The following is a 144,179-nucleotide window of genomic DNA, read 5'->3' as shown; positions in this document are numbered from 1 at the left end:
TTGAAATGTATTCTGAAATATCAAATTCAACTTATTTCATCAACTCACTATAATTTATAAACTAAAACAAACAATGTTCACCTATTAAAGTAAGAAACACTATGACGTAGGAACAAATTTGCAGTATTTTTAGTTACTTCGCTTCTGGTTCTTGAGTCTTTTTGCGTCTACTTGGTCCTTCTTCATAGTAACCTATGAAACAACACGTTTTTAATATAAATAAAATTATTCTTATTTTTATAAAACTGTTTCTATGTTAATTGTATGCACACCTCTTAAAGAAAAAGAACACGAAAGCGTTAGACAAAGGAGGTCACAGGCACAAATGGGGTAAAACGCTACAAAAAAAAACCTATAAATAATATAGAATTCTTTGACCACCGTTTTGTGTAAGGGTTAAGACGAAAATAAATTGAAGTTCTAAACAGGGTAACGTGAGGTTTTTAAGAAATTTTTTCGGGTTTTCTGAATTTCTTTTAGGCTTTCCAAAGTACAAGTTTTTGGGTTGATTTTATGACAAATCATTTTTATTTTATAACAACTTTTTTTTTTCAATAGAAATTTTATTATTGTACGTGTAAAACTTTTAGATTCCAGATATTTCAATTATTTTCGTTCAAAATTTCCGGTTTTATTTATATTATTTATGTTTTAAATTACAGGTTTTTCCTGACTTCTTTTGGTCTAAATTGTCAAATTCTAGGTTTTTTACAAGCTTAAAGGAAACCATGTTTATGGTATTGTTTAATAAACTCTTTGGACTAAACACTCGTACAACTAAATATTCAACATAAATCTGTAGAAAATATTCTGCTACTCTCGCATGCCAAACAAAAATATGTAAATAAGGTCCGACAATCGTAAAATGTTGGGAGGAAGAATCAGAACACATGAAAAAATACGCAACTACAAAGAAAAATGTATGTTCGAATGCATATTATCAAACGTCGTATAAAAAGCGATTGTTTAAATATTAAGCAATACGTTGGGTCATCAGGCTCAATGTTTTAAAGCAGATAAGCTATGCCTGAATAGTTTCAATAACATCAAAAACGAACTTAAACTATTTATCTTTGTTCTCTATTTCGTTATTTTTCTTTCTTTTTCGTTAACTTTATTCTCGTTCCAACACTTTTTTTAACGAATATTTTTTACGGTGGCCAGAAAGTATCACTTTAATTTTTTAAAGGCTTTTGTCGATGGGAAAAATTCTTTTACTTTTACCCATTTTTTTTGTTAAGGTTTTAAATGATAAGACTTATAATAGTTTTAAATGATAAAGATTTTAACGAAAAAGGTTCATAAAAGTAGTATTTTTAAATTTTTATACTTATTTTTACATATTACATAAAATAACATATAAATAGTATAATAACAATATAAAAAATAAATGATAATAACAAGGTCAATATTATTGAAATTTAAAATAATCATTTTACTAATTTTTAGTTTTTTTATCATGTTTCTTATTATTTAAGATATGTTTATATTATTTTTTTTTTGGTTGACTTATTTCTAGTAATAAATGTTTTAAGATACCTTTATCCTCTATAATGTTCTCTGAACGTAAAATATTTGAAATGTTTCCAAGAAAATTCAAAAGTTTGTTAATTTTTTACGGTTTTATAATTTTTTGCACAGTTTTTAGAACAAAATGTTTAATTTGATTATAATACACTAGTTTATTTAAAAACTAAAAAAAAATAAAAGAATCTAAAAGGCAAGAATTTAAATTTAATGTTTAACAAAATATGATGTAATTTATTTATAAAAACACGTATAAAACTTGTCTTGTGTTTTAGTAAGGTGATTTAGTTTAAAAAGCGCTAACAATAGTAACCCATCGTTTTACGCTCTTTATTAATGTTGTAAATGCATGTGGTATAACTTAAATAATTTTTTACTTTTGAAAAGGAGTTTAACATAAGTATGTTTTTGGTTAGAAAACTAATACCTTTTAAATTAAGTAATGAAAATTGGAATAATTTTAAATATTTTAAAGATTTTTAACAGTTTGTTTTTGCGTTAATAATAAACAGCTCAGTAAATAAGTTCATTTCAAAAAATGCTACAATATTTTTTTTTGACCTAAATATTTTACTTTTAAGAATAACAAGTAGTTTAAATTTTACTAATAGCTGTGTAAAATTTCAAACTTTGAAAACATATACACTTTTCTTTTATTAAATAAATAAAATTTGTATAGTAAGTTTGACTATTGTACTTTTTTAAATCTTCAATAAGTAAACTCACAACACAAAACTTCTTTTTTAAATTTTTAATTAAATTTTAGAAGAAAAAGTTATCGTTAAAGAAAAAAGCTAAGAGATTAATACGAATTTAAAACTTTGTAAATATGATATATATTATTCATAATAATAATATAATAAATATTTCTGATATTAAGTAATTACAAATTCATTAAGGAGTTAGATGATGATAGTTTTTAAAATGAAATTTTATTTATTAAACTAAATCTCATCATAAAACGTTTTTTAAACATTATGAATCAATTCCCAAAACCTCAAGTAATCATCAAATCCAAGAAGTTATTATAATTTTATGTTTTATATATAAAAATTTGAATTATATACTGCAATACTTAAACTTGCTGTTGTAAAAGTGTGCTGCTATAAAATTTTTAAAAATTATTTACATCACTTAATATATTCTAGTATACTTTTTATGGTTTGTTAAAAGTACGATAAACTTTATAACTACTTATTTTTTAACATTAGTAATTTGTACAACTAATAAAATTATAGTAATAATATATTCAAACTTTATGTATATTTAACTATGTTAAAAATCTGTAAAATAAACTACCTTCTTACAAACGCTATTATTCATTAATAGTTTTGTTTTATCATCATTATAAGACATGCACAATATAACCATAATCTAGTTTTGTGATGTAATGAATAACAATAAGATTAATGTCGAAATAAAGAGGCTGCTTACGGGTACGTAGATAGGGATTTGTATGGGTATCTATGAGAATATCCTGTGATAAACGATTGTCTTATTTCTAAATGCTGATGAGTTATATTTACCCACAAAATAAAGCAAGTCAACAAGGTTTATTTAATAAGTATCAAAGCTAGACTAAAGCTAAAATTGATAACAGACAGTGCAAATGAAAAATAACTAATAAGTAAAAATTTCAGACGGAACAGTCACATCTTTTAGTCCGAATACATTTACATACTTAACTGTCACCATTTTTTAATGCGCGAAAACGTAAGTAAGTACTGTTTTATAAGCATTCAAAAGAACGTAACTCTTGGTAATAAAATAGTTTGATTTATAACATATATGTTTACAAAAAATTCAGAGAGTGTTATTTTTTATAGCTTGAAAGTCTTTATTTATTTGTTGTATTATTATTAGCACATTTGCGTATCTTTAAAACTTATAAAACATTTTTCGTTTTCGCAGTACAACAAAAATTTGAAAAATTTTAACTAAATCTTGCGAAAGTATCAAGAATTTAAGTTTTTCAATGTATTTGGTTAAGTGCTTTCAAATGTACATAGTTTTGAATAACTTTTAGTTAAACATGTTCAAGCTTCTTTTTGACCTTTAAAATATTCTGTTAAAAGCATCAATAAAACAAAACTTTTATACTAACCCAGGTGTATTTAAGCTTTTAAGTATAACTGACACATTATAAAATAACGGAATCAAGAGATTTGGCATCTTAAACACAAAAGTGGTTTACGACTCAAACACCATCTCAAGAAAATGTCTATTTAACAAACTTTAATTTACAAGAAATATTTTTCGACTTTAGTCATTTTTAAAATATCTAGTTTCAATTATCTAGTACCTTTTTTAATGAGCACCTAAACGCAGTGTTATGTGTTAAAAGTTATTTTTACGGGGCACAAAAAGTTCACACCGGTACGGTATATCTATTTATAATAAAACAATTCAACTTATCAATATCATAATATTTAATTCAGTTACTAAGTTTATTTTATCATTTATTAGTGTTAATTTAAAATTTTATTTGTTATAATAGCAAGTACAGTCACCTCTCGCGAATCTACGCACGTTGTGTCCACAGCGAAAGTGCGTAACTAAACGATAGATAGCGAAAATACCTAATAAATTGGCTGTTTTCCTATAATGAATTTGAGTAAATACATTTAAAGGACTTTCCCTTTTTTTGTTTACAAAAATTGTTTTTGTTAGAGTTGTACATATATGCAAAAAGTTTTTTAATAGAAATTGTTTATACGTATAAAAAGTTTTTTTTGTTTTACTTTGTTCTTCGGCCACCTAAGTTTAAACTTGTCTTACTCTTACATAGTACTTAAAAAAAAAATTCAGTTCAATTAATCATTAGAATTTAGCAAAAAATAAGATAATTAATGTGTTAAAATGCGACTTTATGCCATAAATATTCTGAGAAATTGTGCAGTGTACCGTGTTTGATTTAAAGGTAACAATGGGGACTAAGACACCTAAAATAGTAAGAAAGCTATAGAATTCAATAGGTTCCTTAAATAAGGCCCAATTTTTAAATGCAATTAATTTTATTAAAAGTTTACTTTGTATAAACAAATAAAGATTTAAGTTAGCATTAAAAATAATAAATATATTTTTTGTCAACTGAATTTATAATAAATTTACAAGATTAGAAATATTTAAAGTTATAACTTTTTGTATTTTTGAAAGCAGTCAACTTTCTAGGGACTGAAATAAGTTTAAAAAAGACAAACATAAGACATTAGTTTCTAGTTTTGCCTTGTTTAGTAGCCCCGATCCTGTAGCATACCGAAACCTAAATTGTAAGTACAAACAATTCAACTTATTGGATAGAACCTCATTGAAATGGTTAATGTCAAGCCTAGATATCAACCTCTACCAACTTAAATTATGGGAAGAGCGTATAGCATGCTAGATAAATATGATACAAAAGGGGACGTGACCTGATTTACTTAGCAGATTGTGCAGAGCATCAATCAATGAGGTGGAGCCTCGAAGTAATTGAGTGAGACCACAAAAATAAAATCAAGATTATAACAGCCTGTAACGAAGTTATAGATTTCAACCTTAAAATTGAATTGTTAAGAGCAGAGATTAGCAAAATACAAAGTAGACGCGATGTATTCGAGAAAACACAGTACGAGAAAAGAGTATGGTTTGATTATCAAGGGCAGTACCAAAACGTATTAAAAGAAAAACTTTTACAGATCTAAAAACTACACAACGAGCCTTGAAATTTCTCCCTTCATTGGGTCTTATCCAAACAATCCAATTGAAACCGTGTTTAACAGGTTCGAAAACTCTGTAGGTTTAACTATATTGACAAACTTACCCATAAAGAAAGTAACAAATTCGTCTTATTTTCTACTATATTACCTTTAAAAGATATGTCAAGTTGTTTTAGTTCAGCTTGAGTTGAACGAAGAAAATTCATTAACTTATACTTATTTTTACGTAACACACATACGAAAATTCGTGAAAAACTCAGGCGACCAGTACCACAAGCGCAAACAGAAAACCTCTCAAGAGAGGAGTTTGAAAAACAACAAAATAATTTTGCTAGGGAAATTTGCAAAAATAGGCATAGAATACGCGAATTCGAAGCAAAATGAGCCTTAAGACCGCCAAACCCAAGCCTGATTTGGCCTGAGGCGCACGAACTCTGTAGCACTACATTAAGCTACTTTTGAAAGTTAAATTGTGAAACTTAGTTATATACTGACAACAACTACGATATTTCAAGTAAAATCCTAATGAAGTGTTTTTTTAACTACTGATACATACTCAAACACTTCAATAATGCAAACAAAACTTCAACTAACAAACAGTACAATGTTGACTACAAGTTTGACCATTGAGTTCCTTAAAAATTTCAACGAGCAGGATTGTGTTCCTGGTAAGCTCCAACTTGAGTTCCATTTCAACCTGGTTCATCCATCTGCCTTCCATGTCACGGTACTGCTGCATAGTGTACAAGAACACTTCTCTGTACAAATATATTCATTTGTTTAATACATAATTTGAACCAATCTACTAGTGTACATATTTATAAGTAAATAAGCTAAAAACGCTATTCTAATTTCTACAACGTCTTGACAAATTAGTTTACCTTTAGTTTTAAGAAGCAGTTTGAAAACTACGACCAATTTTACAAGATTCAATTCTTAAGTAAAAACTATAAAAAAATTTTAGTTACAATTTAAAACTCAAAACTCTACAAAGTAGTAACATATCAAAGTAAATTAAAAGATACAGTAAGTTCAAAGAATCGTAAGAATAATTTTCAACACTTAATTCATGGACGAAAGAATATTTTGAAACCATTAAACACTCTAATTCTTTTTTTATCAAAACCACGATGTAAAGTAATAATTAAAACGAAACTGAAGAGAAAGTTCGAGCTTATTAGACAAAATAAATATTATTCTTTCATAAAAATTTTTATTTACTCACGCCTCTGCTAGTAAGCAAGTGAGGTGTCTGGATGCCTGTGACGTAACAATAGTGGTTGTGGATGATCTGACCGGTGTTTTCCAGCCTCTTGTGCTGAATCACTTCTACTGGCTGAAAACTTTCCACCTTCTCACCGCACTGCTCGCCGAAAGTTCCCGCGCCTGCATCTTTGCCGGCTCCCTGTGGATCTCATCGGGGATTTCCCATTTCTGAAAACATTTTTATCTCACGTCCAACTGCCGCGTCTCCTTCAAGCTTCTGTGCGACACAATAAGAAAGTTTGTTTTATTTAATTTTATAATTGGATTTTTTCTTTGCACAACTAAAACACCAAAAGTTAAAGATAATTGACCTCAAACTTTAAAAATATTTTCTAAAATAAACCTATAATTCAAAATTTAAATACAGCTTCTTTATCAAGTATCATCTGACGTTTTATTAAATGATAAATTATAAACTTCAAAATCTAAAAAAAGTGCAATAAAAAGATTAATAAAACCAATCAATTTCTAACTTGTCTTTACAATATGGATGGATTTTTGACAAAGCTTTGCATTGTTCTTCAGCAATTCTGTAGAAAAATGTGGTATTTACTTAAGCCTTTCAAATTTAAATATATTTACTCTTTATATTACACCAAAAACATTGAATTACATAAATGTAAATACATAAAACATTTATAAATAAATACAAACTAAAAAAGCGTATAAAAAGATATTTTTCTATAGTTTTTAATGAAAGTTTAAATGATCTAATCAATTAAATATTGTATGTGTTATCAAAGTTTTAAAAAGTATGATCATTACATAATGAATCAAACAAATTCAATACAAAGCAAACAGAAAAACAAAATGGCAAAACAAACTTGGTGTTGTTCACATAGTTGAAGAATTCGAGCATGGATTCCATTGGAAACACGTCGGTCCTCATCAGTCTGCTTCATCTTGTTGTTCATGTGCAGCAAGTACTCGCTCATCAGGCGCTGCTCGTCATCCTCGAACATACTAAGTATCTGGGTAATAGTGTGGTTGCTTGAAATATAACATATGCGAAATATCGTGCTTTTAATGTAACATATATTTTTTCAACGATATAGTTTAAGATTACATTTATTAACGAACGTCATTTAATTACCAGTTTTAGGTTACAAAAACCTTGAAACGCGCTAAAGTAAACTTATTTTTAGAGTAACTGTTGATAAAATAAAATGTTATCACAGTTATTGGATAGAAGTTGTTTTAGTTTTTTAAATACAATAGTTTAAATAAATATTAATTAGCTTTTAAACAAATATTAATTTTTAAACAAATATGAAAGCATTGTATTCGCTTATATGTTCCGGCGCAGACGTCGGACAAGTACAAAAGCTCCGACGACATGATTCCCTGCAAAACGACGAAAGTTTTTAATAATAAATTTGCGGTGGATTTTTCTCATCACGAGCGTGTTTTTGAATTTCAACAATGCAAATTGTAGCGCGACGAAACACTTCGAGCTGGCCTTATTTTTTTCGTGCAACAAATTATTTACGGTTTTCGTTTGAATATGTTTTTCTGAAAAGGTAGCGTAACCGCGATAAAAATTTATTGACAAAAGAAGAAAAACACGAAACGTTACCATCATGTTTTGCTATCTCACAGTTTTGTTTTATTGAAAAACAACAACTTTAGGCTATAAATATCAAAACAGCTTACTTAATGTCTCGAGTAAAATAAGGCTATTGTTTCATAACCCAGGCCATTTGTAGCATCACCAATTACTAAAAATATACATCCTTCTTCGTTTTTTGAGTAATTTACTTCAAATTTTCAGGAAATATTTTTTTTAATATTAGGAACGACTTGTAAAATAAGGTTTAATTAAAAGACCAATGTTAAATACATTTCTTAGTGTTTATCTTTTACATAAAAAAGTACTGTTTATAATTAAAGAATAAGTTTCAAGCAAGTTGTTTAAAATATTATTAAATTGTAATGTGAAAAAGTCGAACAAAATTAAATTTTGTTAGAAAACTGAAGAAGATAGATTTCAAGTTAAGCAATCTACTTTTGACATTTTTGTTTTAATATCTTATTAAGTACGTGTTGAACTCTTTAATTTTGATCGATTATAACTTAAATAGTACTGTTAATTTTATAAAGCAGTAGAAAGTTATATGTGACATACTAATGCAACACTTAAAATTTCACTATTCTGATTAATTACGATATCAGTTATTAATACTTATTGTTTTACTAATACATCTGAGAGATAACTTTGATAAACTTTATTTTAAGAAAATATATTCAAAAATTTGTGGCTAATAGCATTTTTAAAACTACTTTAACGAAATACAAGTGATATACTTATCTTAACTTTATGTATAGGAATATACATAACTTTTTTATTAGAGGTGATTTGAACTTGTTATAGTTTTTATTTAAACTAACTTGTAATGAAAAGGTTACAGTTGTAACTTCCAGCTACAGCAAAATAAAATTTCGCGACTTGTAGAATCACATTTGCAAGCTGTTAAAGGAAACAATTAGTTTACAATGAAAAAATATATTTATAGATTGTCAATAAATATATTAAGTTTTAAATTTGCATTGGATCTATTAAAATTTGAATTATATAACTTATAGTGGAGAAATGCTTCTTTTCAAAATATAATTTATATTTATTCTATTTATTTAAACGTTAGTTTAGAGTAGTGTTTAAAATAAAAATAAAAGAATACCATAACTTTTTTTATAAATTTGTTAAATAGGGGGTATAATAAGTAAGCTAGTCATACAGGGGGTAGCTGTCATATTTGCACGAGCAGAAAATTTTGCGCAGAGACATTTGCATGAATGAGTTTCTTTTTACTTGTACTTTTACCCCTAAACCTTAAGTGAAAAGCTTTTTTTTAATAAATTTTATTTTAATAATTTATTTTGGTTATTTTTTATCTATTTTTATTTTTACTATCACTATTACCCCTAACCTTTACCCTCGGTAAGTTTTTTTTTTTATTTTTATTAACTTATATATTTATTTTTTGTTTTTCTGTTTATTTTTTTTTTGTTTTTCTGTTTATTTTTTTACTCTTGTGCAAAACTTTCATCGTGCAATTTTGCTTCCTCGTGCATTTTTTCTTATTGTGCAATTTAGTAACCTCGAGCAATTTTGACCCGTTCCCTCAAAGAAGATGATAAAACATTATGTAGATATCATTTCAAAGTCAAAACACTTAGAAAACGTTTAAACGACATCATTTAAATATCATATTTTATATTGTAAACTGTTATATTTTATAATTTACTAGAAGTTGTAAATAACACAAAATACTTTTATTTGAAAAAAACAACTTTTTTTATTAGTGCTAAAATTCGTAATCAATTTACAAAAACCATTGGTAATTAACTAGTATGATTGTACCAATACCAAACTGAAATTATATTTTATTCTTGGTCCATTATTTTAAACTAAAAATGACATTTTTATACATAAATGATAAAACAAGGGTAATTTCCTAGCATGATGTCGCACAAATATCAAGCTAAAATTATATTAAATTCAATCTTGTCATTTTTTTAAATAATCTCTTTTACCATAGTTATATTCTAAAAAATTATATTTTATAAATACATATATAGAACTTATTTATCATAAACCAATAAAACTTATATTTTTAATTGCTTTTATTTTTAAAATAAAGCAAATGATACAATAACTTATATACATTACTATACTGTAAAATAAAATCTATTAAGTATTTTAGTTTGTAATAATTGAATTTAATTCTTACTATGTGTTTAAATAGCTTGTTTAAAACAAAGTATAATTTAGACTAAACTTATGGTTATAATAGAAATAGACCAAGAACAAAATATAATTTCAGTTTGATATGTGTGCGACATCATGCTAAGTAGTGGTTATTTAAACAAAACTAAATTATTTGATAAATGACTGACTGATTTGGTGAATAAAATTTTTTTATATAAAACTAAGATTAAACTAGTTAAGAAATAAAATAAAAAATTTACAATTATGACTATTACTAATGCAGTATAAACATATTAACAATAATCAAAACTATTAAAATTAAATTTGTTAATGAATTTGATTTGAGTTATTCATGACTAAAAGAAACTAAAATTAACTTAAACCATTCTTTTAGCTTTTACCTTTAACTTAAAAACATTATACAGTAACTTTTATAAGCTAGCAACTAATTTTAGAGAAAAATGTTAACATTATCTACATCTAAAATACATAAACTTTTTTATTTTTTTTTAAATTTTATAAAATTATAGCTGATAAATATGACAAAAGAAACTTAAAGTAAAAAAATTGAAAAACAAAAGCACTTTATGTTCATATATTTTTTTAGTGTTTTATTCAAATGTTTTTATTTTTTTTAAAGCCATTTAAATAAGTGAAACTTAGAATAATATTAACCTTTTGTTTTAATCTTACTACTATGTTCCTTAATATTTTTTTAATCTGAAAAATTGATTAGTTTTGTTGTTAAATAAACTTAAATGAATACATTTTATTAAAAATAATTGGGTTTACATATAAAGATTGGCCCATCACTATTCAATAAATAAATCCCAGTATTTTGTTATTTCATCCTTTTTTTTAATTAAACCATTTTGCAGAAAGTTTTTTAAATTTTGACAATTTGCAGAAAATTTATACAATTTTTTGAATATTTGGAGAATAATTTACTCTTTGTGAGCCAGAAAAATTGTTTGTAATTACCTAAGATGATGTCGCACCAATATCAAGCTGAAATTATATTATATTTGATGTCTTTTTTAACCACAAGTTAGGCTAATAATTATATTTTATAACAACAAAAATAGAATTAAACTTATTTATCATAAACTAATAAAAATTAAACACTTAATCGCTTTTATTTTACAATATAAATCAACTATATCAATACAATATTTTATATTGATTACAATATTGAAAAAAAATGATTAATTTAGTTTAAAATAAATAATTTTATTTCTTACTATGAATTTATATATGTTGTTTAAAAAAAGTATCTGTTTAGATCAGGGCTTCCCAAACTTTTTTGCAAATGGCCCCCTTTAAAGAAATTGAAAAAGCCATGGCCCGCATCAACAAGATTACTCATAAACTACCATAAAATACACATAAGACCTTTTTTTCTCTTCATCTGCAACTCAAGAATATTTAGTGCAAGTTTCAAATTATGACCTCATGGCCCCCCTGTGGCTCCTTTACTGCTCATGCTAAAATTGATTTTTAGCCTAAAATTATGGTTGAATAACTAAGACATCAAATGCAATATAATTTTGGTTTGATATTGGTGCAACATCTTCCTAGGTAATTAAAAAAAAATTATGTTTATGTTTGCAAAATAATAATGAAAACCTTTTTAACCATTTACTCCCCACTAAAAGGCTTTTTGATTAAATACTTGAAATAATTACAGGGTGGCCACTGGTTTTTCAGAAATTTCTTCCAGGTTATTAGGTCTATTTTTAGTTTATAAGTAAGCTTAAAGTAAAAACTGTGTTAAATAGTATAACAATATTGAAAAGACAATGTAAAGCTACTTTGAATGTGTTTTTAATGAAGTTTTTTTTTTATTATGACAAAAAGTTTTGGTTCATTTGAAATTTTTGTGTCAAATCACTACTTAACATGTAAAAAATGTTTAAAATTCCAGGTTGTTCCAATTTTTTTTTTATTGCCACATTTTTCCAGGACTATAGGTTTAGTGGCCCTTTTGTAATTATGCTTAATCTATAAAAATTTCAATTTTTTGTTAAGAAACACATAAAACAAATTTTAGATTCTATGCATCACATAAAAACATTTAAAAAAGATATATATAATTATATTATATTTTATAATACTATAACTGTATTAAATTTTAGGATAACAATCACATTACTTTCAAATGTAGTAGAAAAACTCACCTTTTCCACATCTTAAACTTGTTTTTAATTCAAGTTAGTTTACCTGAACATTTTACCAAACACCCGGGGAATCCCAAATAATCTCATAGCAGTTATACAAACCAGGTACTTCAACGACACAAAAGAACTCTTTTTATTTTTAAATAAAACATTAAATACAGATAATAGTTTATTTAATAAAAAACATCAGTATTTTTTACACGTTTATTTCAAAGACTTAATTTAAATAATTATTATAAATGCAATAGTAATTGCTTAATGTTTTCGTTACTAAACTGAGTTGAGAAACAAAACTTTCAGCCTTAAAACAATTTAATAAAAATTAACAGTTTTACTTTAGTTTTATTGTTTTTTAATAACTTATTTTTAAACACATTTAAAGTTTTGTTATAACTATGTTCTCAAAAAAACGTATTAAAATTGTGTGAATTTAGAAATATGTCAAGGTCTAAATAAAAATACTTCAATATCAAATTTTAAAAATATCATTAAACTAAAAAATTTGATTACGTTCTTACGATATTTCTCTATCAGAGTAGTTATGAACTTGAATAAAATATAACATAAGTAGCTAAGTTGTATTTTTTCTATAAAACCACAAGTTTTGTAGAAAAGAACAAACGTACTTTTTGTTACACTTCTTATAACTACTTAAGTATGTTATGAAATAAATCTAACTAAAAGTAGAAAAAGTATTCGATTCTGTATAAAGTGTTTTATTGAATTTAATTATAGTAAACTTTTAATAGTTGAAACAGTTATATTTCTAAAACAAAATATATACTTTAGCAGTATTGTGAAGTATAAAGTTATACATTTTTAAAATTAACAAAAGTTTTTACAAAAAAGTAAAATTCATAAAAAAAAAATTATTTTAGCTTATATGATATACTATATTTAATTAAAATACACGATTTTATTTTTTTTTAGAAATTAAACAGATAATAACTTTATGTAAACCCTTAACAGCTTTGTTTTAAGTAGCAGCTTTAACAACGCTTTTATACTTTTTAAAATGACAATCATTATTCCATTAAAAGTGGTAACCAATTTTTTTTTGCTTTTTAGCTCTTAGTAAAAACATTGAAAACACTACAATTAACCGTTGCTTATATTTACGATTATGTAGCTAATTTTAACTAGTAAATAGTTGTTTGAGTATTTTCACTTCATTAAAAATTTCAATAGTATTTTTTTTCGGTGCTTTGGATCGAAGGTCTCAAGTCTCAAACAATTAATAATTGTCTATTTACACAGAAAAGTTTAGTTTGTAAAATATATTGTATTTAAATTATGAATATTTCTTTATTTAGCTGCATTCTTTAAGAGTGATCAGTTTATAAACATTTTGGATATAAAGCTGTTGTATTTTAATTATTAGTCAAATTCACTGTAAACTTAGAGTATTTAAGTTTTATTATTTAAAATACTTTTAAAGTTTTGCTAAAAATGTATGGCTTCTACTCATTTAAGTTAGATTAAACTTTTAGCATTTAAAAATACATATTTCATTATTTAACATTTCCTTATTTAATTAATAAGAAAATAATAGTACAAATAAGTTTAAATTCAATAATATTATTAAGAAAAAGTAAAAAAAAGTTATAAAAAGTGTTTGCAATACTTACTATTAGTATTGTATTTAATAAAAGATATTGTTTAGTAAAAATGTATTTTTATGGCAGATAAAATCAGTAAAGTATTTACTAACAGATAAATAAATCGTGACTTAAAGAAAAAAAATTAAATTACTTGTATTTATATGTTATAATTAAGTTACAAATTTTATTTTATAATCACTGTTAAAACATCTATTTTTAAAGAATTGAAAATTTATTTCTACATTAAGTTTTTAAGCAGTAACTTACTTAGGTAATCATTAATAAATTATATTCAATTGTATCTGAAAACAAGTTATTGCTATTAAGTATATTTTGTTTTGAAAGACTTTTACAACTGCATATTTTTTTGAGGAATTGAAAACAATTACGACTTTCAAATAATTAACTAGAATAAATTTGATATAAATAAAAGTAAGGTACAATGTTTTTTGTCAACTTATTAAACATATTAACTTGAAAACTTGCAAAATATTAAATTTGTTATTTACTATGTTATATGTTTATTCTACAGGATTTTTATAAAATTATGCTTTATATACATTATATAAGTAATCATTGTAAGAGTTTCAATGGACAAGTGATAAAGCTTATGAATTGTATGCGAGCGACCCGGGTTCGATTCCGAGCACAACCTTTTATATTTTTGACTTTACAGTATATGTTATCCTTTTATTGTTTAACTTATTTTTATATTTTACTACTGGTTTGACAAAAATGGCAGCTGATTAAAAATACTACTTACTGCAACAATAGTCAGTCATCGAAATTCGAGCAGTATTCATTAAATATAAATTATTTGTTTCGGAAATTACAGACATCACACAGTTATTTTTTTTTTAAGTTTAAAGAATTACTATTACTAAAAAAAAAATTAATACGTTACTATTTGAACTTTCAAACAGTTTATTATTATTGACGCAAAAGTTATCGTGTCTAAATCTTTTACTATTTAGTTGAAATAGTTAGTATTTTCTGATATTTCACTTTGTATAAAATAGAACTAATAAAGATATGATTTTTTTTTTTAAGCAAAAGGTGTTTGCCTTTTGTAAAGTTAAGTTTCCTTTCTAATAATTAAATAACAATAGATTATGTGGGATTTTAACAATGAAGTTAAAATGTAAATATTTTGAATCGTGATATGTTGAAAAAACTCATAATGTTTTGTAAACTTATATAAAGTAGTTTGCTGGTAGTTACTAATACATTTTGCAAAGATATTGTTGTTAGGTGTTTAGTCTAATTTTTTGTGCATATAAACGTAACAACTTTTGAAATTTGTTTTCAATAACAAAAGAAATTTTTAAAAGTTTAAGTTTTTTGCCTTTTTGAGACTTGTTAAAACTTATATTTTATAAAACCTTTGTTTGTTATGATAAAAAAAAACAAATATTTTTTTTTACACTATCACTATCTTAATATGGCTGTGATGTCACCTTAACGTAATAACTGTTTAAAATTTAATGATGCTATATGTGTTGATTTAGATTAATAAAAAATAGAGCTAATTAATTAATAAAATATAAATAAGATTTATAAAAAATTGAAAATGATTCTTAACAACGAGAATTTATGATTAAAGTTTAAAATGATAAATTTAAGGACTGTAAAGTTTAGGTATCAAAACTAAACAATATTCTAAATTTTCAGAGATTTTTTGGATAACCACAAGTGCAAAGTTCAAATAAGAAGGGGACAACCCGTGATAACACCTGGCCACTCCAAGCCAAAAGCGCTCGCAGCGTGGGACATGTACACGGTCAGATGCGACGGTTTGGACGAAAACTTCCAGGCCGCCAAGTGCCGAAACCCAAAGTGCAACTTGGAAAACTTCAGCATAAGCAAGCCGGATTCCGTGCAAGTGAGATCGACTCCTATATTCACTTCGGAGTACTTCAGCGGAATGTCGCAACACACCACTGTTCTCGTGCCCAAGGGGTGCTACTGCAATGTTGCATAAAAAAAAGTGCATGTAGTTTTTAATTTTACAATATTGTGTTCTATTCCTTTCTAAAACTTTGTTTTAAGAAATGTATCTAATTTTTGATTGATAACAAATATAATTAGTATTGAAGATCCTTGATTTATTTATATATTAGTTATTCAATAATCCTTTAGATTTCCTTTAAATATGCACGTTTTTAATAAATATAAGCAATATTGCTCGTTTTTTTGTATTTTATTAATTACGCATTTAATATTTTATTTATTTCGGTAGAAATATCTTTAAAATATTTTTGAGGTTTTAATAATTAAATTATTTAATAGATTTTAAAGCTAGGGTTAGTAATAATGGTTTAAAAATTATAAACCTTTAAAACTATTTCGTACAGCATCTTGTAATGAAAATTGTGAATTTTATAGCATAGTGTTGCTATTAAAATGTGTTTTGGAAAAACTGAACAATAAATAGCAACGTTTAATATACTAAGCTGAAAGTACTTTTTATCTATTAAGTTAAGGAAATTGCAAACCCTGCTGCAAAATATAATTCTTAAATAACTCTTAAATTATGAACAAATTTTAGGAAGTACCACCTACAATAAGTATCATTTTTATATCTATTGCTACTACACTAGTAAGCAAAGTAGTAACTAATAAATTTAACTTTTTTTATTTAGATAAGAAAATATATGTTAAAATTTATATTTTTAAGTTGCAAATAAATTTTGTCGTTATTTAATAATAATTTCAAGTTAATGAATGAAATCAAATATTCAAGGTTTCAAAATAAACAATTTAATTTTTAGATAATAGTTTATCAAGAAGAGAACAACAATAATCTAAATAAAATAAACCGATGGTTAAAGGTATTTAATTTGATTTCGTTTATAACAAATATATGCATTGAAATAGAAATCTATTAGTATAAAAAGAACAACTAATATGATGCACAGTGAACTAAAACTAAAGAAACACAGTAAATTAAATAAAAGCAATAAAAAAAGTAAAAAACAAACTTAAGAAATCTTAAGAAAGTTAATAATAAATTTTCAATGTGCAATCAACATCATCAAAACAATCAGTATTATGATGATTATGACGACGAGTCTCTGCATTGTGACGCCACTGGCGGAACTCTTTTCGTCTTTTATCTCGTTGTCAATGACAACCGGGCCCTTGTCTTCCTCGGTATCGACCAATTTGGCGCATTTCTCACAGTCCTGACCGCATATCTGGCAAACCGACATTTTCGAAACTTCCTCTGACAACTCGTAATTGCTCAAATGTATTCTTTCTGGTTGAATTGGGGAAGTAAATAATTACAAAAGTTGTGTTTATTTTCTATACTATTTTGATTACTTACAATGTCCTTATACGTATTAACTACTTTTAAAATAACTTAAATGTGTATAAATTTTAAATAAATTGAACCAAATCTGTTAAAAATTAAAAAGTAGAGTTAAACAAAACTAAGATTGACTGTAATTTTTTTATTACCTCGTATACTTTCTAAAAAGTATATAAAATAACCTAAGAAAAACAGAAAGGAAAAAATCTTAGATTCAAAACATGTTACTTGTACTTGCAGTAAATTATGTATAGTTAAATTTTCTAACCAGGTCTGTAATATTCATAAGCCCTTATCACTGATGGTTGAATGTCAGTAACTTTTTCATCTCTTATTAATTCCATATTAGAGCATAACTCCTTTTTTGTTAACTGTGAAATAATATGATAATCACTTACTATAAGCTTGGAAGTCAATAAGTTTTTATGAAATTTTATTAAATTTTAGCGCAGCTTTTTCGTATACATTTTTAACAGCTTGGTCTAAAAGTTTTAACAATTTGATTTATACTTAAAAGAGTATTGTTCTACTTTGAAATGTGTGAACACCATAAAAACACCTGTACACACATTTAAATATAGATTGTTTATTTATCATATGTAGTAGAAACTGCGCTAAAATTTAATGAAGAATATCAAACGAATTCAAATTAGGAAACAAAGATACTTAAACAAACTATTATTCAATTTAATTTCTATGTATAATGGAAAATTTTAGTTCATACTGACGTGACAAGTACACACTGTATAAACTACTGTTGAAAATAACAAGTACTAAAAATGTGTAACACACATGTCTGTGTACTAATACATACATGCACAAATTCTTACTTCGTCGTAGTAAAACACAATGGAGTTTTCGTGAAGCTCGACTTTTTTAGCCACCTTGTTATTTTCAATTTCATTATCAATTTGCACGGTGAATCCGTTGGGAAGTTCAACTTCGTAGATGAACATTCCAGTTGCTTCCTCGCCGGATTTCAACCTTTAACGTTAAATTTGCTCAGTTTTATTTATTTTCCAGGAACAGTGTTGTTCAAGTAGCATGTGTGAACAAAAGTAGACAATTTTGATCTAAAATGCTATTTCCTTATAAAGTTACTTAACAGTGTGGTTTAAAAAAAGTTAAAGCTTTAAAACGATTTTGTGTAAAAACTACTATATTAATGCTTCATACAAACTGTGCTTTTAAATGATAAAGTTTAAAAACAAACAAAAACAAAAATAATGACATTCATTACACAAGTCTTATGTACGTTTTTCGAAAAAGTTTTCTCAATTTTGCTGAATCTAATACTTTACCCATGCAAACCACAAGAAACTCAATTGTGAAACCCCTGAAAATAAAAAGAACCAACTTGCAGCAAAACGTCATGAGACTGTTGCCTCGCTGCTCCGACTTGACGACGTTCGTGCACGCAAACGGGGAATCCCCTCCAACCGATCTCTTGCGCCTCTCAGCGGCGACGTCTTCGGCGTGGTGACACTGGATCACTTGCGCCACCATCAGGCCGGTCCCTTCCACTCTCACTGCCAGCTCGCCGTTTTGCGCGGGAAACTTTGAAAATATTAAAGTGTACTTTGTTGCGCAATTAAAAAACTACGTGATGAGTAATTATAAATTAAGAAAAAATAATATAGTTTTATTAGTTTTGCATAATAAATTTATTTTTAAAGGTCTATTGGTTTTATATGGATTTTGATAGAGATAATAACAACAAGTGTCCCACGTGAAATAACGTTTCCAATAAAAAGATTTGTTGTATCTTAGACTATCAAAAAAAAGATGAAGATCGTATTAATAATATTTAAAAATTTCTGTAAAGTTAAAAAAATGTTTTAAAAATACTCTATGATTATATGTTTAATTTATTGTTGATCTAAACAAAAGCTAAAAACTTGTTTTTGCAATTTTTAACAACCTCCTCATAATAAATTTTATTTCATACTTTTGTGATGATTTTTTATTTAAAATAAAATAACTTTGAGTTGTTTGATTATATTAGAATATAAGTCAAAGTACATTTTTTAAAAAGCAATCCAATTTAACTGTACAATACCATAAAAACAACTAAAAAACAACAATTTATTTAGTTTACATAAAAAACGTTTATTGTCGACAAACTTTAAGATGACGAATAACAACTGAATTTGTGTTGTCAATTTTTGCTGTTTGTTCATCTGTTCCATCTAGTGCAGCAAAAACGTCCAAGTCCTTTTCACTTTCGTAAACTAGTTCGGCAACCGCTGACATGGCCTGTATTGCCACAACTGTATCCTAGTTTTGTGTTGGTACATAAATAATAATTTTTTAAGATAAAAGCTAGAAGTCATAAACTATTTGATTAAAAAAATGTTTGCTAGTTGTTGTTATTATAAAGTCAAAATGATGATTTAGTATAAAGTGTTAATAAACAAAAAAAACGTGGAAATTTAGTATAATTTTCTTAGGTATCTCCATGTTATAAAAAGCTTAAACTAAACGCTCTCTAAAAAAAAACGTTTTATAGTACGGTTTGTATAACTTTTTTTTTAATTTATCATTTGGTAAGTAACATAATATAAAAATCTCTATATGCAAAAATTTTACAAAAAGTTTGGGACACAAGTACCGTGTTAGTTCGACTTAATTAACTTTTGACAGTTCGTTTTCCATTAAAATAGTTCATTACAACAGTTGTTGTGATATATAAACTTTTAAAGTAAAATTTAAAACTAACATGATAAATAATTATAAGCTAAGATGAAAACATGTTATATATTTTTTATTTTTGCTTTATAAAACTGTTATTTTTATTCTTAAGCATTTTAAAGTAAAAACCATAAACAGAAAACAAAAAAAAAAGAATTGACATCTACAATCCAGGGTATCCCAAAGTGGGCAACAACGACCGTCTATTTGGGGAAGATTTCTGCTATCAGGAGGCAATAACTGGAAATGGGCGAAAAAAAAGGAATCAATAAGTAAACGGTCATTATCTAATAGGGGGCAATTAGTTTTAAATGTCTATCAAGTGTGCGATTATGAAAATGAGTTCGGGAAACCCTGGTTTTTAATGATCCCTTTGAAAAGTATTCAGTTTAAACCGAACATAAACAATAGCTAGACAAAAACAAATGAGTAATTTCTGATCGCAATAAAATGCAAGCCATCTCATCTCTTGGATTTTAAATTGAGTAAAATTAAAGTTGCTAAAATATAGTTTTACAAAAATTACATCACAGGTCAGGTTTACTAAACATCAAGATTTGAAACTTTTCAAGGCGTAGTTATTTTAAGAGCTAAAAAACCTGCATATATTTCAACAAACAAAATATTTCGAACTTGGGTGCTGTAGTAGCCACCAATGCTGTTTCTCATCCCTGCCAATGTTCTCAAAACAGGGAAAGCCCCTGACAAATAATTTCTAAACACGTGTGTTAGCAGCCTGTAAGAAATCGACTCCGTAACAAATGCTGATGGTAACAAACCTAAAATCGTTATTATTAAAATCCAGTACATGCTAGTGAATCTATTGAAAAAAATAAAACTAAAAAGAAAATAAAAACACCAAAGTTTTATATCTTGGTGTATATTGATTTTTTTTACTTATCTATTGCTTAAAAACAGCTTCAAGAACTTGTTTCTATAATCTTAAATTAATAAAATACTTTCTATTCAACGATTGTCACTTTAGCTGACACTGTTTCTGCTAAAAGGATCTTCAGAGCTTTCTAAGCAAAAATATAATAACAGGAAGCACACAAACAGTTTTACTTTCTCATTACTTGACTTTATTATATATATTTGTGTGCTTCGTGTTATTTTATTATTATTTAGAAAGCTCTGAAGATCCTTTTAGGAGTAACAGTGTCAGCTAAAGTGACAATCGTTAAATAGAAAATATTTTAATATTTAAGCTCTTAATTCATACATTTTAGAACTTATGTAATCTTGAATTATAAAAAGGACGCTAAAATTGAAGTTAAGTTTTTTAGTTTTATTACTGTTTTAAATAACTGTATAAACAGTTAATGCTAAATTGTACTGCATATATAGAAGAACAAGTGTTCTTATTATAGAATATGTACACTTAAAGTTAAAAACTACTATCTGAAAAAAAACTACAGAAATATTTTAAAAAACACCCGTTATTTCTTTTTAGAAGTATTTTTATCCAATCTGTTATTTTATTACATACTTTATTTTTACCTAAATAGTATAAAACCAGCTTTTTTACAATTTAAAAAATATTTTAAACCGAATTTGACCAACAAAAAGTGACTATTGTATTTTTAATAAAATTTAGCATAGGAATTAAAACTACTTAAAGCGTTAATTATTTTTCAATACAACATTTTATTAACCATCAATTTTAAAATCTTTCATCAAATCAAACGCTTGGTCTTTCATATCACTGTTACTAGTATGTAACGCATAAGTAACTAATGGTAATACATATATGTCTGTACTAATACTGTCTAAATTGGATTCCACATAACTCCTGGCTTTTTCTATAACTGTGTCCTGTATTAATATTTTAACTAAAAATTAAACTAGTTGTTTCTACAATAAAAGTGATAAAATAACTTTGCACAATGCGGACTATAATTTAGAAACTGTCACATTTTTGAACAGAAAACTCAAATTTTATGACTACTCACAACTAATCTTTAACGCTCAAGCTTACTTAAATACGCACACTCTTTTTCACTATAAATAAATGCAAAAGTAAACATATTTAACAAAACTCAATGAACTAACATCTATGTTGCGATCAAACTCATTTTCAGTCATCGATATTAATACATAAGCTGTCAATGTTAATTTGCTATTGACTCCGCCCTGTTTAAAATTGCTTACTGTATTTTGGGGTTTTACTTATCTATTCATTGGCAACTAACTAACACTACAGCATTTAAAAAAAGTTACAGAGTTAAATCTAAGCAAAGTTGTTTTAAGAAAATACTTAAAAATCAAAGATAATGTTCATTAACAAATTTCTACAGTATAATGCTATGATAAGAAAATTTGAAATAGCTTAAACTTATAATACATAAACAAAGTAAAATCTAAAAAAGAATATCACAGAATATACTTCAAAACAAAGTTGTAACATAGAAAATACTTTTATAGTTGCATTTTAAGAATTTAAATCGGTTTAAAACCGAACCAATAAACGAAGCTAACAACCTGCATGGATTTGTGAATGACTCTGCCGGGGTCATTGAAACTGCCATCTTCGTTTTGATTGGCCGCAACGAAGCGGAACGCGTCCGTCACGTGACCTTTCAGCTGCAGCACCAGCTCGCTCCTGACCTGCGACGTGTAAACGAAGCATTTGGCCACGAACGCGGTCAACCATAGCGAGCCTGACTCGTCACGTGACCCGAACGCGCTGTAAGAACCGTCGTCTCGTTTGTAACTGCAATATGACGGCATAAAACATTTGAGCGGATGACTTAATAATGTAAATGATACTAGTCGTAATGAGCAAGCGATACAGCGAAAATTTATTAGCAAGATCACAAAACTGTTAGTAACTAGGAAGATCAAAATTATTTATAATGTGATAAACTAGACAGAGCCTAGGTTAATCGGGCCAGAAGTAAAAATACTTTCTGCTAACTTTTTACGTTATATAAAGTTTTTGCTAAAACAAAATATGTTTTCAAAAATAGTCTACACGAAACTTGAAAAACCACACTGTGCTTCGAACACATAACCTCATAAACACAACAACAAACTTGAGCTGGTTCTGGAATCCGGTGACGATGTGCTGGTACACCTTGGCGGAAGTCTCGCCGTCCAGCTGATCGGTGTGCTGGAGGTACAAGGCCACGAAGACGTCCGGAGCGAAGTTTATCATGTTCTGCTCCCCGCACCCCCGCGGCTCCCTGATCAGGTTGCCCAGGTTGTCCAGCGTGCTCGCCAGTATGTCGCCTGTTGTGACGTCATAACAATGTTAGGTATTTTTGATTGTTTAATAATTTTTATAATGGTGTTACGTATTTGTGATTGTTTAATAATGTTTAAAATGGTTATACCGTTTTTTGTAAGTGTCCAAGAAAAACGTGAGCTATTTCTTCAGACAGTAAATTAATAAATTTTTTAAAGAGCAAGTTTTATTAAAACAACTCAATTCTTTCTATTTGAATATGACGTTTTCACCTAAAAATTTGTTGTAAATTAAACGGAAGTACCTATGAAAAAAAAAACGTGGTTTTTTCATAATACAAAAGACAGTGAAATTAATTTGTTTTATAATAATGTGTTTATAATGGTGTTACGTGCAATGTGTGAACTTTGTGTTGTCTAGGGACAACAGCTTAATTCTAAAGGAGAGATTGGCGTGTCTCGTTGTGTCAAAACGGAAGTTTAAGTTTTATTTTTGTTATCACTTTGTTGCAAACACTGAAACTTAACTTAAATAGTATGAAAACTCAACCTCAATATATGCAAGCTTTCATTGCTGACGTTACAACCATATTCGGTGACAAAAATAAAAAGATCAAAATTAGAAAGCTTTATATGCCAAGGTCTCAGAATGTAAAGTGTTTTAGTAGAAAACATTTAAAATAAAGTTACAGTTAGAATTAAAATATAAAGTGCTTTTAACTTAAAATAGCTAAAGGTGTATTTTTTAAAACAATTTGTTTTTCAAGTTATCTTAATATATAAATATTAAATACACATTGAAAAAATTTAAATAAAATAATATTAAAAATCTCACCATAGATCAATAACTGGAGCGATTTCGATTCAGGAACAAACCCTGTTTCGGGAAATTCAACCTGAAAAGTGTGATTTGATACATCTTCAGCGTCTAAAATAACTGATTCCGTATTGCACACTCTGATACCTCCCGGCTGAAAATACATACTTAATATTGTAACAATTTTTTAGTATGATAACAAAAAGTATCTTAAAATTGCAGGAAACTAATTTTGATTAAAAAAATACAAAGCTTGATGGCTCATTGGATTCAAACCGTTCTTTACAAAAGCAAGCTTTAATTTACTACAAAATTTCAAGGTTGAAACTAGTGATCTACCGGATCCGGATCTTTTTTTTTTTCAAAATGATATCCGGCCGGATCCGGATCTAATAAGTCAATATCTGGCCAATTATGAACCCGGATAATTAGATCCGGTAGAACACTAGCTGAAACAGTATTTCTAAAAGCGCGAAAGCCCTAACCTTCACGACGAGAGTGTTTCTGACGGCGTCCGCCTTCGAAGTTCCTTCAGCCACAACCTCGATATCAATATCGCCGTGTCTGAGCAGCCTGACGGGTATGGAGGCCGCCTGCGACTCCTGGCTTTTCACGTTCACCTCCCTGATGTTGCTGCTTCCCTCCCCCTCAACCTCTTCCACCACCTCGTAGTCCTCCGACTCCGCCAGCGTCACTCTCACCTGCGAGGGGAAATTACCTTTCAGCGAAGACTTTTTGAAACGCGCTGCTGCATTTTTGCTTGAAATTTAACGTTTTTGTTTAAGTTTTTTTTTGGCAACACTGCTAAAAACTCATAAAATCTGAAGTGAGGGTTGTAAAATGAAAAAGTGAAAACCACAGATCTCACAGCGAACAGAACTCAAAGTAATTCGGTCAATAAAAAATTTTTGTAAGTGACAAGTACTTTTGACATACTCAATAAACATTGGTATAGTTAAAAGAGCATGAAATGAACATTTGACAAGCAAAAAAAATTAAATAAGATGGATAAATAAACTTAGCTGCTTATAAGTGCATAATTACAAATTGATTTGAAGACAGGTAGTTGAACACGATAGCTTGAACAATTATAACTTCATTTCTTTTCACGTTTAATGGAAGATTCAGCGTTACAAAAAAATCTCTGAACAATGTGATCTGAAAATAATTAATTAGTTAAGTATTTTAATGACTTTTATTAAATACTACTATTTAAATGTATTACTAATATGCTTGTTTAAAAAAAAATACGTCGTGTCTGTATTACAAATTATAAAATAATTAAAAGATTAATACATTTATTTCAACTACTTTACTACATTACCTTAAACTTATACCAATACATTAAAAAACAATAATGCTGATCCAAAATTCATAGCAACAAAACATGTAATTTACTTCTTTGTTTAACACTAGACTTTAAATCAAGCAATATATATATATATATATATTATACCCAAGTTATTTTTATACCAAAACAAATGAAGTGATTTTTAATGTAACATTTTTTTTTGAAAAAAAACTTTAATATAAAAAAACTTATCACTATTTAACAACAATCTTCCCGCAAAAAAAAAAATCAAAACGAACCCTGGTCTCATCAGCAATTCCGAGCCCATTGACAGTGTCCAAGGCGAAACAGTTGATGTTGTAAGTTGTGACAGACGCGGGCGCGTTTTTGTAGTTGAACGTGTACGTGTCGCTTTTTCTGTTGGTTTGCATGCTTACCGTTATCTTGTTTGGTTTTTGAGAAATACTAAAGTAATTAGTCTACATCAAGGGTGGGCAACCTACCAACTAGCTAAACTTATCCGGCCTAAGACTGATTTTTTAGTTAAAAAAACCTGTAAAAAATTAACTGACTTTGATGCAAATTTTATGACTACTTTGTTTAAAGTTAGTGGTTGAAAAGCATCGTTTTAAGTACAATTATACACAGCCAACAATAAGTTTTTGTTTAATAATCTCGCAAAAAAATTTTTGCACATATTACCAACGGACAAAAGAAGTTACCCGCCGTGGGTTAACATAAAAAAAACTATTTAGGTCTTTATGGAACTAAAGAACAAACCTATCGGTAGAAGAATCATTTAAAATAAAAATTATTTGTTTTGATCAAATTAGGTCACTCGTTTTTTAACTTAAATGTTTCTGTTTATTTCAAAACTTCATTATACTTAGAAACTTTATTTTAAAGATATTTAAGTTTTCAATTTTTTTTCAAAAACTGGAACCTAATACATTAAACTTATAGCAAGCTTTATTTCAATCAAAAAAAACGAGTAACTAAAAACTGCTTCAGAACTTTTAGTAATTAAACTTTGACAAGCACGTAAGCATCAAAGTTGAAAAAAAAACAGTTGAAAACTATTTGAGAAAATGTTTTGCGTACCCTGCGTTTAAGTCCAACCAAAGCCAAACTTCGGGAAAATTTTTACGAACTTCCGTTTCGGTTATTCCTCCGTCATCAGCTGCAGGAAGGGGCTGACCTCTAAGCATTGCTGCAAAGTGTTGAATTTTGTTATGACGTCATAATTAGCGTTTAATGTTTCAAGAAAAAAAAGGCGTCCATTTGCAGAGTTTTTTTTGAAAATTCTACAGCTTTTATAAAAAACATCAGTTCTCAACAGAACGTTTTTGGTTGCGTTCTGCCTGAAGATGCAACTTTTTGGCTCGTGAAAAATAAATAGTTCTGTTAGCAAACAAACATATTGGTATCCGGCAGCCCCAGAGAAACATTTTTTTTGTTAAAAAAAGCTATCTGAAGTAATGAATGGCGTTCGGTCGGACTTCAACACAAAGTACAGCATATATATAGATTAAGTTGTTTTTTAGTTTACTTTTGAAATCTTATTGCATTAGACCATAAGATTTTAATACTTTTTTATTAAAAGAATTCAAAATAAACTTGTTGCATTTAAATAAAACAATGAAAACGAAATAAAATTCAGGCATAAAAAGTCGAGCTTTGTTGAATATTATTCTTTTTTTGTCTGTTTTATTTCAGGTAAAAAAATTACATTTTAATAAGATCGCTTCAAGTTAATAAAGGATAACATGTCCCAAAAAGAACACAAAAACCAAATCATTCAAACAGAGGAACGACTTGGTATGCCCGTGTGTGAAATTTACCCGAGGTTGGCTTGGAAGTGGATCCACACGTCTAGATGGACGTTCCGGACGCTTCCCGTGAACTCCGTCACCGCTTTCTCATCTGTTGACGCTTCGGCCAGAATCATTACGAAATCGTCACCGTATTCGACAGCTTAACACGTAATAAATGTTTAGTGACTTTAAAACTCACTGTATTATTCAAACTTTGCCAATACACTCGCTTATATTTTGCAACTGAGTTTCGCACAAAAGTTGCATCGGAGGCAGAAGGCAAAGGTCACCAAATACAAAAGCTCAACTTAACAAACAGTTACAAGTACAAATCAAAAGCATGCAAAATTCAAAACTAACGAAAATCGTCCGGTCTTCTGGGGTAATTGGCGTCGGTGAGCACTATTAACCCGGCCTGATCGAACAGCTCGGACACCACTGTGGTGTCCCCGACGAAAAACCACCGCCAGAAACCTTGCAGCCCGTCCTCGGGTTGGGTGGGAGAGTAGGACTGCAGGTCTTCCACTATCTGTAAGTTTATAACCGCTAGTTGGCAGTCAGTAGCGTGGTGTTTAGCGGGGGTGCAGAAAAGATTACAAATATTTGAAAAACTGTTCAAATTTTATTAAGATTAAAGTACCACAGTCACAACGACTCTTTTGTAGAATTTTTTTTGTTAATAATAACATTGACATGATATAGTAATACATATATTTTTTTAGGTTATGTATCTGCTCAAATGATCCACCCCACGCGACGCCCCGGTTGGCACAACAACCACTTTTATAACTTAGCTATTTAAAGTTTAACAACAGTAAGTCGTCCGAATTTGAGCTGGGAGCCTTCTTAAGTTTTAAATAAAAAGTGGGAAGAACAAAACAAGTGGACTCGAAAAGGGGCGCGCCTAATCACGTTCAGTACAAAAAAAAAGTTTTAATAAAAAAATAATAAAACAGCTGTTAATTTACCGCATCAACGGTAATTTCGTTGTCGTTCTCCCGCAACAGAAGGGCCCTCTGATCGACTCCGTTGCACGCTACCAAAGTGTTCAAACCGTTGCTTTTCGTAAATATAATTTCCCCACTGCGTTCCTCATCGGGCTGCGACACTTCAACTGAAATCTGTTTTAATAATTTGTGACTTTTATGTTTGAAAGCTTCCTTCAAGAAGCTTGTTGAAACAGCAATGTGAGCGTTTAATAATTTTTTTAAACTCTACTTGGCAAAGACTTGTGTAAAAAAAAACACTCCTTATGTGCAAACTTGAAAATGTAGCAGCACAACAATATTTAAATGTAACAACAAATATGACATAACTGGAATTGAAAGAAATGTTTTAAAAAATTCTTGTTTTAAACTCTAAATTGTAGGCACAGCTAAAAGCAAATATCACTTTCATTATTCTCAAAGCATTTACGTTGTGGTCAAACTTCAACTAAACTAAACTTTCAAACAAGAAAACTATAAACATTAAACCTCATTTTTTAGGACAAATTCAACGTTTAAACTCTTGGAGTCGGCAACAACTTCCCCGTCATCACTGACATACGACACAACTATGGTCACCATCGGAACGTAAGAGTTGAACACCTCGAAGTTGATGGTCGCCGTGGTCACGTTGCCTTCCTTCGAGGTTTTAAAATCACCGATGTTTAATCGATGCGTTTCAATGACTCTTCCTCGCGACATGGTCTGTATGCGGGAAGTATAAAGCTTTACAAATCGACAACCGGAAGGTTTCGTTCGTGTACCAGACACTAGGACCAAGTGTTTTGGGCGCTTTATTTTTTGTTATAAACAACGTGTGACGCGGTTGTTAAAAAGCTGCAACAAAAATCGTTAACACAAGATGATTTCGCGGTGTGGTAGTTTTGTTGACGGAAAAAAAAAAGCTTAGACTGTGAAAGCTGAAACAACAGCTCGAGGGTATGCATTAGATAAATTTGCTCATAAAAATAAAAATATTTCAACAGGTTTTTGGCAGATAGATAAAAATAACCCGAGTTAAGTGGTCTTAAAACGAGCCGTTTTTTTTTTAATTCTTTGTGTACTTGATTTTTTCACTATGAGCAAACATGTATTGAAATTTTGCACTTTTATATATTGCTACATTTTAGTTTATTAAAAAAAAACGTAATCAGAGTAAAACTATTTTCTAATAACTTTTTTTTTTATTTCAGTAAAAACACTTTGAGAGCAATTTAAACAAGGGTTTTTGTACTTACAAAGTTGTCTATTATCTTAAACAAAAAGTAACAATTTAAGCAACAAAACGTACAATCCAGTCGAAATAAGGCAGCGGCTTGGTGAATGCGATTTGAAAGCTGTACAGGTTGCCCGGTGAAACGGTCTGATCTTTCGGCCCGGTCAGCTGCACGTAGCTGCCCGATGGGGATTCCAGAAACTCTGACGCCCAGTTCTGCTCCCCGGCCCCCGACACGTCCGCGCTGTACGCCTGAGATAAATTTCACAATTTACTATGAATAAAATTAATATAATTTGCTATAATCCCCCGTTTAGCAGTTCAATTAAAACAAACATCTGCAGAGATTTCATAAATTTAGTTAGAAATTCAACAAAAACAACCCGTTATCAAAAGTATTCAAAAGGCATAATATGCGAATGAGCTACTCATTTACGGCTAGAAAAAATATTTTAAATGGATTTTTATTAAGCTTTGTTCCAATTGGTTAAAAGAGTTCTGCCAAAAAGCAAAATGTTAGGTGTGTTACAAGCAATAGCAGTGGATATAGTTGCTTGTCGCGTAACTTCGAGTGTTGATCACAGGTCAAAATAACCGTAGAAAATTTAAATTGGTATGAATGGGCTAATGAAAAAGTTAATTTTTATGTCATTTTTAATTTAATGTATGTGCTGTAGAGCTAAAGTCAACAGAAATTTTCAGTCGAAATTAATTGCTTAACATTAGAATTTTTAAGCTATTTTTGAACTTAAAACAACATTGAAGTTTAAAAAATATTCTTTTTATGTATCTACCAATATAAAAACACATATGAAATATACCATCCGATATTTTTTGAAAATTTTTAATTTTCACGGCACAAAAATTTAAGACAGCTTACTGAACTTCATGTTCAAAATAATCATCATCATTTTACTAAACTTTGTAAAAAAACAATGTAGTTAAAAATTCGACTAGTAGTTTAAAACCAGTAAAACAAACAAGTCCTCCAGCTAAAAACAATTCTTTTTAAATGGACCTCACCCTGAAAATAGCCCATTTTAGATGAACTTAAAACAACATTGAAGTTTAAAAAATATTCTTTTTATGTATCTACCAATATAAAAACACATATGAAATATACCATCCGATATTTTTTGAAAATTTTTAATTTTCACGGCACAAAAATTTAAGACAGCTTACTGAACTTCATGTTCAAAATAATCATCATCATTTTACTAAACTTTGTAAAAAAACAATGTAGTTAAAAATTCGACTAGTAGTTTAAAACCAGTAAAACAAACTAGTCCTCCAGCTAAAAACAATTCTTTTTAAATGGACCTCACCCTGAAAATAGCCCATTTTAGATGAACTTAAAACAACATTGAAGTTTAAAAAATATTCTTTTTATGTATCTACCAATATAAAAACACATATGAAATATACCATCCGATATTTTTTGAAAATTTTTAATTTTCACGGCACAAAAATTTAAGACAGCTTACTGAACTTCATGTTCAAAATAATCATCATCATTTTACTAAACTTTGTAAAAAAACAATGTAGTTAAAAATTCGACTAGTAGTTTAAAACCAGTAAAACAAACTAGTCCTCCAGCTAAAAACAATTCTTTTTAAATGGACCTCACCCTGAAAATAGCCCATTTTAGATTTTCATCTTCTCTTTGAAGCGGCAACTCAATTGTCACGATTCCTTGTTCATCTACCGGATATCTTGCTATTTGCTTATCACCATCATTCACATTTGAATACTGGTTTTCACTGTGTTTTAACATCAGTTAGATAATCTTAATGTGCACAATTTGCTAAACCCTAGTTAATTTCTTAATAGAAAATTTTTAGCTTAATTACTGATTTTTAAAAACCTTTTTTATGATACTATCAGTTAAAAGTCCTGTGTGCTTTTAAAAAAATTGTTTAGAATAAATTGAAATTACGAAAATGCTTTCTTAAACGAAAAAGTAGATTAAAAAATTAATCAGTCAGTTTTGAAATTTTAATTTGCTTTTTATTCATAAACTATAGTTGTTCAACTTTATTTGCTAATATGGTTTTGAAAGTCTTTTAATAAGAAACGAGATTTAAACTTAATACAGGTATAAAAATAAGACTAGCATGAAAATTAAAACAAGTTTTACATATATTTATCAAAAAATAAACTACTATCAAAAAGATCAACAATTAAATGTAAAACCAACGCAAAATAGTATTCAAGAGTGACGCGATTTCTCGTTCTATCAGTTTCATCGAGTAATTTCCCGTCCTGCTCTGTCATTTTCAACTGTGAAAATAATATTTGTAAAAATTATGGCCGAAACGGTGCTAATACGATATTCAAGCTACTTGCGAAAACAGTTAATTTGAACTCAAATCGACTTTTTTTCTTAGAAAGCAATGTATAGCTAATGACTTTATCAGGGTTGCCTAATGTTTTTTGCAAATTTTCTCCAGGTTTTCAAAATTTCTTAGGTTTAAAAGTTTACACATTTTAGGGTATATTTTTAGTTTAAAATAAGTTTAAGGTAAAAAACTGTGTAAAATAGTATAACAACATTGAAAATATATCTTACAGCTTCTTTAAACAAGTTTTTAAATAAAAATTTTTTTGATTATTACAAAATATTTTATCTATACTATAGATTTTTTGTGTTATATCAAAATTTTCTTACTTAACATGTAAAAGTTGTTTAAAATTCCAGGTTTTTTTTTAATTTCTCAATTTCCAGATTTTTCCAGGTTTTTTAACAAAAATTGTCAAGTTCTAGTTTTTTTCAGGACAGTAGGTTTTTGGCAACCCTGCTTTATACAAAGTGAATTTAACCGAAAACTGCTTTGAATCAAAAATTACTAAAAAGACTGAGTTTTTCTTCAAGAGTATAAACGCACACAAAAACAACGTACACGGCAAACTAGCTGAACTATCAATAAAAAGCAGCGATTCTTCACCTGGGGTCATTTCCCTTATTTTATGGGATAAATGTTCTCCTAATAAATACTTAAATAAGTGTTACAGAATAAGGATTCTATTTAAATTTGGTTTATGTAGCCTTAATTTGAGTAAAATTTCGGTAAATTTATGGCAATAGTAACAAACTTCAATATTTGTCAACTCAAATGCCTGAAAATTTCTGAGTTTCTAAAAGAAGCTCGATTATCAGTTTTTGAAGGTAAACTTGTTAATCACCTTCCATAAAAGGGTAATTTGTGAAAAAAAGTTTGAATATCACTGCTAAAAAGAGACCGCGGAAAACATTCCATACAAAATTAAGAGCACAACAAAACAAACATGAACGGTGTACAGCAGTCCAGGCTTGGCGGTCTTGGGCACGTGCAGCTGCTCCATTTTCACTTTGGAGGGGAAAACCCTGACGTAGGAAGTTTCGGTGGCCTGCAAGCCGGTGAACCTCTCGGTGACAGTCACCTCTACGATGAGCGACAGGTAGTAGGAGTCGGGCTCCCAGCCCAGCGACTCCAGCTGCGATCTTCTGAAGGTGAGCGACTGCGCGCCGGCGAAGGTCTGCAGAAAAACAACATGCTGTATGGGAGATGGGCGTGAAAAAAAAGTAAAAGTTTTTTCAAATTAACATTGAGGAGTGTTTTGAAAGTTTTTGAAAACTTGTACATGAGCTTAAGTTTAAAAGTCAATACAATTTCATTATTTGATTCTGTTCAAGTTGATTATTTTTATTCCTTGATTACAAAACAATTCAAAACAAAAGTTTCTTACAAAATAAAACATTTCTTAGTTTACTAATGTTTTAAAAAACTGATCTTGTTTATGAATTTACTCTAAAATCTTACATCTAGAATAGTTTTTCAATTGTTTTGTATTTAAACACTAAGCATATCATATCTTAAAACCTTTAAAAACGAGTGCTGAGAATAAACTACTTAAGCTAAAACTTTAACTAAATACAATGAGACTAACATTAAATTCTTGGCTAATATATTGACTTTCTGTTCCATCCATTCTATCATAAGAAACATATGTATAACCAAAACGCAATTTCAAAACTGCTTTACCCTTTACTGGCTTTCCATAAGTATATCTGTTGTATATAGTTAAAATAACTTTTACAAATAGATTTAAATAGTTGTATGTGTGTATAAAAATAATATATAAATAAAACTAAATTGTTTACTCATATAACTAAATTTATCAAGTTAATTTTTATATCCAAATTTAAAGCTCTTTAAAAATAACGTGACTCAAGAAAGATCAACTTAATATTCATTTCGAAATTAATAAATTTTTTATAGGTAAACGACTAAAGTATCAGAAATGGACTAGCTTGAAAATTAAGAATATTAATACTAAAACTGCACAAGAAAATACTTTTTAGTCAAAAAATATTTACTTGCTTTTTTAGTTTGACCCGTTCCTAGGAAAACCATTAAACTAGCTAAACGGTGTCCTTTATTTACTTATATTACTGTAAACTATGTAAAGCGGTGAAAATTGTCTTACAGCAAAAAAAAACTCTACTAAATTATACCAACTTGTAAAAAAAATTGGACTTATACCACCATGGTCTTTTAATGCAATATATTTACTTAATTAACTCTTAAAAAAGTGACTTTTGAAAAGTATTTAATTAAAAATATAATCAACACTGAAATCAAACATCTTTCTACTTTGATTGCTATTGAGCTAAAACTTACTATTGAAAAAATTGAAGCTAATTACACTTTATGTAAGCTAATAACTTAAAAAAAAAAGCTTTGAGAAATATATATTAGTTGAAGAACTAACCTAGCATTAAACTTTATCAAAATGTAATCGGATCCTTTGTGCAAGTACGAGGGTGCTTGAATGTTGACACTGAACTTGGGGAGATTGTAATTTTGCAGTTCAAATGTAGCTTCTTTTTTGTAACCCTGTTGGTATATTCACAGCTTTTTTCTTAAAATACTACTTTTAGGTAGATGAACAGTAAAAACTAAACTTTTTAGTCGTTACATATCAAAGACTTTTTTATTCATATAAATTTACTTTGACTTACAATAAACAATTTAACAAGTTTTTCCTATGTTTGGGCTGTCAAACCAATAAAAGTAACTCAGTTTACCTAATGTATTAAGAGTAAAAGTTTCTACAAAAATTTAAAGGTTTAAGCATACTTTTCTAAATTTAACTTATTTAAAGCATATGAACAAACTGAACCTTAACTAAACAAAAACAAAGTTATATTTTTGTTTTAAATATTTAATTTTCACAAAAAAAAATCTTACTGATACTTCATCTTGAACAGAAATGGTCCATTCTCCATGGAGAGCAGTGTGCGAAGTTTGCAGTATTCCACTGTAAACTCCGGTGTTCAAACTCTGACCAGCTTCCAACATTACCACGAAGTTGTCTGAATTTCGGACTTCCACTTTCACTGTGGTGGTTGAAGGCAGCAGGTCCTCATCAAGAACTACTGCTCTAAACTGAACTGTGGAAACACATACATGACAAAAATAATTGTTTAGTTGTTTCAGTTTAAATTGGTGATATACTGGAAACTTTTTCAAAATGTTACCTGACCTGATCCATAAAACTAAATTTTTTTAAACTATTTATGCCTCATTAGATTCTAAGAAATTGTTGGCAAAAGTCTAACAGAGCAAATTCCTGGACTTTCATGTGCCATGAAGCAAACATAAATTGGCATAAATTTTTGATCATATCACTTGGTTCATCAGACCACAAGCCTTTATTAAACTGAGACTCTGGTTTTGTTTTATTTTTTTTTTAGAAACTTGTTAAGGCCATAGGGGGGGTCCGACATTTTTTTTTACAAAAATTAACTTTGGCTTTTATATGAAAGCTTAAAATACAAACTACAAGCCTGTTTTTATAGAATTCAAAAATATCATTTAACTTTTGAGATATTTTATTTTTTGTAAACAGTTTCCGATGCAAACGTATGGACCGCAGGTTTTTTGGGGTCAATTTTCTCGGAAATTTAAAAATTCACTAAAAATCTATCTTCTCCTTCATTTTTCAAGCAATCTTCTTCAAATTTTCAGGAAATGTTCCTTTTAATATTTTGAAGAATCCTAATGTTGGAATTTTTGAATTTTGAAAAATAAAACTTTTATCCACAAAAAAATAAAAAAAAGGGTAGTTTTTTGACAATATTTTTTTTTTACTCAAAATTAAAAAAATTCCTACAATAGATCTCTTTAAAGTTTAATGATACATATTCTGTAAAAATTTCAGAAAGATTACTCAAAAAATGAAGGAGGAGATAGATTTTTAGTGAAATAGTCTTTTTTCGCATTTTTAGTTTTTGCCTTCCATAAGGAACCTATTGAATGCCCTTTCTTTGATCGCTTATATCTCAAAAGTTACTTTGAGTTTTTTTAAGCGGTTAAAAGTGTCTGATAGCTCAGATTAAATTCTACAAAATAAGATCAAGTTGTAAAAAACAAAGTGGACCCCTCCCCTATGGCCTTAATCAGTTGCAACTAGAGAAACTATTTGTATAATATATTGTTTAATACTTGAAACATTATTAGCTAATTCATATTTAATGCAAAACAAATAAATAAAACACTCTCAAGTTTTTTTTTCCTCTGTGATAGTTTATACGTATTACACTACTTTTTGTCAGAACTTAATAGTAGAACAAATTTAAAATTATGAAAAGTTTTTAAAGAAAAACACAAAAAGTTAAAACTAACAAAGTAATAACCACAATAAATAATCAGTGTAAAGTAATAAATAATTAAACTCAATTACTACTAACGGATAAAAAATAGTTAATTTAACTAAATAAAGACACTTTGTAATCAAATTCCTTCTGTTAATACAGTTCTGGTTTCTCCAAAAATATAGAGATAGCCTCCAACTTCACGAGATCAAACACACTATTGCAATGATGGATTATTCTAAATCTGGATATGTCATATTTCCTAGCACAATCTCTATTATTTATTAGATGTTCTGCAGCTGAAGATCTTTTTGCTGCGTTTTTTGTTGCTATTGTCTTAATTTCAGGTTCTTGTTCAATGAATTTCAATACACAAGCAGGTAGATGTTCTTTTATCCTGGTTTTTAAGTGCCTAGAGGTCTGACCGATATAGCTCTTTTCGCAAGAGCAATTAAACTTGTACACTATACAACTTTTGTCTTGGTCAGGTATCGGGTCCTTCAACTGAACTTTTAATAAAGATTTTGAAAGAAACATAACTCTTGGAAGCACTTGATTGTAAGATGTTTTTGTTAAGTCTTTTACTTTGCTCTCAAATACTCGTGATTTTTCTCCAATATAAGGTAGTTTTAAAATTGCTTGGAACTTCTCCGGTCCAAATAGCCTTGGTTGATTTATGTTATTGTGGTGTGATTTTATCACCCTCTTAATCAAATCTGGTGGGTAACCATTTTTTATTCACTCAACCTCTGAATGAAGTAATTCTTTCGAACAGATTCTGTATGCTCTATGGTATAGTGTTTTGATTAGGTTTACTTTTTGTTTCTTACTACAAAACGATTGGTAGTGTAAGTATTGCCCAGTGAAAGTTGTTTTTCTATAGACATTCGTTAAGAAGCTTGTTTTATCTTTTATAATCAATATATCTAAAAATGGCAGCTGGTTGTTCTCTTCGACTTCTCTAGTAAAAGAAATCTTTTCATGTAAAGAGTTTAATTTTTGAAAAATTGCATAATTTTATTTCTGTTTTGGATATAACCAAACAATCGTCAACGTATCTTATGTAGACAACCTGTGAAGACAAATCGTCAGCAATTTTGGATTCTAAATAAATTGTATTCAAATAAATATATTGTTTATTGAACAATAAAAAGGAGCTCAAAAAGTTTGGTTCAAGGACCTGGTGTACAAAAGAACCTTTTGCTTATCAAGTCGTACACCACATGCTTATAAAACTTCTTACGAGCTATTAGCCTTAATTTTTATCATTTAAATATTTTGTAATAAAACAATCAGTTAAACGAAATGAAAGAAAAATCAGTATTTGTAGATTAACAACTGCAAGTTTCTGCGGTCGCAACAAATTAATAAGTTTCTACAAAAACAAAACCAGAGTCTCAGTCCGGGGCTTGTGATCTGATGATATAAGTGATATTATCACAACTTTAAATTACACTCCAAATATATTTTTGTTTATTGATTATTGTTATGCTCTATGGACCTGATTAACTAATAGTTGAAAAACTAAAAGTAAATTACTTCTCGTTAATAGGTGTTAAACCAATTAACGTTGTTATACAACTTTTAATAAAGAATGCAAAAATAAAAAATTTATTTAAAGATATAAAATTATACCCAATTTTATTTTAGTTATAAAAAATACTATTCATTTTCAAAGAGGTAAATTATTAACAAATAAATATAAAAGTAATCAAAAAATATATTATTTTTGCTGTAAGATAATATTTTTATAACGGTCTAAACTTACTGTATATTATAAATTTAGTTACTGATCAAAACAAAAAGAATCTAAAGAATTTTCAAGTTGTGTAAAAGTTTGAAAAGAACTAACTGTAATAAAAGTATATATTGCTTATTAAGATTATCTCACGTTTTGAATAAACCTTCCTTAAAATATTTATAACAACTTTAAGAAGGCAATTTTATTTTTTTTAACCAAAACTTTTTTTTTTAAATTAAAACTCTAAATATAATCTTATTAATTAGTAAAAAAAAATCATTTTAAAAATGTTCAAAAATATTTGATTCTAAAAAGATTTGAACAAAACAAATACATCTTTAAAATTTCATAAAGATTGAACAGGAGAAGTTTGAAAAAAGACTGCTTAAAAACTGCAGAAAGATTTTCTATGAGATAAGTTTTTTTGCCTTTTTAGTGGTTTTCTTTCATTAACAATTTATTTAGAATGGTAACTTTGATTGCCATGGTGGTTTTTTAGGAACTTCTTCAATTTTGTAAAAGTGCAAGTTTACTTGCAGTTTTTAAGAGAAAATTTAAGTTCACAGTTAGAAACTGTATTTAACGGCATTGGGAGAATTCAGTTTTCTCACAACTTGGTTTTATTCTGCAGAGTTTTAAATCTTCAAGTTGCTCTTAATAAATCTTTAAATAATTTTTGAGATATAGCAGATTAAAATTGGAGAGTACAGTAGGCTTTTTATGGAAGAGATAAATTAAAATTGCAAATAAGTAAAAATCACTAAAAATTTATCTCCTCCTATGCTTTTAGAGATAGATACCTTATATTTTCAGGAAATGTTCCTTGCAATGTTTTTAAAAATTTAGTGTAAGGAATTGTTAAATTTTTAACTTGAACTTTTTTGTTCAAAAACTAACAAAAAATTGACTTTTTTTTGTTTTTTGTTCATAAAAATTTTGTATTTTAATTATTTTTTCATTAATTACAACAGATTTTCTAAATACTGCAAAGAATATTTCCTGAAAATTTGCGGTATTCATCTCTAAATACATAGAAGGACATAGATTTCTAGTGATTTCTACTTATTTGCAGTTTTAGTTTCTCCTTCCATAAGGAACCTATTGCACTAACGGACTTTTACCAGCTATATTTCAAAAGTTAACTGAATTATAAAAGTAATTAAAAAGCAATTTGTAGCTTAGTTAAAACTCTATAAAATAAGACCAAGTTGTGAAAAAGTGACCCTTATGCCCTTAGGATAAAGTAACAAAAAAGATACTGTAAAAAAGTTTAATAATAAAAAACACATATTAAGAAAAGACACATTAATAGGTAATTTACAACATTAATAAAATTTTTAAAATATTTACCAAAGGTTATAAAACAAACAATACAGCACATAAAAATTTAACTTAAAATTAATATTTCTTATTAACAGTGACCTAATTGTCCTGGCAGGTATATTTTTTTTGAAGTTGAAATTAAAATGCTTTCTTTTTTAACTTGCAAACTCAGATCACTAGTTGTGTTACTGAAGACAACATTATCTGTACCAAGCAGTGTTCCTTCAACAGTGAAGTTAAAAGTTTGACCTGCATCAGTAAAGTCTAAAGCTATCTGAAAAGGTTAATTAAAATAAAGTTTGACAAAGTTTGAGATTTTATAGAAGTTTAATCAAATATTTTTGAATTTAAGAGATTTTTGAATGAGATGAAAAGACTTCTTTCTACTTTCTCAAAAGTAATTTTCATTCGAAAATAAAAATTTACTTTTCATGTGTTATATGTTTATGTGTATAGTCTTAATTTATTTAAAAAAAAACAATTACCATAAACATGTTAAAATAATTAAATTTTGAAAAAATTAAACTCACCTCAAGCAGTAATGAACTGCAACAAGACGCTGGAAACTGGTCTTTAACTCTGTAAGTTAATTAGTGTATTTAAATATTTTTTCGCAAATATAAAATACAGAACAAGCAATTTTACAGGAACTGAGATACTTGAAATATAACAGTATTAAGTAAAAGCTTAAGGTGGTATAAATTAAACAAGACTTTTATTTAGTTTGTAAAGTACAGTTTTAACAACATTTAATTATTCGTAGCTATGTGTATCTAAGTTGGTATTAAATTTAAAAAGTGAAATGTACAATCTTACTATATTACACATCATATAGGTAACAGTGTTTGTTTTTTGTTTCACTGCCTTAAAAATACAACTACTAAATTATTTAAATAACTCTTGTCAACCTTGAACTTAACAAAGAAATTTTACGTTCATTATATAAAAAATACTAAAATATTTATGTAAAAAGGACAACTACTAAATATATTTATCTATTAAACATGATCTGTCATATTGTGATTTTACTTAACTTTTGTTACTTACATTTAGTAGAAACTAATAGGCTGTTTATTTCTGTAAAAATTAATAAAAAAAAGTTTCAGTTGAATTAGAAATAGATGCACAACAACTGTATAGATAGAACAATAAATGGTGTTTATGTAAAGGAAATTTATTTAGTAAAAACCATGAATTTAATACTCCACTCCTTGCAACAGTGAACGGTTTTTTGGTTAAAACAAGTGTGTTACATTATATGTTATTTAACCTTTAGCAATGCAAATGAACCATACTTGTTACAACTTAAACGTCATAGCTGTTTAAGTTAAAATAAAATTGTATTTGGCTATAAAGTATAGATAATATATAGTTGTACATTATTTTGAAAAAAGCAAAAACTTTCGCATCTATACTTTAAAGACTAACTCATTATAAATGTAAGTGCGTACTTTACGCAAATGCGTACCTCTTAGTGTCGTTATCGATGTGTATAGTGTAGTTAGTAAACATGATCATATAAAGAGCATCACATACAAGTAAAGTGATACTGTAAACAAGTAATTTTATGAAAGAAAGAAAAAGTTTGACTCTCTTGGGGTAGCCAAATTTTTCAACACGAACATTTCGGCATCATACGCGTATGCTTAATGTTACACTATTAAGAGAAGCACTTGTAGTGTGCCAGAAAGCGAGCTGACGACCTAGTCAGCTTAGGGATTTTACAATGTAAAGCTATAATGAATAAATCCCTAGACGTCTAAGCGGGTAGGCGTGGTGAAGGCGGGTTGTGTGTTAGTGTTTTTGCAGGCATATAGCTTGAGTCGACGTGGCCGTCGACTCGAGCTGGAGTCGAAAGACCGCAGCTAGGCGATTAAAGGTCGTATAGCAGACCTGATTAAATAAGCACCAAGGGAAGGTAAAGCGAGAGCAAGGCACGTGCCGTCCTAAGCAAGCCGTTGAGCAAAGAAGCCGCTCTCTCAGAAGGCATAGCAGAATATGAACGAGCTCTGACATGATTCAGCCCAGTTAAAAGTACGTTTGAGTGATATTAACTAAAGCATTTCTAGAGGTGAAGCTTCGGCCGGGTACGACAGAAAATGCGAAGGCGAAGCACTCAAATTGTAACATGTAATAAGCGGCTCAGTCTCATAGTCGCTTTAAAAGTCAGAGGTGAGTAGAAGCGAAATGTTTTGAAAGGGAAGCAAGAGCTTCGAAAAAACAAATAAAAGTCAACGGGAGGGCTGCCTTTTCGAAATTTTGTGGATTGAGAAAAAAATTGTGAAGTTGAAGGAACGGTTGGTAGAGAAATAGGGAAAAAATGAAAAAAAAAATGGCGCAAAAAAGCCCCCGACGAGCCGCCGCGGCGGCTCGTCGGGGGCTTTTTTGCGCCATTTTTTTTTTCATTTTTTCCCTATTTTTTTTCTAAAGACTTTTCGTCGAAAGACGAAAGGTCTTTTTTTTTATCAAAAATTACTTTAAAGGCTACCTCAAGAGAGTCAAAATTTTCTAATTTTCTCCATGTGAATGACTATTTATTTCTTATAGAAAGTTCGTCTTAAATTTTAAAAGATGCCACTCGTTTTTTTTTTTGCACAAAAACAATTGTAGAAGTTTTTAATCTACCTAGGGTTTCAAATGACCAAGTCCTTTTTAAGTTGCTAGTAAAAGTTATAATATACAGGGTTGCCACTCTTTGAGCCAAAAAATCTTCCCTGAGTGACCAAAAATTTCCCTGAGTAACCTTAAATTTCCCTGAGTTTCCCTGAGTATTTTTCAAATCTTAAAAAAAAAAATTCTCTTCTAACACAAATTATTAATACCTCATTCTCATTTTTCTTCTTTAATAATAAAAGGAAGGTTGTATGTGTATGCTTCCGCGGCGGCTCGTCGGGGGCTTTTTTGCGCCATTTTTTTTTTCATTTTTTCCCTATTTTTTTTCTAAAGACTTTTCGTCGAAAGACGAAAGGTCTTTTTTTTTATCAAAAATTACTTTAAAGGCTACCTCAAGAGAGTCAAAATTTTCTAATTTTCTCCATGTGAATGACTATTTATTTCTCATAGAAAGTTCGTCTTAAATTTTAAAAGATGCCACTCGTTTTTTTTTTTGCACAAAAAGAATTGTAGAAGTTTTTAATCTACCTAGGGTTTCAAATGACCAAGTCCTTTTTAAGTTGCTAGTAAAAGTTATAATATACAGGGTTGCCACTCTTTGAGCCAAAAAATCTTCCCTGAGTGACCAAAAATTTCCCTGAGTAACCTTAAATTTCCCTGAGTTTCCCTGAGTATTTTTCAAATCTTAAAAAAAAAAATTCCCTTCTAACACAAATTATTAATACCTCATTCTCATTTTTCTTCTTTAATAATAAAAGGAAGGTTGTATGTGTATGCTTCTGCTTTAAATTTATGAAAAAAACTGTTTTCAAAAACTCAATCTTAAAAGGTTTAAACCAATTAAAAATTAAAAAGTAAATTTTTGCACAACTTTGTGTAAACTTGTTAGTTAACTTTCTACATAAAAGAATAAAGTTTAATTTGTTTGACATTTTAATTGACAAAATTTAATTATACTATAATAATAATTTTTCATGAAGAACTCATTTAAATGCATACATAATAACTTCAATATGACTTGTATGTCTTTCCTAGCAACTGTTCTGAATGCAGTAAATAAAACTTAAAAGCTTAACATTATTGTAAAAAAACCTGCAAAAAGAAAGTTTAAAGAAATAGCTAAAGAAATATCTCATATCAAAGTACAACTTAATACCTAACAACTGATACAAAATAATCAAAAATTAAAAATTTTTTAATGTCTTTTAGATGTTCATACACAATCTATTTTAAATAACTGAAAACATAATTTTGATTTTAAAACAATTTCACCTTACCTAATAAAAAAATCTTAATACTGTTTTTTTAAGTATGCGATTTCTAAATCAATAGTTTTAGTTTTATTTTCAAGTTTATTTGCGTTGTCCTTAGCAGCTATCCCTCTTGCTAATAATTCTTTCATTGCTTCTAAATCAGACTGTTTGTTGGCATCTGCAGTATATTTGTCATAGTCTTCATTCAAACATTTGAGTTGCTTTGTAAGTTTACTTTTTTGTTCTCCTAACTTGCTCAAAGCGTCACCTTTATTTGGAACATTTTTAGCAAAGCACTGTCGCTCAAGATATGCCAAATATTGGGCCCTAGAAGATTTTACAAATTTTAACAATTCAGAACTTAGTTCAATTGTGCTTGGTTCTAGACTGTTTGCATATAGATGATCTTTGATCATTCTTCAGGACCTTATTGTCATCTCTCCCATATTAGTTGATATTACTTCCTTATTTAAGCTAAAGCCCCATTCAACACTTGCCTGGCCATTGTGAAGCACAAAAACAGCCTCAAGGACTCTTATTAAATCTTTATACTTGCTTGGGATATCGAGTGTGTCAAAATAAAAGGTGTCTAAACTGTGACTTTTTTCAAGAAAATTTTCAAAAAGTATTTGAGTGTTAGAAGAACTTAACAAGTCAATGTATTGATTAATGCTGTCATCACCCTCTTTTGCTTTTAGTTTCTTCATGCTGACAAGTTGTTGGACCAACCTTGTAAAGTTTCTGACACAACGGTCTTTACCCATTCCAATTAGACATGCCGGATTTAAAACAGCAGCCCTTCTTAAACAGTCAAAACCAACAGTCATTCTTGTTTTAATTTTTTTTATTATAGCAAATATAAAAAGTTTACATTCATTGTGAAATGACTTGAACAAAATGTTAGAAACTTTACCTTGATTTAGCAAATCTTGAATTAAAGTAGAAGCAGCACATCCTAACTCTACATCTTTTTTGTGAAAACTTTTATTTTGAAAGTGCTTATTATTTAGTTCAAGCAGCTTTTTTTTCCATTTGAATGGGCTTCCATGAAAGAAGTAGTAAAAACAATATTCCTTAACTTGTATACTAACTTCTGTATATCATCATACATGAAAGGAATGCTTGGGCTGTTTTGAATACTAAGCTTGGCTTGGAATACTAAGAATATTGAAGAACTAGCCGCAAGGCTAAAAAAATTCTAAATAACAACTTAAATAATAAAAATTACTACTTTTGAACAAAATATTGAAACTGGATTAACTAAATCTCATTCTAGTTCTAGAAAAAAATTTCCCTGAGATTTTCAAAAACTTCCCTGAAATTAAGAGAAGAAATCAAAACTTCCCTGAGTTTCCCTGAGTTAAAAGAAAAATGCCAAAATTCCCTGAGTTTCCCTGAGATTCCCTGAGTTTCCCTGAGATTTTCTACAGTTTGAAAATTCCCTGAGATTCCCTGAGTTCCCTGAGTTCCCTGAGTGTGTGGCAACCCTGAATATATAATAATTATTTTTCTAAGTTAAAAGAATTGTAGAAGTTTTCAAATTACCTAGGGTTTAAAATGACCAAGTCCTTTTTAAGTTGTTAGTAAAAGTTATAAAATATAATAATTATTTTCTAAAGTTAAACGAATAGTTTTATACAGTTATAATTAAAACTATGATATACACAAGTTGAATTCATTAAAACATGTGTGATAAAAATAACACAAATTTAAACGCTTGTATTTTATTATTTTTGTTTTATTTTAAAGTCTTTTAATGTTTTAGTTGAAATACTTTACTTATTTTTAATAAATAGAGTTAAACTGTTACGAGGTTTAAAGTTAGTATGATGGACATGATTTTAAGAAACATCCTTAATTTTAATTAATGTCCATTGTTTAAAAACTTCTGACACAGTTGTTACTACAACACAAAAATTTTTATTAAAATAGAATTTTATAGCAGAAAATTGGTTAGCATAGGCAAGCATTAAATTTTTTAATAAAACGAAGGAGGTAAACACTTTGTACAAATATTTAACTTGAACAAAATATTACTTGTGTTTACATAAGGTCGTTAAATTTCTCAATAGTTTTAATAATGTTAAGAAGAGTGACCAGTAATTGTATTTACTTTATTATGTTACTAAAAGTAAAACTTCATTCATGTTGTGTATTATAACATATACATTGACTGTTTGCTGTAGCAGAAGCGTTTAACATAGTATTTGGTTGTTTAGAATATAAAATTATTGTTAAGAATTTAGAATATAGTTAAAGAAAAAACTAAGTTACAGCAATGGAAAAAACTGATAATGTTATAAAATGGTTTAATAAAATCAACAACAAGAGTAGTTACACGTTTATAAAATTTAATATAGAATAGTCCTACCCAAGTAACTCGAAAAATATGTTACTAAAAAAATCTATCGAATTTGCAAAGAAATATATGAAAATAACAAACTCAGACATAAATACTATACTACGCTCATGCAAGGCAGTTCTCAGACATGTCAACGAAGTTTGGATCAAAAAGAACGCAAAAGACGACCTATTTGACGTTCCGATGGGAAGCTACCATGGCGCTGAAGTTTGCAAGTTAATCGTTTTGTTCCTATTTAAAAACTCAAACCAATTTTTTTCTAAAGATAACTTCGAGTTGTACCGCCATGATGGACTTTTGATAAATAAAAAGCGATCAAAAAGAATCAAAGAAAAGACAAAAAAAAATTTAAGAGCGGGTTTCTCTGAACAAAATTTAAAAAATAAGATCGAATTGGACAGCAGTAAGATAGAATCCTGGATGTATTACTTGATCTATAGAATGATATATTATCCCCATAGAAAACACAACGCTAATGAAAAAAACATAAACAAAAACTCTAACCATCCACCAAGCGTCAAAAGAGAACTACATAATATGATACAAAATATATTATCTGCTTTATCAAAAAACAAGACTATGTCATATACTTACAAGGAATCATACGAGAAGGCGTTAAAAAACAGTGGCTTTAGTAAAGTCGTAGAATACTCATATCAAAATTATGGTACGGTCGGTAGAAAAAAAAAGAAAAAAGCAAACGTTATACTACAACCCCCCTTTTAACGCAACATTAAAGACAAAAATAGGTAAATCTTCTTAAATTAGTATATAAGCGTTTCCCTAAATACGGATAAATAAAACTCTCAACAGAAAGACAATCAAAATAAGTTATTCATGTATGCCCAACATAGAATCTGAAATCACCAAATCAAATCTCAAAATCATAGAGGAAAGTAAAAACCAGAAGAAAAATTAAACAACTTGCAATTGTAGATTTATAACCTCATGCCCAGTGGAAGGTAAATGCCTTTCCAGACGTTTCATATACAAAGCTACTGTCTCATATGATAACAAAGAACAGCATTTTTTTGGAAACTGCAATAAACTTTAAAACAAGATACAACGAAAATATGCATAGCTGCAGAAATTAAAATCTGAAAGAATCCACAAAATTCAGCTCGTTTTTTCACGCCGCTAACTTCAAAGAAGATATGATTAAGAACAATGTTAAATGGAAGATAATGCATAAAACTAATCAACGCAAACCGAGCAGAATATGCTCTCTGTGTATTATTAATAGATTGGAAATAGCATTTGCTGACGAAAAATCCTCTCTCAACTCCATAACTAAGTTAATTGGTAAATATAGACACTTGTCTAAATTTTATTTGAAATCATAACATTTTCATGTCCGTAATTGCATATTTTACCATTTTTAAGTTTGTTGCATTTGTGCTTGTATTTATATCGTATTTGTACTTCATAAACTTATTTCATTGTATGCTAAATCCAATAAGTTTTTTGTATTAAAATTTAATTTAACCCTCATAATAACTTGAATGATAGCTCTATAATAGTTATTCAATTCGTTATTAAGCGCTTAGGAATTTTGGTTAATTTAACAAACTTATTTAATTTAATCAGTTTTAACTAGAATCTTATTAGTATAAATTGTTAGCACTTAATAATACTATATATAGCTTTGTCAGTCTTACTTTATAGAGTTTTAAATTCGTGATCATTGCGTTACGCATGAAACACTGTGTAGAATAAAAACTCAAACTTTTAAATTGTTTAATTAATGTTGTTTAGATTATAAATATTGCGCAACTTTTAATTCAAAATTAAGATAAGCTATTATTTTAAAAAGATCAACTTAAATGTTATTATTATGAATTTAATAAGAAAATATTTTAAAATTTTCTTTATTCGTTTATAACAATTACCGCAGTTTTTAAGTTTACTTTAACAATATTTTTGTTTTTGACTTTAACATTTTCTTTTTTCATTTATAACAATTACTGCAGTTTTTAAGTTTACTTCAACACTATTTTTGTTTTTGACTTTAACATTTTCTATTTTCGTTTATAACAATTACTGCAGTTTTTAAGTTTACTTTAACACTATTTTTGTTTTCGACTTTAACATTTTTTAAAGAATAGCAAGTTTCACTAATAACTATACTATTTTAAAATCTTTATAAATATAATATATTTTTTACTCACTGAGATGTTACAAATTCGATAGTAAGTTTGATTATTTTACTTGTTTTAATCTCTAAGTTAAAAGTTAATAGTAAAATAAACTCACAACAAAAAACTAATTTTAACAACATCATCAAAACTAAAAATTACCATAAGCTTTGTGTTTTAAAAAATTAATTACTTGAAACCTGTGTTACAGTAAATAAGCTTAACACTGTAAAGCTAGTTTTAATATTAATGTTACTGTGTTTTTAAACAATTGATGACATAATTAAATGTATTCAAGCTGAGTATTTTTAGTTTATAAAATTATAAAACACCTATGAAATAAAAAGTTTGAAAAATCGTTTTGGTCAACAGTACTGAGTTGTACAACTAAAAAGGTAGAATTCGAAATTAAAAAGATAAATATTCAGTTGTGTATATGTATGTTTACAGTAATTTAAACTATAAAAAAAATTATTACAACAAAACGACATGTAATAAATACTCAACAAGTTTTTTTTGAACTGTAAGGACCTTTTAAAGCTACTGTTAACTCATAGTTTTGCCGTGGAATTGATAGCTCATTTAATTTTAATGTAAAAATAATTATTTTATCAAATTTCGTTTGTAGAGCGACAGTTCCAAGAGCGGATAACATTAAGCCCTACTTTAAAATAAAATAATTTAAATGTTAATAATAAAACTATTTACGAGTGCTTTATCATAGTATATTTTATTACATTTTTGTTTTAATAATGTTTCGTTTAAGTGCGGACCACGACAACGTTTTTTTTTTTTAAGTGCACTGCGACTTCTGGTTTAGGCTACCATGGTGGTCCGGTCCTGCTTCATTCCAAATAATTTAATGACGTAATAATGGTAAAAAACTTTAATTTAAAATGTGTACCTTTTGACTTGTATTATACTGAATTGTATTGAAATGTATTCTGAAATATCAAATTCAACTTATTTCATCAACTCACTATAATTTATAAACTAAAACAAACAATGTTCACCTATTAAAGTAAGAAACACTATGACGTAGGAACAAATTTGCAGTATTTTTAGTTACTTCGCTTCTGGTTCTTGAGTCTTTTTGCGTCTACTTGGTCCTTCTTCATAGTAACCTATGAAACAACACGTTTTTAATATAAATAAAATTATTCTTATTTTTATAAAACTGTTTCTATGTTAATTGTATGCACACCTCTTAAAGAAAAAGAACACGAAAGCGTTAGACAAAGGAGGTCACAGGCACAACTGGGGTAAAACGCTACAAAAAAAAACCTATAAATAATATAAAATTCTTTGACCACCGTTTTGTGTAAGGGTTAAGACGAAAATAAGTTAAAGTTCTAAACAGGGTAACGTGAGGTTTTTAAGAAATTTTTTCGAGTTTTCTGAATTTCTTTTAGGCTTTCCAAAGTACAAGTTTTTGGGTTGATTTTATGACAAATCATTTTTATTTTATAACAACTTTTTTTTTTCAATAGAAATTTTATTATTGTACGTGTAAAACTTTTAGATTCCAGATATTTCAATTATTTTCGTTCAAAATTTCCGGTTTTATTTATATTATTTATGTTATAAATTACAGGTTTTTCCTGACTTCTTTTGGTCTAAATTTTCAAATTCTAGGTTTTTTACAAGCTTAAAGGAAACCATGTTTATGGTATTGTTTAATAAACTCTTTGGACTAAACACTCGTACAACTAAATATTCAACATAAATCTGTAGAAAATATTCTGCTACTCTCGCATGCCAAACAAAAATATGTAAATAAGGTCCGACAATCGTAAAATGTTGGGAGGAAGAATCAGAACACATGAAAAAATACGCAACTACAAAGAAAAATGTATGTTCGAATGCATATTATCAAACGTCGTATAAAAAGCGATTGTTTAAATATTAAGCAATACGTTGGGTCATCAGGCTCCATGTTTTAAAGCAGATAAGCTATGCCTGAATGGTTTCAATAACATCAAAAACGAACTTAAACTATTTATCTTTGTTCTCTATTTCGTTATTTTTCTTTCTTTTTCGTTATTTTTATTCTCGTTCCAACACTTTTTTTAACTAATATTTTTTACGGTGGCCAGAAAGTATCACTTTAATTTTTTAAAGGCTTTTGTCGATGGGAAAAATTCTTTTACTTTTACCCATTTTTTTTGTTAAGGTTTTAAATGATAAGACTTATAATAGTTTTAAATGATAAAGATTTTAACGAAAAAGGTTCATAAAAGTAGTATTTTTAAATTTTTATACTTATTTTTACATATTACATAAAATAACATATAAATAGTATAATAACAATATAAAAAATAAATGATAATAACAAGGTCAATATTATTGAAATTTAAAATAATCATTTTAATAATTTTTAGTTTTTTTATCATGTTTCTTATTATTTAAGATATGTTTATATTATTTTTTTTTTGGTTGACTTATTTCTAGTAATAAATGTTTTAAGATACCTTTATCCTGTATAATGTTCTCTGAACGTAAAATATTTGAAATGTTTCCAAGAAAATTCAAAAGTTTGTTAATTTTTTACGGTTTTATAATTTTTTGCACAGTTTTTAGAACAAAATGTTTAATTTGATTATAATACACTAGTTTATTTAAAAACTAAAAAAAAATAAAAGAATCTAAAAGGCAAGAATTTAAATTTAATGTTTAACAAAATATGATGTAATTTATTTATAAAAACACGTATAAAACTTGTCTTGTGTTTTAGTAAGGTGATTTAGTTTAAAAAGCGCTAACAATAGTAACCCATCGTTTTACGCTCTTTATTAATGTTGTAAATGCATGTGGTATAACTTAAATAATTTTTTACTTTTGAAAAGGAGTTTAACATAAGTATGTTTTTGGTTAGAAAACTAATACCTTTTAAATTAAGTAATGAAAATTGGAATAATTTTAAATATTTTAAAGATTTTTAACAGTTTGTTTTTGCGTTAATAATAAACAGCTCAGTAAATAAGTTCATTTCAAAAAATGCTACAATATTTTTTTTGACCTAAATATTTTACTTTTAAGAATAACAAGTAGTTTAAATTTTACTAATAGCTGTGTAAAATTTCAAACTTTGAAAACATATACACTTTTCTTTTATTAAATAAATAAAATTTGTATAGTAAGTTTGACTATTGTACTTTTTTAAATCTTCAATAAGTAAACTCACAACACAAAACTTCTTTTTTAAATTTTTAATTAAATTTTAGAAGAAAAAGTTATCGTTAAAGAAAAAAGCTAAGAGATTAATACGAATTTAAAACTTTGTAAATATGATATACATTATTCATAATAATAATATAATAAATATTTCTGATATTAAGTAATTACAAATTCATTAAGGAGTTAGATGATGATAGTTTTTAAAATGAAATTTTATTTATTAAACTAAATCTCATCATAAAACGTTTTTTAAACATTATGAATCAATTCCCAAAACCTCAAGTAATCATCAAATCCAAGAAGTTATTATAATTTTATGTTTTATATATAAAAATTTGAATTATATACTGCAATACTTAAACTTGCTGTTGTAAAAGTGTGCTGCTATAAAATTTTTAAAAATTATTGACATCACTTAATATATTCTAGTATACTTTTTATGGTTTGTTAAAAGTACGATAAACTTTATAACTACTTATTTTTTAACATTAGTAATTTGTACAACTAATAAAATTATAGTAATAATATATTCAAACTTTATGTATATTTAACTATGTTAAAAATCTGTAAAATAAACTACCTTCTTACAAACGCTATTATTCATTAATAGTTTTGTTTTATCATCATTATAAGACATGCACAATATAACCATAATCTAGTTTTGTGATGTAATGAATAACAATAAGATTAATGTCGAAATAAAGAGGCTGCTTACGGGTACGTAGATAGGGATTTGTATGGGTATCTATGAGAATATCCTGTGATAAACGATTGTCTTATTTCTAAATGCTGATGAGTTATATTTACCCACAAAATAAAGCAAGTCAACAAGGTTTATTTAATAAGTATCAAAGCTAGACTAAAGCTAAAATTGATAACAGACAGTGCAAATGAAAAATAACTAATAAGTAAAAATTTCAGACGGAACAGTCACATCTTTTAGTCCGAATACATTTACATACTTAACTGTCACCATTTTTTAATGCGCGAAAACGTAAGTAAGTACTGTTTTATAAGCATTCAAAAGAACGTAACTCTTGGTAATAAAATAGTTTGATTTATAACATATATGTTTACAAAAAATTCAGAGAGTGTTATTTTTTATAGCTTGAAAGTCTTTATTTATTTGTTGTATTATTATTAGCACATTTGCGTATCTTTAAAACTTATAAAACATTTTTCGTTTTCGCAGTACAACAAAAATTTGAAAAATTTTAACTAAATCTTGCGAAAGTATCAAGAATTTAAGTTTTTCAATGTATTTGGTTAAGTGCTTTCAAATGTACATAGTTTTGAATAACTTTTAGTTAAACATGTTCAAGCTTCTTTTTGACCTTTAAAATATTCTGTTAAAAGCATCAATAAAACAAAACTTTTATACTAACCCAGGTGTATTTAAGCTTTTAAGTATAACTGACACATTATAAAATAACGGAATCAAGAGATTTGGCATCTTAAACACAAAAGTGGTTTACGACTCAAACACCATCTCAAGAAAATGTCTATTTAACAAACTTTAATTTACAAGAAATATTTTTCGACTTTAGTCATTTTTAAAATATCTAGTTTCAATTATCTAGTACCTTTTTTAATGAGCACCTAAACGCAGTGTTATGTGTTAAAAGTTATTTTTACGGGGCACAAAAAGTTCACACCGGTACGGTATATCTATTTATAATAAAACAATTCAACTTATCAATATCATAATATTTAATTCAGTTACTAAGTTTATTTTATCATTTATTAGTGTTAATTTAAAATTTTATTTGTTATAATAGCAAGTACAGTCACCTCTCGCGAATCTACGCACGTTGTGTCCACAGCGAAAGTGCGTAACTAAACGATAGATAGCGAAAATACCTAATAAATTGGCTGTTTTCCTATAATGAATTTGAGTAAATACATTTAAAGGACTTTCCCTTTTTTTGTTTACAAAAATTGTTTTTGTTAGAGTTGTACATATATGCAAAAAGTTTTTTAATAGAAATTGTTTATACGTATAAAAAGTTTTTTTTGTTTTACTTTGTTCTTCGGCCACCTAAGTTTAAACTTGTCTTACTCTTACATAGTACTTAAAAAAAAAATTCAGTTCAATTAATCATTAGAATTTAGCAAAAAATAAGATAATTAATGTGTTAAAATGCGACTTTATGCCATAAATATTCTGAGAAATTGTGCAGTGTACCGTGTTTGATTTAAAGGTAACAATGGGGACTAAGACACCTAAAATAGTAAGAAAGCTATAGAATTCAATAGGTTCCTTAAATAAGGCCCAATTTTTAAATGCAATTAATTTTATTAAAAGTTTACTTTGTATAAACAAATAAAGATTTAAGTTAGCATTAAAAATAAAAAAATATATGTTTTGTCAACTGAATTTATAATAAATTTACAAGATTAGAAATATTTAAAATTATAACTTTTTGTATTTTTGAAAGCAGTCAACTTTCTAGGGACTGAAATAAGTTTAAAAAAGACAAACATAAGACATTAGTTTCTAGTTTTGCCTTGTTTAGTAGCCCCGATCCTGTAGCATACCGAAACCTAAATTGTAAGTACAAACAATTCAACTTATTGGATAGAACCTCATTGAAATGGTTAATGTCAAGCCTAGATATCAACCTCTACCAACTTAAATTATGGGAAGAGCGTATAGCATGCTAGATAAATATGATACAAAAGGGGACGTGACCTGATTTACTTAGCAGATTGTGCAGAGCATCAATCAATGAGGTGGAGCCTCGAAGTAATTGAGTGAGACCACAAAAATAAAATCAAGATTATAACAGCCTGTAACGAAGTTATAGATTTCAACCTTAAAATTGAATTGTTAAGAGCAGAGATTAGCAAAATACAAAGTAGACGCGATGTATTCGAGAAAACACAGTACGAGAAAAGAGTATGGTTTGATTATCAAGGGCAGTACCAAAACGTATTAAAAGAAAAACTTTTACAGATCTAAAAACTACACAACGAGCCTTGAAATTTCTCCCTTCATTGGGTCTTATCCAAACAATCCAATTGAAACCGTGTTTAACAGGTTCGAAAACTCTGTAGGTTTAACTATATTGACAAACTTACCCATAAAGAAAGTAACAAATTCGTCTTATTTTCTACTATATTACCTTTAAAAGATATGTCAAGTTGTTTTAGTTCAGCTTGAGTTGAACGAAGAAAATTCATTAACTTATACTTATTTTTACGTAACACACATACGAAAATTCGTGAAAAACTCAGGCGACCAGTACCACAAGCGCAAACAGAAAACCTCTCAAGAGAGGAGTTTGAAAAACAACAAAATAATTTTGCTAGGGAAATTTGCAAAAATAGGCATAGAATACGCGAATTCGAAGCAAAATGAGCCTTAAGACCGCCAAACCCAAGCCTGATTTGGCCTGAGGCGCACGAACTCTGTAGCACTACATTAAGCTACTTTTGAAAGTTAAATTGTGAAACTTAGTTATATACTGACAACAACTACGATATTTCAAGTAAAATCCTAATGAAGTGTTTTTTTAACTACTGATACATACTCAAACACTTCAATAATGCAAACAAAACTTCAACTAACAAACAGTACAATGTTGACTACAAGTTTGACCATTGAGTTCCTTAAAAATTTCAACGAGCAGGATTGTGTTCCTGGTAAGCTCCAACTTGAGTTCCATTTCAACCTGGTTCATCCATCTGCCTTCCATGTCACGGTACTGCTGCATAGTGTACAAGAACACTTCTCTGTACAAATATATTCATTTGTTTAATACATAATTTGAACCAATCTACTAGTGTACATATTTATAAGTAAATAAGCTAAAAACGCTATTCTAATTTCTACAACGTCTTGACAAATTAGTTTACCTTTAGTTTTAAGAAGCAGTTTGAAAACTACGACCAATTTTACAAGATTCAATTCTTAAGTAAAAACTATAAAAAAATTTTAGTTACAATTTAAAACTCAAAACTCTACAAAGTAGTAACATATCAAAGTAAATTAAAAGATACAGTAAGTTCAAAGAATCGTAAGAATAATTTTCAACACTTAATTCATGGACGAAAGAATATTTTGAAACCATTAAACACTCTTAATTCTTTTTTTATCAAAACCACGATGTAAAGTAATAATTAAAACGAAACTGAAGAGAAAGTTCGAGCTTATTAGACAAAATAAATATTATTCTTTCATAAAAATTTTTATTTACTCACGCCTCTGCTAGTAAGCAAGTGAGGTGTCTGGATGCGTGTGACGTAACAATAGTGGTTGTGGATGATCTGACCGGTGTTTTCCAGCCTCTTGCGCTGAAACACTTCTACTGGCTGAAAACTTTCCAACTTCTCACCGCACTGCTCGCCGAAAAGTTCCCGCACCTGCATCTTTGCCGGCTCCCTGTGGATCTCATCGGGGATTTCCCATTTCTGAAAACATTTTTATCTCACGTCCAACTGCCGCGTCTCCTTCAAGCTTCTGTGCGACACAATAAGAAAGTTTGTTTTATTTAATTTTATAATTGGATTTTTACTTTGCACAACTAAAACACCAAAAGTTAAAGATAATTGACCTCAAACTTTAAAAATATTTTCTAAAATAAACCTATAATTCAAAATTTAAATACAGCTTCTTTATCAAGTATCATCTGACGTTTTATTAAATGATAAATTATAAACTTCAAAATCTAAAAAAAGTGCAATAAAAAGATTAATAAAACCAATCAATTTCTAACTTGTCTTTACAATATGGATGGATTTTTGACAAAGCTTTGCATTGTTCTTCAGCAATTCTGTAGAAAAATGTGGTATTTACTTAAGCCTTTCAAATTTAAATATATTTACTCTTTATATTACACCAAAAACATTGAATTACATAAATGTAAATACATAAAACATTTATAAATAAATACAAACTGAAAAGGCGTATAAAAAGATATTTTTCTATAGTTTTTAATGAAAGTTTAAATGATCTAATCAATTAAATATTGTATGTGTTATCAAAGTTTTAAAAAGTATGATCATTACATAATGAATCAAACAAATTCAATACAAAGCAAACAGAAAAACAAAATGGCAAAACAAACTTGGTGTCGTTCACATAGTTGAAGAATTCGAGCATGGATTCCATTGGAAACACGTCGGTCCTCATCAGTCTGCTTCATCTTGTTGTTCATGTGCAGCAAGTACTCGCTCATCAGGCGCTGCTCGTCATCCTCGAACATACTAAGTATCTGGGTAATAGTGTGGTTGCTTGAAATATAACATATGCGAAATATCGTGCTTTTAATGTAACATATATTTTTTTAACGATATAGTTTAAGATTACATTTATTAACGAACGTCATTTAATTACCAGTTTTAGGTTACAAAAACCTTGAAACGCGCTAAAGTAAACTTATTTTTAGAGTAACTGTTGATAAAATAAAATGTTATCACAGTTATTGGATAGAAGTTGTTTTAGTTTTTTAAATATAATAGTTTAAATAAATATTAATTAGCTTTTAAACAAATATTAATTTTTAAACAAATATGAAAGCATTGTATTCGCTTATATGTTCCGGCGCAGACGTCGGACAAGTACAAAAGCTCCGACGACATGATTCCCTGCAAAACGACGAAAGTTTTTAATAATAAATTTGCGGTGGATTTTTCTCATCACGAGCGTGTTTTTGAATTTCAACAATGCAAATTGTAGCGCGACGAAACACTTCGAGCTGGCCTTATTTTTTTCGTGCAACAAATTATTTACGGTTTTCGTTTGAATATGTTTTTCTGAAAAGGTAGCGTAACCGAGAATAAAATTTATTGACAAAAGAAGAAAAACACGAAACGTTTTCATCATGTTTTGCTATCTCACAGTTTTGTTTTATTGAAAAACAACAACTTTAGGCTATAAATATCAAAACAGCTTACTTAATGTCTCGAGTAAAATAAGGCTATTGTTTCATAACCCAGGCCATTTGTAGCATCACCAATTACTAAAAATATACATCCTTCTTCGTTTTTTGAGTAATTTACTTCAAATTTTCAGGAAATATTTTTTTAAATATTAGGAACGACTTGTAAATAAGGTTTAATTAAAAGACCAATGTTAAATACATTTCTTAGTGTTTATCTTTTACATAAAAAAGTACTGTTTATAATTAAAGAATAAGTTTCAAGCAAGTTGTTTAAAATATTATTAAATTGTAATGTAAAAAAGTAGAACAAAATTAAATTTTGTTAGAAAACTGAAGAAGATAGATTTCAAGTTAAGCAATCTACTTTTGACATTTTTGTTTTAATATGTTATTAAGTACGTGTTGAACTCTTTAATTTTCATCGATTATAACTTAAACAGTACTGTTAATTTTCTAAAGCAGTAGAAAGTTATATGTGACATACTAATGCAACACTTAAAATTTCACTATTCTGATTAATTACGATATCAGTTATTAATACTTATTGTTTTACTAATACATCTGAGAGATAACTTTGATAAACTTTATTTTAAGAAAATATATTCAAAAATTTGTGGCTAATAGCATTTTAAAACTACTTTAACGAAATACAAGTGATATACTTATCTTAACTTTATGTATAGGAATATACATAACTTTTTTATTAGAGGTGATTTAAACTTGATATAGTTTTTATTTAAACTAACTTGTAATGAAAAGGTTACAGTTGTAACTTCCAGCTACAGCAAAATAAAATTTCGCGACTTGTAGAATCACATTTGCAAGCTGTTAAAGGAAACAATTAGTTTACAATGAAAAAATATATTTATAGATTGTCAATAAATATATTAAGTTTTAAATTTGCATTGGATCTATTAAAATTTGAATTATATAACTTATAGTGGAGATATGCTTCTTTTCAGAATATAATTTATATTTATTCTATTTATTTAAACGTTAGTTTAGAGTAGTGTTTAAAATAAAAATAAAAGAATACTATAATTTTTTTTTTAAATTTGTTAAATAGGGGGTATAATAAGTAAGCTAGTCATACAGGGGGTAGCTGTCATATTTGCACGAGCAGAAAATTTTGCACAGAGACATTTGCATGAATGAAGTTTTTTTTACTTGTATTTTTACCCCTAAACCTTAAGTGAAAAGTTTTTTTAATAAATTTTATTTTAATAATTTATTTTGATTATTTTTTTATTTTTACTATCACTATTACCCCTAACCTTTACCCTCGGTAAGTTTTTTTTTTTTATTAACTTATATATATATTTTTTTTGTTTTTCTGTTTATTTTTTTTTTGTTTTTCTGTTTATTTTTTTACTCTTGTGCAAAACTTTCATCGTGCAATTTTGCTTCCTCGTGCATTTTTTGTTCTTGTGCAATTTAGTAACCTCGATCAATTTTGACCCGTTCCCTCAAAGAAGATGATAAAACATTATGTAGATATCATTTCAAATTCAAAACACTTAGAAAACGTTTAAACGACATCATTTAAATATCATATTTTATATTGTAAACTGTTATATTTTATAATTTACTAGAAGTTGTAAATAACACAAAATACTTTTATTTGAAAAAAAAACAACTTTTTTTATTAGTGCTAAAATTCGTAATTAATTTACAAAAACCATTGGTAATTAACTAGTATGATTGTACCAATATCAAACTGAAATTATATTTTATTCTTGGTCCATTATTTTAAACTAAAAATGACATTTTTATACATAAATGATAAAATAAGGGTAATTTCCTAGCATGATGTCGCACAAATATCAAGCTAAAATTATATTATATTCAATCTTGTCATTTTTTTAAATAATCTCTTTTACCATAGTTATATTCTAAAAAGTTATATTTTCTAAATACATATATAGAACTTATTTATCATAAACCAATAAAACTTATATTTTTAATTGCTTTTATTTTTAAAATAAAGCAAATGATACAATAACTTATATACATTACTATACTGTAAAATAAAATCAATTAAGTATTTTAGTTTGTAACAATTGAATTTAATTCTTACTATGTGTTTAAATAGCTTGTTTAAAACAAAGTATAATTTAGACTAAACTTATGGTTATAATAGAAATAGACCAAGAACAAAATATAATTTCAGTTTGATATTTGTGTGACATCATGCTAAGTAGTAGTTATTTAAACAAAACTAAATTATTTGATTAATGACTGACTGATTTGGTGAATAAAATTTTTTTATATAAAACTAAGATTAAACTAGTTAGGAAATAAAATAAAAAATTTACAATAATGGCTATTACTAATACAGTATAAACATATTAACAATAATCAAAACTAGTAAAATTAAATTTGTTAATGAATTTGATTTGAGTTATTCATGACTAAAAGAAACTAAAATTAACTTAAACCATTCTTTTAGCTTTTACCTTTAACTTAAAAACATTATACAGTAACTTTTATAAGCTAGCAACTAATTTTAGAGAAAAATGTTAACATTATCTACATCTAAAATACATAAACTTTTTTATTTTTTTTTAATTTTATAAAATTATAGCTGATAAATATGACAAAAGAAACTTAAAGTAAAAAAATTGAAAAACAAAAGCACTTTATGTTCATATATTTTTTTAGTGTTTTATTCAAATGTTTTTGTTTTTTTTAAAGCCATTATATAAGTGAAACTTAGAATAATATTAACCTTTTGTTTTAATCTTACTACTATGTTCCTTAATATTTTTTTTAAACTGAAAAATTGATTAGTTTTGTTGTTAAATAAACTTAAATGAATACATTTTATCAAAAATAATTGGGTTTACATTTAAAGATTGGCCCATCACTATTCAATAAATAAATCCCAGTATTTTGTTATTTCATCCTTTTTTTAATTAAACCATTTTGCAGAAAGTTTTTTAAATTTTGACAATTTGCAGAAAATTTATACAACTTTTTGAATATTTGGAGAATAATTTACTCTTTGTGAGCCAGAAAAATTGTTTGTAATTACCTAAGATGATGTCGCACCAATATCAAGCTGAAATTATATTATATTTGATGTCTTTTTTAACCACAAGTTATGCTAATAATTATATTTTATAACAACTAAATAGAATTAAACTTATTTATCATAAACTAATAAAAATTAAACACTTAATCGCTTTTATTTTACAATATAAATCAGCTATATCAATACAATATTTTATATTGATTACAATATTGAAAAAAAAAAAAGATTAATTTAGTTTACAATAAATAATTTTATTTCTTACTATGAATTTATATATGTTGTTTAAAAAAAGTATCTGTTTAGATCAGGGCTTCCCAAACTTTTTTGCAAATGGCCCCCTTTAAAGAAATTGAAAAAGCCATGGCCCGCATCAACAAGATTACTCATAAACTACCATAAAATACACATAAGACCTTTTTTTCTCTTCATCTGCAAATCAAGAATATTTAGTGCAAGTTTCAAATTATGGCCTCATGGCCCCCCTGTGGCTCCTTTACTGCTCATGCTAAAATTGATTTTTAGCCTAAAATTATGGTTGAATAACTAAGACATCAAATGCAATATAATTTTGGTTTGATATTGGTGCAACATCTTCCTAGGTAATTACAAAAAAATTTTATGTTTATGTTTGCAAAATAATAGTGAAAACCTTTTTAACCATTTACTCCCCACTAAAAGGCTTTTTGATTAAATACTTGAAATAATTACAGGGTGGCCACTGGTTTTTCAGAAATTTCTTCCAGGTTATTAGGTCTATTTTTAGTTTATAAGTAAGCTTAAAGTAAAAACTGTGTTAAATAGTATAACAGTATTGAAAAGACAATGTAAAGCTACTTTGAATATGTTTTTAATGAAGTTTTTTTTTTAATTATGACAAAAAGTTTTGGTTCATTTGAAATTTTTGTGTCAAATCACTACTTAACATGTAAAAAATGTTTAAAATTCCAGGTTGTTCCAATTTTTTTTTATTGCCACATTTTTCCAGGATTATAGGTTTAGTGGCCCTTTTGTAATTATGCTTAATCTATAAAAATTTCAATTTTTTGTTAAGAAACACATAAAACAAATTTTAGATTCTATGCATCACATTAAAACATTTAAAAATGATATATATAATTATATTATATATTATAATACTATAACTGTATTAAATTTTAAGATAACAATCACATTACTTTCAAATGTAGTAGAAAAACTCACCTTTTCCACATCTTAAACTTGTTTTTAATTCAAGTTAGTTTACCTGAACATTTTACCAAACACCCGGGGAATCCCAAATAATCTCATAGCAGTTATACAAACCAGGTACTTCAACGACACAAAAGAACTCTTTTTATTTTTAAATAAAACATTAAATACAGATAATAGTTTATTTAATAAAAAACATCAGTATTTTTTACACGTTTATTTCAAAGACTTAATTTAAATTAATATTACAAATGCAATAGTAATTGCTTAATGTTTTCGTTACTAAACTGAGTTGAGAAACAAAACTTTCAGCCTTAAAACATTTTCATAAAAATTAACAGTTTTACTTTAGTTTTATTGTTTTTTAATAACTTATTTTTAAACACATTTAAATTTTTGTTATAACTATGTTCTCAAAAAAACGTATTAAAATTGTGTGAACTTAGAAATATGTCAAGGTCTAAATAAAAATACTTCAATATCAAATTTTAAAAATATCATTAAACTAAAAAATTTGATTACGTTTTTACGATATTTCTCTATCAGAGTAGTTATGAACTTGAATAAAATATAACATAAGTAGCTAAGTTGTATTTTTTCTATAAAACCACAAGTTTTGTAGAAAAGAACAAACGTACTTTTTGTTACACTTCTTATAACTACTTAAGTATGTTATGAAATAAATCTAACTAAAAGTAGAAAAAGTATTCGATTCTGTATAAAGTGTTTTATTGAATTTAATTAGAGTAAACTTTTAATAGTTGAAACAGTTATATTTCTAAAACAAAATATATACTTTAGCAGTATTGTGAAGTATAAAGTTATACATTTTTAAAATTAACAAAAGTTTTTACAAAAAAGTAAAATTCATAAAAAAAAAACTATTTTAGCTTATATGATATACTTTATTTAATTAAAATACACGATTTTATTTTTTTTAGAAATTAAACAGATAATAACTTTATGTAAACATCTTAAACTTTATGTAAACAGATAATAACTTTATGTAAACCCTTAACAGCTTTGTTTTAAGTAGCAGCTTTAACAACGCTTTTAAACTTTTTAAAATGACAATCATTATTCCATTAAAAGTGGTAACCATTTTTTTTTGCTCTTAGTAAAAACATTGAAATCACTACAATTAACCGTTGCTTATATTTACGATTATGTAGCTAATTTTAACTAGTAAATAGTTGTTTGAGTATTTTCACTTCATTAAAAATTTATAAATATAAAGCTAATGAATTATATACGAGCGACCCGGGTTCGATTCCGAGCATAACCTTTTATATTTTTGACTTTACAGTATATGTTATCCTTTTATTGTTTAACTTATTTTTATATTTTACTACTGGTTTGACAAAAATGGCAGCTGATTAAAAGTACTACTTACTGCAACAATAGTAAGTCATCGAAATTCGAGCAGTATTCATTAAATATAAATTATTTGTTTCGGAAATTACAGACATCACACAGTTATTTTTTTTTAAGTTTAATGAATTACTATTACTAAGAAAAAAATTAATACATTACTATTTGAACTTTCAAACAGTTTATTATTATTGACGCAAAAGTTATTGTGTCTAAATCTTTTACTATTTAGTTGAAATAGTTAGTATTTTCTGATATTTCACTTTGTATAAAATAGAACTAATAAAGATATGTTTTTTTTTTAAAACAAAAGGTGTTTGCCTTTTATAAAGTTAACTTTCCTTTCTAATAATTAAATAACAATAGATTATGTGGGATTTTAACAATTAAGTTGAAATGTAAATATTTTGAATCGTGATATGTTGAAAAAACTCATAATGTTTTGTAAACTTATATAAAGTAGTTTGCAGGTAGTTACTAATACATTTTTCAAAGATATTGTTGTTAGGTGTTTAGTCTAATTTTTTGTACATATAAACGTAACAACTTTTGAAATTTGTTTTCAATAACAAAAGAAATTTTTAAAAGTTTAAGTTTTTTGCCTTTTTGAGACTTGTTAAAACTTATATTTTATAAAACCTTTGTTTGTTATGATAAAAAAAAACATATATTTTTTTTACACTATCACTATCTTAATATTGCTGTGATGTCACCTTAACGTAATAACAGTTTAAACTTTAATGATGCTATATGTGTTGATTTAGATTAATAAAAAATAGAGCTAATTAATTAATAAAATATAAATAAGATTAATAAAAAATTGAAAATTATTCTTAACAACGAGAATTTATGATTAAAGTTTAAAATGATAAATTTAAGGACTGTTAGCTTTAGGTATCAAAACTAAACAACATTCTAAATTTTCAGAGATTTTTTGGATAACTACAAGTGCAAGGTTCAAATAAGAAGGGGACAACCCGTGGTAACACCCGGCCACTCCAAGCCAAAAGCGCTCGCAGCGTGGGACATGTACACGGTCAGATGCGACGGTTTGGACGAAAACTTCCAGGCAGCCAAGTGCCGAAACCCAAAGTGCAACTTGGAAAACTTCAGCATAAGCAAGCCGGATTCCGTGCAAGTGAAGTCGACTCCTATATTCACTTCGGAGTACTTCAGCGGAATGTCGCAACACACCACTGTTCTCGTGCCCAAGGGGTGCTACTGCAATGTTGCATAAAAAAAGTGCATGTAGTTGTTACTTTTACAATTGTGTGTTCTGTTCCTTTCTAAAACGTAATTGTTATTTCACAAGTGCATCACATTTTTGATTGATGATAAATATAATTAGTATTGAAGAGCCTTTGATTTATTTATTTATTAGTTTTTCAACTATTCATTACTTATCATTTAAACATGCTCGTTTTTAATAAGTTTAAGTAAAACTGCTCGTTTTTTGTATTTTATTAATTACGTATTCAGTACTTTATTTATTTCGGTAAAATATTTTCAAAATATATTTGAAGTTTTAATAATTAAATTATTTGATAGATTTAAAAGCTAGGGTTAGTAATGTTCAAATGGTCTAAAAATTATAAACCTTTAAAATTGTTTTGGACAGCAACTTGTAATGAAATTTGTGGATTTTACAGCATAGTGCTGCTATTAAAATGTGTATTGAACAAACTAAACAATAAATAGCAACGTTTAATATACTAAGCTGAAAGTACTTATCTATTAAGTTAAGGAAATTGCAAACCCTGCTGCAAAATATAATTCTTAAATAACTCTTAAATTATGAACAAATTTTAGGAAGTACCACCTACAATAAGTATCATTTTTATATCTGTTGCTATTACACTAGTAAGCAAAGTAGTAACTAATAAATTTAACATTTTTTATTTAGATAAGAAAATCTATGTTAAAATTTATATTTTTAAGTGGCAAATAAATTTTGTCGTTATTTAATAATAATTTCAAGTTAATGAATAAAATCAAACATTCAAGGTTTCAGAATAAAGAATTTAATTTTTAGATAATAGTTTATCAAGAAGAGAACAACAATAATCTAAATAAAATAATACCGATGAATAAAGGTATTTAATTTAATTTCATGTATAACAAATATATGTATTGAAATAGTAATCTATTAGCATAAAAATAAATTAGATAATTCAGAAATTATTAATTATAAGAAAATTAAATAAATTAAATAAAAGAAATAAGAAAAGTAAAAAAAAAACTGTAAAAATATTAAAAATAAAAAATAAAAATTTTCAATGTGCAATCAACATCATCAAAACAATCAGTATTATGATGATTATGACGACGAGTCTCTGCATTGTGACGCCACTGGCGGAACTCTTTTCGTCTTTTATCTCGTTGTCAATGACAACCGGGCCCTTGTCTTCCTCGGTATCGACCAATTTGGCGCATTTCTCACAGTCCTGACCGCATATCTGGCAAACCGACATTTTCGAAACTTCCTCTGACAACTCGTAATTGCTCAAATGTATTCTTTCTGGTTGAATTGGGAAAGTAAATAATTACAAAAACTGTGTTTACTTTTTATACTATTTTGATTACTTACAATCTCCTTATACGTATTAACTACTTTTAAAATAACTTAAATGTGTATAAATTTTAAATAAATTGAACCAAATCTGTTAAAAATTAAAAAGTAGAGTTAAACAAAACTAAGATTGACTGTAATTTTTTTATTACCTCGTATACTTTCTAAAAAGTATATAAAATAACCTAAGCAAAACAGAAAGGAAAGCATCTTAGATTTAAAACATGTTACTTGTTTTTGCAGTAAATTATGTGTAGTTAAATTTTCTAACCAGGTCTGTAATATTCATAAGCCCTTATCACTGATGGTTGAATGTCAGTAACTTTTTCATCTCTTATTATTTCCATATTAGAGCATAACTCCTTTTTTGTTAACTGTGGAATGATAATCACTTACTATAAGCTTGGAAGTCAATAAGCTTTTATGAAACTTGATTAAATTTTAGCGCATATTTTTCGTATACATTTTTAACAGATTGGTCTAAAAGTTTTAAGAATTTGATTTATACTTAAAAGAGTATTGTTCTACTTTGAAATGTGTGAACACCATAAAAACACCTGTACACACATTTAAATATAGATTGTTTATTTATCATATGTAGTAGAAACTGCGCTAAAATTTAATGAAGAATATCAAACGAATTCAAATTAGGAAACAAAGATACTTAAACAAACTATTATTCAATTTAATTTCTATGTATAATGGAAAATTTTAGTTCATACTGACGTGACAAGTACACACTGTATAAACTACTGTTGAAAATAACAAGTACTAAAAATGTGTAACACACATGTCTGTGTACTAATACATACATGCACAAATTCTTACTTCGTCGTGGTAAAATACAATGGAGTTTTCGTGAAGCTCGACTTTTTTAGCCACCTTGTTATTTTCAATTTCATTATCAATTTGCACGGTGAATCCGTTGGGAAGTTCAACTTCGTAGATGAACATTCCAGTTGCTTCCTCGCCGGATTTCAACCTTCAACGTCAAATTTGCTCAGTTGCATTTATTTTCCAGGAACAGTGTTATTCAAGTAGCATATGTGAACAAAAGTAGACAATTTTGATCTTAAATGCTATTTCCTTATAAAGTTACTTAACAGTGTGGTTTAAAAAAAGTTAAAGTTTTAAAACGATTTTGTGTAAAAACTACTATATTAATGCTTCATACAAACTGTGCTTTTAAATGATAAAGTTCAAAAACAAACAAAAACAAAAATAATGACATTCATTACACAAGTCTTATGTACGTTTTTCGAAAAAGTTTTCTCAATTTTGCTTATCTAATACTTTACCCATGCAAACCACAAGAAACTCAATTGTGAAACCCCTGAAAATAAAAAGAACCAACTTGCAGCAAAACGTCATGAGACTGTTGCCTCGCTGCTCCGACTTGACGACGTTCGTGCACGCAAACGGGGAATCCCCTCCAACCGATCTCTTGCGCCTCTCAGCGGCGACGTCTTCGGCGTGGTGACATTGGATCACTTGCGCCACCATCAGGCCGGTCCCTTCCACTCTCACTGCCAGCTCGCCGTTTTGCGCGGGAAACTTTGAAAATATTAAAGTGTACTTTGTTGCGCAATTAAAAAACGACGTGATGAATAATTATAAACTAAGAAAAAATAATATAGTTTTATTAGTTTTGCATAATGAATTTATTTTTAAAGGTCTATTGGTTTTATATGGATTTTGATAGAGATAATAACAACAAGTGTCCCACGTGAAATAACGTTTTCAATAAAAAGATTTGTTGTATCTCAGACTATCAAAAAAAAGATGAAGATCGTATTAATAATATTTAAAAATTTCTGTAAAGTTAAAAAAATGTTTTAAAAATACTCTATGATTATATGTTTAATTTATTGTTGATCTAAACAAAAGCTAAAAACTTGTTTTTGCAATTTTTAACAACCTCCTCATAATAAATTTTATTTCATACTTTTGTGATGATTTTTTATTTAAAATAAAATAACTTTGAGTTGTTTGATTATATTAGAATATAATTCAAAGTACATTTTTTAAAAAGCAATCCAATTTAACTGTACAATACCATAAAAACAACTAAAAAACAACAATTTATTTAGTTTACATAAAAAACGTTTATTGTCGACAAACTTTAAGATGACGAATAACAACTGAATTTGTGTTGTCAATTTTTGCTGTTTGTTCATCTGTTCCATCTAGTGCAGCAAAAACGTTCAAGTTCTTTTCACTTTCGTAAACTAGTTCGGCAACCGCTGACATGGCCTGTATTGCCACAACGGTATCCTAGTTTGGTGTTGGTACATAAATAATAATTTTTTAAGATAAAAGCTAGAAGTCATCAACTAGTTGATTAAAATAATGTATGCTAGTTGTTGTTATTATAAAGTCAAAATGATGATTTAGTATAAAGTGTTAATAAACAAAAAAAACGTGGAAATTTAGTATAATTTTCTTAGGTATCTCCATGTTATAAAAAGCTTAAACTAAACGCTCTATAAAAAAAGTTTTATAGTACGGTTTGTATAATTTTTTTTTAATTTACCATTTGGTAAGTAACATAATATAAAAATCTCTATATGCAAAAATTTTACAAAAAGTTTGGGACACAAGTACCAAGTTAGTTCGACTTAATTAACTTTTGACAGTTCGTTTTCCATCAAAATAGTTCATTACAACAGTTGTTGTGATATATAAACTTTTAAAATAAAATTTAAAATTAACATGATAAATAATTATAAGCTAAGATGAAAACATGTTATATATATTTAAATTTTGCTTCATAAAACTGTTATTTTTATTCTTAAGCATTTAAAGTAAAAAGCATACACAGAAAACAAAAAAAAAATAATTGACATCTACAATCCAGGGTATCCCAAAGTGGGCAACAACGACCGTCTATTCGGGGAAGATTTCTGCTATCAGGAGGCAATAACTGGAAATGGGCGAAAAAAAAGGAATCAATAAGTAAAGGGTCATTATCTAATAGGAGGCAACTAGTTTTAAATGTCTATCAAGTGTGCGATTATGAAAATGAGTTCGGGAAACCCTGGTTTTTAATGATCCCTTTGAAAAGTATTCAGTTTAAACCGAACATAAACAATAGCTAGACAAAAACAAATAAGTAATTTCTGATCACAATAAAATGCAAGCCATCTCATCTTTTGGATTTTAAATTTAGTAAAATTAAAGTTGCTAAAATAGAGTTTTACAAAAATTACATCACAGATCAGGTTTACTAAACATCAAGATTTGAAACTTTTCAAGGCGTAGTTATTTTAAGAGCTAAAAAACCTGCATATATTTCAACAAACAAAATGTTTCGAACTTGGGTGCTGTAGTAGCCACCAATGCTGTTTCTCATCCCTGCCAATGTTCTCAAAACAGGGAAAGCCCCTGACAAATCATTTCTAAACACGTGTGTTAGCAGCCTGTAAGAAATCGACTCCGTAACAAATGCTGATGGTAACAAACCTAAAATCGTTATTATTAAAATCCAGTACATGCTAGTGAATCTATTGGAAAAAATAAAACTAAAAAGAAAATAAAAACACCAAAGTTTTATGTCTTGGTGTATATTGATTTTTTTTTAGTTATCTTTTGCTTAAAAACAGCTTCAGGAACTTGTTTCTATAATCGTAAACTAATAAAATAATTTTCTATTCAACGATTGTCACTTTAGCTGACACTGTTTCTGCTAAAAGGATCTTCAGAGCTTTCTAAGTAACAATAAAATAACAGGAAGCACACAAACAGTTTTACTTTCTCATTACTTGATTTTATTATATATATTTGTGTGCTTCGTGTTATTTTATTATTGTCCAAAAAGCTCTGAAGATCCTTTTAGGAGAAACAGTGTCAGCTAAAGTGACAATCGTTAAACAGAAAACATTTTAATAGTTTAAGCTCTTAATTCATACATTTTAGAACTTATGTAATCTTGAATTATAAAAAGGGCGCTAAAATTGAAAGTAAGTTTTTTAGTTTTATTATTGTTTTAAATAACTGTATAAACAGTTAATGCTAAATTGTACTGCATATATAGAAGAACAAAAGTTCTTATTATAAAATATGTACACTTAAAGTTAAAAACTACTATCTGAAAAAAAACTACAGAAATATTTTAAAAAACACCCGTTATTTCTTTTTAGAAGTATTTTTATCCAATCTGTTATTTTATTACATACTTTATTTTTACCTAAATAGTATAAAACCAGCTTTTTTACAATTTAAAAAATATTTTAAACCGAATTTGACCAACAAAAAGTAACTATTGTATTTTTAATAAAATTTAGCATAGGAATTAAAACTACTTAAAGCGTAAATTGTTTTTCAATACAACATTTTATTAACCATCAATTTTAAAATCTTTCATCAAATCAAACGCTTGGTCTTTCATATCACTGTTACTAGTATGTAACGCATAAGTAACTAATGGTAACACATATATGTCTGTACTAATACTGTCTAAATTGGATTCCACATAACTCCTGGCTTTTTCTATAACTGTTTCCTGTATTAATATTTTAACTAAAAATTAAACTAGTTGTTTCTACAATAAAAGTGATAAAATAACTTTGCACAATGCGGACTATAATTTAGAAACTGTCACATTTTTGAACAGAAAACTCAAATTTTATGACTACTCACAACTAATCTTTAACGCTCAAGCTTACTTAAATACGCACACTCTTTTTCACTATAAATAAATGCAAAAGTAAACATATTTAACAAAACTCAATGAACTAACATCTATGTTGCGATCAAACTCATTTTCAGTCATCGATATCAATATATAAGCTGTCAGTGTTAATTTGCTGTTGACTCCGCCCTGTTTAAAATTGCTTACTGTATTTTGGGGTTTTACTTATCTATTCATTGGCAATTAACTAACACTACAGCATTTAAAAAAAGTTACAGAGTTAAATCTAAGCAAAATTATTTTAAGAAAATACTTAAAAATCAAAGATAATGTTCATTAACAAATTTCTACAGTATAATGCTATGATGAGAAAATTTGAAATAGCTTAAACTTATAATACATAAACAAAGTAAAATCTAAAAAAGAATATCACAGAATATACTTCAAAACAAAGTTGTAACATAGAAAATACTTTTATAGTTGCATTTTAAGAATTTAAATCGGTTTAAAACCGAACCAATAAACGAAGCTAACAACCTGCATGGATTTGTGAATGACTCTGCCGGGGTCATTGAAACTGCCATCTTCGTTTTGATTGGCCGCAACGAAGCGGAACGCGTCCGTCACGTGACCTTTCAGCTGCAGCACCAGCTCGCTCCTGACCTGCGACGTGTAAACGAAGCATTTGGCCACGAACGCGGTCAACCATAGCGAGCCTGACTCGTCACGTGACCCGAACGCGCTGTAAGAACCGTCGTCTCGTTTGTAACTGCAATATGACGGCATAAAACATTTGAGCGGATGACTTAATAATGTAAATGATACTAGTCGTAATGAGCAAGCGATACAGCGAAAATTTATTAGCAAGATCACAAAACTGTTAGTAACTAGGAAGATCAAAATTATTTATAATGTGATAAACTAGAGAGAGCCTAGGTTAATCGGGCCAGAAGTAAAAATACTTTCTGCTAACTTTTTACGTTATATAAAGTTTTTGCTAAAACAAAATATGTTTTCAAAAATAGTCTACACGAAACTTGAAAAACCACACTGTGCTTCGAACACATAACCTCACAAACACAACAACAAACTTGAGCTGGTTCTGGAATCCGGTGACGATGTGCTGGTACACCTTGGCGGAAGTCTCGCCGTCCAGCTGATCGGTGTGCTGGAGGTACAAGGCCACGAAGACGTCCGGAGCGAAGTTTATCATGTTCTGCTCCCCGCACCCCCGCGGCTCCCTGATCAGGTTGCCCAGGTTGTCCAGCGTGCTTGCCAGTATGTCGCCTGTTGTGACGTCATAACGGTGTTACGTATTTTTGATTGTTTAATAATTTTTATAATGGTGTTACGTATTTGTGATTGTTTAATAATGTTTAAAATGGTTATAGCGTTTTTTATAAGTGTCCAAGAAAAACGTGAGCTATTTCTTCAGACAGTAAATTAATAAATTTTTCAAAGAGCAAGTTTTATTAAAACAATTCAATTCTTTCTATTTGAATATGACGTTTTCACCTACATTACAGTTAGTTAGTTAATTCTAAAGTTACAGTTAGAATTAAAATATAAAGTGCTTTCAACTTAAAATAGCTAAAGGTGTATTTTTTAAAACAATTTATGTTTTTCAAGTTATCTTAATATATAAATATTAAATACACATTGAAAAAATTTAAATAAAATAATATTAAAAATCTCACCATAGATCAATAACTGGAGCGATTTCGATTCAGGAACAAACCCTGTTTCGGGAAATTCAACCTGAAAAGTGTGATTTGATACATCTTCAGCGTCTAAAATAACTGATTCCGTATTGCACACTCTGATACCTCCCGGCTGAAAATACATACTTAATATTGTAACAATTTTTTAATATGATAACAAAAAGTATCTTAAAATTGCAGGAAACTAATTTTGATTAAAAAAATACAAAGCTTGATGGCTCATTGGATTCAAACCGTTCTTTACAAAAGCAAGCTTTAATTTACTACAAAATTTCAAGGTTGAAACTAGTGATCTACCGGATCCGGATCTTTTTTTTTTTCAAAATGATATCCGGCCGGATCCGGATCTAATAAGTCAATATCTGGCCAATTATGAACCCGGATAATTAGATCCGGTAGAACACTAGCTGAAACAGTATTTCTAAAAGCGCGAAAGCCCTAACCTTCACGACGAGAGTGTTTCTGACGGCGTCCGCCTTCGAAGTTCCTTCAGCCACAACCTCGATATCAATATCGCCGTGTCTGAGCAGCCTGACGGGTATGGAGGCCGCCTGCGACTCCTGGCTTTTCACGTTCACCTCCCTGATGTTGCTGCTTCCCTCCCCCTCAACCTCTTCCACCACCTCGTAGTCCTCCGACTCCGCCAGCGTCACTCTCACCTGCGAGGGGAAATTACCTTTCAGCGAAGACTTTTTGAAACGCGCTGCTGCATTTTTGCTTGAAATTTAACGTTTTTGTTTAAGTTTTTTTTTGGCAACATTGCTAAAAACTCATAAAATCTGAAGTGAGGGTTGTAAAATGAAAAAGTGAAAACCACAGATCTCACAGCGAACAGTACTCAAAGTAATTCGGTCAATAAAAAATTTTTGTAAGTGACAAGTACTTTTGACATACTCAATAAACATTGGTATAGTTAAAAGAGCATGAAATGAACATTTGACAAGCAAAAAAAATAAAATAAGATGGATAAATAAACTTAGCTAATAATATAAGTGCATATATACAAATTGATTTGAAGACAGGTAGTTGAACACGATAGCTTGAACAATTATAACTTCATTTCTTTTCACGTTTAATGGAAGATTCAGCGTTACAAAAAAATCTCTGAACAATGTGATCTGAAAATAATTAATTAGTTAAGTATTTTAATGACTTTTATTAAATACTACTATTTAAATGTATTACTAATATGCTTGTTTTAAAAAAAATACGTCGTGTCTGTATTACAAATTATAAAATAATTAAAAGATTAATACATTTATTTCAACTACTTTACTACATTACCTTAAACTTATACCAATACATTAAAAAACAATAATGCTGATCCAAAATTCATAGCAACAAAACATGTAATTTACTTCTTTGTTTAACACTAGACTTTAAATCAAGCAATATATATATATATATACTATAACCAAGTTATTTTTATACCAAAACAAATGAAGTGATTTTTTAATGTAACATTTTTTTTTTGAAAAAAAACTTTAATATAAAAAAATTTATCACTATTTAACAACAATCTTCCCGCAAAAAAAAAAATCAAAACGAACCCTGGTCTCATCAGCAATTCCGAGCCCATTGACAGTGTCCAAGGCGAAACAGTTGATGTTGTAAGTTGTGACAGACGCGGGCGCGTTTTTGTAGTTGAAGGTGTACGTGTCGCTTTTTCTGTTGGTTTGCATGCTTACCGTTATCTTGTTTGGTTTTTGAGAAATACTAAAGTAATTAGTCTACATCAAGGGTGGGCAACCTACCAACTAGCTAAACTTATCCGGCCTAAGACTGATTTTTTAGTTAAAAAAACCTGTAAAAAATTAACTGACTTTGATGCAAATTTTATGACTACTTTGTTTAAACTTAGTGGTTGAAAAGCATCGTTTTAAGTACAATTATACACAGCCAACAATAAGTTTTTGTTTAATAATCTCGCAAAAAAATTTTTGCACATATTACCAACGGACAAAAGAAGTTACCCGCCGTGGGTTAACATAAAAAAAACTATTTAGGTCTTTATGGAACTAAAGAACAAACCTATCGGTAGAAGAATCATTTAAAATAAAAATTATTTGTTTTGATCAAATTAGGTCACTCGTTTTTTAACTTAAATTTTTCTGTTTATTTCAAAACTTCATTATACTTAGAAACTTTATTTTAAAGATATTTAAGTTTTCAATTTTTTTTCAAAAACTGGAACCTAATTCATTAAACTTATAGCAAGCTTTATTTCAATCAAAAAAAACGAGTAACTAAAAACTGCTTCAGAACTTTTAGTAATTAAACTTTGACAAGCACGTAAGCATCAAAGTTGAAAAAAAAACAGTTGAAAACTATTTGAGAAAATGTTTTGCGTACCCTGCGTTTAAGTCCAACCAAAGCCAAACTTCGGGAAAATTTTTACTAACTTCCGTTTCGGTTATTCCTCCGTCATCAGCTGCAGGAAGGGGCTGACCTCTAAGCATTGCTGCAAAGTGTTGAATTTTGTTATGACGTCATAATTAGCGTTTAATGTTTCAAGAAAAAAAAGGCGTCCATTTGCAGAGTTTTTTTTGAAAATTCTACAGCTTTTATAAAAAACATCAGTTCTCAACAGAACGTTTTTGGTTGCGTTCTGCCTGAAGATGCAACTTTTTGGCTCGTGAAAAATAAATAGTTCTGTTAGCAAACAAACATATTGGTATCCGGCAGCCCCAGAGAAACATTTTTTTTGTTAAAAAAAGCTATCTGAAGTAATGAATGGCGTTCGGTCGGACTTCAACACAAAGTACGGCTTATATATAGATTAAGTTGTTTTTTAGTTTACTTTTGAAATCTTATTGCATTAGACCATAAGATTTTAATACTTTTTTATTAAAAGAATTCAAAATAAACTTGTTGCATTTAAATAAAACAATGAAAACGAAATAAAATTCAGGCATAAAAAGTCGAGCTTTGTTGAATATTATTCTTTTTTTTGTCTGTTTTATTTCAGGTAAAAAATTTACATTTTAATAAGATCGCTTCAAGTTAATAAAGGATAACATTCACAATTCCCAAAAAGAACACAAAAACCGAATCATTCAAACAGAGGAACGACTTGGTATGCCCGTGTGTGAAATTTACCCGAGGTTGGCTTGGAAGTGGATCCACACGTCTAGATGGACGTTCCGGACGCTTCCCGTGAACTCCGTCACCGCTTTCTCATCTGTTGACGCTTCGGCCAGAATCATTACGAAATCGTCACCGTATTCGACAGCTTAACACGTAATAAATGTTTAGTGACTTTAAAACTCACTGTATTATTCAAACTTTGCCAATACACTCGCTTATATTTTGCAACTGAGTTTCGCACAAAAGTTGCATCGGAGGCAGAAGGCAAAGGTCACCAAATACAAAAGCTCAACTTAACAAACAGTTACAAGTACAAATCAAAAGCATGCAAAATTCAAAACTAACGAAAATCGTCCGGTCTTCTGGGGTAATTGGCGTCGGTGAGCACTATTAACCCGGCCTGATCGAACAGCTCGGACACCACTGTGGTGTCCCCGACGAAAAACCACCGCCAGAAACCTTGCAGCCCGTCCTCGGGTTGGGTGGGAGAGTAGGACTGCAGGTCTTCCACTATCTGTAAGTTTAAAACCGCTAGTTGGCAGTCAGTAGCGTGGTGTTTAGCGGGGGTGCAGAAAAGATTACAAATATTTGAAAAACTGTTCAAATTTTATTAAGATTAAAGTACCACAGTCACGACGACTCTTTTGTAGATTTTTTTTTGTTAACAATAACATTGACATGATATAGTAATACATATATTTTTTTAGGTTATGTATCTGCTCAAATGATCCACCCCACGCGACGCCCCGGTTGGCACAACAACCACTTTTATAACTTAGCTATTTAAAGCTTAACAACAGTAAGTCGTCCGAATTTGAGCTGGGAGCCTTCTTAAGTTTTAAATAAAAAGTGGGAAGAACAAAACAAGTGGACTCGAAAAAGGGCGCGCCTAATCACGTTCAGTACAAAAAAAAGTTTTAATAAAAAAATAATAAAACAGCTGTTAATTTACCGCATCAACGGTAATTTCGTTGTCGTTCTCCCGCAACAGAAGGGCCCTCTGATCGACTCCGTTGCACGCTACCAAAGTGTTCAAACCGTTGCTTTTCGTAAATATAATTTCCCCACTGCGTTCCTCATCGGGCTGCGACACTTCAACTGAAATCTGTTTTAATAATTTGTGACTTTTATGTTTGAAAGCTTCCTTCAAGAAGCTTGTTGAAACAGCAATGTGAGCGTTTAATAATTTTTTTTAACTTTACTTGGCAAAGACTTGTGTAAAAAAAAAAAAACACTCCTTATGTGCAAACTTGAAAATGTAGCAGCACAACAATATTTAAATGTAACAACAAATATGACATAACTGAAATTGAAAGACATGTTTCAAAAAATTCTTGTTTTAAACTCTAAATTGTAGGCACAGCTAAAAGCAAATATCACTTTTATTTATTCTCAAAGCATTTACGTTGTGGTCAAACTTAACTTTCAAACAAGAAAACTATAAACATTAAACCTCATTTTTTAGGACAAATTCAACGTTTAAACTCTTGGAGTCGGCAACAACTTCCCCGTCATCACTGACATACGACACAACTATGGTCACCATCGGAACGTAAGAGTTGAACACCTCGAAGTTGATGGTCGCCGTGGTCACGTTGCCTTCCTTCGAGGCTTTAAAATCCTCGATGTTTAATCGATGCGTTTCAATGACTCTTCCTCGCGACATGGCCTGTATGCGGGAAGTATAAAGCTTTACAAATCGACAACCGTAAGGTTTCGTTCGTGTACCAGACACTAGGACCAAGTGTTTTGGGCGCTTTATTTTTTGTTATAAACAACGTGTGACGCGGTTGTTAAAAAGCTGCAACAAAAGTCGTTAACACAAGATGATTTCGCGGTGTGGTAGTTTTGTTGACGGAAAAAAAAAAGCTTAGATTGTGAAAGCTGAAACAACAGCTCGAGGGTATGCATTAGATAAATTTGCTCATAAAAATAAAAATATTTCAACAGGTTTTTGGCAGATAGATAAAAATAACCCGAGTTAAGTGGTCTTAAAACGAGCCGTTTTTTTTTTAATTCTTTGTGTACTTGATTTTTTCACTATGAGCAAACATGTATTGAAATTTTGCACTTTTATATATTGCTACATTTTAGTTTATTAAAAAAAAACGTAATCAGAGTAAAACTATTTTCTAATAACTTTTTTTTTTATTTCAGTAAAAACACTTTGAGAGCAATTTAAACAAGGGTTTTTGTACTTACAAAGTTGTCTATTATCTTAAACAAAAAGTAACAATTTAAGCAACAAAACGTACAATCCAGTCGAAATAAGGCAGCGGCTTGGTGAATGCGATTTGAAAGCTGTACAGGTTGCCCGGTGAAACGGTCTGATCTTTCGGCCCGGTCAGCTGCACGTAGCTGCCCGATGGGGATTCCAGAAACTCTGACGCCCAGTTCTGCTCCCCGGCCCCCGACACGTCCGCGCTGTACGCCTGAGATAAATTTCACAATTTACTATGAATAAAATTAATATAATTTGCTATAATCCCCCGTTTAGCAGTTCAATTAAAACAAACATCTGCAGAGATTTCATAAATTTAGTTAGAAATTCAACAAAAACAACCCGTTATCAAAAGTATTCAAAAGGCATAATATGCGAATGAGCTACTCATTTACGGCTAGAAAAAATATTTTAAATGGATTTTTATTAAGCTTTGTTCCAATTGGTTAAAAGAGTTCTGCCAAAAAGCGAAAATGTTAGGTGTGTTACAAGCAATAGCAGTGGATATAGTTGCTTGTCGCGTAACTTCGAGTGTTGATCACAGGTCAAAATAACCGTAGAAAATTTAAATTGGTATGAATGGGCTAATGAAAAAGTTAATTTTTATGTCATTTTTAATTTAATGTATGTGCTGTAGAGCTAAAGTCAACAGAAATTTTCAGTCGAAATTAATTGCTTAACATTAGAATTTTTAAGCTATTTTTGAACTTAAAACAACATTGAAGTTTAAAAAATATTCTTTTTATGTATCTACCAATATAAAAACACATATGAAATATACCATCCGATATTTTTTGAAAATTTTTAATTTTCACGGCACAAAAATTTAAGACAGCTTACTGAACTTCATGTTCAAAATAATCATCATCATTTTACTAAACTTTGTAAAAAAACAATGTAGTTAAAAATTCGACTAGTAGTTTAAAACCAGTAAAACAAACTAGTCCTCCAGCTAAAAACAATTCTTTTTAAATGGACCTCACCCTGAAAATAGCCCATTTTAGATGAACTTAAAACAACATTGAAGTTTAAAAAATATTCTTTTTATGTATCTACCAATATAAAAACACATATGAAATATACCATCCGATATTTTTTGAAAATTTTTAATTTTCACGGCACAAAAATTTAAGACAGCTTACTGAACTTCATGTTCAAAATAATCATCATCATTTTACTAAACTTTATAAAAAAACAATGTAGTTAAAAATTCGACTAGTAGTTTAAAACCAGTAAAACAAACTAGTCCTCCAGCTAAAAACAATTCTTTTTAAATGGACCTCACCCTGAAAATAGCCCATTTTAGATGAACTTAAAACAACATTGAAGTTTAAAAAATATTCTTTTTATGTATCTACCAATATAAAAACACATATGAAATATACCATCCGATATTTTTTGAAAATTTTTAATTTTCACGGCACAAAAATTTAAGACAGCTTACTGAACTTCATGTTCAAAATAATCATCATCATTTTACTAAACTTTGTAAAAAAACAATGTAGTTAAAAATTCGACTAGTAGTTTAAAACCAGTAAAACAAACTAGTCCTCCAGCTAAAAACAATTCTTTTTAAATGGACCTCACCCTGAAAATAGCCCATTTTAGATTTTCATCTTCTCTTTGAAGCGGCAACTCAATTGTCACGATTCCTTGTTCATCTACCGGATATCTTGCTATTTGCTTATCACCATCATTCACATTTGAATACTGGTTTTCACTGTGTTTTAACATCAGTTAGATAATCTTAATGTGCACAATTTTCTAAACCCTAGTTAATTTCTTAATAGAAAATTTTTAGCTTAATTACTGATTTTTAAAAACCTTTTTTATGATACTATCAGTTAAAAGCCCTGTGTGCTTTTAAAAAAATTGTTTAGAATCAATTGAAATTACGAAAATGCTTTCTTAAACGAAAAAGTAGATTAAAAAATTAATCAGTCAGTTTTGAAATTTTAATTTGCTTTTTATTCATAAACTATAGTTGTTCAACTTTATTTGCTAATATGGTTTTGAAAGTCTTTTAATAAGAAACGAGATTTAAACTTAATACAGGTATAAAAATAAGACTAGCATGAAAATTAAAACAAGTTTTACATATATTTATCAAAAAATAAACTAATATCAAAAAGATCAACAATTAAATGTAAAACCAACGCAAAATAGTATTCAAGAGTGACGCGATTTCTGGTTCTATCAGTTTCATCGAGTAATTTCCCGTCCTGCTCTGTCATTTTCAACTGTGAAAACAATATTTGTAAAAATTATGGCCGAAACGGTGCTAATACGATATTCAAGCTACTTGCGAAAATAGTTAATTTGAACTCAAATCGACTTTTTTTCTTAGAAAGCAATGTATAGCTAATGACTTTATCAGGGTTGCCTAATGTTTTTTGCAAATTTTCTCCAGGTTTTCAAAATTTCTTAGGTTTAAAAGTTTACACATTTTAGGGTATATTTTTAGTTTAAAATAAGTTTAAGGTAAAAAACTGTGTAAAATAGTATAACAACATTGAAAATATATCTTACAGCTTCTTTAAACAAGTTTTTAAATAAAAATTTTTTGATTATTACAAAATATTTTATCTATACTATAGATTTTTTGTGTTATATCAAAATTTTCTTACTTAACATGTAAAAGTTGTTTAAAATTCCAGGTTTTTTTTTAATTTCTCAATTTCCAGATTTTTCCAGGTTTTTTAACAAAAATTGTCAAATTCTAATTTTTTTCAGGACAGTAGGTTTTTGGCAACCCTGCTTTATACAAAGTGAATTTAACCGAAAACTGCTTTGAATCAAAAATTACTAAAAAGACTGAACTTTTTCTTCAAGAGTATAAACGCACACAAAAACAACGTACACAGCAAACTAGCTGAACTATCAATAAAAAGCAGCGATTCTTCACCTGGGGTCATTTCCCTTATTTTATGGGATAAATGTTCTCCTAATAAATACTTAAATAAGTGTTACAGAATAAGGATTCTATTTAAATTTGGTTTATGTAGCCTTAATTTTAGTAAAATTTCGGTAAAATTATGGCAATAGTAACAAATTTCAATATTTGTCAACTCAAATGCCTGAAAATTTCTGAGTTTCTAAAAGAAGCTCGATTATCAGTTTTTGAAGGTAAACTTGTTAATCACCTTCCATAAAAGGGTAATTTGTGAAAAAAAGTTTGAATATCACTGCTAAAAAGAGACCGCGGAAAACATTCCATACAAAATTAAGAGCACAACAAAACAAACATGAACGGTGTACAGCAGTCCAGGCTTGGCGGTCTTGGGCACGTGCAGCTGCTCCATTTTCACTTTGGAGGGGAAAACCCTGACGTAGGAAGTTTCGGTGGCCTGCAAGCCGGTGAACCTCTCGGTGACAGTCACCTCTACGATGAGCGACAGGTAGTAGGAGTCGGGCTCCCAGCCCAGCGACTCCAGCTGCGATCTTCTGAAGGTGAGCGACTGCGCGCCGGCGAAGGTCTGCAGAAAAACAACATGCTGTATGGGAGATGGGCGTGAAAAAAAAGTAAAAGTTTTTTCAAATTAACATTGAGGAGTGTTTTGAAAGTTTTTGAAAACTTGTACATGAGCTTAAGTTTAAAAGTCAATACAATTTCATTATTTGATTCTGTTCAAGTTGATTATTTTTATTCCTTGATTACAAAACAATTCAAAACAAAAGTTTCTTACAAAATAAAACATTTCTTAGTTTACTAATGTTTTAAAAAACTGATCTTGTTCATGAATTTACTCTAAAATCTTACATCTAGAATAGTTTTTCAATTGTTTTGTATTTAAACACTAAGCATATCATATCTCAAAACCTTTAAAAACGAGTGCTGAGAATAAACTACTTAAGCTAAAACTTTAACTACATACAATGAGACTAACATTAAATTCTTGGCTAATATATTGACTTTCTGTTCCATCCATTCTATCATAAGAAACATATGTATAACCAAAACGCAATTTCAAAACTGCTTTACCCTTTACTGGCTTTCCATAAGTATATCTGTTGTATATAGTTAAAATAACTTTTACAAATAGATTTAAATAGTTGTATGTGTGTATAAAAATAATATATAAATAAAACAAAATTTATCAAGTTAATTTTTATATCCAAATTTAAAGCTCTTTAAAAATAACGTGACTTAAGAAAGCTCAACTTAATATTCATTTCGAAATTAATAAATTTTTTGTAGGTAAACGACTAAAGTATCAGCAATGGACTAGCTTGAAAATTAAGAATATTAATACTAAAACTGCACAAGAAAATACTTTTTAGTCAAAAAATATTTACTTGCTTTTTTAGTTTGACCCGTTCCTAGGAAAACCATTAAACTAGCTAAACGGTGTCCTTTATTTACTTATATTACTGTAAACTATGTAAAGCGGTGAAAATTGTCTTACAGCAAAAAAAAACTCTACTAAATTATACCAACTTGTAAAAAAAATTGGACTTATACCATCATGGTCTTTTAATGCAATATATTTACTTAATTAACTCTTAAAAAAGTGACTTTTGAAAAGTATTTAATTAAAAATATAATCAACACTGAAATCAAACATCTTTCTACTTTGATTGCTACTGAGCTAAAACTTACTATTGAAAAAATTGAAGCTAATTACACTTTATGTAAGCAAATAACTTAAAAAAAAAGCTTTGAGAAATATATATTAGTTGAAGAACTAACCTAGCATTAAACTTTATCAAAATGTAATCGGATCCTTTGTGCAAGTACGAGGGTGCTTGAATGTTGACACTGAACTTGGGGAGATTGTAATTTTGCAGTTCAAATGTAGCTTCTTTTTTGTAACCCTGTTGGTATATTCACAGCTTTTTTCTTAAAGTACTACTTTTAGGTAGATGAACAGTAAAAACTAAACTTTTTAGTCGTTACATATCAAAGACTTTTTTATTCATATAAATTTACTTTGACTTACAATAAACAATTTAACAAGTTTTTCCTATGTTTGGGCTGTCAAACCAATAAAAGTAACTCAGTTTACCTAATGTATTAAGAGTAAAAGTTTCTACAAAAATTTAAAGGTTTAAGCATACTTTTCTAAACTTAACTTATTTAAAGCATATGAACAAACTGAACCTTAACTAAACAAAAACAAAGTTATATTTTTGCTTTAAATATTTAATTTTCACAAAAAAAAATCTTACTGATACTTCATCTTGAACAGAAATGGTCCATTCTCCATGGAGAGCATTGTGCGAAGTTTGCAGTATTCCACTGTAAACTCCGGTGTTCAAACTCTGACCAGCTTCCAACATCACCACGAAGTTGTCTGGATTTCGGACTTCCACTTTCACTGTGGTGGTTGAAGGCAGCAGGTCCTCATCAAGAACTACTGCTCTAAACTGAACTGTGGAAACACATACATGACAAAAATAATTGTTTAGTTGTTTCAGTTTAAATTGGTGATATACTGGAAACTTTTTCAAAATGTTACCTGACCTGATCCATAAAACTAAAATTTTTTAAACTATTTATGCCTCATTAGATTCTAAGAAATTGTTGGCAAAAGTCTAACAGAGCAAATTCCTGGACTTTCATGTGCCATGAAGCAAACATAAATTGGCATAAATTTTTGATCATATCACTTGGTTCATCAGACCATAAGCCTTTATTAAACTGAGACCCTGGTTTTGTTTTATTTTTTTTTTTAGAAACTTGTTAATCAGTTGCAACTAGAGAAACTATTTGTATAATATATTGTTTAATACTTGAAACATTATTAGCTAATTCATATTTAATGCCAAACAAATAAATAAAACACTCTAAGTTTTTTTTTCCTCTGTGATAGTTTATACGTATTACACTACTTTTTGTCAGAACTTAATAGTAGAACAAATTTAAAATTATGAAAAGTTTTTAAAGAAAAACACAAAAAGTTAAAACTAACAAAGTAATAACCACAATAAATAATCAGTGTAAAGTAATAAATAATTAAACTCAATTACTACTAACGGATAAAAAATAGTTAATTTAACTAAATAAAGACACTTTGTAATCAAATTCCTTCTGTTAACACAGTTCTGGTTTCTCCAAAAATATAGAGATAGCCTCCAACTTCACGAGATCAAACACACTATTGCAATGATGGATTATTCTAAATCTGGATATGTCATATTTCCTAGCACAATCTCTATTATTTATTAGATGTTATGCAGCTGAAGATCTTTTTGCTGCGATTTTTGTTGCTATTGTCTTAATTTCAGGTTCTTGTTCAATGAATTTCAATACACAAGCAGGTAGATGTTCTTTTATCCTGGTTTTTAAGTGCCTAGAGGTCTGACCGATATAGCTCTTTTCGCAAGAGCAATTAAACTTGTACACTATACAACTTTTGTCTTGGTCAGGTATCGGGTCCTTCAACTGAACTTTTAATAAAGATTTTGAAAGAAACATAACTCTTGGAAGCACTTGATTGTAAGATGTTTTTGTTAAGTCTTTTACTTTGCTCTCAAATACTCGTGATTTTTCTCCAATATAAGGTAGTTTTAAAATTGCTTGGAACTTCTCCGGTCCAAATAGCCTTGGTTGATTTATGTTATTGTGGTGTGATTTTATCACCCTCTTAATCAAATCTGGTGGGTAACCATTTTTTATTCACTCAACCTCTGAATGAAGCAATTCTTTCGAACAGATTCTGTATGCTCTATGGTATAGTGTTTTGATTAGGTTTACTTTTCGTTTCTTACTACAAAACGATTGGTAGTGTAAGTATTGCCCAGTGAAAGTTGTTTTTCTATAGACATTCGTTAAGAAGCTTGTTTTATCTTTTATAATCAATATATCTAAAAATGGCAGCTGGTTGTTCTCTTCGACTTCTCTAGTAAAAGAAATCTTTTCATGTAAAGAGTTTAATTTTTGAAAAATTGCATAATTTTATTTCTGTTTTGGATATAACCAAACAATCGTCAACGTATCTTATGTAGACAACCTGTGAAGACAAATCGTCAGCAATTTTGGATTCTAAATAAATTGTATTCAAATAAATATATTGTTTATTGAACAATAAAAAGGAGCTCAAAAAGTTTGGTTCAAGGACCTGGTGTACAAAAGAACCTTTTGCTTATCAAGTCGTACACCACATGCTTATAAAACTTCTTACAAGCTATTAGCCTTAATTTTTATCATTTAAATATTTTGTAATAAAACAATCAGTTAAACGAAATGAAAGAAAAATCAGTATTTGTAGATTAACAACTGCAAGTTTCTGCGGTTGCAACAAATTAATAAGTTTCTACAAAAACAAAACCAGAGTCTCAGTCCGGGGCTTGTGATCTGATGATATAAGTGATATTATCACAACTTTAAATTACACTCCAAATATTTTTTTTGTTTATTGATTATTGTTATGCTCTATGGACCTGATTAACTAATAGTTGAAAAACTAAAAGTAAATTACTTCTCGTTAATAGGTGTTAAACCAATTAACGTTGTTATAAAACTTTTAATAAAGTATGCAAAAATTAAAAATTTATTTAAAGATATAAAATTATACCAAATTTTATTTTAGTTATAAAAAATACTATTTATTTTCAAAGAGGTAAATTATTAACAAATAAAAATAAAAGTAATCAAAAAATATATTATTTTTGCTGTAAGATAATATTTTTATAACGGTCTAAACTTACTGTATATTATAAATTTAGTTACTGATCAAAACAAAAAGAATCTAAAGAATTTTTAAATTGTGTAAAAGTTTGAAAAGAACTAACTGTACTAAAAGTATATATTGCTTATTAAGATTATCTCACGTTTTGAATAAACCTTCCTTAAAATATTTATAACAACTTTAAGAAGGCAATTTTATTTTATTTTTTTTAACCAAAACTTTTTTTTTAAATTAAAACTCTAAATATAATCTTATTAATAAGTAGAAAAAAATCATTTTAAAAATGTTCAAAAATATTTGATTCTAAAAAGATTTGAACAAAACAAATACATCTCTAAAATTTCATAAAGATTGAACAGGAGAAGTTTGAAAAAAGACTGCTTAAAAACTGCAGAAAGATTTTCTATGAGATAAGTTTTTTTGCCTTTTTAGTGGTTTTCTTTCATTAACAATTTATTTAGAATGGTAACTTTGATTGCCATGGTGGTTTTTTAGGAACTTATTCAATTTTGTAAAAGTGCAAGTTTACTTGCAGTTTTTAAGAGAAAATTTAAGTTCACAGTTAGAAACTGTATTTAACGGCATTGGGAGAATTCAGTTTTCTCACAACTTGGTTTTATTCTGCAGAGTTTTAAATCTTCAAGTTGCTCTTAATAAATCTTTAAATAATTTTTGAGATATAGCAGATTAAAATTGGAGAGTACAGTAGGCTTTTTATGGAAGAGATAAATTAAAATTGCAAATAAGTAAAAATCACTAAAAATTTATCTCCTCCTATGCTTTTAGAGATATAGCAGATTAAAATTGGAGAGTACAGTAGGCTTTTTATGGAAGAGATAAATTAAAATTGCAAATAAGTAAAAATCACTAAAAATTTATCTCCTCCTATGCTTTTAGAGATATTTTCAGGAAATGTTCCTTGCAATGTTTTTAAAAATTTAGTGTAAGGAATTGTTAAATTTTTAACTTGAACTTTTTTGTTCAAAAACTAACAAAAAATTGACTTTTTTTTTGTTTTTTGTTCATAAAAATTTTGTATTTTAATTATTTTTTCATTAATTACAACAGATTTTCTAAATACTGCAAAGAATATTTCCTGAAAATTTGCGGTATTCATCTCTAAATACATAGAAGGACATAGACTTCTAGTGATTTCTACTTATTTGCAGTTTTAGTTTCTCCTTCCATAAGGAACCTATTGCACTAACGGACTTTTACCAGCTATATTTCAAAAGTTAACTGAATTATAAAAGTAATTAAAAAGCAATTTGTAGCTTAGTTAAAACTCTATAAAATAAGACCAAGTTGTGAAAAAGTGACCCTTATGCCCTTAGGATAAAGTAACAAAAAAGATACTGTAAAAAAGTTTAATAATAAAATACACATATTAAGAAAAGACACATTAATAGGTAATTTACAACATTAATAAAATTTTAAAAATATTTACCAAAGGTTATAAAACAAACAATACAGCACATAAAAATTAAACTTAAAATTAATATTTCTTATTAACAGTGACCTAATTGTCCTGGCAGGTATTTTTTTTTTGAAGTTGAAATTAAAATGCTTTCTTTTTTAACTTGCAAACTCAGATCACTAGTTGTGTTACTGAAGACAACATTATCTGTACCAAGCAGTGTTCCTTCAACAGTGAAGTTAAAAGTTTGACCTGCATCAGTAAAGTCTAAAGCTATCTGAAAAGGTTAATTAAAATAAAGTTTGACAAAGTTTGAGATTTTATAGAAGTTTAATCAAATATTTTTGAATTTAAGAGATTTTTGAATGAGATGAAAAGACTTCTTTCTACTTTCTCAAAAGTAATTTTCATTTGAATACCAGCTAAAAAAAATTAAATTTACAAACTTGAGGTAAAGCAAGTGTCTTTTTAGCTTAAATACAATTCAAAAAAATAAATATTTCAAATTTATGTATATCTCATAAGTATACATTACTAACTTCAGTAAACTTCAGCTTTTAGCAATTATAAAAAATAACTTATACTTAATGTTAACTTTAGTATCTACAAAACTATTTGAAAGAGTAAAATATAATTTATAAAATGCTTACGTTTTGGCTGAAGATGATATTCTTTGTAGAACCTAAAAAATGTGATTTTTTTATTTCAACAGATAGTTTTTCCTGTAAAAAAGTGATTCACAATGGGCCAGAATTGTGCTGAACTAGACTTAAAAATAAAATTTTGTATAAAATCAATAATTGTATTTTTTTTCAAAAATATTTATTCAATGTAGATTAAGATTATACCAATTGAATTTTTTAAACTAAGTAACAATACTCATAAAAAACAAAAGCTATCTGACTTTAAGTAGGTGCTTATTGAAAAAATTTTGACTGTATGATTCTTTTTTTTTTTAACTTGATTTATAACTCTAAAATGAAACTTATATTTCAATAGTTTTTGTGTTGTAACAGCTTGTAAATGTTTAGTAGATACCAAATATATAGTTTTGATAAAGAAACAGAACTTTTTCCTTTGAAGTCAATCAACAAAACTTTGATACAAGAAATTCTATAAGGTATTTTCAAAAAACATGCTGGGTAAAACTGAAATAGTAAAAATATATAATCTTTGATTTAGCTGAATTTTTTTTTTTAATTATTAAAATCAGCTCGTTCAAAAATAATATTTTTACTTTTCTTGATTAAAAACAAAAAAAATTGATGTTTTTTTTCAATATCAGAAATATATGATGAAACCACAAATTAAATTTATTAAACAAAATTTTAAATACCCCTTTGAGTTATCAAAAAAAATTGTTAATGTATTTTTTAAAGGTTTCCTTTTTGACTTTTAAAGATATCAAAATTTGAGTTATGCTAAAATTTTTCAAATTGTCTTCTGCTAACAAGCATAACTTATGTTGTAAACGGAGTTATAAATTTTGAGTTGAAGTACTAAATGTCATAAGATCTTGACTTTGTACCTAATAATTTTTAAAGAAAAATTTTTAAAATATATTTTTGTAGAGTTGCTGGCCCACTGTGTGATTTTTTACTAACTAATGAGTTGTGCACTTTAGACTTATCTAACTATAAAAAATTACTTCTTTCTAAAAACTGTATAAGAGTCTTTTTAAGTTTTTGCTTCTTAAAATTTTTCATAATATAAATTAACTCTTAAAAAAAGAGGTTTTTGTTTAATTTGAGAATCAAAGCAAGTTTATAGAAAGTGTTAGCTTTTTTTTTGAAAAGTGCACATGAACATATCTCTTAAACAACTGTATATATAATAAAAACAAATTATACCTCTTGTTACTAAAAAAGGGTCAGTAGTAAAATCAATATCACCCCCAGATGAAACCAATGAGGCTTTCACGTTTACATCTTCTACGTGTAAATTTTGTATAGTAAATGATGTTCTTTCTCCTCTTTGTACAAACTTTGATAAGTATAAAGTGTAGGTTGGTGTATAACTGTAGGCAATATTATTTGAAGTTATTAAAATAGTTTAGTTTAAGTAACAGAATAATTTTATTACAGCAAGAAGTTGTAATTGAAACAACTTTTGAAAAAAGTCTAGTTTATTCTTCAAAATTCTTAAAAACTTTTTACTAAAAAAAATATAGTTGATTAAAAGTTGTAACAATAAATTTAATTCTAAATAAAATTGTAGAAATTTATGCAATTATAAACCAACTTTTCAGAAAAGACAGTTCTAATTCCAAAAAATATTAAACAGTACAGACATATATTACTATTTAATAATAACATACTAAATATACTAAAAAAAATCAAGTTTATTTTTGTGGAAATGCAAATTTACTACAAGTTATCATTCTCCTTAAAGTAAAAATCCAACTTTATTCAATAAAAATTTAAACTAGCTTGAGTTATTGGCTAAAAATTGATTTGCAAATTAATTTTAAAATTGATTATATTGAAATTAAATATAACATTATTAAAACATTGTATTTAAGAAAATAGTATAATTAAAACTTTGAGTATAAAAAAAAACAGTTTTCTATTATTATCATTTCTAGGCTTTGTTAAATAATATATATACAAACTAGCATGAGTTAGCTTAAAAGAGTACCAACAGTACCATTTATTTACAAAAAAATTGAATACTTTTAGCTATACATAAACTAGACTACTTAAACTTGGATTTTTTTTTAGTTTATAATTTATATCATAAAATTAACATGTTAATAAGTTTGAGTAACTGATGATCTTATTTTAAAACTTTTATAAACTCATATTGACAATTATTTTATAGTTTTAATTTAATTCTTTATGACTTATAACTTAACTAAACTTTGTGAACAAGTATTAAGTTTTTATTTTGTACAAAAAAAATTTATCAATTTTTTTATATCCACTACCTAAACTATGCAGTTTTTTGTTTGATATAAGTTTAATTTTAAGTTTTGTAATATGAAAAAAATTAAAAAGCTAAAATATTTTAAAGTCATAGTTTAAAGATTCTACAGCTTTTTTTCAATAAGTTATATATAATTAAAAAAAAATTAGTCTTTAAGAAATATATTAAAACTTATGAAATGGTATAATTACTTAAAAATTGTGTAAAAGAGTCTAAGTTGAAGAATGTGAAACTGAGCTAGTAGTTTAGTTTAAATATTAAAAACTTACAATAGGACATCAATAAATTTAGTTTAAGTAACAATATTTAAATTAAAGAAGGTAGTCTCAAACTCTATACTTTGTAACAAAAATCAGCTTGTTCAAAAAATAAAAATTTACTTTTCATGTGTTATATGTTTATGTGTATAGTCTTAATTTATTTAAAAAAAAACAATTACCATAAACATGTTAAAATAATTAAATTTTGACAAAATTAAACTCACCTCAAGCAGTAATGAACTGCAACAAGACGCTGGAAACTGGTCTTTAACTCTGTAAGTTAATTAGTGTATTTAAATATTTTTTTGCAAATATAAAATACAGAACAAGCAATTTTACAGGAACTGAGATACTTGAAATATAACAGTATTAAGTAAAAGCTTAAGGTGGTATAAATTAAACAAGACTTTTATTTAGTTTGTAAAGTACAGTTTTAACAACATTTAATTATTCGTAGCTATGTGTATCTAAGTTGGTATTAAATTTAAAAAGTGAAATGTACAATCTTACTATATTACACATCATATAGGTAACAACTACTAAATTATTTAAATAACTCTTGTCAACCTTGAACTTAACAAAGAAATTTTACGTTCATTATATAAAAAATACTAAAATATTTATGTAAAAAGGACAACTACTAAATATATTTATCTATTAAACATGATCTGTCATATTGTGATTTTACTTAACTTTTGTTACTTACATTTAGTAGAAACTAATAGGCTGTTTATTTCTGTAAAAATTAATAAAAAAAAGTTTCAGTTGAATTAGAAATAGATGCACAACAACTGTATAGATAGAACAATAAATGGTGTTTATGTAAAGGAAATTTATTTAGTAAAAACCATGAATTTAATACTCCACTCCTTGCAACAGTGAACGGTTTTTTGGTTAAAACAAGTGTGTTACATTATATGTTATTTAACCTTTAGCAATGCAAATGAACCATACTTGTTACAACTTAAACGTCATAGCTGTTTAAGTGAAAATAAAATTGTATTTGGCTATAAAGTATAGATAATATATAGTTGTACATTATTTTGAAAAAAGCAAAAACTTTCGCATCTATACTTTAAAGACTAACTCATTATAAATGTAAGTGCGTACTTTACGCAAATGCGTACCTCTTAGTGTCGTTATCGATGTGTATAGTGTAGTTAGTAAACATGATCATATAAAGAGCATCACATACAAGTAAAGTGATACTGTAAACAAGTAATTTTATGAAAGAAAGAAAAAGTTTGACTCTCTTGGGGTAGCCAAATTTTTCAACACGAACATTTCGGCATCATACGCGTATGCTTAATGTTACACTATTAAGAGAAGCACTTGTAGTGTGCCAGAAAGCGAGCTGACGACCTAGTCAGCTTAGGGATTTTACAATGTAAAGCTATAATGAATAAATCCCTAGACGTCTAAGCGGGTAGGCGTGGTGAAGGCGGGTTGTGTGTTAGTGTTTTTGCAGGCATATAGCTTGAGTCGACGTGGCCGTCGACTCGAGCTGGAGTCGAAAGACCGCAGCTAGGCGATTAAAGGTCGTATAAAAGCGAAGAGTAAGGCACGTGCCGTCCTAAGCAAGCCGTTGAGCAAAGAAGCCGCTCTCTCAGAAGGCATAGCAGTATATGAACGAGCTCTGACATGATTCAGCCCAGTTAAAAGTACGTTTGAGTGATATTAACTAAAGCATTTCTAGAGGTGAAGCTTCGGCCGGGTACGACAGAAAATGCGAAGGCGAAGCACTCAAATTGTAACATGTAATAAGCGGCTCAGTCTCATAGTCGCTTTAAAAGTCAGAGGTGAGTAGAAGCGAAATGTTTTGAAAGGGAAGCAAGAGCTTCGAAAAAACAAATAAAAGTCAACGGGAGGGCTGCTTTTTCGAAATTTTGTGGATTGAGAAAAAAATTGTGAAGTTGAAGGAACGGTTGGTAGAGAAATAGGGAAAAAATGAAAAAAAAAATGGCGCAAAAAAGCCCCCGACGAGCCGCCGCGGCGGCTCGTCGGGGGCTTTTTTGCGCCATTTTTTTTTTCATTTTTTCCCTATTTTTTTTTAAAAGACTTTTCGTCGAAAGACGAAAGGTCTTTGTTTTTATCAAAAATTACTTTAAAAGCTACCTCAAGAGAGTCAAAATTTTCTAATTTTCTCCATGTGAATGACTATTTATTTCTTATAGAAAGTTCGTCTTAAATTTTAAAAGATGCCACTCGTTTTTTTTTTTTTGCACAAAAAGAATTGTAGAAGTTTTTAATCTACCTAGGGTTTCAAATGACCAAGTCCTTTTTAAGTTGCTAGTAAAAGTTATAATATATAATAATTATTTTCTAAAGTTAAACGAATAGTTTTATACAGTTTTAACCAATTAGGACTTTACTTTCTAGCTAGTTTAATATAGTTACAAACTTATTCCTAAGTTATGAATAAAACACACTTTAAATAAATGCAATTTACTTTATTTTCAATAATAATTCTTAGTTCTGAAGAAAGAAACTATTAAATCACGACACAAATAAAATCTATAAAAAGTATCAACAATCGTAAAAGTAAAGTTACATAAATACTAACATCAACTCCGCGATGCAGACGTTTTCTTTATTCTCGAAACTTGAATAAAACGTTAAACTTAATCGTAACTAGATCATAATGCGGAATAAATTTGCAACTCACTTTTAACGCGTATTTGAAAGACAAACGCCGATATATACTCGTCGGAATGAAATTAACTCCTTAAAATAATAAAAATGTTTGTTTTTAATACTGGAAGCACGTCACGAAATCTGCGTAGACAGTTTACAACATCCGCTTTAAAATACGAAAATGAGATGTTAATATCATTACATTGTTTCTTTTTAAATTTTCAATTTTAACGTTTTAAGCCTGGTTTTAAATAATTTAAATCCTTAAAATCCTACTTAACTTTAAACTTTTTTATAATTGTTAAAAGGCCGCGTCAAAAAAAAAAGTAAGAAAAAGAAACTGAATAACTATCTCAAAAATTACATAATTTACAAAAACTAAGATAAAACACAACAAAGTAACAATGATAGTCATTTAGTTGTCCTCAGGCTTCTTATCCTTGGGGTTCTTGTCCTTGTGCCTGTTGTCCTCGGGCATCTTCTATTCCGGCGTTTCTCTTCCGATTTCTTCTTCTACGGTGGTTTATTTAGCAGGAACGAATTGTTTTAACTCGCTTGTTCTTCTCTAAACTTCAAATTCAAAAATTCATCGAAGTCACTTGTTGACATAGGAAAATTCATCTTTTCATTGTCCAACATTGTAGTATTCATTTCAAAAATACGCGGCTCAAAAAAGAAAAAAAAAAGTTGAGATATTCTTTCAAGAAAGTTTAGTAAAAACTTCTATGTTATTATGCCACAAGACAATAACGAAACTGTCAGTATTTACTTTCAAACCCATTTTTTTATACAAAACAAAACAAAAATTAAGCATTTAAAGATGCATTAAAAGAAAATTAATAGTTTAAAAAACATGAAAAACTTTAATTTTGTTTTTAACTTAGAAAACATATGTTCTTAATATTCAACTCGCAAACTTTAATAAACAAAACAGAAAACATTTTCTTTAAAATATTTTACAAAACAATAAGTAGTATTTTCATGCACAAACTTTTAAAGGATTCAAGTATAAAATATCTCAAAAAGCAACACGAGCAATTTCTAAGCATTATAGAAATTTTAAAGAGAAAAATTTAGCGAGTGCTTTTATTCGATCGTTAACAGTCAAAACTAAATGGGAGTTGAAAGTACTTTTAAATTCAAAATTTATAGGAAAAGTTTATCACGAGTCGAATTTGAAAGCTTTAAACTTGAACTTGATTATTTTACGAGCTAAAAAAATCTGGTAATTTAGTTTTGTTTTAAAATTAGAAAAAAATGTAGTTACTAAATTTTTAATTTAAAAAAATAGGCATATTAAACTTTTCTATTTTATAATTGCTATTTGATAGCTTTTAATTAATAGTTTAATTACTAAATTGTAATTTATAATATAAAAAACTTCATAACACATCATTAAAAGTAAAAAAGCAATAAACTTTACAATTCAGAAATTTTATCAGAAAAGAATACAAAATAAATACACTTAATAGTTTCTTTCATTTTAACTTCTTAAAAAAATTACCTGATTTTAGAAAATATTAAAATAGATTTTCATTTTAAAATAAAGTTACAACTTTTTACCACTACTGAAGTTTGTTTTGTTAGTTTTACGAAAATATTTATATTTTATCTTCAAAAGGGCTTTATGATAAATGTTAAAAGTTTTAGACCTGCTAATAGTAATTCTGACTTTTTTCTATTCTGTGTTATAATCTCTTTTTTGTTAAAGGAATCTAGTACTGCCAAATTGTTTTTCTCTTTAGCTAATATGTTTCTTGATACACTGGTTTCTGATTTTGTTTTTGAGGAATGGTAATAGCCTGAGTCTTGTTTATAACTTTTAAGCTGCACTGTTGGCGTTTTATTTTTTGGTTCGCTAGCATATTTTTTATTGTAACTGCTATTTTTCTGCTGTTGGTTTCGATGTTTTTCTTTCCTTAGTTTACCTTGTTTTGCTGTAAAAGCAAAAGCTTGATAATAAGGTCTACTAGCTTTTATTTTCTGCTGTTGGAGGTTACTAGAATGATGGTTTGCGTTAAATATATTTTGTTGAAGTTTTTGATTGTAGTTTGAATTTTTATCTACAGCATACTTAGACCCTTGAACTGTTTTACCATTAGGACCTGTCACGTTTGCGGCTTCTGACATGTTATTTTTACCTACAACAATATCAAACTGGACTTTTTCTCCTTGTGCAAGAGACCTTAAGAATTTGTTAGGGTTGTTTTTGACGATAGCTGTATAATGAACAAAAATATCGCTGTTCCGATCATTACGTTGAATAAAACCGTAACCTTTGCGAACGTTAAACCATACTACTTGACCAGTTACTCCAACTGCTATAGTGTTTTTGGTTACCTGAGCTTTTTCTTTGGTTGTTTGAAACTCTTTGCTTGTATTAGATGTTTTTCTAGGTAAGTGTTGATGACATGACAAACACTGTGCTATGTTAACATTATTACTACTACTCCCATTGTATGATTTTCTTGGTTTAAAACTATCTCTATCTTGGTTATGTTGACGATAATTGTAATTATGATTAATACAATTATCTCTAAAATGAAAATTTTGTTGATAATTAGGACGAACTCGCTCATGGTAATTTATTTTAGCCCTATGCTGACTTTGCTCATACTGCTGTAGTCTATTGTAATTAACTTGCTTAGGTATTAATGCGTTTTCTTTATAAGCATTCCATATGGCTTGTCCTTTTCTTTTAAAAAGTTCTAAGCTTTCATCAAAATGTTCCCTAATCTTATCTTTGATCGAAAAGGGCATTAAGTATGCAAGAAAAAACTTAATTCTGTCCTGTTCTCGACATTTGGCCCAACTTACGGCTGTAGCAAATATTTTATTAAAGTTTGTACACTCATTCCAAATTGGAATTTTATCTAAAATTTCAGCTAATTGATTGTCCCTATTAATAAAAAAGTTTCTTAAAGAACTGTAGTTTCTTTCACCTCGTTCTGTCATTTTATAATAGTCTGACAACTCTTCTCTCGGCCAAAACCCAGTTAAAAATTTATACTTTTCTGTATTACTAGAAATATTTTCATTAAACATTTCCTCTTCGAAAAAACTAATAATATCACGAGGGTTTCTTACAAAGTCTAACCTTTTAAACTTTTTACTTAGTCTTTGCGCCTTAAATGTGTCGCTAAAAATGTTTAAATTATTTTGATTACTTTTTTCGTAATCATCGTAAAAAGGTTCGCGTTTTTCTAGCATCGCACGTTCGTAATGTGGTGATCTAGACTGCTTTAATCTATTATTTAACTTTTTTATTTGCATTTGCAAAACTCTTAACTCTTCTTCATTTGTTAGCTGCTTAACTTCGCTTGATTTTCTAAATTGTTGTTGAATGCTGTTTGACGGATAAAATTCAGCATTATCATTCATCATCTCTGCTTGATGAGAATTATTAAGATTGATATCGTCATTGTTGTTTGTGTGCATTTATTCTGTTGACTGCTTAAAGATTTGTAACCAGAAGATTCAGCGTTCTTAAAAGACACTGCGTGGTTTCCACTTTAACCAAATAGGACTTTAATTTCGAGCTAGTTTAATATAATTACAAACTTATTCCTAAGTTATGAATAAAACACACTTTAAATAAATGCAATTTACTTTATTTTCAATAATAATTCTTAGTTCTGAAGAAAGAAACTATTAAATCACGACACAAATAAAATCTATAAAAAGTATCAACAATCGTAAAAGTAAAGTTACATAAATACTAACATCAACTCCGCGATGCAGACGTTTTCTTTATTCTCGAAACTTGAATAAAACGTTAAACTTAATCGTAACTAGATCATAATGCGGAATAAATTTGCAACTCACTTTTAACGCGTATTTGAAAGACAAACGCCGATATATACTCGTCGGAATGAAATTAACTCCTTAAAATAATAAAAATGTTTGTTTTTAATACTGGAAGCACGTCACGAAATCTGCGTAGACAGTTTACAACATCCGCTTTAAAATACGAAAATGAGATGTTAATATCATTACATTGTTTCTTTTTAAATTTTCAATTTTAACGTTTTAAGCCTGGTTTTAAATAATTTAAATCCTTAAAATCCTACTTAACTTTAAACTTTTTTATAATTGTTAAAAGGCCGCGTCAAAAAAAAAAGTAAGAAAAAGAAACTGAATAACTATCTCAAAAATTACATAATTTACAAAAACTAAGATAAAACACAACAAAGTAACAATGATAGTCATTTAGTTGTCCTCAGGCTTCTTATCCTTGGGGTTCTTGTCCTTGTGCCTGTTGTCCTCGGGCATCTTCTATTCCGGCGTTTCTCTTCCGATTTCTTCTTCTACGGTGGTTTATTTAGCAGGAACGAATTGTTTTAACTCGCTTGTTCTTCTCTAAACTTCAAATTCAAAAATTCATCGAAGTCACTTGTTGACATAGGAAAATTCATCTTTTCATTGTCCAACATTGTAGTATTCATTTCAAAAATACGCGGCTCAAAAAAGAAAAAAAAAAGTTGAGATATTCTTTCAAGAAAGTTTAGTAAAAACTTCTATGTTATTATGCCACAAGACAATAACGAAACTGTCAGTATTTACTTTCAAACCCATTTTTTTATACAAAACAAAACAAAAATTAAGCATTTAAAGATGCATTAAAAGAAAATTAATAGTTTAAAAAACATGAAAAACTTTAATTTTGTTTTTAACTTAGAAAACATATGTTCTTAATATTCAACTCGCAAACTTTAATAAACAAAACAGAAAACATTTTCTTTAAAATATTTTACAAAACAATAAGTAGTATTTTCATGCACAAACTTTTAAAGGATTCAAGTATAAAATATCTCAAAAAGCAACACGAGCAATTTCTAAGCATTATAGAAATTTTAAAGAGAAAAATTTAGCGAGTGCTTTTATTCGATCGTTAACAGTCAAAACTAAATGGGAGTTGAAAGTACTTTTAAATTCAAAATTTATAGGAAAAGTTTATCACGAGTCGAATTTGAAAGCTTTAAACTTGAACTTGATTATTTTACGAGCTAAAAAAATCTGGTAATTTAGTTTTGTTTTAAAATTAGAAAAAAATGTAGTTACTAAATTTTTAATTTAAAAAAATAGGCATATTAAACTTTTCTATTTTATAATTGCTATTTGATAGCTTTTAATTAATAGTTTAATTACTAAATTGTAATTTATAATATAAAAAACTTCATAACACATCATTAAAAGTAAAAAAGCAATAAACTTTACAATTCAGAAATTTTATCAGAAAAGAATACAAAATAAATACACTTAATAGTTTCTTTCATTTTAACTTCTTAAAAAAATTACCTGATTTTAGAAAATATTAAAATAGATTTTCATTTTAAAATAAAGTTACAACTTTTTACCACTACTGAAGTTTGTTTTGTTAGTTTTACGAAAATATTTATATTTTATCTTCAAAAGGGCTTTATGATAAATGTTAAAAGTTTTAGACCTGCTAATAGTAATTCTGACTTTTTTCTATTCTGTGTTATAATCTCTTTTTTGTTAAAGGAATCTAGTACTGCCAAATTGTTTTTCTCTTTAGCTAATATGTTTCTTGATACACTGGTTTCTGATTTTGTTTTTGAGGAATGGTAATAGCCTGAGTCTTGTTTATAACTTTTAAGCTGCACTGTTGGCGTTTTATTTTTTGGTTCGCTAGCATATTTTTTATTGTAACTGCTATTTTTCTGCTGTTGGTTTCGATGTTTTTCTTTCCTTAGTTTACCTTGTTTTGCTGTAAAAGCAAAAGCTTGATAATAAGGTCTACTAGCTTTTATTTTCTGCTGTTGGAGGTTACTAGAATGATGGTTTGCGTTAAATATATTTTGTTGAAGTTTTTGATTGTAGTTTGAATTTTTATCTACAGCATACTTAGACCCTTGAACTGTTTTACCATTAGGACCTGTCACGTTTGCGGCTTCTGACATGTTATTTTTACCTACAACAATATCAAACTGGACTTTTTCTCCTTGTGCAAGAGACCTTAAGAATTTGTTAGGGTTGTTTTTGACGATAGCTGTATAATGAACAAAAATATCGCTGTTCCGATCATTACGTTGAATAAAACCGTAACCTTTGCGAACGTTAAACCATACTACTTGACCAGTTACTCCAACTGCTATAGTGTTTTTGGTTACCTGAGCTTTTTCTTTGGTTGTTTGAAACTCTTTGCTTGTATTAGATGTTTTTCTAGGTAAGTGTTGATGACATGACAAACACTGTGCTATGTTAACATTATTACTACTATTCCCATTGTATGATTTTCTTGGTTTAAAACTATCTCTATCTTGGTTATGTTGACGATAATTGTAATTATGATTAATACAATTATCTCTAAAATGAAAATTTTGTTGATAATTAGGACGAACTCGCTCATGGTAATTTATTTTAGCCCTATGCTGACTTTGCTCATACTGCTGTAGTCTATTGTAATTAACTTGCTTAGGTATTAATGCGTTTTCTTTATAAGCATTCCATATGGCTTGTCCTTTTCTTTTAAAAAGTTCTAAGCTTTCATCAAAATGTTCCCTAATCTTATCTTTGATCGAAAAGGGCATTAAGTATGCAAGAAAAAACTTAATTCTGTCCTGTTCTCGACATTTGGCCCAACTTACGGCTGTAGCAAATATTTTATTAAAGTTTGTACACTCATTCCAAATTGGAATTTTATCTAAAATTTCAGCTAATTGATTGTCCCTATTAATAAAAAAGTTTCTTAAAGAACTGTAGTTTCTTTCACCTCGTTCTGTCATTTTATAATAGTCTGACAACTCTTCTCTCGGCCAAAACCCAGTTAAAAATTTATACTTTTCTGTATTACTAGAAATATTTTCATTAAACATTTCCTCTTCGAAAAAACTAATAATATCACGAGGGTTTCTTACAAAGTCTAACCTTTTAAACTTTTTACTTAGTCTTTGCGCCTTAAATGTGTCGCTAAAAATGTTTAAATTATTTTGATTACTTTTTTCGTAATCATCGTAAAAAGGTTCGCGTTTTTCTAGCATCGCACGTTCGTAATGTGGTGATCTAGACTGCTTTAATCTATTATTTAACTTTTTTATTTGCATTTGCAAAACTCTTAACTCTTCTTCATTTGTTAGCTGCTTAACTTCGCTTGATTTTCTAAATTGTTGTTGAATGCTGTTTGACGGATAAAATTCAGCATTATCATTCATCATCTCTGCTTGATGAGAATTATTAAGATTGATATCGTCATTGTTGTTTGTGTGCATTTATTCTGTTGACTGCTTAAAGATTTGTAACCAGAAGATTCAGGGTTCTTAAAAGACACTGCGTGGTTTCCACTTTAACCAAATAGGACTTTAATTTCGAGCTAGTTTAATATAATTACAAACTTATTCCTAAGTTATGAATAAAACACACTTTAAATAAATGCAATTTACTTTATTTTCAATAATAATTCTTAGTTCTGAAGAAAGAAACTATTAAATCACGACACAAATAAAATCTATAAAAAGTATCAACAATCGTAAAAGTAAAGTTACATAAATACTAACATCAACTCCGCGATGCAGACGTTTTCTTTATTCTCGAAACTTGAATAAAACGTTAAACTTAATCGTAACTAGATCATAATGCGGAATAAATTTGCAACTCACTTTTAACGCGTATTTGAAAGACAAACGCCGATATATACTCGTCGGAATGAAATTAACTCCTTAAAATAATAAAAATGTTTGTTTTTAATACTGGAAGCACGTCACGAAATCTGCGTAGACAGTTTACAACATCCGCTTTAAAATACGAAAATGAGATGTTAATATCATTACATTGTTTCTTTTTAAATTTTCAATTTTAACGTTTTAAGCCTGGTTTTAAATAATTTAAATCCTTAAAATCCTACTTAACTTTAAACTTTTTTATAATTGTTAAAAGGCCGCGTCAAAAAAAAAAGTAAGAAAAAGAAACTGAATAACTATCTCAAAAATTACATAATTTACAAAAACTAAGATAAAACACAACAAAGTAACAATGATAGTCATTTAGTTGTCCTCAGGCTTCTTATCCTTGGGGTTCTTGTCCTTGTGCCTGTTGTCCTCGGGCATCTTCTATTCCGGCGTTTCTCTTCCGATTTCTTCTTCTACGGTGGTTTATTTAGCAGGAACGAATTGTTTTAACTCGCTTGTTCTTCTCTAAACTTCAAATTCAAAAATTCATCGAAGTCACTTGTTGACATAGGAAAATTCATCTTTTCATTGTCCAACATTGTAGTATTCATTTCAAAAATACGCGGCTCAAAAAAGAAAAAAAAAAGTTGAGATATTCTTTCAAGAAAGTTTAGTAAAAACTTCTATGTTATTATGCCACAAGACAATAACGAAACTGTCAGTATTTACTTTCAAACCCATTTTTTTATACAAAACAAAACAAAAATTAAGCATTTAAAGATGCATTAAAAGAAAATTAATAGTTTAAAAAACATGAAAAACTTTAATTTTGTTTTTAACTTAGAAAACATATGTTCTTAATATTCAACTCGCAAACTTTAATAAACAAAACAGAAAACATTTTCTTTAAAATATTTTACAAAACAATAAGTAGTATTTTCATGCACAAACTTTTAAAGGATTCAAGTATAAAATATCTCAAAAAGCAACACGAGCAATTTCTAAGCATTATAGAAATTTTAAAGAGAAAAATTTAGCGAGTGCTTTTATTCGATCGTTAACAGTCAAAACTAAATGGGAGTTGAAAGTACTTTTAAATTCAAAATTTATAGGAAAAGTTTATCACGAGTCGAATTTGAAAGCTTTAAACTTGAACTTGATTATTTTACGAGCTAAAAAAATCTGGTAATTTAGTTTTGTTTTAAAATTAGAAAAAAATGTAGTTACTAAATTTTTAATTTAAAAAAATAGGCATATTAAACTTTTCTATTTTATAATTGCTATTTGATAGCTTTTAATTAATAGTTTAATTACTAAATTGTAATTTATAATATAAAAAACTTCATAACACATCATTAAAAGTAAAAAAGCAATAAACTTTACAATTCAGAAATTTTATCAGAAAAGAATACAAAATAAATACACTTAATAGTTTCTTTCATTTTAACTTCTTAAAAAAATTACCTGATTTTAGAAAATATTAAAATAGATTTTCATTTTAAAATAAAGTTACAACTTTTTACCACTACTGAAGTTTGTTTTGTTAGTTTTACGAAAATATTTATATTTTATCTTCAAAAGGGCTTTATGATAAATGTTAAAAGTTTTAGACCTGCTAATAGTAATTCTGACTTTTTTCTATTCTGTGTTATAATCTCTTTTTTGTTAAAGGAATCTAGTACTGCCAAATTGTTTTTCTCTTTAGCTAATATGTTTCTTGATACACTGGTTTCTGATTTTGTTTTTGAGGAATGGTAATAGCCTGAGTCTTGTTTATAACTTTTAAGCTGCACTGTTGGCGTTTTATTTTTTGGTTCGCTAGCATATTTTTTATTGTAACTGCTATTTTTCTGCTGTTGGTTTCGATGTTTTTCTTTCCTTAGTTTACCTTGTTTTGCTGTAAAAGCAAAAGCTTGATAATAAGGTCTACTAGCTTTTATTTTCTGCTGTTGGAGGTTACTAGAATGATGGTTTGCGTTAAATATATTTTGTTGAAGTTTTTGATTGTAGTTTGAATTTTTATCTACAGCATACTTAGACCCTTGAACTGTTTTACCATTAGGACCTGTCACGTTTGCGGCTTCTGACATGTTATTTTTACCTACAACAATATCAAACTGGACTTTTTCTCCTTGTGCAAGAGACCTTAAGAATTTGTTAGGGTTGTTTTTGACGATAGCTGTATAATGAACAAAAATATCGCTGTTCCGATCATTACGTTGAATAAAACCGTAACCTTTGCGAACGTTAAACCATACTACTTGACCAGTTACTCCAACTGCTATAGTGTTTTTGGTTACCTGAGCTTTTTCTTTGGTTGTTTGAAACTCTTTGCTTGTATTAGATGTTTTTCTAGGTAAGTGTTGATGACATGACAAACACTGTGCTATGTTAACATTATTACTACTACTCCCATTGTATGATTTTCTTGGTTTAAAACTATCTCTATCTTGGTTATGTTGACGATAATTGTAATTATGATTAATACAATTATCTCTAAAATGAAAATTTTGTTGATAATTAGGACGAACTCGCTCATGGTAATTTATTTTAGCCCTATGCTGACTTTGCTCATACTGCTGTAGTCTATTGTAATTAACTTGCTTAGGTATTAATGCGTTTTCTTTATAAGCATTCCATATGGCTTGTCCTTTTCTTTTAAAAAGTTCTAAGCTTTCATCAAAATGTTCCCTAATCTTATCTTTGATCGAAAAGGGCATTAAGTATGCAAGAAAAAACTTAATTCTGTCCTGTTCTCGACATTTGGCCCAACTTACGGCTGTAGCAAATATTTTATTAAAGTTTGTACACTCATTCCAAATTGGAATTTTATCTAAAATTTCAGCTAATTGATTGTCCCTATTAATAAAAAAGTTTCTTAAAGAACTGTAGTTTCTTTCACCTCGTTCTGTCATTTTATAATAGTCTGACAACTCTTCTCTCGGCCAAAACCCAGTTAAAAATTTATACTTTTCTGTATTACTAGAAATATTTTCATTAAACATTTCCTCTTCGAAAAAACTAATAATATCACGAGGGTTTCTTACAAAGTCTAACCTTTTAAACTTTTTACTTAGTCTTTGCGCCTTAAATGTGTCGCTAAAAATGTTTAAATTATTTTGATTACTTTTTTCGTAATCATCGTAAAAAGGTTCGCGTTTTTCTAGCATCGCACGTTCGTAATGTGGTGATCTAGACTGCTTTAATCTATTATTTAACTTTTTTATTTGCATTTGCAAAACTCTTAACTCTTCTTCATTTGTTAGCTGCTTAACTTCGCTTGATTTTCTAAATTGTTGTTGAATGCTGTTTGACGGATAAAATTCAGCATTATCATTCATCATCTCTGCTTGATGAGAATTATTAAGATTGATATCGTCATTGTTGTTTGTGTGCATTTATTCTGTTGACTGCTTAAAGATTTGTAACCAGAAGATTCAGCGTTCTTAAAAGACACTGCGTGGTTTCCACTTTAACCAAATAGGACTTTAATTTCGAGCTAGTTTAATATAATTACAAACTTATTCCTAAGTTATGAATAAAACACACTTTAAATAAATGCAATTTACTTTATTTTCAATAATAATTCTTAGTTCTGAAGAAAGAAACTATTAAATCACGACACAAATAAAATCTATAAAAAGTATCAACAATCGTAAAAGTAAAGTTACATAAATACTAACATCAACTCCGCGATGCAGACGTTTTCTTTATTCTCGAAACTTGAATAAAACGTTAAACTTAATCGTAACTAGATCATAATGCGGAATAAATTTGCAACTCACTTTTAACGCGTATTTGAAAGACAAACGCCGATATATACTCGTCGGAATGAAATTAACTCCTTAAAATAATAAAAATGTTTGTTTTTAATACTGGAAGCACGTCACGAAATCTGCGTAGACAGTTTACAACATCCGCTTTAAAATACGAAAATGAGATGTTAATATCATTACATTGTTTCTTTTTAAATTTTCAATTTTAACGTTTTAAGCCTGGTTTTAAATAATTTAAATCCTTAAAATCCTACTTAACTTTAAACTTTTTTATAATTGTTAAAAGGCCGCGTCAAAAAAAAAAAGTAAGAAAAAGAAACTGAATAACTATCTCAAAAATTACATAATTTACAAAAACTAAGATAAAACACAACAAAGTAACAATGATAGTCATTTAGTTGTCCTCAGGCTTCTTATCCTTGGGGTTCTTGTCCTTGTGCCTGTTGTCCTCGGGCATCTTCTATTCCGGCGTTTCTCTTCCGATTTCTTCTTCTACGGTGGTTTATTTAGCAGGAACGAATTGTTTTAACTCGCTTGTTCTTCTCTAAACTTCAAATTCAAAAATTCATCGAAGTCACTTGTTGACATAGGAAAATTCATCTTTTCATTGTCCAACATTGTAGTATTCATTTCAAAAATACGCGGCTCAAAAAAGAAAAAAAAAAGTTGAGATATTCTTTCAAGAAAGTTTAGTAAAAACTTCTATGTTATTATGCCACAAGACAATAACGAAACTGTCAGTATTTACTTTCAAACCCATTTTTTTATACAAAACAAAACAAAAATTAAGCATTTAAAGATGCATTAAAAGAAAATTAATAGTTTAAAAAACATGAAAAACTTTAATTTTGTTTTTAACTTAGAAAACATATGTTCTTAATATTCAACTCGCAAACTTTAATAAACAAAACAGAAAACATTTTCTTTAAAATATTTTACAAAACAATAAGTAGTATTTTCATGCACAAACTTTTAAAGGATTCAAGTATAAAATATCTCAAAAAGCAACACGAGCAATTTCTAAGCATTATAGAAATTTTAAAGAGAAAAATTTAGCGAGTGCTTTTATTCGATCGTTAACAGTCAAAACTAAATGGGAGTTGAAAGTACTTTTAAATTCAAAATTTATAGGAAAAGTTTATCACGAGTCGAATTTGAAAGCTTTAAACTTGAACTTGATTATTTTACGAGCTAAAAAAATCTGGTAATTTAGTTTTGTTTTAAAATTAGAAAAAAATGTAGTTACTAAATTTTTAATTTAAAAAAATAGGCATATTAAACTTTTCTATTTTATAATTGCTATTTGATAGCTTTTAATTAATAGTTTAATTACTAAATTGTAATTTATAATATAAAAAACTTCATAACACATCATTAAAAGTAAAAAAGCAATAAACTTTACAATTCAGAAATTTTATCAGAAAAGAATACAAAATAAATACACTTAATAGTTTCTTTCATTTTAACTTCTTAAAAAAATTACCTGATTTTAGAAAATATTAAAATAGATTTTCATTTTAAAATAAAGTTACAACTTTTTACCACTACTGAAGTTTGTTTTGTTAGTTTTACGAAAATATTTATATTTTATCTTCAAAAGGGCTTTATGATAAATGTTAAAAGTTTTAGACCTGCTAATAGTAATTCTGACTTTTTTCTATTCTGTGTTATAATCTCTTTTTTGTTAAAGGAATCTAGTACTGCCAAATTGTTTTTCTCTTTAGCTAATATGTTTCTTGATACACTGGTTTCTGATTTTGTTTTTGAGGAATGGTAATAGCCTGAGTCTTGTTTATAACTTTTAAGCTGCACTGTTGGCGTTTTATTTTTTGGTTCGCTAGCATATTTTTTATTGTAACTGCTATTTTTCTGCTGTTGGTTTCGATGTTTTTCTTTCCTTAGTTTACCTTGTTTTGCTGTAAAAGCAAAAGCTTGATAATAAGGTCTACTAGCTTTTATTTTCTGCTGTTGGAGGTTACTAGAATGATGGTTTGCGTTAAATATATTTTGTTGAAGTTTTTGATTGTAGTTTGAATTTTTATCTACAGCATACTTAGACCCTTGAACTGTTTTACCATTAGGACCTGTCACGTTTGCGGCTTCTGACATGTTATTTTTACCTACAACAATATCAAACTGGACTTTTTCTCCTTGTGCAAGAGACCTTAAGAATTTGTTAGGGTTGTTTTTGACGATAGCTGTATAATGAACAAAAATATCGCTGTTCCGATCATTACGTTGAATAAAACCGTAACCTTTGCGAACGTTAAACCATACTACTTGACCAGTTACTCCAACTGCTATAGTGTTTTTGGTTACCTGAGCTTTTTCTTTGGTTGTTTGAAACTCTTTGCTTGTATTAGATGTTTTTCTAGGTAAGTGTTGATGACATGACAAACACTGTGCTATGTTAACATTATTACTACTACTCCCATTGTATGATTTTCTTGGTTTAAAACTATCTCTATCTTGGTTATGTTGACGATAATTGTAATTATGATTAATACAATTATCTCTAAAATGAAAATTTTGTTGATAATTAGGACGAACTCGCTCATGGTAATTTATTTTAGCCCTATGCTGACTTTGCTCATACTGCTGTAGTCTATTGTAATTAACTTGCTTAGGTATTAATGCGTTTTCTTTATAAGCATTCCATATGGCTTGTCCTTTTCTTTTAAAAAGTTCTAAGCTTTCATCAAAATGTTCCCTAATCTTATCTTTGATCGAAAAGGGCATTAAGTATGCAAGAAAAAACTTAATTCTGTCCTGTTCTCGACATTTGGCCCAACTTACGGCTGTAGCAAATATTTTATTAAAGTTTGTACACTCATTCCAAATTGGAATTTTATCTAAAATTTCAGCTAATTGATTGTCCCTATTAATAAAAAAGTTTCTTAAAGAACTGTAGTTTCTTTCACCTCGTTCTGTCATTTTATAATAGTCTGACAACTCTTCTCTCGGCCAAAACCCAGTTAAAAATTTATACTTTTCTGTATTACTAGAAATATTTTCATTAAACATTTCCTCTTCGAAAAAACTAATAATATCACGAGGGTTTCTTACAAAGTCTAACCTTTTAAACTTTTTACTTAGTCTTTGCGCCTTAAATGTGTCGCTAAAAATGTTTAAATTATTTTGATTACTTTTTTCGTAATCATCGTAAAAAGGTTCGCGTTTTTCTAGCATCGCACGTTCGTAATGTGGTGATCTAGACTGCTTTAATCTATTATTTAACTTTTTTATTTGCATTTGCAAAACTCTTAACTCTTCTTCATTTGTTAGCTGCTTAACTTCGCTTGATTTTCTAAATTGTTGTTGAATGCTGTTTGACGGATAAAATTCAGCATTATCATTCATCATCTCTGCTTGATGAGAATTATTAAGATTGATATCGTCATTGTTGTTTGTGTGCATTTATTCTGTTGACTGCTTAAAGATTTGTAACCAGAAGATTCAGGGTTCTTAAAAGACACTGCGTGGTTTCCACTTTAACCAAATAGGACTTTAATTTCGAGCTAGTTTAATATAATTACAAACTTATTCCTAAGTTATGAATAAAACACACTTTAAATAAATGCAATTTACTTTATTTTCAATAATAATTCTTAGTTCTGAAGAAAGAAACTATTAAATCACGACACAAATAAAATCTATAAAAAGTATCAACAATCGTAAAAGTAAAGTTACATAAATACTAACATCAACTCCGCGATGCAGACGTTTTCTTTATTCTCGAAACTTGAATAAAACGTTAAACTTAATCGTAACTAGATCATAATGCGGAATAAATTTGCAACTCACTTTTAACGCGTATTTGAAAGACAAACGCCGATATATACTCGTCGGAATGAAATTAACTCCTTAAAATAATAAAAATGTTTGTTTTTAATACTGGAAGCACGTCACGAAATCTGCGTAGACAGTTTACAACATCCGCTTTAAAATACGAAAATGAATTGTTAATATCATTACATTGTTTCTTTTTAAATTTTCAATTTTAACGTTTTAAGCCTGGTTTTAAATAATTTAAATCCTTAAAATCCTACTTAACTTTAAACTTTTTTATAATTGTTAAAAGGCCGCGTCAAAAAAAAAAGTAAGAAAAAGAAACTGAATAACTATCTCAAAAATTACATAATTTACAAAAACTAAGATAAAACACAACAAAGTAACAATGATAGTCATTTAGTTGTCCTCAGGCTTCTTATCCTTGGGGTTCTTGTCCTTGTGCCTGTTGTCCTCGGGCATCTTCTATTCCGGCGTTTCTCTTCCGATTTCTTCTTCTACGGTGGTTTATTTAGCAGGAACGAATTGTTTTAACTCGCTTGTTCTTCTCTAAACTTCAAATTCAAAAATTCATCGAAGTCACTTGTTGACATAGGAAAATTCATCTTTTCATTGTCCAACATTGTAGTATTCATTTCAAAAATACGCGGCTCAAAAAAGAAAAAAAAAAGTTGAGATATTCTTTCAAGAAAGTTTAGTAAAAACTTCTATGTTATTATGCCACAAGACAATAACGAAACTGTCAGTATTTACTTTCAAACCCATTTTTTTATACAAAACAAAACAAAAATTAAGCATTTAAAGATGCATTAAAAGAAAATTAATAGTTTAAAAAACATGAAAAACTTTAATTTTGTTTTTAACTTAGAAAACATATGTTCTTAATATTCAACTCGCAAACTTTAATAAACAAAACAGAAAACATTTTCTTTAAAATATTTTACAAAACAATAAGTAGTATTTTCATGCACAAACTTTTAAAGGATTCAAGTATAAAATATCTCAAAAAGCAACACGAGCAATTTCTAAGCATTATAGAAATTTTAAAGAGAAAAATTTAGCGAGTGCTTTTATTCGATCGTTAACAGTCAAAACTAAATGGGAGTTGAAAGTACTTTTAAATTCAAAATTTATAGGAAAAGTTTATCACGAGTCGAATTTGAAAGCTTTAAACTTGAACTTGATTATTTTACGAGCTAAAAAAATCTGGTAATTTAGTTTTGTTTTAAAATTAGAAAAAAATGTAGTTACTAAATTTTTAATTTAAAAAAATAGGCATATTAAACTTTTCTATTTTATAATTGCTATTTGATAGCTTTTAATTAATAGTTTAATTACTAAATTGTAATTTATAATATAAAAAACTTCATAACACATCATTAAAAGTAAAAAAGCAATAAACTTTACAATTCAGAAATTTTATCAGAAAAGAATACAAAATAAATACACTTAATAGTTTCTTTCATTTTAACTTCTTAAAAAAATTACCTGATTTTAGAAAATATTAAAATAGATTTTCATTTTAAAATAAAGTTACAACTTTTTACCACTACTGAAGTTTGTTTTGTTAGTTTTACGAAAATATTTATATTTTATCTTCAAAAGGGCTTTATGATAAATGTTAAAAGTTTTAGACCTGCTAATAGTAATTCTGACTTTTTTCTATTCTGTGTTATAATCTCTTTTTTGTTAAAGGAATCTAGTACTGCCAAATTGTTTTTCTCTTTAGCTAATATGTTTCTTGATACACTGGTTTCTGATTTTGTTTTTGAGGAATGGTAATAGCCTGAGTCTTGTTTATAACTTTTAAGCTGCACTGTTGGCGTTTTATTTTTTGGTTCGCTAGCATATTTTTTATTGTAACTGCTATTTTTCTGCTGTTGGTTTCGATGTTTTTCTTTCCTTAGTTTACCTTGTTTTGCTGTAAAAGCAAAAGCTTGATAATAAGGTCTACTAGCTTTTATTTTCTGCTGTTGGAGGTTACTAGAATGATGGTTTGCGTTAAATATATTTTGTTGAAGTTTTTGATTGTAGTTTGAATTTTTATCTACAGCATACTTAGACCCTTGAACTGTTTTACCATTAGGACCTGTCACGTTTGCGGCTTCTGACATGTTATTTTTACCTACAACAATATCAAACTGGACTTTTTCTCCTTGTGCAAGAGACCTTAAGAATTTGTTAGGGTTGTTTTTGACGATAGCTGTATAATGAACAAAAATATCGCTGTTCCGATCATTACGTTGAATAAAACCGTAACCTTTGCGAACGTTAAACCATACTACTTGACCAGTTACTCCAACTGCTATAGTGTTTTTGGTTACCTGAGCTTTTTCTTTGGTTGTTTGAAACTCTTTGCTTGTATTAGATGTTTTTCTAGGTAAGTGTTGATGACATGACAAACACTGTGCTATGTTAACATTATTACTACTATTCCCATTGTATGATTTTCTTGGTTTAAAACTATCTCTATCTTGGTTATGTTGACGATAATTGTAATTATGATTAATACAATTATCTCTAAAATGAAAATTTTGTTGATAATTAGGACGAACTCGCTCATGGTAATTTATTTTAGCCCTATGCTGACTTTGCTCATACTGCTGTAGTCTATTGTAATTAACTTGCTTAGGTATTAATGCGTTTTCTTTATAAGCATTCCATATGGCTTGTCCTTTTCTTTTAAAAAGTTCTAAGCTTTCATCAAAATGTTCCCTAATCTTATCTTTGATCGAAAAGGGCATTAAGTATGCAAGAAAAAACTTAATTCTGTCCTGTTCTCGACATTTGGCCCAACTTACGGCTGTAGCAAATATTTTATTAAAGTTTGTACACTCATTCCAAATTGGAATTTTATCTAAAATTTCAGCTAATTGATTGTCCCTATTAATAAAAAAGTTTCTTAAAGAACTGTAGTTTCTTTCACCTCGTTCTGTCATTTTATAATAGTCTGACAACTCTTCTCTCGGCCAAAACCCAGTTAAAAATTTATACTTTTCTGTATTACTAGAAATATTTTCATTAAACATTTCCTCTTCGAAAAAACTAATAATATCACGAGGGTTTCTTACAAAGTCTAACCTTTTAAACTTTTTACTTAGTCTTTGCGCCTTAAATGTGTCGCTAAAAATGTTTAAATTATTTTGATTACTTTTTTCGTAATCATCGTAAAAAGGTTCGCGTTTTTCTAGCATCGCACGTTCGTAATGTGGTGATCTAGACTGCTTTAATCTATTATTTAACTTTTTTATTTGCATTTGCAAAACTCTTAACTCTTCTTCATTTGTTAGCTGCTTAACTTCGCTTGATTTTCTAAATTGTTGTTGAATGCTGTTTGACGGATAAAATTCAGCATTATCATTCATCATCTCTGCTTGATGAGAATTATTAAGATTGATATCGTCATTGTTGTTTGTGTGCATTTATTCTGTTGACTGCTTAAAGATTTGTAACCAGAAGATTCAGCGTTCTTAAAAGACACTGCGTGGTTTCCACTTTAACCAAATAGGACTTTAATTTCGAGCTAGTTTAATATAATTACAAACTTATTCCTAAGTTATGAATAAAACACACTTTAAATAAATGCAATTTACTTTATTTTCAATAATAATTCTTAGTTCTGAAGAAAGAAACTATTAAATCACGACACAAATAAAATCTATAAAAAGTATCAACAATCGTAAAAGTAAAGTTACATAAATACTAACATCAACTCCGCGATGCAGACGTTTTCTTTATTCTCGAAACTTGAATAAAACGTTAAACTTAATCGTAACTAGATCATAATGCGGAATAAATTTGCAACTCACTTTTAACGCGTATTTGAAAGACAAACGCCGATATATACTCGTCGGAATGAAATTAACTCCTTAAAATAATAAAAATGTTTGTTTTTAATACTGGAAGCACGTCACGAAATCTGCGTAGACAGTTTACAACATCCGCTTTAAAATACGAAAATGAGATGTTAATATCATTACACAGTTATAATTAAAACTATAATATACACAAGTTGAATTCATTAAAACATGTGTGATAAAAATAACACAAATTTAAACGCTTGTATTTTATTATTTTTGTTTTATTTTAAAGTCTTTTAATGTTTTAGTTGAAATACTTTACTTATTTTTAATAAATAGAGTTAAACTGTTACGAGGTTTAAAGTTAGTATGATGGACATGATTTTAAGAAACATCCTTAATTTTAATTAATGTCCATTGTTTAAAAACTTCTGACACAGTTGTTACTACAACACAAAAATTTTTATTAAAATAGAATTTTATAGCAGAAAATTGGTTAGCATAGGCAAGCATTAAATTTTTTAATAAAACGAAGGAGGTAAACACTTTGTACAAATATTTAACTTGAACAAAATATTACTTGTGTTCACATAAGGTCGTTAAATTTCTCAATAGTTTTAATAATGTTAAGAAGAGTGACCAGTAATTGTATTTACTTTATTATGTTACTAAAAGTAAAACTTCATTCATGTTGTGTATTATAACATATACATTGACTGTTTGCTGTAGCAGAAGCGTTTAACATAGTATTTGGTTGTTTAGAATATAAAATTATTGTTAAGAATTTAGAATATAGTTAAAGAAAAAACTAAGTTACAGCAATGGAAAAAACTGATAATGTTATAAAATGGTTTAATAAAATCAACAACAAGAGTAGTTACACGTTTATAAAATTTAATATAGAATAGTCCTACCCAAGTAACTCGAAAAATATGTTACTAAAAAAATCTATCGAATTTGCAAAGAAATAAATGAAAATAACAAACTCAGACATAAATACTATACTACGCTCATGCAAGGCAGTTCTCAGACATGTCAACGAAGTTTGGATCAAAAAGAATGCAAAAGACGACCTATTTGACGTTCCGATGGGAAGCTACCATGGCGCTGAAGTTTGCAAGTTAATCGTTTTGTTCCTATTTAAAAACTCAAACCAATTTTTTTCTAAAGATAACTTCGAGTTGTACCGCCATGATGGACTTTTGATAAATAAAAAGCGATCAAAAAGAATCAAAGAAAAGACAAAAAAAAATATAAGAGCGGGTTTCTCTGAACAAAATTTAAAAAATAAGATCGAATTGGACAGCAGTAAGATAGAATCCTGGATGTATTACTTGATCTATAGAATGATATATTATCCCCATAGAAAACACAACGCTAATGAAAAAAACATAAACAAAAACTCTAACCATCCACCAAGCGTCAAAAGAGAACTACATAATATGATACAAAATATATTATCTGCTTTATCAAAAAACAAGACTATGTCATATACTTACAAGGAATCATACGAGAAGGCGTTAAAAAACAGTGGCTTTAGTAAAGTCGTAGAATACTCATATCAAAATTATGGTACGGTCGGTAGAAAAAAAAAGAAAAAAGCAAACGTTATACTACAACCCCCCTTTTAACGCAACATTAAAGACAAAAATAGGTAAATCTTCTTAAATTAGTATATAAGCGTTTCCCTAAATACGGATAAATAAAACTCTCAACAGAAAGACAATCAAAATAAGTTATTCATGTATGCCCAACATAGAATCTGAAATCACCAAATCAAATCTCAAAATCAAAGAGGAAAGTAAAAACCAGAAGAAAAATTAAACAACTTGCAATTGTAGATTTATAACCTCATGCCCAGTGGAAGGTAAATGCCTTTCCAGACGTTTCATATACAAAGCTACTGTCTCATATGATAACAAAGAACAGCATTTTTTTGGAAACTGCAATAAACTTTAAAACAAGATACAACGAAAATATGCATAGCTGCAGAAATTAAAATCTGAAAGAATCCACAAAATTCAGCTCGTTTTTTCACGCCGCTAACTTCAAAGAAGATATGATTAAGAACAATGTTAAATGGAAGATAATGCATAAAACTAATCAACGCAAACCGAGCAGAATATGCTCTCTGTGTATTATTAATAGATTGGAAATAGCATTTGCTGACGAAAAATCCTCTCTCAACTCCATAACTAAGTTAATTGGTAAATATAGACACTTGGCTAAATTTAATTTGAAATCATAACATTTTCATGTCCGTAATTGCATATTTTACCATTTTTAAGTTTGTTGCATTTGTGCTTGTATTTATATCGTATTTGTATTTCATAAACTTATTTCATTGTATGCTAAATCCAATAAGTTTTTTGTATTAAAATTTAATTTAACCCTCATAATAACTTGAATGATAGCTCTATAATAGTTATTCAATTCGTTATTAAGCGCTTAGGAATTTTGGTTAATTTAACAAACTTATTTAATTTAATCAGTTTTAACTAGAATCTTATTAGTATAAATTGTTAGCACTTAATAATACTATATATAGCTTTGTCAGTCTTACTTTATAGAGTTTTAAATTCGTGATCATTGCGTTACGCATGAAACACTGTGTAGAATAAAAACTCAAACTTTTAAATTGTTTAATTAATGTTGTTTAGATTATAAATATTGCGCAACTTTTAATTCAAAATTAAGATAAGCTATTATTTTAAAAAGATCAACTTAAATGTTATTAATATGAATTTAATAAGAAAATATTTTAAAATTTTCTTTATTCGTTTATAACAATTACCGCAGTTTTTAAGTTTACTTTAACAATATTTTTGTTTTTGACTTTAACATTTTCTTTTTTCATTTATAACAATTACTGCAGTTTTTAAGTTTACTTCAACACTATTTTTGTTTTTGACTTTAACATTTTCTATTTTCGTTTATAACAATTACTGCAGTTTTTAAGTTTACTTTAACACTATTTTTGTTTTCGACTTTAACATTTTTTAAAGAATAGCAAGTTTCACTAATAACTATACTATTTTGAAATCTTTATAAATATAATATATTTTTTACTCACTGAGATGTTACAAATTCGATAGTAAGTTTGATTATTTTACTTGTTTTAATCTCTAAGTTAAAAGTTAATAGTAAAATAAACTCACAACAAAAAACTAATTTTAACAACATCATCAAAACTAAAAATTACCATAAGCTTAGTGTTCTAAAAAATTAATTACTTGAAACCTGTGTTACAGTAAATAAGCTTAACACTGTAAAGCTAGTTTTAATATTAATGTTACTGTGTTTTTAAACAATTGATGACATAATTAAATGTATTCAAGCTGAGTATTTTTAGTTTATAAAAGTATAAAACACCTATGAAATAAAAAGTTTGAAAAATCGTTTTGGTCAACAGTACTGAGTTGTACAACTAAAAAGGTAGTATTCGAAATTAAAAAGATAAATATTCAGTTGTGTATATGTATGTTTACAGTAATTTAAACTATAAAAAAAATTATTACAACAAAACGACATGTAATAAATACTCAACAAGTTTTTTTTGAACTGTAAGGACCTTTTAAAGCTACTGTTAACTCATTGTTTTGCCGTGGAATTGATAGCTCATTTAATTTTAATGTAAAAATAATTATTTTATCAAATTTCGTTTGTAGAGCGACAGTTCCAAGAGCGGATAACATTAAGCCCTACTTTAAAATAAAGAATTTAAATGTTAATAATAAAACTATTTACGAGTGCTTTATCATAGTATATTTTATTACATTTTTGTTTTAATAATGTTTCGTTTAAGTGCGGACCACGACAACGTTTTTTTTTTAAGTGCACTGCGACTTCTGGTTTAGGCTACCATGGTGGTCCGGTCCTGCTTCATTCCAAATAATTTAATGACGTAATAATGGTAAAAAACTTTAATTTAAAATGTGTACCTTTTGACTTGTATTATACTGAATTGTATTGAAATGTATTCTGAAATATCAAATTCAACTTATTTCATCAACTCACTATAATTTATAAACTAAAACAAACAATGTTCACCTATTAAAGTAAGAAACACTATGACGTAGGAACAAATTTGCAGTATTTTTAGTTACTTCGCTTCTGGTTCTTGAGTCTTTTTGCGTCTACTTGGTCCTTCTTCATAGTAACCTATGAAACAACACGTTTTTAATATAAATAAAATTATTCTTATTTTTATAAAACTGTTTCTATGTTAATTGTATGCACACCTCTTAAAGAAAAAGAACACGAAAGCGTTAGACAAAGGAGGTCACAGGCACAACTGGGGTAAAACGCTACAAAAAAAAACCTATAAATAATATAAAATTTTTTGACCACCGTTTTGTGTAAGGGTTAAGACGAAAATAAATTGAAGTTCTAAACAGGGTAACGTGAGGTTTTTAAGAAATTTTTTCGGGTTTTCTGAATTTCTTTTAGGCTTTCCAAAGTACAAGTTTTTGGGTTGATTTTATGACAAATCATTTTTATTTTATAACAACTTTTTTTTTTCAATAGAAATTTTATTATTGTACGTGTAGACTTTTAGATTCCAGATATTTCAATTATTTTCGTTCAAAATTTCCGGTTTTATTTATATTATTTATGTTTTAAATTACAGGTTTTTCCTGACTTCTTTTGGTCTAAATTGTCAAATTCTAGGTTTTTTACAAGCTTAAAGGAAACCATGTTTATGGTATTGTTTAATAAACTCTTTGGACTAAACACTCGTACAACTAAATATTCAACATAAATCTGTAGAAAATATTCTGCTACTCTCGCATGCCAAACAAAAATATGTAAATAAGGTCCGACAATCGTAAAATGTTGGGAGGAAGAATCAGAACACATGAAAAAATACGCAACTACAAAGAAAAATGTATGTTCGAATGCATATTATCAAACGTCGTATAAAAAGCGATTGTTTAAATATTAAGCAATACGTTGGGTCATCAGGCTCAATGTTTTAAAGCAGATAAGCTATGCCTGAATAGTTTCAATAACATCAAAAACGAACTTAAACTATTTATCTTTGTTCTCTATTTCGTTATTTTTCTTTCTTTTTCGTTATTTTTATTCTCGTTCCAACACTTTTTTTAACTAATATTTTTTACGGTGGCCAGAAAGTATCACTTTAATTTTTTAAAGGCTTTTGTCGATGGGAAAAATTCTTTTACTTTTACCCATTTTTTTTGTTAAGGTTTTAAATGATAAGACTTATAATAGTTTTAAATGATAAAGATTTTAACGAAAAAGGTATATAAAAGTAGTATTTTTAATTTTTATACTTATTTTTACATATTACATAAAATAACATATAAATAGTATAATAACAATATAAAAAATAAATGATAATACCAAGGTCAATATTATTGAAATTTAAAATAATCATTTTACTAATTTTTAGTTTTTTTATCATGTTTCTTATTATTTAAGATATGTTTATATTAATTTTTTTTTGGTTGACTTATTTCTAGTAATAAATGTTTTAAGATACTATTATCCTGTATAATGTTCTCTGAACGTAAAATATTTGAAATGTTTCCAAGAAAATTCAAAAGTTTGTTAATTTTTTACGGTTTTATAATTTTTTGCACAGTTTTTAGAACAAAATGTTTAATTTGATTATAAGACACTAGTTTATTTAAAAACTAAAAAAAATAAAAGAATCTAAAAGGCAAGAATTTAAATTTAATGTTTAACAAAATATGATGTAATTTATTTATAAAAACACGTATAAAACTTGTCTTGTGTTTTAGTAAGGTGATTTAGTTTAAAAAGCGCTAACAATAGTAACCCATCGTTTTACGCTCTTTATTAATGTTGTAAATGCATGTGGTATAACTTAAATAATTTTTTACTTTTGAAAAGGAGTTTAACATAAGTATGTTTTTGGTTAGAAAACTAATACCTTTTAAATTAAGTAATGAAAATTGGAATAATTTTAAATATTTTAAAGATTTTTAACAGTTTGTTTTTGCGTTAATAATAAACAGCTCAGTAAATAAGTTCATTTCAAAAAATGCTACAATATTTTTTTTTGACCTAAATATTTTACTTTTAAGAATAACAAGAACAACCAATTTTACTAATAGCTGTGTAAAATTTCAAACTTTGAAAACATATACACTTTTCTTTTATTAAATAAATAAAATTTGTATAGTAAGTTTGACTATTGTACTTTTTTAAATCTTCAATAAGTAAACTCACAACACAAAACTTCTTTTTTAAATTTTTAATTAAATTTTAGAAGAAAAAGTTATCGTTAAAGAAAAAAGCTAAGAGATTAATACGAATTTAAAACTTTGTAAATATGATATATATTATTCATAATAATAATATAATAAATATTTCTGATATTAAGTAATTACAAATTCATTAAGGAGTTAGATGATGATAGTTTTTAAAATGAAATTTTATTTATTAAACTAAATCTCATCATAAAACGTTTTTTAAACATTATGAATCAATTCCCAAAACCTCAAGTAATCATCAAATCCAAGAAGTTATTATAATTTTATGTTTAATATATAAAAATTTGAATTATATACTGCAATACTTAAACTTGCTGTTGTAAAAGTGTGCTGCTACAAAATTTTTAAAAATTATTGACATCACTTAATATATTCTAGTATACTTTTTATGGTTTGTTAAAAGTACGATAAACTTTATAACTACTTATTTTTTAACATTAGTAATTTGTACAACTAATAAAATTATAGTAATAATATATTCTAACTTTATGTATATTTAACTATGTTAAAAATCTGTAAAATAAACTACCTTCTTACAAACGCTATTATTCATTAATAGTTTTGTTTTATCATCATTATAAGACATGCACAATATAACCATAATCTAGTTTTGTGATGTAATGAATAACAATAAGATTAATGTCGAAATAAAGAGGCTGCTTACGGGTACGTAGATAGGGATTTGTATGGGTATCTATGAGAATATCCTGTGATAAACGATTGTCTTATTTCTAAATGCTGATGAGTTATATTTACCCACAAAATAAAGCAAGTCAACAAGGTTTAATAAGTATCAAAGCTAGACTAAAGCTAAAATTGATAACAGACAGTGCAAATGAAAAATAACTAATAAGTAAAAATTTCAGACGGAACAGTCACATCTTTTAGTCCGAATACATTTACATACTTAACTGTCACCATTTTTTAATGCGCGAAAACGTAAGTAAGTACTGTTTTATAAGCATTCAAAAGAACGTAACTCTTGGTAATAAAATAGTTTGATTTATAACATATATGTTTACAAAAAATTCAGAGAGTGTTATTTTTTATAGCTTGAAAGTCTTTATTTATTTGTTGTATTATTATTAGCACATTTGCGTATCTTTAAAACTTATAAAACATTTTTCGTTTTCGCAGTACAACAAAAATTTGAAAAATTTTAACTAAATCTTGCGAAAGTATCAAGAAATTAAGTTTTTCAATGTATTTGGTTAAGTGCTTTCAAATGTACATAGTTTTGAATAACTTTTAGTTAAACATATTCAAGCTTCTTTTTGACCTTTAAAATATTCTGTTAAAAGCATCAATAAAACAAAACTTTTATACTAACCCAGGTGTATTTAAGCTTTTAAGTATAACTGACACATTATAAAATAACGGAATCAAGAGATTTGGCATCTTAAACACAAAAGTGGTTTACGACTCAAACACCATCTCAAGAAAATGTCTATTTAACAAACTTTAATTTACAAGAAATATTTTTCGACTTTAGTCATTTTTAAAATATCTAGTTTCAATTATCTAGTACCTTTTTTAATGAGCACCTAAACGCAGTGTTATGTGTTAAAAGTTATTTTTACGGGGCACAAAAAGTTCACACCGGTACGGTATATCTATTTATAATAAAACAATTCAACTTATCAATATCATAATATTTAATTCAGTTACTAAGTTTATTTTATCATTTATTAGTGTTAATTTAAAATTTTATTTGTTATTATAGCAAGTACAGTCACCTCTCGCGAATCTACGCACGTTGTGTCCACAGCGAAAGTGCGTAACTAAACGATAGATAGCGAAAATACCTAATAAATTGGCTGTTTTCCTATAATGAATTTGAGTAAATACATTTAAAGGACTTTCCCTTTTTTTGTTTACAAAAATTGTTTTTGTTAGAGTTGTACATATATGCAAAAAGTTTTTTAATAGAAATTGTTTATACGTATAAAAAGTTTTTTTTGTTTTACTTTGTTCTTCGGCCACCTAAGTTTAAACTTGTCTTACTCTTACATAGTACTTAAAAAAAAATTCAGTTCAATTAATCATTAGAATTTAGCAAAAAATAAGATAATTAATGTGTTAAAATGCGACTTTATGCCATAAATATTCTGAGAAATTGTGCAGTGTACCGTGTTTGATTTAAAGGTAACAATGGGGACTAAGACACCTAAAATAGTAAGAAAGCTATAGAATTCAATAGGTTCCTTAAATAAGGCCCAATTTTTAAATGCAATTAATTTTATTAAAAGTTTACTTTGTATAAACAAATAAAGATTTAAGTTAGCATTAAAAATAAAAAAATATATGTTTTGTCAACTGAATTTATAATAAATTTACAAGATTAGAAATATTTAAAGTTATAACTTTTTGTATTTTTGAAAGCAGTCAACTTTCTAGGGACTGAAATAAGTTTAAAAAAGACAAACATAAGACATTAGTTTCTAGTTTTGCCTTGTTTAGTAGCCCCGATCCTGTAGCATACCGAAACCTAAATTGTAAGTACAAACAATTCAACTTATTGGATAGAACCTCATTGAAATGGTTAATGTCAAGCCTAGATATCAACCTCTACCAACTTAAATTATGGGAAGAGCGTATAGCATGCTAGATAAATATGATACAAAAGGGGACGTGACCTGATTTACTTAGCAGATTGTGCAGAGCATCAATCAATGAGGTGGAGCCTCGAAGTAATTGAGTGAGACCACAAAAATAAAATCAAGATTATAACAGCCTGTAACGAAGTTATAGATTTCAACCTTAAAATTGAATTGTTAAGAGCAGAGATTAGCAAAATACAAAGTAGACGCGATGTATTTGAGAAAACACAGTACGAGAAAAGAGTATGGTTTGATTATCAAGGGCAGTACCAAAACGTATTAAAAGAAAAACTTTTACAGATCTAAAAACTACACAACGAGCCTTGAAATTTCTCCCTTCATTGGGTCTTATCCAAACAATCCAATTGAAACCGTGTTTAACAGGTTCGAAAACTCTGTAGGTTTAACTATATTGACAAACTTACCCATAAAGAAAGTAACAAATTCGTCTTATTTTCTACTATATTACCTTTAAAAGATATGTCAAGTTGTTTTAGTTCAGCTTGAGTTGAACGAAGAAAATTCATTAACTTATACTTATTTTTACGTAACACACATACGAAAATTCGTGAAAAACTCAGGCGACCAGTACCACAAGCGCAAACAGAAAACCTCTCAAGAGAGGAGTTTGAAAAACAACAAAATAATTTTGCTAGGGAAATTTGCAAAAATAGGCATAGAATACGCGAATTCGAAGCAAAATGAGCCTTAAGACCGCCAAACCCAAGCCTGATTTGGCCTGAGGCGCACGAACTCTGTAGCACTACATTAAGCTACTTTTGAAAGTTAAATTGTGAAACTTAGTTATATACTGACAACAACTACGATATTTCAAGTAAAATCCTAATGAAGTGTTTTTTTAACTACTGATACATACTCAAACACTTCAATAATGCAAACAAAACTTCAACTAACAAACAGTACAATGTTGACTACAAGTTTGACCATTGAGTTCCTTAAAAATTTCAACGAGCAGGATTGTGTTCCTGGTAAGCTCCAACTTGAGTTCCATTTCAACCTGGTTCATCCATCTGCCTTCCATGTCACGGTACTGCTGCATAGTGTACAAGAACACTTCTCTGTACAAATATATTCATTTGTTTAATACATAATTTGAACCAATCTACTAGTGTACATATTTATAAGTAAATAAGCTAAAAACGCTATTCTAATTTCTACAACGTCTTGACAAATTAGTTTACCTTTAGTTTTAAGAAGCAGTTTGAAAACTACGACCAATTTTACAAGATTCAATTCTTAAGTAAAAACTATAAAAAAATTTTAGTTACAATTTAAAACTCAAAACTCTACAAAGTAGTAACATATCAAAGTAAATTAAAAGATACAGTAAGTTCAAAGAATCGTAAGAATAATTTTCAACACTTAATTCATGGACGAAAGAATATTTTGAAACCATTAAACACTCTAATTCTTTTTTTATCAAAACCACGATGTAAAGTAATAATTAAAACGAAACTGAAGAGAAAGTTCGAGCTTATTAGACAAAATAAATATTATTCTTTCATAAAAATTTTTATTTACTCACGCCTCTGCTAGTAAGCAAGTGAGGTGTCTGGATGCCTGTGACGTAACAATAGTGGTTGTGGATGATCTGACCGGTGTTTTCCAGCCTCTTGCGCTGAATCACTTCTACTTGCTGAAAACTTCCCAACTTCTCACCGCACTGCATCTTTGCCGGCTCCCTGTGGATCTCATCGGGGATTTCCCATTTCTGAAAACATTTTTATCTCACGTCCAACTGCCGCGTCTCCTTCAAGCTTCTGTGCGACACAATAAGAAAGTTTGTTTTATTTAATTTTATAATTGGATTTTTACTTTGCACAACTAAAACACCAAAAGTTAAAGATAATTGACCTCAAACTTTAAAAATATTTTCTAAAATAAACCTATAATTCAAAATTTAAATACAGCTTCTTTATCAAGTATCATCTGACGTTTTATTAAATGATAAATTATAAACTTCAAAATCTAAAAAAAGTGCAATAAAAAGATTAATAAAACCAATCAATTTCTAACTTGTCTTTACAATATGGATGGATTTTTGACAAAGCTTTGCATTGTTCTTCAGCAATTCTGTAGAAAAATGTGGTATTTACTTAAGCCTTTCAAATTTAAATATATTTACTCTTTATATTACACCAAAAACATTGAATTACATAAATGTAAATACATAAAACATTTATAAATAAATACAAACTGAAAAGGCGTATAAAAAGATATTTTTCTATAGTTTTTAATGAAAGTTTAAATGATCTAATCAATTAAATATTGTATGTGTTATCAAAGTTTTAAAAAGTATGATCATTACATAATGAATCAAACAAATTCAATACAAAGCAAACAGAAAAACAAAATGGCAAAACAAACTTGGTGTCGTTCACATAGTTGAAGAATTCGAGCATGGATTCCATTGACGTCGGTTCTCATCAGTCTGCTTCATCTTGTTGTTCATGTGCAGCAAGTACTCGCTCATCAGGCGCTGCTCGTCATCCTCGAACATACTAAGTATCTGGGTAATAGTGTGGTTGCTTGAAATATAACATATGCGAAATATCGTGCTTTTAATGTAACATATATTTTTTTAACGATATAGTTTAAGATTACATTTATTAACGAACGTCATTTAATTACCAGTTTTAGGTTACAAAAACCTTGAAACGCGCTAAAGTAAACTTATTTTTAGAGTAACTGTTGATAAAATAAAATGATATCACAGTTATTGGATAGAAGTTGTTTTAGTTTTTTAAATATAATAGTTTAAATAAATATTAATTAGCTTTTAAACAAATATTACTTTTTAAACAAATATGAAAGCATTGTATTCGCTTATATGTTCCGGCGCAGACGTCGGACAAGTACAAAAGCTCCGACGACATGATTCCCTGCAAAACGACGAAAGTTTTTAATAATAAATTTGCGGTGGATTTTTCTCATCACGAGCGTGTTTTTGAATTTCAACAATGCAAATTGTAGCGCGACGAAACACTTCGAGCTGGCCTTATTTTTTTCGTGCAACAAATTATTTACGGTTTTCGTTTGAATATGTTTTTCTGAAAAGGTAGCGTAACCGAGAATAAAATTTATTGACAAAAGAAGAAAAACACGAAACGTTACCATCATGTTTTGCTATCTCACAGTTTTGTTTTATTGAAAAACAACAACTTTAGGCTATAAATATCAAAACAGCTTACTTAATGTCTCGAGTAAAATAAGGCTATTGTTTCATAACCCAGGCCATTTGTAGCATCACCAATTGGGAACGGGTCAGAAAAGCACGGGTGACACTTTAGCACGGTGTGACACTTTAGCACGGGATGACACTTTAGCACGGTGTGACACTTTAGCACGGGGTGACACTTTAGCACGGTGTGACACTTTAGCACGGTGTGACACTTTAGCACGGTGTGACACTTTAGCACGGCGTCACTTTAGCACGGGGTGACACTTTAGCACGGCGTCACTTTAGCACGGAGTGTCACTTTAGCATGGTGTGACACTTTAGCACGGTTTCACTTTAGCACAGTGTGACACTTTAGCACGGGGTGACACTTTAGCACGGCGTCACTTAAGCACGGGGTGACACTTTAGCACGGGATGACACTTTAGCACGGCGTCACTTAAGCACGGGATGACACTTTAGCACGGCGTCACTTTAGCACGGAGTAACACTTTCGCACGGCGTCATTTTAGCATGGAATGACACATTTGTTTATGCTTATATGTTATGTTGAAAAATATAAAAATAAAGTAGTTTAGGTTTAGCGTTTAACTGACTTAACACGTTATTATAAGATAGGTCGTAGATAGTTTCTTAGGTTACTTTTAAATTAAGTTGACATGTTAATAAAGTCGATGTATTAAATCCGAATTAAACTTTTACTATTAACTTAATATTTTATAGGTGCTAAACGAACTATTGTTTATTAAAAAGGATTTAAAAAACAGTTAACTATTTAAATTTATAAGTATTTGTAAGTAAAATTTTAGTTAAATAAGTTTATCATGAAAAAATAAGTTTATCATGAAAAAATAAGTTGATCATTTATCAGTTTATTTTAAATTATAACAAATTTTTCTATAACATTTCAGAACAAGTTTGAGCGAACTTACATCGCAATGTTTCAAATGATTAAAAATATCATTCATGGTATTCAACCATCGGCCGTTTCCTGCGATTTTGAGCTCGGATTAATAAATGCCGTAAAAGTAAGTAATATTAACTGTAAAGCTTATTGTAATAAATATAGCTAAATGTAACTTTGTATGAATTAGAATGAGTTTCCAATGAATAAGAATGAGTTTCCTTTAGAGGGTGCCTTTTTCATTTAGGTCAAAATGTTTTAAGAAAATTGCAAAGGTCCGGTCTTCAATCAAGGTTACAATTTACATATACTATCTATTTTACCACAAGAAGAGCTATTTTGTTTTTAAGATATTATTATTAAAACACTACGGTCAACTAATTCATTTCAAATAGATAGGATAGGTTTTTAGTCATTTTACCAACAAATATAAACTAAAATCGCATATGTTATCACTTTAAAAATAAACACAACTATTTTAATTATTCAAATAACTAGCTTACATTTTTTTTTAGGTTTTAAACAGATTCTATTTTGCAAGAGATGCAAAAATGATTCTGTCATTAGCATTTTTACCCACAGAGAAAGTTGTTGACGGTTTAGAGGCTTTAATTGCTAACATTTCTGAAGAACTAGTGACAGTTCTGGAGTGGTTTCGACACTACTATGTTTAAAGTTAAATACATTTAAAAGTTTGTGTTAATGTTAAGTACACTTTAATTTATTGCCTATTTAAATTTGTTTATTAGTTTATTAAAATAAAATTGTAAATATTAAAATTAAATATTTTATTTGTTAATGTTTGATTGGTATATTTATTTAAAATTTAAGCGTAGCTTTTCGAATTTAAATTATGAGTTTATATTTTGAAATGTACATAAACTTTAGGTTAAAAAAAATTAAACTTAAAGGTGCTAGAGGTGAGCCTTTGTTTCCAATTCCTTTGTGGCGTCAGTACGAACGAGTACTTACAAAAAGTGATCGAACGAACAATATTGCGGAAGCAGCGCATCGAGCTTTGTACGCAGTATTAAATGGAAACCATCCCAATCTGTGGAGTTTTATAAATATTCTGAAAACGACTCAGAATTCTCGGGATATGGGACTAGAACACCTTCTGGCAGGGATAAAACCAGATCCCAAAAGAATAAGGTTCAGACAAGCAGATGAGCGTCTGTTTTATCTGGTGTCAAGTTTTAATGAAAATAATAATATACTTGAATACCTACGCGGTATTCAATACAATTTTGATATAGATTAAATGTATATATTTGTAAATTTCGTTTGTGTTCGTTTTTATAATAAAATTTAGTGCTATGCATAAATTTTTTATTATTGTTTTACATAAATAAAGTTATTTTAACCATGTCAGCTGAGCAAAGTAATTAAATAAAATGTAAGTAAAGTATTACTATTTTATTAACAGAAGTAAAAAAGAATACAGTATAAGAACATTTATATAATTAAGGATTTTTAAAACTAGTTACCATTTAATTTACCAACTTCTTGTTTTTCAGTACTTATTTTTGTTATTAAGTATAGTTTTTCTTAAAAAATACAGGCTACTAAAGATGTTTTCTAGCGTTTTGCTACCTACAAATGATTTTTCTAAATATATTTCGAAAAGACTGCCAAACTTTGTCTTACAATTTACATCTTACTTAAATAATATTTTTATTAAAATTAATTTTGGAAGACACACTCTTTCTTGAAATCACACTTTAAAGTGCCTAAATTGCATAATTAACAGCATGCTGGTTATATAAATTAATTTTTAAACGTTTTATTAAAAACAAACTTTACACGTATTTGATTAAGTTACTTAAAACTATCGATGGCGCTTAAGTGTCACTCCGTGCTTAAGAATCATTTTGTTCAAAAGAATCAATCAGTGATAAAGTTACACTCCGTGTTAAAGTATCACCCCGTGCTAAAGTGAAGCCGTGCTAAAGTGACACTCCGTGCTAAAGTGTCACACCGTGCTAAAGTGACACTCCGTGCTAAAGTGACGCCGTGCTAAAGAGACGCCGTGCTAAAGTGTCATCCCGTGCTAAAGTGACACTCCGTGCTAAAGTGACGCCGTGCTAAAGTGTCACTCCGTGCTAAAGTGCCACTCCGTGCTAAAGTGTCACCCCGTGCTAAAGTGTCACACCGTGCTAAAGTGTCACCCCGTGCTAAAGTGTCACACCGTGCTAAAGTGTCACCCCGTGCTAAAGTGACGCTGTGCTTTTCTGACACCTACCCCACCAATTACTAAAAATATACATCCTTCTTCGTTTTTTGAGTAATTTACTTCAAATTTTCAGGAAATATATTTTTAAATATTAGGAAGGACTTGTAAAATAAGGTTTAATTAAAAGACCAATGTTAAATACATTTCTTAGTGTTTATCTTTTACATAAAAAAGTACTGTTTATAATTAAAGAATAAGTTTCAAGCAAGTTGTTTAAAATATTATTAAATTGTAATGTGAAAAAGTCGAACAAAATTAAATTTTGTTAGAAAACTGAAGAAGATAGATTTCAAGTTAAGCAATCTACTTTTGACATTTTTGTTTTAATATCTTATTAAGTACGTGTTGAACTCTTTAATTTTGATCGATTATAACTTAAATAGTACTGTTCATTTTTTAAAGCAGTAGAAAGTTATATGTAACATACTAATGCAACACTTAAAATTTCACTATTCTGATTAATTACGATATCAGTTATTAATACTTATTGTTTTACTAATACATCTGAGAGATAACTTTGATAAACTTTATTTTAAGAAAATATATTCAAAAATTTGTGGCTAATAGCATTTTTAAAACTACTTTAACGAAATACAAGTGATATACTTATCTTAACTTTATGTATAGGAATATACATAACTTTTTTATTAGAGGTGATTTGAACTTGTTATAGTTTTTATTTAAACTAACTTGTAATGAAAAGGTTACAGTTGTAACTTCCAGCTACAGCAAAATAAAATTTCGCGACTTGTAGAATCACATTTGCAAGCTGTTAAAGGAAACAATTAGTTTACAATGAAAAAATATATTTATAGATTGTCAATAAATATATTAAGTTTTAAATTTGCATTGGATCTATTAAAATTTGAATTATATAACTTATAGTGGAGATATGCTTCTTTTCAGAATATAATTTATATTTATTCTATTTATTTAAACGTTAGTTTAGAGTAGTGTTTAAAATAAAAATAAAAGAATACTATAACTTTTTTTATAAATTTGTTAAATAGGGGGTATAATAAGTAAGCTAGTCATACAGGGGGTAGCTGTCATATTTGCACGAGCAGAAAATTTTGCACAGAGACATTTGCATGAATGAGTTTTTTTTTACTTGTACTTTTACCCCTAAACCTTAAGTGAAAAGTTTTTTTAAATAAACTTTATTTTAATAATTTATTTTGATTATTTTTTATTTTTACTATCACTATTACCCCTAACCTTTACCCTCGGTAAGTTTTTTTTTTTTTTTTACTTATATATTTATTTTTTTGTTTTTCTGTTTATTTTTTACTCTTGTGCAAAACTTTCATCGTGCAATTTTGCTTCCTCGTGCATTTTTTGTTCTTGTGCAATTTAGTAACCTCGAGCAATTTTGACCCGTTCCCTCAAAGAAGATGATAAAACATTATGTAGATATCATTTCAAATTCAAAACACTTAGAAAACGTTTAAACGACATCATTTAAATATCATATTTTATATTGTAAACTGTTATATTTTATAATTTACTAGAAGTTGTAAATAACACAAAATACTTTTATTTGAAAAAAAAACAACTTTTTTTATTAGTGCTAAAATTCGTAATCAATTTACAAAAACCATTGGTAATTAACTAGTATGATTGTACCAATATCAAACTGAAATTATATTTTATTCTTGGTCCATTACTTTAAACTAAAAATGACATTTTTATGCATATATGATAAAACAAGGGTAATTTCCTAGAATGATGTTGCATAAATATCAAGCTAAAATTATATTATATTCAATCTTGTCATTTTTTTAAATAATCTCTTTTGCCATAGTTATATTCTAAAAAGTTATATTTTATAAATACATATATAGAACTTATTTATCATAAACCAATAAAACTTATATTTTTTATTGCTTTTATTTTTAAAATAAAGCAAATGATACAATAACTTATATACATTACTATACTGTAAATAAAATCAATTAAGTATTTTAGTTTGTAACAGTTGAATTTAATTCTTACTATGTGTTTAAATAGCTTGTTTTAAACAAAGTATAATTTAGACTAAACTTATGGTTATAATAGAAATAGACCAAGAACAATTTATAATTTCAGTTTGATATTTGTGTGACATCATGCTAAGTAGTGGTTATTTAAACAAAACTAAACTATTTGATTAATGACTGACTGATTTGGTGAATAAAATTTTTTTATATAAAACTAAGATTAAACTAGTTAAGAAATAAAATAAAAATTTACAATTATGACTATTACTAATGCAGTATAAACATATTAACAATAATCAAAACTAGTAAAATTAAATTTGTTAATGAATTTGATTTGAGTTATTCATGACTAAAAGAAACTAAAATTAACTTAAACCATTCTTTTAGCTTTTACCTTTAACTTAAAAACATTATACAGTAACTTTTATAAGCTAGCAACTAATTTTAGAGAAAAATGTTAATATTATCTACATCTAAAATACATAAACTTTTTTATTTTTTTTTAATTTTATAAAATTATAGCTGATAAATATGACAAAAGAAACTTAAAGTAAAAAAATTGAAAAACAAAAGCACTTTATGTTCATATATTTTTTTAGTGTTTTATTCAAATGTTTTTTTTTTTTTAAGCCATTTAAATAAGTGAAACTTAGAATAATATTAACCTTTTGTTTTAATCTTACTACTATGTTCCTTAATATTTTTTTAAACTGAAAAATTGATTAGTTTTGTTGTTAAATAAACTTAAATGAATACATTTTATTAAAAATAATTGGGTTTACATTCAAAGATTGGCCCATCACTATTCAATAAATAAATCCCAGTATTTTGTTATTTCATCCTTTTTTTAATTAAACCATTTTGCAGAAAGTTTTTTAAATTTTGACAATTTGCAGAAAATTTAAACAATTTTTTGAATATTTGGAGAATAATTTACTCTTTGTGAGCCAGAAAAATTGTTTGTAATTACCTAAGATGATGTTGCACCAATATCAAGCTGAAATTATATTATATTTGATGTCTTTTTTAACCACAAGTTAGGCTAATAATTATATTTTATAACAACAAAAATAGAATTAAACTTATTTATCATAAACTAATAAAAATTAAACACTTAATCGCTTTTATTTTACAATTTAAGTCAACTATATCAATACAATATTTTATATTGATTACAATATTGAAAAAAAAAATGATTAATTTAGTTTACAATAAATAATTTTATTTCTTACTATGAATTTATATATGTTGTTTAAAAAAAGTATCTGTTTAGATCAGGGCTTCCCAAACTTTTTTGCAAATGGCCCCCTTTAAAGAAATTGAAAAAGCCATGGCCCGCATCAACAAGATTACTCATAAACTACCATAAAATACACATAAGACCTTTTTTTCTCTTCATCTGCAACTCAAGAATATTTAGTGCAAGTTTCAAATTATGGCCTCATGGCCCCCCTGTGGCTCCTTTACTGCTCATGCTAAAATTGATTTTTAGCCTAAAATTATGGTTGAATAACTAAGACATCAAATGCAATATAATTTTGGTTTGATATTGGTGCAACATCTTCCTAGGTAATTACAAAAAAAATTTATGTTTATGTTTGCAAAATAATATTGAAAACCTTTTTAACCATTTACTCCCCACTAAAAGGCTTTTTGATTAAATACTTGAAATAATTACAGGGTGGCCACTGGTTTTTCAGAAATTTCTTCCAGGTTATTAGGTCTATTTTTAGTTTATAAGTAAGCTTAAAGTAAAAACTGTGTTAAATAGTATAACAATATTGAAAAGACTTTAAGAAAATATTTTAGATTCTATGCATCACATTAAAACATTTAAAAAAGATATATATAATTATATTATATACTACAATACTATAACTGTATTAAATTTTAGGATAACAATCACATTACTTTCAAATGTAGTAGAAAAACTCACCTTTTCCACATCTTAAACTTGTTTTTAATTCAAGTTAGTTTACCTGAACATTTTACCAAACACCCGGGGAATCCCAAATAATCTCATAGCAGTTATACAAACCAGGTACTTCAACGACACAAAAGAACTCTTTTTATTTTTAAATAAAACATTAAATACAGATAATAGTTTATTTAATAAAAAACATCTGTATTTTTTACACGTTTATTTCAAAGACTTAATTTAAATTATTATTATAAATGCAATAGTAATTGCTTAATGTTTTCGTTACTAAACTGAGTTGAGAAACAAAACTTTCAGCCTTAAAACAATTTCATAAAAATTAACAGTTTTACTTTAGTTTTATTGTTTTTTAATAACTTATTTTTAAACACATTTAAAGTTTTGTTATAGCTATGTTCTCAAAAAAACGTATTAAAATTGTGTGAACTTAGAAATATGTCAAGGTCTAAATAAAAATACTTCAATATCAAATTTTAAAAATATCATTAAACTAAAAAATTTGATTACGTTTTTACGATATTTCTCTATCAGAGTAGTTATGAACTTGAATAAAATATAACATAAGTAGCTAAGTTGTATTTTTTCTATAAAACCACAAGTTTTGTAGAAAAGAACAAACGTACTTTTTGTTACACTTCTTATAACTACTTAAGTATGTTATGAAATAAATCTAACTAAAAGTAGAAAAAGTATTCGATTTCTGTATAAAGTGTTTTATTGAATTTAATTATAGTAAACTTTCAATAGTTGAAACAGTTATATTTCTAAATTAAAATATATACTTTAGCAGTATTGTGAAGTATAAAGTTATACATTTTTAAAATTAACAAAAGTTTTTACAAAAAAGTAAAATTCATAAAAAAAAATTTATTTTAGCTTATATGATATACTATATTTAATTAAAATACACGATCTTATTTTTTTTAGATATTAAACAGATTATAACTTTATGTAAACCCTTAACAGCTTTGTTTTAAGTAGCAGCTTTAACAACGCTTTTATACTTTTTAAAATGACAATCATTATTCTATTAAAAGTGGTAACCAATTTTTTTTGCTTTTTAGCTCTTAGTAAAAACATTGAAATCACTACAATTAACCGTTGCTTATGTTTACGATTATGTAGCTAATTTTAACTAGTAAATAGTTGTTTGAGTAACTTCACTTCATTAAAAATTTCAATAGTATTTTTTTTTCGGTGCTTTGGATCGAAGGTCTCAAGTCTCAAACAATTACTAATTGTCTATTTACACAGAAAAAGTTTAGTTTGTAAAATATATTGTATTTAAATTATGAATCTTTCTTTATTTAGCTGCATTCTTTAAGAGTAATCAGTTTATAAACATTTTGGATATAAAGCTGTTGTATTTTAATTATTAGTCAAATTCACTGTAAACTTAGAGTATTTAAGTTTTATTATTTAAAATACTTTTAAAGTTTTGCTAAAAATGTATGGCTTCTACTCATTTAAGTTAGATTAAACTTTTAGCATTTAAAAATAGATATTTCATTATTTAACATTTCCTTATTTAATTAATGAGAAAATAATAGTACAAACAAGTTTAAATTCAATAATATTATTAAGAAAAAGTAAAAAAAAGTTATAAAAAGTGTTTGCAATACTTACTATTAGTATTGTATTTAATAAAAGATATTGTTTAGTAAAAATGTATTTTTATGGCAGATAAAATCAGTAAAGTATTTACTAACAGATAAATAAATCGTGACTTAAAGAAAAAAAAATTAAATTACTTGTATTTATATGTTTTAATTAAGTTACAAATTTTATTTCATAATCACTGTTAAAACATCTATTTTTAAAGAATTGAAAATTTATTTCTACATTAAGTTTTTAAGCAGTAACTTACTTAGGTAATCATTAATAAATTATATTCATTTGTATTTGAAAACAAGTTATTGCTATTTAGTATGTTTTGTTTTGAAAGACTTTTATAACTGCATATTTTTTTGAGGAATTGAAAACAATTCCGACTTTCAAATAATTAACTAGAATAAATTTGATATAAATAAAAGTAAGGTACAATGTTTTTTGTCAACTTATTAAACATATTAACTTGAAAACTTGCAAAATATTAAATTTGTTATTTACTATGTTATATGTTTATTCTACAGGATTTTTATAAAATTATGCTTTATATACATCATATAAGTAATCATTATAAGAGTTTCAATGGACAAGTGATAAAGCTTGTGAATTATATGCGAGCGACCCGGGTTCGATTCCGAGCACAACCTTTTATACTTTTGACTTTACAGTATATGTTATCCTTTTATTGTATAACTTATTTTTATATTTTACTACTGGTTTGACAAAAAATGGCAGCTGATTAAAAGTACTACTTACTGCAACAATAGTCAGTCATCGAAATTCGAGCAGTATTCATTAAATATAAATTATTTGTTTCGGAAATTACAGACATCACACAGTTATTTTTTTTTAAGTTTAATGAATTACTTTTACTAAGAAAAAAATTAATACATTACTATTTGAACTTTCAAACAGTTTATTATTATTGACGCAAAAGTTATTGTGTCTAAATCTTTTACTATTTAGTTGAAATAGTTAGTATTTTCTGATATTTCATTTTGTATAAAATAGAACTAATAAAGATATGATTTTTTTTAAAGCAAAATGTGTTTGCCTTTTATAAAGTTAAGTTTCCTTTCTAATAATTAAATAACAATAGATTATGTGGGATATTAACAATCAAGTTAAAATGTAAATATTTTGAATCGTGATATGTTGAAAAAACTCATAATGTTTTGTAAACTTATATAAAGTAGTTTGCTGGTAGTTACTAATACATTTTTCAAAGATATTGTTGTTAGGTGTTTAGTCTAATTTTTTGTACATATAAACGTAACAACTTTTGAAATTTGTTTTCAATAACAAAAGAAATTTTTAAAAGTTTAAGTTTTTTGCCTTTTTGAGACTTGTTAAAACTTATATTTTATAAAACCTTTGTTTGTTATGATAAAAAAAACATATATTTTTTTTACACTATCACTATCTTAATATTGCTGTGATGTCATCTTAACGTAATAACTGTTTAAAATTTAATGATGCTATATGTGTTGATTTAGATTAATAAAAAATAGAGCTAGTTAATTAATAAAATATAAATAAGATTAATAAAAAATTGAAAATGATTCTTAACAACGAGAATTTATGATTAAAGTTTAAAATGATAAATTTAAGGACTGTAAGGTTTAGGTATCAAAACTAAACAACATTCTAATTTTTCAGAGATTTTTTGGATAACCACAAGTGCAAAGTTCAAGTAAGAAATGGACAACCCGTGGTAACACCCGGCCACTCCAAGCCAAAAGCGCTCGCAGCGTGGGACATGTACACGGTCAGATGCGACGGTTTGGACGAAAACTTCCAGGCAGCCAAGTGCCGAAACCCAAAGTGCAACTTGGAAAACTTCAGCATAAGCAAGCCGGATTCCGTGCAAGTGAGATCGACTCCTATATTCACTTCGGAGTACTTCAGCGGAATGTCGCAACACACCACTGTTCTCGTGCCCAAGGGGTGCTACTGCAATGTTGCTTAAACAAAAGTGCATGTAGTTGTTACTTTTACAATTGTGTGTTCTGTTCCTTTCTAAAACGTAATTTTATTTCACAAGTGCATCACATTTTTGATTGATAATAAATATAATTAGTATTGACGAGCCTTTGATTTATTTATATATTAGTTTTTCAACTATTCATTACTTATCATTTAAATATGCTCGTTTTTAATAAGTTTAAGTAAAACTGCTCGTTTTTTGTATTTTATTAATTACGTATTCAGTACTTTATTTATTTCGGTAAAAATATTTTCAAAATAGTTTTGAAGTTTTAATAATTAATTTATTTGATAGATTTAAAAGCTAGGGTTAGTAATGTTCAAATGGTCTAAAAATTATAAACCTTTAAAACTGTTTTGGACAGCAACTTGTAATGAAATTTGTGGATTTTACAGCATAGTGCTGCTATTAAAATGTGTATTGAACAAACTAAACAACAAATAGCAACGTTTAATATACTAAGCTGAAAGTACTTTTTATCTATTAAGTTAAGTAAATTGCAAACCCTGCTGCAAAATATAATTCTTAAATAACTCTTAAATTATGTACAAATTTTAGGAAGTACCACCTACAATAAGTATCATTTTTATATCTATTGCTATTACACTAGTAAGCAAAGTAGTAACTAATAAATTTAACATTTTTATTTAGATAAGAAAATCTATGTTAAAATTTATATTTTTAAGTTGCAAATAAATTTTGTCGTTATTTAATAATAATTTCAAGTTAATGAATGAAATCAAATATTCAAGGTTTCAAAATAAACAATTTAATTTTTAGATAATAGTTTATCAAGAAGAGAACAACAATAATCTAAATAAAATAATACCGATGAATAAAGGTATTTAATTTAATTTCATGTATAACAAATATATGTATTGAAATAGTAATCTATTAGTATAAAAATAAATTAGATAATTTAAAAATTATTAATTATAAGAAAATTAAATAGATTAAATAAAAGAAATAAGAAAAGTAAAAAAGTAACTGCAAAAATATTAAAAATGAAAAATAAAAATTTCAATGTGCAATCAACATCATCAAAACAATAAGTATTATGATGATTATGACGACGAGTCTCTGCATTGTGACGCCACTGGCGGAACTCTTTTCGTCTTTTATCTCGTTGTCAATGACAACCGGGCCCTTGTCTTCCTCGGTATCGACCAATTTGGCGCATTTCTCACAGTCCTGACCGCATATCTGGCAAACCGACATTTTCGAAACTTCCTCTGACAACTCGTAATTGCTCAAATGTATTCTTTCTGGTTGAATTGGGAAAGTAAATAATTACAAAAGTTGTGTTTATTTTCTATACTATTTTGATTACTTACAATCTACTTATACGTATTAACTACTTTTAAAATAACTTAAATGTGTATAAATTTTAAATAAATTGAACCAAATCTGTTAAAAATTAAAAAGTAGAGTTAAACAAAACTAAGATTGACTGTAATTTTTTTATTACCTCGTATACTTTCTAAAAAGTATATAAAATAACCTAAGAAAAACAGAAAGGAAAAAATCTTAGATTCAAAACATGTTACTTGTACTTGCAGTAAATTATGTATAGTTGAATTTTCTAACCAGGTCTGTAATATTCATAAGCCCTTATCACTGATGGTTGAATGTCAGTAACTTTTTCATCTCTTACTATTTCCATATTAGAGCATAACTCCTTTTTTGTTAACTGTGAAATAATATGATGATCACTTACTATAAGCTTGGAAGTCAATAAGTTTTTATGAAACTTTATTAAATTTTAGCGCAGCTTTTTCGTATACATTTTTAACAGCTTGGTCTAAAAGTTTTAACAATTTGATTTATACTTAAAAGAGTATTGTTCTACTTTGAAATGTGTGAACACCATAAAAACACCTGTACACACATTTAAATATAGATTGTTTATTTATCATATGTAGTAGAAACTGCGCTAAAATTTAATGAAGAATATCAAACGAATTCAGATTAGGAAACAAAGATACTTAAACAAACTATTATTCAATTTAATTTCTATGTATAATGGAAAATTTTAGTTCATACTGACGTGACAAGTACACACTGTATAAACTACTATTGAAAATAACAAGTACTAAAAATGTGTAACACACATGTCTGTGTACTAATACATACATGCACAAATTCTTACTTCGTCGTAGTAAAACACAATGGAGTTTTCGTGAAGCTCGACTTTTTTAGCCACCTTGTTATTTTCAATTTCATTATCAATTTGCACGGTGAATCCGTTGGGAAGTTCAACTTCGTAGATGAACATTCCAGTTGCTTCCTCGCCGGATTTCAACCTTTAACGTTAAATTTGCTCAGTTGCATTTATTTTCCAGGAACAGTGTTGTTCAAGTAGCATGTGTGAACAAAAGTAGACAATTTTGATCTAAAATGCTATTTTCTTATAAAGTTACTTAACAGTGTGGTTTTAAAAAAATTAAAGCTTTAAAACGATTTTGTGTAAAAACTACTATATTAATGCTTCATACAAACTGTGCTTTTAAATGATAAAGTTCAAAAACAAACAAAAACAAAAATAATGACATTCATTACACAAGTCTTATGTACGTTTTTCGAAAAAGTTTTCTCAATTTTGCTGAATCTAATACTTTACCCATGCAAACCACAAGAAACTCAATTGTGAAACCCCTGAAAATAAAAAGAACCAACTTGCAGCAAAACGTCATGAGACTGTTGCCTCGCTGCTCCGACTTGACGACGTTCGTGCACGCAAACGGGGAATCCCCTCCAACCGACCTCTTGCGCCTCTCAGCGGCGACGTCTTCGGCGTGGTGACACTGGATCACTTGCGCCACCATCAGGCCGGTCCCTTCCACTCTCACTGCCAGCTCGCCGTTTTGCGCGGGAAACTTTGAAAATATTAAAGTGTACTTTGTTGCGCAATTAAAAAACTACGTTTTGAATAATTATAAATTAAGAAAAAATAATATAGTTTTATTAGTTTTGCATAATAAATTTATTTTTAAAGGTCTATTGGTTTTATATGGATTTTGATAGAGATAATAACAACAAGTGTCCCACGTGAAATAACGTTTTCAATAAAAAGATTTGTTGTATCTCAGACTATCAAAAAAAAGATGAAGATCGTATTAATAATATTTAAAAATTTCTGTAAAGTTAAAAAAATGTTTTAAAAATACTCTATGATTATATGCTTAATTTATTGTTGACCTAAACAAAAGCTAAAAACTTGTTTTTGCAATTTTTAACAACCTCCTCATAATAAATTTTATTTCATACTTTTGTGATGATTTTTTATTTAAAATAAAATAACTTTGAGTTGTTTGATTATATTAGAATATAAGTCAAAGTACATTTTTTAAAAAGCAATCCAATTTAACTGTACAATACCATAAAAACAACTAAAAAACAACAATTTATTTAGTTTACATAAAAAACGTTTATTGTCGACAAACTTTAAGATGACGAATAACAACTGAATTTGTGTTGTCAATTTTTGCTGTTTGTTCATCTGTTCCATCTAGTGCAGCAAAAACGTCCAAGTCCTTTTCACTTTCGTAAACTAGTTCGGCAACCGCTGACATGGCCTGTATTGCCACAACTGTATCCTAGTTTTGTGTTGGTACATAAATAATAATTTTTTAAGATAAAAGCTAGAAGTCATAAACTAGTTGATTAAAAAAATGTTTGCTAGTTGTTGTTATTATAAAGTCAAAATGATGATTTAGTATAAAGTGTTAATAAACAAAAAAAACGTGGAAATTTAGTATAATTTTCTTAGGTATCTCCATGTTATAAAAAGCTTAAACTAAACGCTCTCTAAAAAAAAACGTTTTATAGTACGGTTTGTATAACTTTTTTTTTAATTTATCATTTGGTAAGTAACATAATATAAAAATCTCTATATGCAAAAATTTTACAAAAAGTTTGGGACACAAGTACCGTGTTAGTTCGACTTAATTAACTTTTGACAGTTCGTTTTCCATTAAAATAGTTCATTACAACAGTTGTTGTGATATATAAACTTTTAAAGTAAAATTTAAAACTAACATGATAAATAATTATAAGCTAAGATGAAAACATGTTATATATTTTTTATTTTTGCTTTATAAAACTGTTATTTTTATTCTTAAGCATTTTAAAGTAAAAACCATAAACAGAAAACAAAAAAAAAAGAATTGACATCTACAATCCAGGGTATTCCAAAGTGGGCAACAACGACCGTCTATTTGGGGAAGATTTCTGCTATCAGGAGGCAATAACTGGAAATGGGCGAAAAAAAAGGAATCAATAAGTAAACGGTCATTATCTAATAGGGGGCAATTAGTTTTAAATGTCTATCAAGTGTGCGATTATGAAAATGAGTTCGGGAAACCCTGGTTTTTAATGATCCCTTTGAAAAGTATTCAGTTTAAACCGAACATAAACAATAGCTAGACAAAAACAAATGAGTAATTTCTGATCGCAATAAAATGCAAGCCATCTCATCTCTTGGATTTTAAATTTAGTAAAATTAAAGTTGCTAAAATATAGTTTTACAAAAATTACATCACAGATCAGGTTTACTAAACATCAAGATTTGAAACTTTTCAAGGCATAGTTATTTTAAGAGCTAAAAAACCTGCATATACTTCAACAAACAAAATATTTCGAACTTGGGTGCTGTAGTAGCCACCAATGCTGTTTCTCATCCCTGCCAATGTTCTCAAAACAGGGAAAGCCCCTGACAAATCATTTCTAAACACGTGTGTTAGCAGCCTGTAAGAAATCGACTCCGTAACAAATGCTGATGGTAACAAACCTAAAATCGTTATTATTAAAATCCAGTACATGCTAGTGAACCTATTGGAAAAAATAAAACTAAAAAGATAATAAAAACACCAAAGTTTTATGTCTTGGTGTATATTGATTTTTTTTTTACTTATCTATTGCTTAAAAACAGCTTCAAGAACTTGTTTCTATAATCTTAAATTAATAAAATACTATCTATTCAACGATTGTCACTTTAGCTGACACTGTTTCTGCTAAAAGGGTCTTCAGAGCTTTCTAAGCAACAATATAATATCAGGAAACACAAAAACAGTTTTACTTTCTCATTACTTGATTTTATTATATATATTTGTGTGCTTCGTGTTATTTTATTATTATCTAAAAAGCTCTGAAGATCCTTTTAGGAGAAACAGTGTCAGCTAAAGTGACAATCGTTAAACAAAAAACATTTTAATAGTTAAGCTCTTAATTCATACATTTTAGAACTTATGTAATCTTGAATTATAAAAAGGGCGCTAAAATTGAAGTTAAGTTTTTTAGTTTTATTATTGTTTTAAATAACTGTATAAACAGTTAATGCTAAATTGTACTGCATATATAGAAGAACAAAAGTTCTTATTATAAAATATGTACAGTTAAAGTTAGAAACTACTATCTGAAAAAAAACTACAGAAATATTTTAAAAAACACCCGTTATTTCTTTTTAGAAGTATTTTTATCCAATCTGTTATTTTATTACATTTTTTATTTTTACCTAAATAGTATAAAACCAGCTTATTTTACAATTTAAAAAATATTTTAAACCGAATTTGACCAACAAAAAGTAACTATTGATTTTTAATAAAATTTAGCATTGGAATTAAAACTACTTAAAGCGTTAATTATTTTTCAATACAACATTTTATTAACCATCAATTTTAAAATCTTTCATCAAATCAAACGCTTGGTCTTTCATATCACTGTTACTAGTATGTAACGCATAAGTAACTAATGGTAACACATATATGTCTGTACTAATACTGTCTAAATTGGATTCCACATAACTCCTGGCTTTTTCTATAACTGTTTCCTGTATTAATATTTTAACTAAAAATTAAACTAGTTGTTTCTACAATAAAATTGATAAAATAACTTTGCACAATGTGGACTATAATTTAGAAACTGTCACATTTTTGAACAGAAAACTCAAATTTTATGACTACTCACAACTAATCTTTAACGCTCAAGCTTACTTAAATACGCACACTCTTTTTCACTATAAATAAATGCAAAAGTAAACATATTTAACAAAACTCAATGAACTAACATCTATGTCGTGATCAAACTCATTTTCAGTCATCGATATCAATATATAAGCTGTCAGTGTTAATTTGCTGTTGACTCCGCCCTGTTTAAAATTGCTTACTGTATTTTGGGGTTTTACTTATCTATTCATTGGCAATTAACTAACACTACAGCATTTAAAAAAAGTTACAGAGTTAAATCTAAGCAAAGTTATTTTAAGAAAATACTTAAAAATCAAAGATAATGTTCATTAACAAATTTCTACAGTATAATGCTATGATAAGAAAATTTGAAATAGCTTAAACTTATAATACATAAACAAAGTAAAATCTAAAAAAGAATACCACAGAATATACTTCAAAACAAAGTTGTAACATAGAAAGTACTTTTATAGTTGCATTTTAAGAATTTAAATCGGTTTAAAACCGAACCAATAAACGAAGCTAACAACCTGCATGGATTTGTGAATGACTCTGCCGGGATCATTGAAACTGCCATCTTCGTTTTGATTGGCCGCAACGAAGCGGAACGCGTCCGTCACGTGACCTTTTAGCTGCAGCACCAGCTCGCTCCTGACCTGCGACGTGTAAACGAAGCATTTGGCCACGAACGCGGTCAACCATAGCGAGCCTGACTCGTCACGTGACCCGAACGCGCTGTAAGAACCGTCGTCTCGTTTGTAACTGCAATATGACGGCATAAAACATTTGAGCGGATGACTTAATAATGTAAATGATACTAGTCGTAATGATCAAGCGATACAGCGAAAATTTATTAGCAAGATCACAAAACTGTTAGTAACTAGGAAGATCAAAATTATTTATAATGTGATAAACTAGAGAGAGCCTAGGTTAATCGGGCCAGAAGTAAAAATACTTTCTGCTAACTTTTTACGTTATATAAAGTTTTTGCTAAAACAAAATATGTTTTCAAAAATAGTCTACACGAAACTTGATAAACCACACTGTGCTTCGAACACATAACCTCACAAACACAACAACAAACTTGAGCTGGTTCTGGAATCCGGTGACGATGTGCTGGTACACCTTGGCGGAAGTCTCGCCGTCTAGCTGATCGGTGTGCTGGAGGTACAAGGCCACGAAGACGTCCGGAGCGAAGTTTATCATGTTCTGCTCCCCGCACCCCCGCGGCTCCCTGATCAGGTTGCCCAGGTTGTCCAGCGTGCTCGCCAGTATGTCGCCTGTGTTGTGACGTCATAACGGTGTTACGTATTTTTGATTGTTTAATAATTTTTATAATGGTGTTACGTATTTGTGATTGTTTAATAATGTTTAAAATGGTTATACCGTTTTTTATAAGTGTCAAAGAAAAACGTGAGCTATTTCTTCAGACAGTAAATTAATAATTTTTTTAAAGAGCAAGTTTTATTAAAACAATTCAATTCTTTCTATTTGAATATGACGTTTTCACCTAAAAACTTGTTGTAAATTAAACGGAAGTACCTATGAAAAAAAGCGTGGTTTTTTCATAATACAAAAGACAGTGAAATTAATTTGTTTTATAATAATGTGTTTATAATGGTGTTACGTGCAATGTGTGAACTTTGTGTTGTCTAGGGACAACAGCTTAATTCTAAAGGAGAGATAGGCGTGTCTCGTTGTGTCAAAACGGAAGTTTAAGTTTTATTCTTGTTATCACTTTGTTGCAAACACTGAAACTTAACTTAAATAGTATGAAAACTCAACCTCAATATATGGAAGCTTTCATTGCTGACGTTACAACCATATTCGGTGACGAAAATAAAAAGATCAAAATTAGAAAGCTTTATATGCCAAGGTCTCAGAATGTAAAGTTTTTTAGTAGAAAGCATTTAAAATAAAGTTACAGTTAGAATTAAAATATAAAGTTCTTTTAACTTAAAATAGCTAAAGGTGTATTTTTTAAAACAATTTATGTTTTTCAAGTTATCTTAATATATAAATATTAAGAACACATTGAAAAAATTTAAATAAAATAATATTAAAAATCTCACCATAGATCAATAACTGGAGCGATTTCGATTCAGGAACAAACCCTGTTTCGGGAAATTCAACCTGAAAAGTGTGATTTGATACATCTTCAGCGTCTAAAATAACTGATTCCGTATTGCACACTCTGATACCTCCCGGCTGAAAATACATATTTAATATTGTAACAATTTTTTAATATGATAACAAAAAGTATCTTAAAATTGCAGGAAACTAATTTTGATTAAAAAAAACAAAGCTTGATGGCTCATTGGATTCAAACCGTTCTTTACAAAAGCAAGCTTTAATTTACTACAAAATTTCAAGGTTGAAACTAGTGATCTACCGGATCCGGATCTTTTTTTTTTTCAAAATGATATCCGGCCGGATCCGGATCTAATAAGTCAATATCTGGCCAATTATGAACCCGGATAATTAGATCCGGTAGAACACTAGCTGAAACAGTATTTCTAAAAGCGCGAAAGCCCTAACCTTCACGACGAGAGTGTTTCTGACGGCGTCCGCCTTCGAAGTTCCTTCAGCCACAACCTCGATATCAATATCGCCGTGTCTGAGCAGCCTGACGGGTATGGAGGCCGCCTGCGACTCCTGGCTTTTCACGTTCACCTCCCTGATGTTGCTGCTTCCCTCCCCCTCAACCTCTTCCACCACCTCGTAGTCCTCCGACTCCGCCAGCGTCACTCTCACCTGCGAGGGGAAATTACCTTTCAGCGAAGACTTTTTGAAACGCGCTGCTGCATTTTTGCTTGAAATTTAACGTTTTTGTTTAAGTTTTTTTTTGGCAACATTGCTAAAAACTCATAAAATCTGAAGTGAACGTTGTAAAATGAAAAAGTGAAAACCACAGATCTCACAGCGAACAGTACTCAAAGTAATTCGGTCAATAAAAAATTTTTGTAAGTGACAAGTACTTTTGACATACTCAATAAACATTGGTATAGTTAAAAGAGCATGAAATGAACATTTGACAAGCAAAAAAAAATAAATAAGATGGATAAATAAACTTAGCTGCTTATAAGTGCATAATTACAAATTGATTTGAAGACAGGTAGTTGAACACGATAGCTTGAACAATTATAACTTCATTTCTTTTCACGTTTAATGGAAGATTCAGCGTTACAAAAAAATCTCTGAACAATGTGATCTGAAAATAATTAATTAGTTAAGTATTTTAATGACTTTTATTAAATACTACTATTTAAATGTATTACTAATATACTTGTTTAAAAAAAAATACGTCGTGTCTGTATTACAAACTATAAAATAATTAAAAGATTAATACATTTATTTCAACTACTTTACTACATTACCTTTAACTTATACCAATACATTAAAAAACAATAATGCTGATCCAAAATTCATAGCAACAAAACATGTAATTTACTTCTTTGTTTACAGTAGACTTTAAATCAAGCAATATATATATTAGGGGTGGGCAACGTAAATAGTTGACGGGCCGGATCCAGAAAAATATAGTCCTCAGCGGGCCGGATCATTTCAAGTTAGTGATCTTTTGGATTCAGCTGGATCCATTTTTAGATCCGGACCCCATTTTAAATATATTATCCGGATCCGGCTAAATACTAATTTTAAACAAAAATCTGGATCCGAATAGTAGCTAATTTCTAAAAGATTTGGATCCGGTTAGATGCCTATTGATCGGGTATTTCAGAATTTTGAACCAACACATTAATTACCAAGGTTCTCAAGTATGAAAATTTATGTTAAATTTAGTTAAGTATTCATAGTTCTACATATATTATAACTCTGGACCGAATTAATACTAGTTAGTCCCAAAAAAATTATAATTTGGTTACTAAAAGTTACTCGAGCCTCACATTTCAAGCTAAAACATAAAAAAATTGCTAACTATTTGAAATTTATTAATTTTGGAAATCCTTATCTGGAGTTTATAGTGATAATATGTTTTCAAAAATTTACAAACAATACAATATTAAGCTACTGTTATTTAATTTAATTAAGCTAAAGAAGATTCATTACATTTTTTGCATGTATAAAAGAAACAAAACAAAAAATAAATCTTATATAATACACTGTTTTACCATAAAAAGCATAAAAAAATAAATAAAAGATCTCGATGAAATACTTAAGGTTGATCATGTAAAAGAGTTGTTTAAATCTAGTTGCTTGAAAGTTTTGGAAAATCTGCAAGTGCACTGAAATACCGATTAGTTTTAAGATAGCTTATCCTTGTTAATGTTTATGGTCGGAAATGTTTGTTTTTAAATGTATGAAGTATCGAACAACACAACTAGTTCCATGGTCATCTTTAGAAGTTGACAAACTTTGGCTCGAAAAATAATACATAAAATCTATTTAAAAATCTTAGAAAAGCAACAAAAATTGTATATTTGATTTCAAATTTTCTTATTAACTTATTTAAAAAATAGTTAAGTCTAGATAACAAATTACTTTTGCTTGAAATTTTAACACTTTTACTTTCAAAATATCAAATAGTTATAATTAACTTACGAAATTTAACTAAATTCTGTACTTTAAAAATATTAATCAAACAGTGCACCTAAAATATTTTGATAAGAGTACTAACATAAAATAACGAAATTTTGAAACGAAAAATAAATTAATATATATCTTTAGCATAACAAACATTTTAGTTTAGTAGACTTTTAGACTAAGATCGATATACTAGTGAAAATATTACTAAACGAAAAGCTAAAAAATAAAACTGTCACATTATACTTTAATTGTTAAGTTTAAAGAATATAGCAAGAATAATTACACTAAAAAAAAGCAATGAGACATTTTTGGATCATAAAAGTTTTTAACGAGTTGTTTAAAATCTGGAAGTTTATTTGAAGTAGATATTCTCAGTAGTGACTGCAAATTGGTATCAGTAAGATTTGAACGCAGCTTACTTTTGTTTATATACTTGGTTAAGAATGTTTGTTTGCTAAAATATGTAGACTCAAACAGAACAAATAACTTCATTGTCATCTTTTTTAAATTAACAAACTTTTACTTGTTAAGTAAGTCATGAAATCTGTCAATTTTTCAGTTTTGAACTTTTCTTTTTGTGTACTGCCACATTGTAGTTCAACAGTTCTAACAATATTACAAGTACATTTTCGGTGTCAAACGTCGACGGTGATGAAATAATGTTGAAATCTTCACTTAATTGTTAAAAGTCTGCAAAACGACGACCAAACTTATTATCAAGTGAAACTATTGTCATCAATTGGTCATCACTAAACTTAACCATATAATTAATCAAAAAGTCCTTAATGAAAACAAAATAGCAGAAAAAGGGAAAATGGTAGTCTAAACTTAAAACATTTGACAAAAATTTAAATTTGAACAGT

At 28.0% G+C, this 144,179-nt stretch overlaps 5 protein-coding genes across 5 annotated transcripts in view; all 5 read right to left on the bottom strand.

Moving 5' to 3' along the window:
• Positions 1–16,893: 16,893 nt before the first annotated feature.
• Positions 16,894–35,145, bottom strand: LOC145833557 (CD109 antigen-like). The gene is made up of 25 exons (XM_082940726.1): positions 34,521–35,145; positions 34,042–34,166; positions 33,217–33,337; positions 32,575–32,805; positions 31,487–31,569; positions 30,917–31,049; positions 29,365–29,541; positions 28,563–28,778; positions 28,056–28,208; positions 27,448–27,616; positions 27,115–27,247; positions 25,573–25,690; positions 25,027–25,140; positions 24,468–24,683; positions 24,001–24,136; positions 23,015–23,210; positions 22,461–22,692; positions 22,032–22,112; positions 21,635–21,794; positions 20,613–20,758; positions 19,413–19,565; positions 18,646–18,845; positions 18,119–18,272; positions 17,557–17,659; positions 16,894–17,234 (listed from the first exon to the last, which is right to left on the bottom strand). Exons 1-25 carry the CDS (start codon positions 34,629–34,631, stop codon positions 16,990–16,992), a joined length of 3,906 nt encoding a protein of 1,301 aa, XP_082796852.1. The 5' UTR covers positions 34,632–35,145; the 3' UTR covers positions 16,894–16,989.
• A 29,136-nt stretch (positions 35,146–64,281) lies between these two features.
• Positions 64,282–67,929, bottom strand: LOC145833556 (CD109 antigen-like). Its single transcript, XM_082940724.1, has 6 exons — positions 67,894–67,929; positions 66,699–66,851; positions 65,932–66,131; positions 65,406–65,559; positions 64,849–64,951; positions 64,282–64,526 (listed from the first exon to the last, which is right to left on the bottom strand). The coding sequence occupies exons 1-6, from the start codon at positions 67,927–67,929 to the stop codon at positions 64,282–64,284; spliced, it is 891 nt and encodes a 296-aa protein (XP_082796850.1).
• A 53-nt stretch (positions 67,930–67,982) lies between these two features.
• Positions 67,983–121,480, bottom strand: LOC145833555 (CD109 antigen-like). Its single transcript, XM_082940723.1, has 25 exons — positions 121,396–121,480; positions 121,007–121,053; positions 120,506–120,691; positions 119,879–120,013; positions 114,203–114,257; positions 81,406–81,608; positions 80,927–81,051; positions 80,124–80,244; positions 79,482–79,712; positions 78,394–78,476; positions 77,824–77,956; positions 76,271–76,447; positions 75,469–75,684; positions 74,968–75,120; positions 74,361–74,529; positions 74,028–74,160; positions 73,488–73,540; positions 73,281–73,389; positions 72,479–72,596; positions 71,933–72,046; positions 71,372–71,587; positions 70,905–71,040; positions 70,299–70,494; positions 69,745–69,976; positions 67,983–68,039 (listed from the first exon to the last, which is right to left on the bottom strand). Exons 1-25 carry the CDS (start codon positions 121,478–121,480, stop codon positions 67,989–67,991), a joined length of 3,477 nt encoding a protein of 1,158 aa, XP_082796849.1. The 3' UTR covers positions 67,983–67,988.
• Positions 121,481–133,828: 12,348 nt separating this feature from the next.
• On the bottom strand, positions 133,829–134,471 carry LOC145833554 (uncharacterized). Its single transcript, XM_082940722.1, has 2 exons — positions 134,396–134,471; positions 133,829–134,073 (listed from the first exon to the last, which is right to left on the bottom strand). The coding sequence occupies exons 1-2, from the start codon at positions 134,469–134,471 to the stop codon at positions 133,829–133,831; spliced, it is 321 nt and encodes a 106-aa protein (XP_082796848.1).
• Positions 134,472–139,259: 4,788 nt separating this feature from the next.
• LOC145833553 (CD109 antigen-like) overlaps positions 139,260–144,179 on the bottom strand; it is a 10,466-nt gene continuing 5,546 nt past the window's right edge. Inside the window, exons 10-14 of the mRNA XM_082940721.1 lie at positions 141,869–141,982; positions 141,310–141,525; positions 140,844–140,979; positions 139,856–140,051; positions 139,260–139,533 (exon numbers count right to left, since the gene is read on the bottom strand). Coding sequence (XP_082796847.1) covers positions 139,260–139,533; positions 139,856–140,051; positions 140,844–140,979; positions 141,310–141,525; positions 141,869–141,982 — 936 coding nt within the window. The remainder of the gene's footprint in view (positions 139,534–139,855; positions 140,052–140,843; positions 140,980–141,309; positions 141,526–141,868; positions 141,983–144,179) is intronic.

Source organism: Thalia democratica, chromosome 4 (genome assembly GCF_965202585.1).
Source record: "Thalia democratica chromosome 4, ktThaDemo2.hap1.1, whole genome shotgun sequence".
NCBI lineage: Eukaryota > Metazoa > Chordata > Thaliacea > Salpida > Salpidae > Thalia > Thalia democratica.
This window is presented reverse-complemented; position numbering and strand designations above follow the sequence as displayed.

What these genes read in the sequence shown, in the direction of transcription:
- LOC145833557 (XM_082940726.1), bottom strand. Translation starts at nt 34,631, where the DNA reads ATGTTGGAAGCTGGTCAGAGTTTGAACACCGGAGTTTACAGTGGAATA. An exon ending in AGTTTGATCGCAACATAGAT is followed by an intron (nt 21,795 to 22,031) that starts GTTAGTTCATTG and finishes ATATTAATACAG; the next exon opens with GACACAGTTATAGAAAAAGC. An exon ending in GTGGCTACTACAGCACCCAA is followed by an intron (nt 19,566 to 20,612) that starts GTTCGAAATATT and finishes ACACAAAACTAG; the next exon opens with GATACAGTTGTGGCAATACA.
- LOC145833556 (XM_082940724.1), bottom strand. Translation starts at nt 67,929, where the DNA reads ATGAGAAACAGCATTGGTGGCTACTACAGCACCCAA. An exon ending in TTGTATTTTACCACGACGAA is followed by an intron (nt 64,952 to 65,405) that starts GTAAGAATTTGT and finishes ATCATTCCACAG; the next exon opens with TTAACAAAAAAGGAGTTATG. An exon ending in TTATGAATATTACAGACCTG is followed by an intron (nt 64,527 to 64,848) that starts GTTAGAAAATTT and finishes CAATTCAACCAG; the next exon opens with AAAGAATACATTTGAGCAAT.
- LOC145833555 (XM_082940723.1), bottom strand. Translation starts at nt 121,480, where the DNA reads ATGTTCGAGGATGACGAGCAGCGCCTGATGAGCGAGTACTTGCTGCAC. An exon ending in CTGTTCAAGATGAAGTATCA is followed by an intron (nt 81,052 to 81,405) that starts GTAAGATTTTTT and finishes ATATACCAACAG; the next exon opens with GGTTACAAAAAAGAAGCTAC. An exon ending in ACGAAATTACCGTTGATGCG is followed by an intron (nt 74,530 to 74,967) that starts GTAAATTAACAG and finishes TTAAACTTACAG; the next exon opens with ATAGTGGAAGACCTGCAGTC.
- LOC145833554 (XM_082940722.1), bottom strand. Translation starts at nt 134,471, where the DNA reads ATGGAAATAGTAAGAGATGAAAAAGTTACTGACATTCAACCATCAGTG. An exon ending in TTATGAATATTACAGACCTG is followed by an intron (nt 134,074 to 134,395) that starts GTTAGAAAATTC and finishes CAATTCAACCAG; the next exon opens with AAAGAATACATTTGAGCAAT.